The following is a 111,020-nucleotide window of genomic DNA, read 5'->3' as shown; positions in this document are numbered from 1 at the left end:
GTTTTATCAACTTACGATCGCGATCGATTATTATGGACACTGGACCGAAGAAAAATACTCGAATAAGCGCCGTAACGGCGGAGTTGTCTCGTGCCACAGTGTCACATCGATCACAACTAGGGTTGCAATTGATTAGTATATTCATATTTAAATGAGCCCGAATATTTTCGGCTGACACTCGTCAGAGGTAATTGTCAGCATTGTATATCAACAATCGTATCACAAAATATGACGTCACCAGCATGAAATTTCGAATGAGAGAGCGTTCAATGCACTATTTCCAGGTGGTACACGAACTCCTTCTGTCGACAGAGTTTTGCCTGATGTATTTTGATAAAAGTCGACTCCAAGGCACACAAATGGAAGTGTGAACGGCCCCTCCCAATAACACGAAATAGAATTAATGGCCTTTGATCGGTCAGCATCAAGCTTGAGTGGATGAACTAGGGTTGCATGTAAAACAAATAATGTATTAAAACTGTGTTTCAAACAGTGTTTTAAACAAATGCCTTTAATCAAAACAAAATAGTGTTTTTTTTCAAACGTTCAATAATTACGCCATAATGGGGTGAATAGTTTCGAAAAAACATGTACAATTGTGATACGATTGTTGATATACAATGTTCTTTCCGATTCCCTACTATAGCTCCTGGGGATTACCCCTGACGAGTGTCAGCCGAAAATATTCGGGTTCATTTCAATATGAATATACTAGTCTATTGTATATTGATTATTGAAGTTCCGTACCCCCAGGGATATGTTCAAAACATAAAGTAAGAGCATAAGGACGATTTGCACCCAACATAGTCGACGGATACGATGTGGAGTGGCTAGAAGTCGCGATATCGACGTCGGTTCAACAGTTATAACATGAATGATGATTGGTACGGAATGAGTGTTCTGATGATGATCACCGCCGACAATAAAAATGATGCATAACGATGTAGCCCCGGCCTGGCCTGTTTATGAGAGTGGTCGGAAGCCGTTTACGTCGAAGGAGCCATATTTACCCTATATTTTGTACTGGCAATGTCAATCAACGGTGACGTCACGAATAACTATTCGTAACTTCATGGCTAAAAATCAATAAAAAACATGTTTTAAACAAGGGTGATGTTTCAAACATGTTCAAATTCAATGCTTTGTTTCGAAAATTAGACTTGTCTATAGTCTGTAGTCAGGATAATGAAATCGTGAGGTCACACGGCTTCATTGGCATATGTTATTGCCGTTGAAATGGTGTCGCTATACACCCTGCAAAGTAAAATCTTCCATTTCACCTATTTCCACCATTGAGTGGGGTAAAAACTAGGTGAACATTACTTTCTGGTCCACAATGATGATTTCACACCCATCCAATGCATGAAAACGAGTAAAATACACTAATTCTTGGGAAGACGGACTTATTTGCACTTTGTTGGAAATCTTGTACACGCACTGATTTTCCGATCGTGTGTTTACAGAGATGTTTTCTCAAATAGACGCGTTTCGGAAACATGATATCCTCTTAGAACTATATAAAACCGACGGACAGCTACGTCAGCTACACACGAGTGTCAGTAACAAATTATGATATCGTCGTTAATTTATTTTTCGAGACAGGGAGCGACAACTAGAAAATACTCAACTTTTCCAAATTACAGATTAGAACTATAGAATTACTGAATTTGTAAAACTTGGAAGTCGAATTAAATGCCGAATTACAAATAAATGCCCAAGCTCGGCTCGTATCAAATTACGGTTCATTTTCATAAGCGCAAGAATGGAACATGTCTTTACACCAAGCTTGGCTCGTCTTGCACTACACAGTTCTCCTGTGGCATTTTCAGGAATACCAGAAATTAGATCAGAATTAAAATGAAAGCATTTGAATAACACTACCAGCATTTCGCGCTAATTAGTCTGTGTAGACCCGTAAATCTTAACCTTTACAAACCCGCGGAACACTTACACTAATCCTCAAGCCTTCGAAAACCCCATAACAACAAAACAATCTACCACAATACACATCTAATACAGCACTATAGATTGCTGGAGCACAAAATGACCTGTGCATCAACAGGGTCTGGAGAAAACAAAACCAATAAATTATAATTTTCAACCAAAAAAAAAAAACAATCAAAGAGATATGTACGAATTGAGTGTGTCTCTTGATCTCCGCGGAAGCCCTGAAACTAGCTCGCGGAAACCCTAGTGTTCCATGGAACACCTGTTCAACCTTAAATTAATGGCGTGCAGTTGGACACCACATTTCTACATATTTTATGTGCCAGTCAATATTGTGTGTATTGACACACAATGTGGTATCTACTTTGACGTTTAGAATTGCACACACAATATTGGGGAACACATGAAACATGTTGAAATGCGTTGTACAACCACACGCCTTGAATTTCTAAATCACTGATTTAGGCGACTAAAATTATCTAGATAAGTCTGGAAACAGGTCAGATTGTTTAATATTGCTTCATGAATCCAAAATCGTTGGAATTGAAGTATGAAATTATAGTAGTCTTCCTGAAGGCGTGTGTATAATATTCCGAAAAACCAAATTTTCAAGGAATCGTAAAGCAGATATCGCCAGTGTAAAGCAGATAACACCCAGTGTTACTAATCAGGTCTTTGGTCTGACCCGGCGGTGAATCGAACCCACGACCTACCGATCAAGAAGCCGGACGCTTCACCATTACGCTATCTTGTCGGTTCTAAGACCGTTCGTAAATACACGAAATAAGTCAGCTAAGTCCGAATTACATCACCGGGTCAGAAGCCACACAAACGCGCGCCTTATCGGTGATTTCAAACCTGCGATAATCCATTATTAGCTGAAAATTGCGATGTTTGTTCAAGAAACTATCGATTCGTCAGGAGCAAAATTGCTATCTTTCAGCCTTTCGTCAATAAAAATATTATTATCGGAAACCGAACACAAATTCAGATACGATTCGATAAGAGGCTTGCGGAGTTCATTAGATGAAGCGCTCGAAAATATCTTTTCCGATAAACTCTCCGTCTCCCCTGCAGTCATATGTTGATATCAACGTCTTTGTTCCGGTCGTTACGATACGTTCGATATCATTTTCAAATTGGATCATCAATGTATGAGTCACGCCGACGCGGAAAAAGTCTCAAATTACGCCAAACTAGATTTGCCTGTACGAAGTGTACGCCTAACTCCACGTGCTATACTGATCTGGCTCACTATAAATACCTACAATCCCGTGCTATATGATGTACCAAACTTTTGGGATTCGCTAGACAGCAGATATACCTTGCACTATTATCGTAAGATATGCAAGCGCGATCAATATGGATATTTGATACTTGTGTCTTCTTATATTGGCGAAAAACTATACGTATCCACAATCCACATACATCCGTTATAAATCAATTAAATGCCATATCATAGCAATTGACATTCATATTGAAATGAACCGGAATATTTTTGGCTGACATTCGTCAGGGGTAATAGTCAGAAACTATAGTAGAGAATTGGAAAGAACATTTTATATCAGCAATCGTATCACTAAATTTGACCTCACCATATCATATCAATGCCATTGTTGTCAATCATACGCCTCTAAAGTTGCATTCAAAACAAGAGGTGCTTCAAAACACTTTGTTTAAAACATGCATTAAAGTGTTTTGACAAATGCCTTGAAAACAAAAAAATTCTCAAAAGTTGTTTAATTATGCCATAATTGTGTACATACTTTCGCAGAAACATGTAGTATGAGCCTACGGGCGAATTGCATCCGATAGAGTCGACGTATAAGATAATGAATTGTTTGGAGTCACAACTTGGGACCCTCGAAATCGTCGTCGTGCAACAGTTATCACTACGGCCATTTTAATATGACTTTAAATAATTAATAATATGACTTTATTTTTTAGAAAATATGACTTTATATGACTTTATGTGAAAATTGTGTATTTTTACATGCGGACAACGTCACTCACGGAACTAAAGAGTAAAGCATACGTCACAAAACAGTAATACGCATCCATTATTATTTTAAACCACTGTTGTAGTACAGTTTCATGTAGTGTGGAAGTTACGATTTGGACATAAAAATGACTTGAATAAGGAAAATGAGGGCTCCACATACGCTGATGTTGGTTGACACTTCTGCAGTTTTGCATAAAGCACTGGTGAAATGTCTTGTCTTTGTAGCTCCATAATTTGTTTCCCATCGTTTTTGTCCAATCGCTTCTTAATGTAATTTTTTGAGCACAAGCGGAGCTTTTCCGAAATCAAGGACATTTAGATCAGCATGGTCCTCTTTGATGGTGCACGTACAACTTTCCTTTTTGAGTATTAAGTTTAAAATATTGTTATAGTTGAGGCAAATTGACTGACTAGTCAACTTTGGATTGTTGACTTAATTTTTGACGCTCTTTACAATAACTCCTTCACCTTCCTATGCGTTGACTATTTCTTTCACTTGTGGAATATTGGATAAGCATTCAACCAGCTACCCAAACGAGTAACTACCTTAGCTTCTTGGTGCTTAATTGCTTCACCGCTTAGATTGGTACTTTTTATTTAAAGTATACAACGATATGACTTTATAACTAAAACTATGACTATATAACTTAAAAAGCTGATTTATGACCTGCCCAGTAGGATATTAATTTATATGACTTCTTAACTTTCTTGATATACCTCATAGGGACGCGGTTTTTGCGCTAAAACTGATTTCACGACTTACTGATACATAGAAGAAAATGACTTTAATGAGTTTGAATGGCTCTAGTTATAACACGTAGTTACATATCATCGGAAGGGAATGTATGTTCTGATGATGATGACGACCGTCGGCCGTAGAAATGCTGCATAAAGATGTAGTCCTGGTCATTGATATATTACGGTACCATTAAGACAGAACTTTTTATTATCACAGGAGCCATGATAGCCCCATATTTTCAATTGTCGATGTAAATCCGCTGTAACGTCATGATTTAAGAAACAATAAAATTGTTTTAAATGAGGGGTGTGTTTTAAATAAGTATACTTGAAATTAATTTTTGTTATCAATGAAACCCTATATACACCTACGATAATGAGGTAATACTTCTGGATTTCTGAGTACTCAGGTTGTTCAATGGTCAAGTTCAACTTATGCGATACTCACTGAAATTTTTTTTCTTAACTGACTTTCACTTCCACGATTTACAAGCAAAGACGCTATAATCTTAAACATTACGAATGATCAAGTCGTGTTTAACCTGAATCACCGTGAAATCTTTGGATACCTATATGGTATAGCTCCAGTAATGGAATGACTGTCGCGCAGTTGAGAAATCGCTTCTCTTTGTGGCACCATGAACTGCCTCTCCATTCGTCACAGATGGGCGTAACGTATCTTGGTTATATTTAAGGGTGGTCAGTAATGAAGTACTTGTATATACTCTAGCGGAGTAATCAAGCAGGTTTTGCTTTCTTACACCAACACGTGGCCCACCAGGTCATATTTTGTTGCCCACGTTGGGATTTAACATGTCGGAAGAACGCTAAGCAATGCATTTTAAAATAATGAAATTGACTTCATTTTCAAAATGTTGTTGTAAAATGTAAGCTAATCGCCAGTGCCCAAAATTGCTATTCCTCACTAGCTGAAACGGCTTCAGAGATGGCAACAGCATTCCATCGAGGGTGAATCAGCTAATATGACTGGCAATTTAAGCATATTGCCTTGACGTGCATTGGTCTAGATCAGAGGTCTCAAACTCAAATGTGCTCGCGAGCCATTTTTCCATTTTTTACGACGCCGCGGGCCGCATCATCAATAAGGGTATTCCATGTCTTTCCAAGTAGGCCTTAGTTGATGGGATGAAATTGTCCTATTGAAAGTGTGCCGATACAGCAGACTGACATTCAACACACATCATAAAAATGTTATTTACTCTTGTATCAATTTAGGCCTGGCATGAAAAAAATCATCACATTTATTACTATTTGAATAGAAGTGTTGTTGTACTTGATATATATTAATTATAAGATATAGACGCCATGTGAGCGAAAAAATATATAATGCTATCATAAAAGCTATCACGTTATAATTTTGCAACTACAATGGATATTGTGAATTAAACAGATTGATAATAGAGATTGATCTGATATCACAGCATGTGGGGTTTAGCAGTGTAGCCCAATCCAGGATTCGGGTATACTCCTGATAAGTGGGTTATTAAGCTCATGGTCAATTATACCTTCGATTATTAGAGCGGAAAAATAACATTATAAATATATTAATGAATGTGTCATAGTTATAGAAATGTCGGAACGCCGAACAACCCATTGTAATTACATCGTTGGAGCTACGGCACTCAGTACATTTAAGTGGCCTTAATAACATGGTTTAGCGACCCAAGATGTAACTAACAGATTGCCAATAATTGCTTGTTTAGTAAGCGAAATACCTCGCTGCGACCTTCTGATCTATTACTATTCCCATGACTCCGTGTCCACCCGGGTCATTTTCATTTGGCCATGAGTCAGCCCGAGTCCGAGTAATTCTAATAAAGGTCGCGTCCAAGTCTACTCACAAATTTCAGTCACGAATCGTCTATAATCACAGTGCTGTAAACGACTAACGTCTAAGGGTCAGGGTTTATCATCATGAATTGGAAATGTGGCGAAATAGTGAATCTTCTACTGCATGGGCGCGGATAGTGAAGTTTGATGAACAATTTCAGGCTTTCGGAGCAATTTAAGAGCGAATTTCCACTTTAAAACTTGAAAAGATATATGTGGCATTTATATATTGTAAAATTAATGAAAATCTTAAATGTCGTCGCGGGCCGCACAAAATGATCCGGCGGGCCGCGTGTTTGAGACCTCTGGCCTAGATACTGCCAAGGGGTGCCCCACAAGATCAAGCTTTAGGAGGAGATAGTCTTTCAGCTATTACCATGTCTCCGTATCCCCATATCAACTTCTTAAGTCGCTGAAAAGAGATCAGGTATCGTGCGAGCGGCGCAGCTCTGTTCAGAATATAATGAAATTGATGATTGAACTCACAACCTGCAGATCAAGAGCCGGACGCTATACCATGACGATACCTGATTGACTGGACGCAATGTGGGTTCTGTTATTTACATCTCGCTGGTACAATGAGTACAACTGCGTCAACAATACGTAATGTAGGACACGAATTTAAATCGGATCTTTATTATAAAAAAAAAGAAGATGATAAAATATTCACAAAACGCCCCAAAGATCGTAAAATATATCGGGTTGGAACCAGACTTGCACAAACCACTGGATTTTCAAATTGCGCAGCCAGAACATTGAACTAGAATTACTCGCTTTTCAAAACTTGTAACTATAACTGGAAATAGAACTAAAACAAAACCAACTGATAATACGAAATACTGAGTATCAAATGAGCTAAAAAATATTGGAGACAGAGTCGGCATTTCAAAAGGACGGGGTTTCGACTTTGAAATGGGAGGGTTTCGACCCCCAGATCCCACCCCTGACTACGCCAATGTTAGTAGTGATGACTCCAAGCTAGCAATGGCCGAAACAACATCACACAACAGAACACCGGCATCGGTTTGTACAAGTCTGGCTATAGTCCAGACCAGATGTGGTGGAGCGTGGCAGACAAACGTTATGACGCAATAAACTATCAACACATGGTGCTAAAAGTTGGCATATCAGGAATCAAAATAAGGAATAACGGTCTGATGCAAATGACCATAGCTGTCGTAATACCATTAATACCAAAACATAGCAACCATAACATGGTAGATAACCAGACGAGGTTGCAATTGCAATCCGAAAATTGATAATGACATAGCCTAACACGCTAGGCTACACTGGCAATGAAGAACTCATTTACTCCGCACTGTACAGGCAAATTGAAATGGCCTGCTGGTTTCGGGTAGACACAATAAAACGCGGATATACTCCGTGAAGTCAAACAAATGATTCGCAATGAGAAATGACGCGTCGAATTTTTTGCGATGAACCGACGTGTTACGTAACAATGTCTGTCGCCAAGTCACGTGGTGGTCTTCCGATCACGACAGAGCGGGAATTCTTTCGGGCGGTCCGGGTTAAAATCTAAATGAAGGCAAACTGTTACTATGTCATGCCAGCCTAGCACATTGTGGTAATGAACGCAGTGACATCAAACATTTAATTCTCGTTGATAAATTAACTCTTTAGTGACAAGGAGAGTATCATCTGAGAATCCGAAAAAATCATCCGTCAATACTCGATTCATATCCGAACAGTGGAATCATTGCGCCTAGCCCGACCATTAATAACACCTCTTGCCAGAAATGGTCATATTTAAAGTTATATTCTCGAAATCGGAGCGACAGTAGCTTTCGATCACGGCCACATTGAGTAAATTCTGCGCTCTGGAAGATAACTTTTGGATTGTCAGAAATCCTACAGTCGCTTACGCAAAAACAATTCTGAATACAGCCTCAGCGAAGCCGAACGAAGCTGCAAAATCGGTCGTTGCCATTCCATGTTCATATTCTATAGTGTATACTGTATACTCTGGTTGTTGCATACAGGAATCCATTTCAAGGTCCATCTCCATACCAAACTCCACAACACCGGGTTGATGTGCCGCTAATTACGTTCAACAGATATCGAAAACGTGACTTGGCGCAGATTAAAAGTTCATAAAGACACGATGGCAGTGCACTTATTGGCTTGCGCGATTGGTACAGTTCCAGAACCGCGAATCGGATATGCGTAACTTCCATATCAATACACTGTAAGGTGTTTGCCAACATCAAGATCGCGCTGATTTTCATATAATGGGGCGCATTTCCATCGAAACAAGATGTAAACTATGCTCAAGGAACATGATAACAGTGCCAGCCATAATATAGCTATTTCTGGGTCCGGAAATTGTCAGAAACGGCCTGTAGTTTAGGGATATGAACGGTACGGGAAGGCGTATTGAGATAGATGGCATTTGGTAGCGCTCCAGTAAAGAAAATGTCCACATAGTGGTGAAAATGAAGACGGGAGGTAGGCAGAAGTCACGTAGAGGAAACTGCACCTCTCAAACGCTTTGGCACAGGCACCGCGGAACCTTTGTGAACTGCTTCTTATTAGGGACAACCGTTGTCAGTAGTTGGAGCTATTAACATTGGTAGCATCTTAGCACGGCCATGCTGTTTATCGATCGTTGAAATATCATGGACACTAACATCCAAACAGAAGAATTGTAAAGGGTATTCTTATGATCAACATAATAACGGAATAAAATCACAGTCGAGTATATAGACTATACAGTGATCAACCAACAGTCGAAAACATAACAGATCAATCAATCGACACATTACCGAATAACGATATCACATACCTAGCGTTGGCACCGTAACCTCCAGAACCTCCCGTCCCATTTTCCGCTGAACAGGCTCGTCTCGTCGTCCATACAATTCATGACCGGCGGGCCGACTAGCTTCAAAGGTGGGTCACACGCGGAAGTGCACCGGGACTGGTACTTAAATCCGTCCGAGCAATCGATAGTCATATTTCGTTTAGGTCTGAAACAGGACATTGAGTTTTGGCTATTGGACCAGGGTAGGGCATTTAGAAAATTTTAAGCTTTCCAAATTAGATTACAATTAGAGTAATTGCTGCACATTGATTTCCAAATTAGATTAGAACTACGATTACTGAATTAGCAAAAACTTGGAAAATGAATTAAATTCCGAGTAAGAAAAATACAACTAAAATCAAGTTCAGTTCATATCAAATCAGAGTTCATTATCACATGCAGGAAAAAGGCAAATGTCTGTTCACCAAGTTGGGCTCGTTTCGCACTATACAGTTCTCCTGTAGAGTTGTCAGGAAAACCATAATTTAGATTAGAATTAAAATTAAAGCACAGAAACAGTTCGCAAATTAGATTAGAATTAGATTACTGGAATTTCGGTCCTATAAGCCGATTCGACAACCAGAATTATGCAGTTTGCCAAGTCTGGTGCGTAGAAGTGGATACGCATCAATCCCTCTCCAATTAAGGACAGTCAATTTTCTCAATTCAGGAAATAAACAATCGATGGGTTGAGCACAAGATTGAAAGAGCATCAGTCCCGACCTAATACAAACTCAATAGATTATTATTAGATCATAAGATTGGCAATTTTACAAGGTTGATTCCGACTTCTGGCTTGCGAAAAGGGAGGTGTTTAAAGGGGCGTGTAACTGTGCATGAATTAATACCATATCAGTAGAATGGAATCGTCAATTATTCGATCTTGAACCCGACATAAGGGTGGTGAAGGGCGTGGATGGGTGTGGGTATTACTTTTTAAATATTTGATAGATCCGAAACTTTCTTTGATAGCAGTGCTTCTACAAGTCGAAATTGAGGCAAATTTGGTATGCATAGTTTTTTCAAGTAACCTAAAAAATTTATCAATTAGCCAGGAAAACTTGAAAATTAAAAAAAAACTGAACTGAAAAAACTGAAAAACAGTTTGACAATACCTCCCCAATATCGAATTGTAAATCTTCCGATTTCGAAGACGCATTTCCAAAATGCGGAAATTCATTCTGCCGCCCGCACAACGTGATTAGAATGGCAACCGTGGCGCAATTATGATCTCGGATACTTAAAATCGCGGGCTTGCCAAGAGATAGGCCTAGTACTCGTGACATTTTGCATAATAACGCAGCAGTAACTAACCGATAGCCAAGATAAATTTAAAAAAACGCAAGGCGTGATTTCGTTCACGAACAAATTAATGGACTCGATGCGAAAATCGTGCCCGTGGCATCGTTCATAACTGTAGATTCTCCTATACAGCATGATTAGCCGCAAATTGCATATAGGCAAAACACGACGTACGCGGGAAACGACTTTAATCCGTGCGTCAGCGTCGATCGCGGCCATTATTGGCAGACTTGGACAAATATATAATTCGACTTGTTTAATTGGACTAATTAAAGCGAAATGACGGTAGTCTAGTTCTATTGTACTTTCTGAAATGTATCCTTGTTCTAATTTCAATTCTAATCTAATTTCTGTTTTCCCTGTATATGTGCTTGAGAATTGTATAGGGCGAAATGCGACCCCAGCTTGCCGTACAGATATTTGCACTTCTCACGCTTATGAGAATGATCTCCGATTGGATATGAACTGAACTTGATTCAAAGTTTTCGCGAATTCAGTAATTCTAATTCTAATTTAATTTGAAAAAACTGTAGTTACAATTCTAATTCTAATCTATAATATGGAAAAGAAATGTAGCTATAATTCTAATTCCAGTCAAATTTGAGAAAAAAGTGCAGTTTTAATTCTAAATCTAATCTAATTTTGAAAAAAAATGTAGGTATTATTCTAATTCTAGTCTAATTTGAGATAAAATGTGTAGCTATAATTCTAAATCCAGTCAAATTTGTAAAAAAAATGTGTAGCTACAATTCTAATTCTAACCTAATTTGTAATAAACAAACTGTGGTCACTATCCTAATTCCAGTCAAATTAAAAAAACTGTAGTTGTAATTCTAATTCTAATCTACTTTTGAAAAAAATGAAACTATAATTCTAATTGCAGTCAAATTTGAAAAAAAACTATACCTATAACTCTATTTCTAATCTAATTTGGAAAAGCTAATCATTTACAAGCTGCCCAATTCTTGATTAATCGGTTACCAAATACGTTTAGCCAAAAAAACAAGTATCTGCCAGATCGCAATATCCGTAATTCATTAGATAGGATCAACACATTACCACGGACTACGTATTTCCCGCGATCTGTTACATTGTCCAACAAAACGCCGAAGTCATCGGTTACATTGCCAAGTTAAAAACACGATCGGTAATATATTCCACGCGAGAAATCATCGATCATTATTGATGAATCCCGTACAGTACACGATTAGGCGTAACAAAAGTGAGAACCGCTGCCGTTAATCATAAAGGCGCTCATTTTACGCAGGAGCGTCACGTAGAAACGTAGAAACAGTAAAATCAACTTTCTGGTAAAATATCTACTCTGATAAATGTGGAGATGGTCAGTAACGATGTACTTCTAAAATTACGGAGTACTCATGTACAGCCTTGGACAACAAGAAAACTCTCAGCCTTTCCAAATCAGATTAGAATTAGAATTAGAGTTAGACAGTTCTTTTTACAAATTAGAATAGAATAAGAATTATAAACAAACATTTTTCCAAATTAGTTTAGAATTGGAATTAAAACTACACAGATTTTTTTTCAAATTAGATTGGAAATAGAATTATACATACACAGTTTATTCCAAATTAGATTATAATTAGAATTATAGCTAAATAGTAGGGATGGTGTGAACGTGAGGTTCACGTTCGTGTTCTGTGTGTGAACCTCGGAAAATTTGAGGTTCGCGTTCACAACAGAACCTTGGTAGGTTCTGCACTGTGAACCTTTTTCATATATTGCAATTTTCACTTCATTATAACATATTTGGTTCAACTTTATTGACTTTCAACTGCGGGCCACTCTATGCATGGAGCTGGCAACATAAACATTCAACACTAAACGAGCACGCCCTTGACAATCTCAAAAATTTACTTGTATTGTTACAAAAGTTTGCTCGAAATCTCCAGCTTTCCGTTTGTGCATATTTAGTGTCTCTGTGCTGTGAGCTTGACCCGCAATCTCATGACATCAAGATCGAAATACACTGTGTTTTGTCAACAAATGATCCTTATTCAACCAATCAATGAGATTGATATCGTCTTCTGATGTAAAAATCTAGCAGCCGTACGGGGTCAATCTTTACTACATATGTATACTGTATCATAAAAACCAAATCCGTGCGACTGGGGTGTTGGCTACACTGCTGTATAACTTGTTAATTGGTAGCAAGTATAGAAACCCATTTTACACTCTGCTAAATATCCATGTGGCAATACTCAGACGCCGAATACATTGTCCGATCAGGTCGAAATTGTTGGCAAAGCGACGTAAGATACTGACTTTATGGGAATATTATATCATTTGATTACCCCAGTTGATACATTTGCCAACGTTTCAAACTTCAATATGTACTTAAGTACTGAGCTATTATGTGGTCTCGAGTCGTCGCTCGGTATCGTGTACAGTAGGCAATCACCTAATTTAAATATGGGGTTTAAATTAGCAATATGACGTCATATGACGTCATGAGGTTCACGTTCGTGTTCACACAGAACCTTTCAAAAAGGTTCACGTTCACACGAACCTGAACCTTTCAGAGGTTCACACCATCCCTACTAAATAGTATTTTCTAAATTAGATTAGAATTAGAATTCCTGAATTCGCGAAAACCTGGAGGGTTCATATCAATTCATATTCCAGAAATTAGATTCGAATCGAAATTAGAGCATGGAACATTTCGCAAATTAGATTCCAATTAGAATTAGAGCAAGGAAACGTTTCACAAATTAGATTAGAATTAGATTAGAATTAGATTACCTGGATTTCGCCCTAATTTAGTCAGCTCATATAAGCATATAAGTGTAGGTACGTTCACAAAATCTTACCTAATAGCGATACAGTATTTACTGAGACAGCTAGGCACGGCTTGCGTCCACGCCATCGCGTCCCTGAAGCCCAGGTCGCATTTCGTGGTGACCGTCCCGGACTTGACCACGGTGCGCCCGTCCGGCCCGTTCAGAAAGTGTCCCTTGTTGCAAGAGAACGTACACACGCTCCTGTACTTCCATCCGTTCGTACATTCGAAATCCGTGGTCCCGTCGTTTACCAAGTTGGCGCATGACTTTGCTGGAGAGAAAATAAAGCGTCTTGGCGAGCGAAAGAGAACAGAAATAACACAGCGAAAGAGAATGATCAGACATTGGAATAATATAACACCCCGACGCTCGACGCTAGTTGTCAGTGGATGTTATGAAGGAAATATGTCTAAAGTTTGTTCTCTGCGTGACTGCCTTATCGCGTCAAGCAAGTGCGACGATGAAGACATTGAGCCATGTAACGGGTTAATATATGACGCGCAGCCGCGGCAGCTGGAGCGTGAAGGTCCTGTGGAAGTTTCAATAAATTGCAGCTCCATTACGGTGGCGCTCTGAAGAAAATGGCTGAGGCCAATTTTTTTTCGTTCTGCCCTTCAATTTGAGACCACATCATTTTTTGAGTGCAGTGCCCCTTTGATACAATGTTCACGCATCGCTTCCATAATAATTTTATTACATTCCCAATGCCGAATACAACATGCCGAATTTACAGGCAACCATCCAGTATGCATGGACCATTTAGCCGACCGCGACCTGAAGACACCGTTTGAACCAGTGAATTTCAAAAGTTTGACGGTGGACCTCGCCGGTCCGCCAATAATGTACATATAACAATTGCAAATTGTAGGAAGTTTGAGTCTTGTACAAAATCTAACCCTCTCTCTCTCTCTCTCTCTCTCTGCGAGGGCAGAATCACCCGACACCCGAATCAACACACAAATTCCCCTTACGTTCACAAGTAGGCGGGTCCTTTCCCCAAGACCCGAACTGCGTGTTGCGCCTGTCCACGTCCCGGCATGTAGTCAGAGGCAGTCCTATCATTTCAAACCCGGGCTCGCACGCGTATCGACAACGCTGTCCGAACGTATGCCCGTTGGCGCAAATCACAAGCCCATCTACCGGCGGCCTGTAAGAGCGAAGCATTAGTGATCATCAGGCTGGGAACAAAGCCAGTATTAGTCAGTATCATTTTATTGACTCTGCGTATATGTGTGTGATTTGATATATATGTTTCACGTAATTATTTATATATGCATCGAACACTCCAAAGGGTGGCGACTGACTCTGAAGGCCTGACGGCCCCTCGTCGTCTCCCGGTCTATACCGCAATTTGTTTCGTATACTTCTTTATTTATTGATGTGACGAATAGATAGGACGCAGGTGTAATAGGTTTTAGTTGAACTGGCGTGAAACTCATCATTCATTCATTCATTCATTCATTCATTCATTCATTCATTCATTCATTCATTCATTCATTCATTCATTCATTCATTCATTCATTCATTCATTCATTCATTCATTCATTCATTCATTCATTCATTCATTCATTCATTCATTCATTCATTCATTCATTCATTCATTCATTCATTCATTCATTCATTCATTCATTCATTCATTCATTCATTCATTCATTCATTCATTCATTCATTCATTCATTCATTCATTCATTCATTCATTCATTCATTCATTCATTCATTCATTCATTCATTCATTCATTCATTCATTCATTCATTCATTCATTCATTCATTCATTCATTCATTCATTCATTCATTCATTCATTCATTCATTCATTCATTCATTCATTCATTCATTCATTCATTCATTCATTCATTCATTCATTCATTCATTCATTCATTCATTCATTCATTCATTCATTCATTCATTCATTCATTCATTCATTCATTCATTCATTCATTCATTCATTCATTCATTCATTCATTCATTCATTCATTCATTCATTCATTCATTCATTCATTCATTCATTCATTCATTCATTCATTCATTCATTCATTCATTCATTCATTCATTCATTCATTCATTCATTCATTCATTCATTCATTCATTCATTCATTCATTCATTCATTCATTCATTCATTCATTCATTCATTCATTCATTCATTCATTCATTCATTCATTCATTCATTCATTCATTCATTCATTCATTCATTCATTCATTCATTCATTCATTCATTCATTCATTCATTCATTCATTCATTCATTCATTCATTCATTCATTCATTCATTCATTCATTCATTCATTCATTCATTCATTCATTCATTCATTCATTTGATAGGGCTACCTCGTATAGCCAGTAATAGGGACAATTGCACATTAGGTTGGTACTTCATACTGTATACGTAGTACAGTTATAGTTACATAATATATACGTTATGTTCTAGGTTGAATAGTATGTCATCGTTCAAGTTTTGAAACATGCTGCATTTACATCAACACAGATCAACGGCATTCCTTCCCGTTACAAATAAATCAAACACGCATTCATATTCTATCCACTGTCACGGAGATTCATTATTAGTACACGACTTACTCGGGTTTCGGGCACGTTTTCACGATGCATCTCGGTGCGTCGTGTCGCCAGGCCACTTCCCGGAAATCGTTCGGATCTACGTCACAGACTGCCGACGCGCTGTCGATTAAATCCTCTCCGTCGCTAGCAGTTAAATAATAGCCAATCTTGCAGCTGAACTCGCACACGCTGCTGTACCGGACGCCGAAGTTGCAGCGGGCGTTCTGCACGGTCTGGTCGTAAGGTAGCTCTGGGCATGATCGCTCTGTAACGCGAAAATACAGGTTTCAACCTTTGGCCCTGACCAATGTACCTCGCACTGTAGGCCTACATCTTCCGTATAGCGCTATAGGCGCAATGATTCCAGTACTCGAATCGCAATCGAGTGTAGATTTTAATGATTCGAGTCGAGCAATGAGAACTGATATTTTAGAACTGAAGTTGAAGAGTACACTGAAATTATTCACTAAGAGTTGTATCACCAATGAGGATTATAGTTTCGACTCTATTTTCTACTGTGGAAGAGTGTAAACCTCCATGGCCCGTATCACAGCATACGAAACACGTAGTGCAATGCTGCCCACGTTACTGCAAATGACGTATATGTCATGAAGTGGCGATTAACCCACAACATTGTCACGAGTACAATGAAATAGGTATGGTAGAGTAAATACTAAATTATCTTTGTGACGTAGAACTGGTATTATATTCTTGGTGGTCGCATAAAAAGACACTCTAAATTCAAGGCGTGCAGTTAGACACTACATGTCAACATATTTTATGTGTTCCCAAGATTGTGTGTAACAATACATAATGTGGTGTTTAATGTTGAATTAAAGATGTTGGGTAGATGCTACATTATGTATTGGTTCACACAATATTGGCCAACACGTAAAATATGTTTGAATGTGGAGTCTAATTGCAAGCCTTGAAATTACAGTGTACATATCTTAACTTTGTACATCCTTCATACTGTTTGTCGCCAGACTGGTACTAGTAAAGCCGCTCAAAGCCTAACACTAGATTCAGAATAGTATAACTCAGGTATTCGATTTTTCCCAGGCCTGTTGATAACTAAAGCCATGATCCAAATGTAGGACCTCTTTACCTTCACAAGTAGGTTCCACGCCGTCCCAAGTGCCATACGGGCTGTCCAGACCGTCATCGGTACACCTTAAACTACTTTTCCCGATCAAAAGGTAACCTCTTCTACAGGAGAACTCGCAATTCGTGTCCCAGTCGTAACCGTGCGAGCATTCGAACCGCCCGTTTTCAGGAGGCCTGGAAGTAAATGTCGATCTGATTAATGAATGAAGGCAATTGGATATATAGATTATAAGTAGGTGCAGGTAGCACCGAAGGCCCCGTGGCCCCTCTTAGGTCCTAGTCTACACTGCAACTTTTTTATGTTGCTGTTGTTGATCAGAGTGAGGAATAAAAGCCTATCTATCCAGAGGTGGTCAGTAACGAAGTACTTCTACTTTTTTGAAGTACTCAAGTAGGTTTTCCCTACTTGGGTCCTTAATCAAGTATTTCTAATTTCCCGCTACTTCTACTTCGACTTCGTAATATTTTGTGATCTACTTACTTACTTTTCGCTATTTTCTGCTTGTCAAGTAGAAGTAGTTTATTCCTCCAATCAGGAAGATAGCCTGAGGAATATCGGGGCTGTGTTCACGGATTATCAACATTTAATAGATAAAAGTTGGGTAAAGCCCCGAATTTTCGTCGCGCACAGTGGATATGGAGAGACTAGCATGATTTCACGAAAGTATCGGTAAATATAATTTAGGTTGTGTGGTTTCGTTCACACCGCACTGTCGCCCATATGAAATATTTCATCACAGTATATATGGCCCATCATGACCTTTGAAACTGATGTTTCGCAATCTAGCATTTACTTATCATATCGTAATCTAGCAGTCCATGGCGTGTGCTAATCTGAAAAAATGGACTCTTACTTTTTTTTTAAACTTTAGACCTGTTTTGGCATACCACCTTTGAAACTTTCTGGACTGATAACGTGCAATAGATTTTTCGCTTTTAGAAGTAGTATTTATATTTCACTTTCAATTCTCAGTATCATACTTTGAGTTCTAATTTGTTTCATTTCTTTTGTCTGGAGAACATACATGTTGAAGTATAAAAGCAAGTGTACTAGTGCCTTCAATTCACGGAAATTAAGCTACACTATATGGCATTTTCACGATGCACCATATTTTTTTAATTACGTTTACTAATCACGCAAAGTGTTTACACCGTATCCGATACAACTTCTTAGTATTGCTCTTCGACTAAACTACGGGCCTTATAATATGGGGGAGTGCGCCTTACCATGATATTTTCTAAAACGGCCTGTTCGATTCAACAGAGGATTATTATCGCATTTCCATATCAATACTATCATTTTCATACCATGATGCTCATGCTGTCGAAAATTGGATACCTCCTGCTATGCATCAATATGAATCAAGGTCTGCACCTTTCGCATAGCTCAATTTGCAGCTTTTGACAGTCCATGCGAGAGAATTACGATCGTTTTCACAACTACTTACTTACTTGAGTAGATTTAAAGTCAGCCAATTCTACTTCTACTTCAAGTAGTTTTAGGTTGCTTATGGAAGAAGTAACTCTACTCGTACTTGAGTAGATTTTTCGTCGCTACTTCTACTTCTACATTAGTAGCATTCTTGACTACTTTGACCACCTCTGTATCTATCTAACTAAGATAGTGTCGTACACGAGCTGATTGGTGGAGGCGGCTTTGACCGACTCCCCGACACGCGTAAATGTGCTATCAAGCTACATGTTCGAGTGGTAGGCCTACATCAGAAATAAGGAGTAAATATATAATCTGTACAGATCAGTTGCCTATTCGAAATCTATCGGCGATATTGCATGATGCACCTTCACCAATTTTATCACATCAATACACCTTAAGATTGCGATGAAATGAAAAAGGTGTCGAAAGGACGTGGAGTAGTCTTTGAACTCAGGATGATGTAACCTGTACATATTCCTAACTAACACGCCCCTAACGGATCTACACTAGAAGAGACTCACGGAGATACAGAATGGAATGGAACCTACACTTTCAACCATATGATGTACAAATTAATAGTTTGAAATCTTACGTGAGCGGGTCGCAAGTCTTGATCTCGCAAACCGGGATTTCCCCTCTCCACGTCATCACGGACATTTCCATATCGCATTCAGCACCGGTAGAGGCCTGGCCATCGGTTCTGTTTTGAGGTGGAAAGTAGTGACCCACGTTGCATGAGAATCTGCACTTGCTGCCGTATTTGTAATCGTTCGCGCATTCGCTAACGATGGATCGCGGGTCGATGTCCCAGTCCGGGCAAGATCGCACTAAACAATATAAAAAAGTTGTGGAAATGTCATTGCTGATAAAAAATGTTATGGAAGATCGTGTATTTCGCCGATTTCCACCATACCGTAGAATGGAAATCAGTCGACGAGCATGTCCACATTCAAGTCGAAACACAAGTAATTACTACTAAATAAATACAGTCCATCCTCAAGATTACCGGACCACGACTGACCTATCGATCTCGCTTTCCATGACATGCCGCCCTATTTCTTGTCGCTTTCTTTTTCTATACTATCTTCTTTACTTTCATTCAGTGTGCATGCCTCCTCTTTACTTCGCCTAAGCCAAGGTGGGTGTCTGATTCCATAGACTACTCCAAGTCGCTTCGACATCTTCCTGTCTTTTTATTGTATCGCATTTTTGTGGTGTATTGAACTGATAAAATTGCTAATAAACCGATGATGATGATGATGATGATGATGATGATGATAAAGCGGCACATTCTGGAGCAAAATTTTGCTATCACGCCCATTCCAATGGGTGAAAACGACCTATGGGATATATCCATGGGGTGGAGTGAATTCATTTTTCGTGTTCCACCTCGATAAGGTGTAAAACACCGGTACACGAAGAGGTGCCCATTATACACATCCCTGGGACATTTATCCATAAAGATTAGTGTATTTGCCAGAGGTGGTCAGTAACAAAGTACTTCTACTTTTTGAAGTACTTGAAGAAGATTTTTCCTGCCCACACTACTTTTTAAGTAGTTATGATTTTAGACTACTTCTACTTCTACTTGACAGTTTTCAGTTTTGTAGGCAAAAATAAGCGTAGAATACCTACTAACTTACTTGTGAACCACCACTCCTACTTCTACTTGAGTAGAAATTCCGGCGTTACTTCTACTTCTACTTGAGTAGCGACGGTGACTACTTTGACCAACTCTGGTATTTGCCTGGTTTTCGCCCATTGGAATGAGTGTGAAAGCAAATGCGGCATCAGGAAGTGAAGATGGCCTGATATGAGCCCACGATATGGTGTACATCTTGGTAAACACACCTACACCCATGAATTTACAGAGGGCGATTGAAGTCACGAGTATAAATCTGCAGTCTGTCTGATTTGAGTCGATTATGGGCCTTTCGAAAGAATAACCAATAGGAACTATATATTCGGCTTCAATGCAAGGCTATACGGCAATTTGCACTCAGTGATTCACTTCAGTCGATCACAGACAAGGGAATCATAACATGCAAAATGCATGTCTTGTGGTCGGGTGATCGCCGCCTAGGTTGGAATGGCAACACAACTTCCGAAATAAATTGGACTATTTGGTTGTATTAAGTTGTAATTTAATTATTTATCCTCTGACCTAGGGATATAGGCTTCATTAAACTTTTTATGCCATGAAGTACGAAAGAAATATACATCACAAACATCATCCCTATTGTACGCGTCGCTACTAATCTGGCCTGACTCGTAAACCAAGACTCTGGACTACAATAAAACAGTATTTCTACCACTGCTTACATTCGCAAGTCGGATAATCCGAATTCCACCGCCCGTCCGGAGTGTTAGCACCGTCCGATTCGCACCTCAACGTACTGTTGCCACGTATTTCACGGTACATAGCACACGAAAACGTACACTCCGATTCGTACTGGTTCCCGAGATCACAATCCACGCTTCCCTCGTCCGGCATTCTGCGTCGTTAAAAATCGATTACATCAGTGGTTGTCTGACCTTTTCTCATCGCCTCCTTATCGACTTTAAATTATAATTCCCTTCTGCACAGCGCCCTAGTGCAGAGAAGATATATTGCTCTATTCGGTGCTCCATAAATTATTATGTTACTGTTATAAAGCACGATATATATCGCCCCGTAAAAGCTAGAGAACGAAGTACTTCTACTTTCCGTGGTACTCAAGTACGTGTTATCTACTTGTTTCATTTACTCCAGTAGTTATGTTTGTATGCTACTTCTACTTCATAAGTTGCTTATACTGAAAAATCTACTTGGTCCACTTACTCCAGTAGTTCTGTTTGTATATTACTCCTTGCACTTGAACAGTTTTCGGAACAAATGATTATTTATAATACACTGAACATTTTAACATTTAACCCCCCCCCCTCCCACAATTGCCAACTTCGTTTTCCACCTCTGTCTCTAAAACTCGTCCCCACGCAATATCGCCCACTTTAGGAGCCACTGGACTAGGTCCCAGGCCATCGACAATCGAATCACTCACCTCGGACTCGGACACGTCTTGATCAGACACGCGGGCGAACTATTGGTCCAGTACATGGTACCGGCTTTCACGGCGCATTCCGTATTAGCGTATCCAGTCACGGCGCCGTCCTCTATGGAGGTCATGTAGTATCCGGCGTCGCAAGTGAATTCGCACACGCTCTCGAACACGTTTGATCGAGTACAAGAGACCTGCGTGTTATCGCGATCGTATTCCAAGTCTGGACATTCTCTTCCTAGTAATTACGATGATACACAAAATTAGCGTCATTCATGTTTTATATATAGGGGTGGAGAAAGGTAAAGACATATCTCAATCGGTTTTAACGTATAACATAACTAAAAGAACCAGGGATGTAATGGAATCGAGTCATGTTCACATTTCACCCAAACAGACTGGTGAAAAATGAATGGAACATTGATTAAACTGGAAATAAATGGTGCATGGACACAATGACTTGGACTTGGACTTGACTCCGTGGTGAATTGTAAATGACTCGACTTGATTCGAGTCAAAACAATAAAACTAGCATTGACTTGTGACTCGGGACCTTGTGACATGGTTACAACCCTGCTGACCACCTACGCGCACCGACGTCACAATCTTGCATTCGAGGTAAAATGTATAGCAGCCCGCCATTCAATATAGAAAAGGTCTCACTTTCGCACGAAGGCATCGGTATGCCCCAAGCTCCGAATTGACTATATCTGTCGGTATCGACACATTCACTTTTCGCTACGCCAACCAGCCGGAATCCAGCCGCACAGACGTACGAGCACACGGTGCCGAATTCAATCCCTTGGGTGCAAGACACTGTCCCGTGTTCGAAATCCCTGAAAACAACATATTTCACCATCAACACGAAGATAACAAGGGAAACTATATTTTTGGAGGTATGTGCACAACTTCAATCTGTGATTGAATAATATATTCCTGAGATAAACCCGAATATTTTTCGGCTGACACTCGTCAGGAAATCGTCAGCAACTAGTAGAGAATTGGAAAGAACATTCTATATTAGGGATACCATATTTTGGAATCGTGAAAGGAGGATAATTTTGCAAAATTTTCAAATTTAGAATACCGGAGGAAAATCCTGAAAAATGGTAAATTTTTCCACTTCGTGGTCGGTTGACTAAAAAAAGGTCGTCCCTTCCGTTCGAACCACAAATTTCCTATTTGGCGTCATTTATGCCCATTTTCACTCGAATCTATCCACTATCTTAGCTCTGAAAGCTGTAAAGTAGGACGAGTTGCCAAAAAGGAGGACATTTAGGCGTCCTCGCAGAACATTTTCAATAACCCGAAAAAGGAGGACAAATCCTCCTAAAGGGGAACGTATGGTAACCATATTCTATATCAACAATCGTGTCTCCAAATTCGTCGTCACTGGCATGACAGTTAAAATAATCGCGGCGAACAGATGGCGAAAATTATAAAACACAGTACATTGAGCAGACTTGGACCACTAGATAATTCCAGTTACCTAATTAAACTAATTAGAGCCAAATGCCGGTAATCCTGAAAATACTGCAGGGCAATGTTCCCTCTACTATTTAAGGAGTCTGTGCACACTCACCAACTCACTGCGCAGATCCTCGGACAACAGTGCGTAACGACTAAAAAAAAGATCATCACTTCGGATTTTTTGTGCGCAACTTAGATTTTCTGTGCGCAGAGACCGTGTCAGCACTGCGCATTTGCGCACGTACGCAGCTTAAAGAGAACATTGCTGCAGGGGAACTGTATAGTGCGAAACAAGCCTAGCTTGCTGCACAGGCATTTTTCATACTCATGCTCATGGGAGTGGACTGTGATTTGATCTAAAATGAACTTGATTTTCGCTGCATTTCTTACTAATTCGGAATTTAATTCAATTTCCAAGTTTTTGCGAATTCACGAATTCTATTTCCATAACCTAACCATGACTTATCTTGGAGAATATAAAAAAATCTAGTTGCCCAACTCAGCCAAAAATACTGGTTGATTTCGATACAAATACATAATTTAATAACAACAGAGCGTCTCAAACTCACGGGCGGACGGGACATGATTTTTTCGCGCACCCGGGCGCGCCGCGGGTCCAATACATCGATTCTTCCGCGCCTACCGCGCACGTCGTGTTAGCACGCCCCCAGTACAGTCCGGACGAGGGTTCCACCGTGTAGTGACCTGTGGCGCATGAAAAACTGCATACGCTCTCAAACCTTCTGCCGTCGTCGCATGACATCGTTAGTGACGTGGAGTCGTAATCCATACCAGCGCACCGCCGTCCTGTGAACATACACCACCGTTTGTAGCCTCACTTCTACTCGATTATAGGTAAAAATATGGATTTTAGAGACCAGCCTAAATCAGGGTTGTAATGACTCGAGTCGTGAGTCTGAGTTCGATTTTTGGTGACTCGACTTGACTCGAGTCATTTTCGCAAAGTACGGAAAATGACTCGACTCGACTTGAGTCAATCTGTGTATTAATTCGACTTGTACTCGGGTCACTGCGCCTACCTCGGACCAAGTCACATGGCTCGAGAGTCGGAGACATTTCATTGTAATTTCGAAGAATTGTAAAGTTACCACACTATTGGGGTTTCTTCTATTAGTACTGGTCTTTGAAGAGGTGACCAGAAACTGTTAAAAGTGAAGGAATTAGCACACTATGAATGCGAGGCATTCTCTATCATCAAGCAGAGTTGTAAAAAGTGGGTTTAACAAGATTTGAACTCGAAACGGAACAGCCAACACTTGGGACTCGGACTCGAGTGATAACACTATGACACGAACTGAGCCCTCTGCTCGCCGACTTAGACTCGGACTTCACTTTGTGGTGAATTGAAAATGACTCGACTTGACTCGAGTCAAAAGTATGAAAGTATGAAACTTGTGACTCAGAACCTTATATGACTTGGCTACAATCCTGGTCAAAACCACTGCAATTGGAAACAAAATACTCGAGTAAGCGATTACAAGAAGTAGGCGTCGAGGCGTCGCATACTTCTGGCAATCCGGGCAGGAGGGAGGCGTTAATTATGAAATGGAAATATGGATAATCGTGACCAGTACGAAATGACAACTGACAATGCAAATGGTTGCGATTCTCAGAATTATACCGGCATTTAACGTGATACAGGGTCTTTTTCTCACGGTTCTTAGGACAATTCCTCAGATGAAAGTGATGTAAACCTATCCCAAGACGACTTACTACTTTATAGAATCTATAGCGTAAAAGCAGGTAGTTTTGCCTCACGAATTGCTAAACATAAGTGGAAGTAGTGTAAATGCACAAACCACTTTAGTAAGACGGGCAAGTATAGGCAAAACCTACTTGATTACTCCACAAATGTATGAATACTTTGTTACCGACTACCTATGTCCACTTGTCCCGGTCTGTAAAAGGCGTGTATGTGTACGAGTGTGGGGGAGGGTGCTTGCGTAAAAATTATATCGTTGTTCCTACAAAGTGCGCCAGGCGACTTGCTATATGATTGAGTTAATAATCCGACTTACTGTCACAAACCGGTGAATCCGTGCTCCAAACCCCATCGGGGCTGTTACCCTGCGAGTCGCCGCATTTAGTCGCGGCCTCGCCTACCATTACGAATCCTGGATCACACGAAAAAGTGCACGCCGATCCGTACGTCTCCGCCGACGCGCACGATGTAGCACCGTTGCGAGGTGTTCGTCTGGAGAGAATGGAAGTTATATAATAAATCACAGTTAAAAAGTATCACGTGATTATTTTCGGCGGCAATACATAGTATTCACACCCGTGTACCACCCGTGATATATGGGTGTGAATTTACATGCACCCGTGGTGCACCAAACCAGAACCTATATACCTCAGACTTACACGACGGTATAAATTGAACATAAAATTTTAATCGAAATGATGCTTGCACGTAGGCGCGTAGGATGTATAACCGGTAACCACGACATAATTCTAAATTAGGTTCTGTTATCGTATACATTCTTTTGGGCGTGAACAGTGAACACACACTCTGTCGGCTAAGAGTGTATACAATGTATAGTAACATCATATTATTCACATACCCGGCAGAGTCACAAATCTTCAAGTGACAAGTCGGCAGTTCCAACGACCACCTCATGGCTTCGGCCTCGATACCGCATGCGACTCGCAGTACGTTTCGACTAGCCATCTCGCCGCCGATCTTCATGTAGTGACCCGGATTGCATCGGTAGGTACACTTGCTCTCAAAGAGGTAACCATTGTCGCAGGTTTCTGACAAGGTTGACGGCACGATATCTCGACGGCTCGGACAGGATCGTCCTAAGAAATAATTCGGACAGTGTTGAAAATTTGAATGAAGACTTTTATAGTGATCGGTTGGATAAAAAAAAAATCGTTTCGCGCCAAATTTGACTAAATTCCAACTAGTAGAGGGGAACCAGTGAATCGAGTAGGCCTATCGCCATCGCCACACTCACTTTCACATTTTCCAATCGCGTCGCTCCAAACACCAGACGGGTCTTTACTACCGTCGTCTTCGCACTGAACGGTACCGCGCCCGTCCAAATAAAACGCTGGAGAACAAAGCAAAGTACACGCAGATTTGTACTTCGACCCGTCACTGCAGTTTAAAAATCCCCCGATCGGCACACTGTCAAATCAAGGTACATTCTCGTTGCGGAAAACCGAATGGTTTTTGCGGGTTTTATCAGCTGCAGGATCCAAAAGTGGTCAGCAGGGTTGTGATGACTCGAGTCGAGATTTTTTGGTGACTCGACTTGACTATAGAGCTCGACCAAGCCATATGACTCGAGAATCATAAGTCCAAAACATGCATTACGTTGTGACGAATATTAATTAACCTACTACATTATCGCTTATTCGTCTATCAGTACTGGTGTTTGTGAAATTGGACCAGAAACTGAGTGAAGTGAAGGAAGTTCTATTTTATGAATGCGAGGCCTTCAATATTACCGAAACAGAGCCGTAAAAAATTAGTTGAACAGGATTGAACTCGAAACAGAACAGTGAACACAATGACTTGGACTCGAACTCGAGTCTGAACAGTGAACACTGTGACTCGGACTAGAACCTTTGTACCATTACTTGGACTCGGACTTGCCTATGTGATGAATTGAAAATGACTCGACTCGACTCGAGTCAAAACTGTAAAAGTAGGGTTGACTTGTGACTCGGGACCTTGTGGCTTGGATACAACTCTGTTGGTCACTAACGACGTGCCTCTACGCTGACGAAGTACTCAAGTATCTTTCGATTCGTGGCATTACGTACTCAATGGGCTGTGTTTCAAGACTCGTTCCACTTACACTCGTACAGTTTTTTTTCTTCGGTAAAACGACTTATTTTGGGATAAGGTTGCATCACATTTATGTGTGAAATCTTCATAACAACCACTTCCGCGCAAATTTTATTGCTATTGGTCAGCAAAGGCGATCTTAATACAACCAAACACCCCAACAAAGCAAAGACGGCCATAATAAAACAAAACACCCAAAGAGCTCACTCTATTTTAGGACAAGATTTCCTCTCGCACGAAGGCGGGTCCTCGCTCCATACCATGGCGTATCCTCTTATCCCGCATGTCACCGAAGCCCCGTCTACAACCTGCGATTCTTTGGTCATGTAGTGGCCCGGGGCGCAGGTAAATCGACACTTGCTTCCGTATTTGAACTTGTCGTCGCACTCGAAATCCGTTGAAGCCCGGTCGACGCCGATCGATCCGCAACTGCGAACTGACAAGCAATACGATCACATTATCAACAGAGTTTGGCAACTAGAACAATGTCATCCTTTGCAAATTAGAGTCGTATTATAATTATTGACTTCGCAAAAACTTTGAAATTGAATCAGATGAATGGGAAAGAATAAACAAGAAAAATCAAGCTCAATTCCTAACAGTTCATTTTCATAGGCACGAGAATGGCAAATGTCCGTACAATAAACAGCCAACGCTGGCTAGTTTCACACCATACGATTCTCCTGTAGCATTGTCAGGAAAATCAGAAATTGGATCAGAAAAAATTAGAGGATACAGAAACGCCTAATAAATTAAATCACCGAAATTTCTCTCTAAATAATCTTGGACAACTAGATGACTATGTATGACTATTGTATATTTAGGGGTTCTCAAACTGGTGGGCGGCGCGACACTGCGGTCAACTGAAAATTTTATTCGAGCACGGCGCGATTTACCACCAATTCATAGTCTCTGCTCTCGAATTTCATATTTGAGAATTCTCTCATCAAGTCATAACCTACCACGCCATTAAACTATTCCTTGGGATTGCCTGCATTCTGGTTGCGTTTTGTGATATGACGATAACGGGGGCGCGAAAGTTTTCGATATCATACATGGGGAGCGTGCCTCAAAACGTTGAGAGCCACTGGTCTATAATTAGACTAGTGAGAGCGAAGTACAGAAAATAAATACAATCTAAGTTGCAAAATATTTCTAGGCTCTAATTTTATTGTAATTTCATTTCTGATTTTCTTAAACATGCTACTGAACTGTGTATAGCTCGAAACGAACAAAGTTTGCTGCAAAAAATATTTGCCTCCTCGTGCTTATGGGAATAAACTGAGATCTGATACGAACTGACCTTGATTTATGTTGTATTTCTTTCTATACTTCAAAATTTAATTCAAGTTTTTGCATAATATTCTAATCTTATTCGGAAATAACTGTGTAGCTATGATTCTACTTTTAATCTAATTTTGGAAAAACTGTGTGGATATATTCTAATTCTAGTATAATTTGAAAAAAACTTTGTAGCTGTAATTTTATTTCTGTGCTATTTGAGAAAAATGTGTACCTAGAATTCCAATTCTAAAATCGAATTTGGAAAAGTTGAAAATATTCTAGTTGTCAATCTCTTATAAAAACAGAAATAGCAGCATAACACACTAGAACCCAATAATTTAGCAGCGATAATTGCTCGCCAGCTTACGTTCACAAGTAGGAAATCCGGAATCCCAATAGCCGGTAGGAATATTCCGCGCGTCAGCCTCGCAGCGCAGATTCTTGCTTCCGCGCAGTTCCCGGTAGCGGACGCAAGAGAAAGCGCAGCTGGATCCGAATGAGTTGTCCCTGTCGCATTCGACCCGTCCACCGATAGGAACTCTGCAATTCGGCGCGAGAAATTTAAGCTTTCGTGCAAGTTAATACAAATGATTCCAATAGAAAAAGTCTATGGCGTATCCTGCATGCAAACAGGATTCACGAAATCAAGTCTTGGTATCGATTCAATTTACTTGTATACTTCAAGGTTGATGACCTCACACAGCTTACAAAATGGCGCTGTTTGAACATAATTGGAAGCCGTAAAAGCAGACTTGGACAACTAGAAAATTTTCAGCTTTTCTGAATTAGATTAGAATTAGAATAAGAGCTCCACAGTTTTTTTCAAACTAGATTAGAATTAGAATTATAGCTGCACAGTTTTTCCAAATTAGATTAGAATTAGAATTAGAGCTACACAGCTTTTTCAAATTAGATTAGAATTAGAATTAGAGCTACTAAGCCTTTTCCAGATTAGATTAGAATTAGAATTAGAGCTATACTTAGTTCGCAAAATCTTGGAAATGGAATGAAATTGTATATGGGAAATGAATACAGCAAAATGCAGTTCACATCAAATCACAGTGTGCGGTGCGAAAGGCCGTGAGGCGATAGGCGCCACATATTTTTGTTTAATAAACAACAACAATAGTGCATTCCCATAAACATGAGACTGGTTAACTTCTGTACACCAAGCTTGGCTCGATTTTTACTATACTTTAATAAAATATTACTTCTTTTATGGTAACCATGGGCATCGCCCATGTTAGTCAGAATGGCAATGTACTAACGTAAAGTTTTAGAAACTAGAATGCTGTTCGCAGACTACAAGTTACTCTAGCAGGCTATATTCGTCATAATATCTTCTATGACTGCACGGTGTAAGTAATGCGATGGAGGCTTGACACTGGATTTCCCTGCGCAAGCGGGATATTCTTTTTAACTCACTGCAATAGTGCAATATGCCTCGGACAAAGAGGCATTTTCAGGAAAACAATAATTAGATTAGAACTAGAATTAGAGAATACGGACATTTCACAAATTAGATTATAATTAGAATTAGAGCATACCATACCAACATTTCACAAATTAGATTAGAATTAGAATTAGAGCATGGAAGCATTTCACAAATTAGATTAGAATTAGATTACTGGCATTTCGCTCTAATTTAGTGAAATTAGACAACTAGAATTATCTAGTTGTCCAAGTCTGCGTAAAAGCGTATATTGAAATGATTATGGCTGGACACAATGACTCTAGTCGAGTAGTGATGAGTAGCCTACTTTTCAGGGTACTGAAGTTATATCCCTATCCCCTTTTCACTGAGAGTTTCATTATAAACGAGAAGTATAGTTTCGAAACTTTTTTCACATCCGGGAAGCCTTGAAACCACGATTGGTCGTTGTTCTCAGGCCGCAACGTCGGAAATATGTAGTACTAAGCTACGCATATGCTAATGGGATTAGCTTATCTGTGAAGTCGTGGTCAACTCACAGCATTGTCACAAATTTCGATGAAATAGGTATGGTCAAAACTACAAAATTATTTTCACGTTGTAGAACTGGCACTGTTCTTCGCGGTCGCGTACAAGGTGCATATTTAAACTCATCACATCCTACATATACTCTTATAAAGTCATATTGAATGATACTAGAATATTCGTCTCGAAGGGTAATCGAATCATAGAAGTTTTGGAATATATCGTTTTTTCATAGGTCTTGCTTATCGGTTAATCGATATAGGCTAAAAAATCGGGTCAGTATCGGCTAAAAAATCCGGTATCGGTCAGGCTCTATAACCAGTGCGAGAGAAACGACAAAATTACGTCAGATGGGCGCCAACAGGACGAGCGGCCTGTATACCAAACTTTAGCGCGGTTAATTAGCGCGATGACTCAATTATTTCCCCTGAATATTACGCTGAATACTACCTTGGATCCGGACAGGTCTTTACGAGGCACACAGGCGGAGAATTGGTCCAGTACATTACCCCGGAACGGACGCTACACGTAGTGCGAGCTTCGTCCGTGCTCGACGCCGTGTAGTAGCCGGATTTGCAAGTGAATTCGCACACGCTTTCGAAGAGCCGCGCAGAGCCGCAATTGACCAGGGTAGTGTCGTGGTCGTGCGCCAATTCGGGACAGCTTTTTCCTGAGAAATGCAAAGGCAAGGTGTTCAATTACTGTACGCCAGGGTTGCTCAAAAACAACTTTTTCGGACCCGGTGATTGACTGATTAAATTGGCTCGATTCAATTGCAAATTTGGCTCGATTCCAACTGTTCAATATCAAATTTTAAAATTTTGAATTTATTATTTTTTCTCTTCAAATTTTACTGCCAACCACATGGAATTGAAGTTGTCTAAAAGAGCAATGCTTAAGAATTGTTATTGCTCACTTACAACTAGTAGAAATAGAGTATTGCAGTTGAAATTTAGGATTCCAAAAACAGCCTGGACGGATGCGGATATAATCTACGGATTGGAATGGCGTCAAATTTGTTTTGCATCGTGATGAAAACTTTATCAGCGCAACTGAATACTGACTCAGGCAGGAAGGAATTGAGGTGCTCCATTCGCCGAATTGACTGTAAGGGTCAAGGTCGAGGCACGTCACTTCAGAATCGCCAACCAGCCGAAATCCAGGCTTGCAATTGAAAGAACATACGCTGCCAAACGTGGGCCCGTCGGTACACGAAAGAGTTCCGTATATGAACGCACTGGAATAGAAATAGACGGTTGCCCGACATATTAGCATGCGACACTTTGGGATATGGTTTCACAACCCCAAAACTTACCCTAACCCCCACCATAATTCCGAAATCAACACTTATATATATATATATCCTAACCTCAAACTGAACCCTAACCCAATCCTCAATCTAAACCAGGGACGGCCAACGTCTCCAGCCGGCGGGGCTGATGTGAGAAAATGAAGTACCTAGAGGGCCGAATTCCTGAATCGATACATTAATCGCGTATTTATGCATATGCACCTATACAAGTAATAACTCTTATTTAATGTAAACTTTAAGTTTGAAGCATAGACCCAAAAACAGTGTTCAATGAATTTATCAAGATAATGTACTTCAATAGCAGTTGAAGTCAATGAGACATCTGTGGCCGATCGCAGTTGTCAAAAGTTCTTCGTGTCTGCATGCTCGACGTAGACACCCTTTGTAAAGACCGCACTTAAACATCAGTTAGATTGGAACGCAGCTTTGACTTGTTAATGTTCATATGGTCGAAAATGTTTGTTCGCGAATGTATAGAGATCCGAAGAGAAAAAGTAGTTTCAAGGCCACCTTTCTCAGGTTGGCAAACTTGGATTCATTCAGTGAAGCATGATGTTTATCAATGCTTTCAGATTATAATTTATCTTTCACGGTAGAAACTGTCTGTCGGAAACTGTCAATAAGAAGTAGAAGCACTCTAAAATGATAAGTACTTTAGCAATCAGTCGCTAATTGGCAAAAACTATTTGAGTACTTCAAACGAGTAGAAATAATTATTCACTGAGAAACTCTGCCTGGAATTCACCACTTCCACTCAGAATTGAATCGAAATTTACGACCTTTCGTGTACTCCTACTTTACAGTAGCAACGATGGTACCAATAACCAAAAACTATCTTCAACTCACGCATGGGCAGGACACGATTTCTTGACGCACAGCGGCTGGCTGTATTTCCAATACATGTTCCCTTCGTAATCCACAGCGCAAGTATTGTTAGCCCTTTCCACAAACTGTCCGGAGTCGGCGTCTATAGTGTTGTACCCGGTACGGCACGTGAAGGCGCACACACTGCCAAATCTATTCCTGTCGCCACACGCCATCGTCAAAGAGGTCGTATCGTAGGTGATGTCGTCGCACGACCGTCCTGCGTTGTAACGAGACCGTTAGTTTCTTACGCCGATGTAACACAGTGGATGAGACAGCGGATTCAGTAATTTACAGTATAAACTCCACATCAGTGGTTCTCAACCTTACGCTAATCTGTAAGCCTTCTCCGGACCCCAAACTTTCGCTGACATATAAAAACATAAATCCAACACAATACACATGACATATTACAATTTACACACAAAATGAAAACATTATATTGACTAGTTATTTAAAATCAGTAGACTTCTGCTGTCGCCTTTCAGATACCAGTTCTGAAATACGCGGTTTCACATTGAAGTGTCATGGTCATCGCATTGTTCGGTCGAAGCGCAACAGCGCGATACCGATTGCTTAATTACAAATGAGCTAGAAGTGACATTTCAGAAGGCAATGATGGGCAAGACGGTCGTGTCATCACGAGTCATACACCGCTTTAAGAACCAACAGCTTGTAAATCATGGTCGATATATGATTTTTAAAACCTAAATTAAATCCAAATCCTTAGTTCCCTCGATGTATACCGGGTACGAACTTTGTGTACGCAATTTTACACTTTAGTGTGAGCAATATTGATGCAGAGGTGGGCCGTAACGAATGGCTTCTAATGTTGGCCAGCTTACAATACTGACACTCGATTGGTTAAGTTTTTCAGTATACTTCCGCTTCCACTTACAGTGTTTCAGGCAAAACTACTTCTTTTAACTTTGGATTTTGTAAAGTAGAAAGTCGTTGTGGGGTAGGTTTTAGCGACCAGACGAAATAGGCTCTGTATGATGGCAACAGAAAATATTTTCGAAAATTGCATCTATTTGTAGAGTCATTTGTGGAGTCGTGTCGCGTCAGTCCCGAGGATGCATATTGCTCCTTAGATCGACTAAATGTAAACGGGGTCTCAGCCGAGTCCACGTTTTGAAACTGATTACTCGAGTATGTTAAGATAGTCATTTTCTACTTTCCTTGAAACTGTTTTGACGTGTTCTGTAAATGGGTACTTCCACGCACACTTTGAGTAACAACGATGACTATTTTAAGCGCATCTTCGTACTGTTTACAATATGTATAATTGCATTGCATACTCTCGCAAAATGGTGGTTTCACGTCCCAAACCCCGGCCGGATTGTTGTCGGTAGAGCTCTTGCATGTGGCCCGTTTCTCTCCGACCATGTTGAAGCCAGGATTACAGGAGAAGACACAGGCTGAACCGAACGTGCCGTTCTGCGCACAAGACGATGCGCCGTTCTCAGGTATTCTCCTGAATGAGGTAACATCGAATTCAGGAATAGTTCCGCCAATACCAGTCCCATACCATCCTGCTACACCCTAAATTCAAGGCGTGCAGTTGGACACCACATTTCAACATATTTTCGGTGTTCCCCAATATTATGTGTAACAATGCATAATGTGGTGTCTAACTCTGAATTCTAGACGTCGATGTAGATACAACACTGTGCATTGTCACACACAATATTGGTGAACACATAAAATATGTTGAAATGAGGTCTCTAATTGCACGCCTTGAATTTAACGTGTACCAACCAGAGGTGGCCAACAACTACTATATTGGAATACTTGAATAGGTTATGCCCATTTTCAACACATACTCAACCAGTTATGACTTCAGACTACTACCATTTCTAATTCACAGCGTCTGGCCTGAAACTACTTACTTTTTTACACATGAGCTTTTGTAAAGTCATGGTAACGGGTAAAACTCAACAGAATCTCACCCTACAGTTGTCAGTTGGATAACGAGAAAGAGTCAGCTTTACCGAATTAGATTAGAATTAGAGGTACACATTTTTTCCATTTCAAATTAGTTCATAATTATAACGAGCGAATTCGCAAAAAATCTGAATTAAAAAAAAATGCAAGAAAGTTCTCTTCATATCAATTCAGCTCATTTCATAAGCATGAGAACGGCGAACGTCTATAACGCAAGCTTGGCTTGTTTCGCAGTATACAGTTCTCCTGCAGCATTTTCAGCAAAACCGAGAATTGGATTAAAAGTAAAGTTAGAGTAAAGAAAGATTTCACAAATTCGATTAAAATGAGATTACCCGCATTTCGATCTCATTAGACAACTAGAATTATTCAGTGGTGAAAGACAATCTGACACGAAATCTTACTTACCCGGCTGAGCTGCAGAACTTTATCTTACAAGCCGGCAGTGCCGACGACCATTCCATATTCTTTCCGTCGATACCGCACGCGATTTCAAATACATTTCTGCCGGCCACCACCCCGGCAATCTCCATGTAGTAGCCTTGATTGCATTGGTAATTGCATCTGCTTTGGTACAGATATCCGGCGTCGCATGATTCAGTCAGAGTGGACGGAATGATATCCGCGCGGCTTGGACACGAGCGCCCTAGTATAAACAAAGAAATTGGAAATCACCTCAAATAGAAATGATGACTGGTGAATGACAATGTAAACGAAACTAGTGTATTTCGTCAATTTTAGGCATAGCGTCTAGTGCAAATCAGGTAAACGGCACTTTCTGGTGCAATACCGTACTTTTACGCCCATTCCATTTTAATTTTTTTTGGCTACACCATGGAATGGTTAGGATGTCTGAAAAAAACACGATGTACAGCAAATATGGCTCAATTTCAACTAGTGGAAGTGAAGTGACTGGAGTACGAAATTTAGAGTTTGGATTTATATTTGCATTTATTAAATATATCCAAAACTTTTTTCTCTAATAGCACTCGCGTAAAATCATATTCTGATATCACTATCGCTCATTAAACTGGAAAGCATTCCAAAGTATTTAAACACTGCACTTTAAGGCCACGCAGCAAAACGTACTTTCACATGTCGCAATAGGATGACTCCAGACACCGTGAGGGTCGTTGATGCCGTTGTCTTCACACGTAACCAGACGCTGCCCGCTCAAGTAAAACGCAGCCGAACAAACCGTCCTGCACGCTGATCCGAACGCGAATCCGTTTTTGCAAATCAGCGCTCCCCCTTCAGGGTTGCTGGTAGATGGTAAGCATTGATTACTGAAGCGTATTATAAATATCAGGGGTGGCCAACCTTTTCGGCCAAAGTTTTCAAATTTTACTTTCATCCACATAAAATTGTTGATTTGACGCAATTCCAACCAGTAGAAGCGACGTTACTTGAGTTTTTCATTCACAATTCTGGGATTACCCACAGTCCAGGCCACTTTTGCGAATCCAAAATTTTAAACTGCAGTAACTTCGCTTTTGCCGGTTGGAAGCAAGCAAAAATTGTTAAGCATCGGTCTGTTACCTACTTTTAGACAACTTAACACTTCCATGGGTTGACAGTAAAATTCCAATTTTTTTTATAATAACTTCAACATTTTCAAACTCTACCAGTTGAAATCGAGCCAAATTTGATGTGCAGCTGCAGCATTTTTTAGGCAACCAAAAAATGTAAAAACTGAATCCCCGCAATCCGGAAAACTTAGTTATTTTCGAACAACCCTAGGCCACATGAAATTCACGAACCATTGCGCGGGCCACTTGAATGTTGATGACCATTTTTAAGTAGTCAGATTGAAGCGAGCAGGATTACGTAACAGTGAAAAACGAGAGTTACCTTAGCACGCATCAAAGTCGATAACATTGATGTCTTGAAATCTCACTGTGCATTTATGTCCTAGCCGGGTGAGGCGCGAACATTTTTTAAAGTTAATAGATGAATTCGGTCAATAATGTTGCAACTTGGATATATTTTTGGTCGGTTCTGTTAACCGCTGGACTCAGTTGAAAAAGACGGGACTATAGGGCTCTTGGATATACAATGTAGAAAGTTTCAGCCAACACGCGTCTATCATTTTGTGCCAAGAGTTCATCGCCGACGATCTTTCTGCGAGCGCATCAATGATGTCGCACGCTAGACGACACGTTCTCTCATGTTGCGAGTAGAGTCAGATGAAATTTAGTTAATTTAATTATTGCAGTGACAAATTTAATAGGGTCGTGTACATTTGACATATCTGCGACGTCGTAATCAATCTACAGTATTGTCACAAGGTATAAAGCAATAGGTGTCGCCAGAAAAATACGAAATGTGTTATATAACGGGCGTTATATTCTTTGTTCTCGCATAAAAGGTCAATATTTGAACTTTCCACATCATTCATACCGTTTTGAAATATGCAGGGTTCAGGACCAATGCAAAAGGTACTATTCCTCCTCTGCGTCAGGCTAACCCAAATTACTCACCTTATCTCCGGGCACATTTTAACCTTGCAGGTCGGCGGTTGGGCGCCCCAAACCATTCTATCGCCTCGCATTCCGCACACGGCCTCCGCTGACTCCACGATTTTAGACTGTTTCGTCATGTAATGACCGAAAACGCAGTGAAACACGCACTTGCTCTCGAACTTCAACTCGTTATCGCAAATGTACACTGTCGAAGACAGGTCGGCGTCGAATTCGTTACAGCTGCGTCCTGCGGAAAGAGTGCGAAATTACGGTAGAAGGTGAGTTATACGCTGGTGTATCGCAGATACCAGACTAGTCAAAGGGTGAATTTTACAGATTTTCATCATAGTGTTAAATTTAGTCATCACGATTTACGTGAGTTATTCGGCCTTCTACCCGATCTAGAGGGTATAGGAGCTACTACAATACATTTTACGTCTTATGCATGTGGTGGCGCTATTACCATGTACCACGATCTTGAGCATTATTGGTGCATGGGTGATGCATGTGTGCATGTATAGGTATCAGTGATGAGTAGGGCAATTTTTTTTGACATGTCAAAAAAAGTCAAAATTAGGTCAAAATTGTAGCGTTAGGTCCAAATTTGTCAAAATTGTTTACAAAGTCAAACATTTTTTGACCTCTGCATTTCGTTTGTATCGTAGATTTTGCGCTGTCGGTGAACTTATCATTTGATATTTGACAGCTTGTAGCCTACTTTATAGGCCTACCGTTGTTAAGGGACCATCGTCTGCTCATTGTGAATCATAAATGGTCAAATGAAACAAATTGTGACATGGTTTTATGGTCAACGTACCGAAATATCCTAGCTGAAGCAAGACTGCTTGGACATTGCATGGTTCTTATATCAAGAAGCGCAAGCTGAAAAATTGTGATATAGACAACATTGCCAGACTGAAGCAACACGGTTTGTCACCAGCAGTGTGCACACAACTTGAGTGTTGTCAGCCAACAAATGCTGCTGTTGAACGTTCTTTCTCCGTTCTTGGCAAGCTACGTAGTAAGGACAGACACTTTCTACCCGAGAATGTAGGAAAGGATCTTTCGTCGTACTACAACAAATTTTAATTATTTCCACCAGAATACGTAATGTAACTACTGGAATTCTTCATAGGGCCAGATTTCGTTAAAATACTAGTTTTTCATGTAAAAATCTGTCAGTTTTTGAGCCAAAAACGTTTTTTCAGGCCAATCTACTTGTAAGGACAGACAGTGCCAACCAGAAATGAAGATAAGTAGTACAATTTTAACATTATATGCGAAAACACCTAATTTGCATACGTGAGGTCAAAATTTGGTCAAATTTCAGTTTTTTTAGGTCAAAAAAGGTCAAAATTTAGATTTTTTAGGTCAAAATCTTCCGTTTTTAGGTAAAAAAAAATTGCCCTAGTGATGAGCATCGGAGCGGAGTCAGAGTGGATTCGAAGCGGAGTTTTACCGATTTTGTGACAGTCGGAGCGGAGTTGGAGTTTACTACAGAAATTTTTTCGGAGAATTTCGGAGAATTGTAACTTTTGTCTCCGATATCTTTGGATAGGTCTGACCAGAATACACTATTGATTATGATTACAAACCAAAACACAGACAGTTGACACCTTGTAAAGTTGTATTATGGCGGGTAACATGCAAAAATGATTGCCAAGTGCATAAAAATCAGCCATCTGCACTGCAATTGGGGACTGAAGAGAAGACAATACTATAAGGCCAACCGTATTATCACATTTATTTAGTAAAACACATTACCAAGTGTACCATGCTTGCCACTCTAATGGTATGGTTAAAATGGTATGACTGGCCACGAGCTATCTTAACCTAGTGATCTAGCAAGGCATTTTCGTTGAGCATTGTCTGTAGTTAATTATGTTTCGGATACTTGACGAGATTCATCGGAGTATTTCGGAGTATGGGATTGAGCTCTTCGGAGTCGGAGGGAGTTTTCCTCAGACACTAAAGTTGTCGGAGGGATTAGGAGTCTCGAAAAGCACTATCCGCTCATCACTGATAGGTATCAGACCATGCGCATAACATTCCAGCAGTCAGGATTGCTAGAAATAGTTCTATCATGCATCACAAGTGATAACTGTGTGGACATGACACCGTTAGAAACATGGTACCAGCTATAACCTGCGTTACAGCTTGATGAAACCATTTGCATTTCGACATTTAGCTGAATTTTCTACAGGAGTATTGCGTTTATACCCTATACATACCCACTGATAAGACGTTTTCGCTTGTCAACAGTTTTTCCCTAACATAAGATTGCAAGATTGATTTCCCGCATGCGCGGTGACGTGAATTTCTAATAGTAGACTTTAACTAGAATACCAGGATCCGTGCGTGCAGGGTCGTTATTGAAAATCCATGTATATATAAATGTATTTGAGCCTGAAAGCCTTTATGTTGCAACTGTGTATAGTTTCGTACTGCAATATAGAAATCGATTTTTTTAAACATATAAACGCACGTGATGGGAGTGGGATATCAGTCCGCGTATGTACAACGGGCATGATCAGCAATAGCATGATTACTGTTGTAGATAAGATGCACTTGCGCCGTCCGTTGTTTGTAAATAGGTACAAAACGATCTCATGTTATCGCCATATCAAATGAACTGACGAAATACGATGTTGACCATTTACGAGATACGTGATAACCTAGGCCAGATGCAAAAACTATTTGTTATCACTCAGCCATTTTACATGCATCACAACTCAACATTATTAAACAGTTTTTGATGTAATGACAGTCTATTTTGGCATTTCGTTATGGTAACATTTGTTATGCTGTAACTGCGAATGTTTGGCATTTTTCAACGTAAACGTTAATCTTGAGAGTCGAGCTCGAAGTATTCAGCATTAGAATGTATAATTTCCAGCCCTTTGGATTTGGAATACCGTGACATAAAAGATGGTTAAAGATGCAACTATATTACGTGCAATATTTTCAACCTCTCCAAATTGACTCCAACTCTGTAAGTCATGAGCACGATACCTAGTGTATAGAAGTAACCCCGTCGATTTATGCTTAACATCCAGTAGAGATAAAAATTCTAAAGGGATGTCAAAGTTACTTCAAGTCAAAGTCAGAAACCAAGATCTGAAAGGTACACATAATCTTAGTGAAAAGAGGGTGTATTTCCACCCGTGTACCACCCCTTGATATACGGATGTGAACATAAGCCCATGACATACGAAACCAGAAGTTACCTCAGACTTAGACCAGGAGAACACAACATTGTAATTCAAATTATGCATGAACGTAGGAACGTAGCAATGATTTCTGACCGCGATATAATTCTGAGTTAGGTTCTGTTGTCTTGTACCACGATTTTCGCATCCATTGGGTGCGCTCAGAGAGTGATACCTTCAAAAAAGTAAATTTGATCGACTGGTAGTTTACTTTCTCTGTACTTCTTCGTTACTAACCACCTGTGAATATTGCTACATCTATGAATCGCATTCACCTTAAATTCAAGGCGTGCAGTTAGACAACACATTTTAACATATTTTATGTGTTAGGAAATGTTGTGTGTAGCAATGTACAATGTGTAATCCACTTTAACGTTTAGAATTCAGAGTTAGACACCACATTATGCATTGGCACACAAAATATTGGGGATCACATAAAATATGTTGAAATGTTGTGTCTAACTGCACGCCTTGAATTTATGCACCACATAGATAATGTTCATGTAAACATTGCAAAATTTATTCAAGACTAGGACTTGGCAAATCCTACTACTCAAACATGATTCTACTAGTGATTTGAGTCGAGTGTGAGCGATAATTTTTTCGGCTACTGAATTTTGCGCTCCTTGTCATTGAGAGTGAATTAAGCAACGAAAATTACAGTTTCGATACTATTTTCCACTGTGGAAGCCTTGAAACCTCAACTGGCCGTATCGCAGCATACGAAACATGTAGTAGCCTACAAAGGTGAGCACTTATGTGGAAATGACATCTCTGTGAATTCGTGATCAATCCACAGCATTGTCACAAAGTGCAATGAAATAGGTCGAAAAATACCAAATAATCTGGATTGCGATATAAAACGGGTGATATATTCTTTGTGGTCGCGTGAAGTTGCATATTTGAACTTTCCACGTCATCCACACTGTAATGACGACATACCGAGTGATATTCGAATATTCGACACGACTCAAAGAGACGACGCCCTATTCAAGACACAAGTACATACGGAACCAATACTTACGAATACAGGTGGGCGGTTCCCGGTCCCAGACGCCCATTTTCGAGTTATGTCCGTCGTCGGAACACGTCAGTTCGGCGCTACCCTCCGTTTCGAAGCCGACGTCGCACGTGAACTTGCACACCGAACCGAATGCGAAATCGTTGGGACATTGCACCTCGCCATTGACAGGGTTGCTATAAATATCGATTTATAGAACGGTTTGGAGATGACACTAGATCAGTGGTTATCAACCAGGGTTCAAATGAAACCCAGGGGTTCGCTGGAGGGCCAGACACACACAATGAATACTAGCCAGCCGTCTGGATTGCTGGATCTCGATCTGACATATTTATCTCGCCGACACATGCCTCATTCATTTTAATCACTATATTCGTTTTATGTTACCCCTTATTTCTTTCAATCCAGCGCACATGCCTCTTTACATCGCCTAGGCCCAGGTTGAGCGTCTGATTTCAAAGACTACCCCAAGTCGTTTCGGCACCTTCTTATCTTTTCATAGCGTTGCGGTCTTGTGGTGTTTTGATATGATAAAAATTATGAATAAATTGATATTGAACTCGATACTAACACTCGACTAACACAGTCGAAGTCTGACTGATTTGCAGCACATATTCATTATAATTGTCTTGCGTGAGATTCATTGTTTTGTTCTTTTTAACATTGTTGCTGATGCACAGTTCATTCTGTGCACCGGTATCCTACAGTAATGTATTCGCTGGGTATAATTTGGTCGAATTATCAAATCTTTAGAACCACTGCCGTGATACAATAAAAACGACTGGTGTGACTCCAAGACAGACAATACTATATTTCTAGAAGTAGAACAACTGGCCGTACGGCTAAAATAGCACACATCGATATGTCACAGGCGGTTACGAAAGTTCAAGGCACGCTGACACTCCCTTCTGCGAAATAGTACATGAAAAACGGTGTTACCTGTCCAACTTAACAATGCCATAACGAATCTAACTCCTTATCGGATACCATTACCCGGTTGATCGTGATTGCGGTAATGCAGCCGCAAAAGGCATAAGATCACGAACTTTCGTTAACCATCCGTATTCGTCGCATATATACTTGTTTACAAAGCAACTATGTGTTCAGGTAGGTAAACGCATTTCACTTTTCGCTTTTGGACCCACTCTCGCTGGTCATAAGAGTGAATAAATTCGGCGCATGAATAGAAATGTATTTGGTAACATGCAGACTAGAGGTCGACCGATATTGATTTTTACAGGCCGATATCGATACCAATATATCGACACACTCACAAGGCCGGTAACCGATATCATATGCCGATATTAATATAGAAGGAGCAGAGAACAATTTCACTAAAAATATTATATATTAGACAAGATGGCACTTGTTCATGTCACAGAAAGCTGAACAACAAACGAGAAAGCTGAAATTGAAAAGAATTATTGCTTAATTGTGCACATTCGTTGAAATTTGGGATAACTTAAAAAGCAAAACATGATACAGAATTTCTAATCAGTCCAGAAAAAATAGATGGTAATGCAGGAAGCATAGTTTCTCTGCATGCTCATGCTCATTGCTCACCCAGTTAAACTCGCCCTGCAAGGGTAAATCTATCATATATCGCCCTTTGCGTCGTCGATTTTTTGAGAATGAGAGCACGGAGCATTGAATTTCCAATATTTTTGAAATTTTTTCAAATACAAAATATCGGCCGTGATATCGGCCTTCATAAGCCGATATCGATAATCGGTAAAGCTCTAAATATCGGCCTCGATAATCGGCCATGTCGATAATCGGTCGAACTCTAATGCAGACGTGACCAGTTACGGAGTGCTTACGTTTCTAGACTAATTACAATTATACTTTACTGCATTTTGTTAAGATTACATACTTTTTACAGTTTGGATTCTGTAAAGGTAGTTTTGGGAAAGGTTTGGATCTAGGGTTGCATTTAAAACAAATGGTGTTTTAAATTACCTAAATAGTAATTGGTCATGTTCCTATAGGAATCTACTCGGAAGGAATTCGCGGGCGATCTCGAATCTGCGCGAGCCATATAACACGCGTCTCAAACGCCGAGGAAATACAAATTTAAAATGCATTAGAAACCCTCAATCCGCAAGGCGTTAAAGGGAAATTACAGCAGAGCGCAGACTCTCCGGCGTGAACGTGACCGATAGCAATGATCCTAATCGAAATAGATAGTAGTTATTTTCATTTCCGTATTGGCGCGATAAAGCTTCCTCATCGAGATTGTATGCATAAAGTCGCTCTGTATACTTAACAGCGTCCAGCAACACGGACTATATTGCATAAAACACAACACATTTTCGCATTCGACACATTGTCAACCAGTGGTTATCAACCTTTCCTATCGTGGCGAGACTTTACGCTAATCCGAACCCCAAATTTTCTCACAAAAAGGAATCGGAATAGGACGTAGTCTATTTTTTCCTTGATTTCTTTTTCGGCATATACACCGACTCATGATGTACATACACACTATCTGTGCATATGCATACCATGAGTGCATGATGTGCAATGTGCATCCTGCATATACCGCTCGACAATGAAGGTGCAGATAGCCTTGTAAGACTTGCTAAGTCTTGCATCACCCCTCTATGTTATCCTGGTAATGCTGAGCGCCAAGCAGGGCAGCTATGGATACTATTGTTACTAATCAGGTCTTTGGTCTGACCCGCAGGCCGGGGATAGAACCCATGTACGACCTACCGATCAAGAAGCTGGATACTGAACCATTATGCTGTCTATCACATCACACTACTATATAGAATCCTGCCTAAAATGGGTACGTGAAAGTGGAAGCGGTCTTCAAATATAGCTAATCAAGTAATTTACCGAGCACGAAGTAAATGCGATACAAACTCATTCTAAAATAACTTCCTACTTTTCAAAATATTTTCAAAATTAGGAATGTAAAAGGAATTAGTTTTGCCTACAAAACCGTCCATCAGTATAGAAGTGTTGATGGGATAAAAAACATAAACACTTGAGTAAGAAGCGCGAGTAGTCAAAATTTACTCAGCTGCTCCGAAAAAGTCGAGGCAAAAGTCATACAAACTCATCACAAAACTCATTTCTACACATAACAATCCTACTCACCTCAGCGACGGACAATTCTTTGACAAACACCGCGGCGAGGAGTCGCTCCATTCCAGCTCTTCGGAATCGTTCAAAAAGCACAGCCTTGCCGCGTTTCCGATTACTTCGTCTCGAATAGGGGAAAGCATGTAATATCCTTGCTTACAGTGAAAGGTACACAAGCTTCGGTACAGCTGTCCGGCAGTGCACGATATGTCGGTGGTGGGCGAGTCGTATTGAATCGCCGGGCAGGCTTTCGCTGTAATGTATAGCGGGGATAACAGGCCAAAATATTTTGTACATTGAATTTTAAATATGTCGAGTGTCAGCCGTATATATTCGGGTTTATTTCAATGTAAATATATCAGGCAATTATATGCTGAAGTTCTGTACCTCCAAGAGTCTGTCCAAATGTATGATACGACGATTTCGCACGAGAGTTAAGGCTGGGGTTTGTTTTAGGCAGAGGATGCACTTCTACTTCTTATCGTGCTAGTAGATATCCTTGTACTTAGGCCTACTGATTTGGTCTTGTTACTTATACCGTTTCCATTTGTACTAAAGAATTTTTTGGTCAAAACTACTTACTTTATACACTTTGAGTTTTGAAGAGCAGAAAGTATTTTGAGACCACTTTTTTCACCTTTACGAGTGGAATTGTCACAACAAACGCGAAAAATAGCCCATATACTAAGGTAGTTGAATGTACTCTAAAAGATTGCACCTGTTTCTAAAGTCATTAGTCGTACGTCACAATTGCTGAAGATGAATCCAACCAACCAAATCTACTTTTCAAAACTACTCACTCGCGTAATTGTCATATCTTTCGTTTTCCATTTCCACTTGAAGTTGATTTGACATGTCTCGGAAATCGCTGCTTGTACTTGTAATTAAGACGCAATTGAAGGACTTATTCTGCTTTTACTTTTATTTGGGTACAGACTGCCAACTACTATTTTTCTACCTCTTAGGATCATGGCTCATGCATGCAGTCAAATATTATTAACAGCCGACTCGTGTTTCATTATGTCGCATACTCAAATATCCGCCGACACGCCGATTCATTAGAACGTAGAAACGAGAATGGCGTGAGAATTTTCAAATGTATGAGTGACAGGAGCTTCTAACCTTGCGATTAATAGCTATAATAGCTATCATATCGACCTACCTTCACAAAACGGCGCTCCGTGACTCCAAACCGGATCCGGAGCCGTCAACTCCGATTCCTCACAAGTGGTGATCTCGCTACCGCGTAGAAGGTATCCGGGAGAGCAATGAAACGCGCAACGCGACCCGTGGTAGTTCTCGTCCGTGCAGGAAGTAAATCCGTGTTCGGGTACGCTGCATAAGAAACGCGCATTACATGATGTTTCTTCGAACTCTACAATGGAAAAATGTTGGAGGCTTATCTAGGCTCCTTCTCGCCATCTGATCCGCGCAATCAGTGTATGATAAAATAGGGTTACCAGATACCATATTTTGGAATCGGAAAAGGAGGACGCTGTTTTAAATTTTTCAGAGTTAGAATACCGGAAGAAAATCCTGAAAAAAATAATTTCACACTTCGTGGTCGGTTGACTAAAAACAAGTCGCTATACTTTCGTACGAACCACGAATTTCCTATTTAGCGTCATTGATGCCCATTTTCACTCGAATCTATCGACTATCTTAGCTCTAATAGCTGTAAAAAATGACGAATTGCCAAAAAGGAGGACATTTAGGCGTCCTCGAAGGACATTTTCAAAAACCTGAAAAAAGGGGACAAAGGAGGACGTATGGTAACTCATATATAAGCCTGCAGCGCAACGATTCCTAAATTGTGAGCCGCCACAGATTATCATCTGTTTCGTGAACATTTTGAAATTTTGGAAAATAACTGTATTAATATGTAGTGGAAGGCACTCCAACAAGCATATGCTCTTTAAAGTAGCACCGCCTCTCTCTTGTAAGTGTTCATCAAGCTAGCCTATACATAATATTCTGGTGTGCCACAACTGAAAAGTTTAGGCAGTGCCTATATGATATCATAGTGTTCTATGATGATATCTTGAGCTATCCTATTAACCCATGTAGACCTCAGCTTAGCCACCACTGGATTAGAATGTGAAGCGTGGGCCTCGCTATAAGTCCGTAGGAATCAGCAATCATAGCAAAGAATGCCAGCATGAAGGCACCATGAATACAAAACGAACAACAACCACAACAATATTGAGACTAATGCGACGGTAAGAGAGAATCCAGCCTTGATATTCTCATTTGCATTTCTGCTGTAACTGTATTATCGACACGATTGCTCACGCCGAAAAACGTTTGATTTTTGCCGGAAAATTGCAACAGGGAACGTCTCGTCGCCAAAGCCTACACCAAAAGACATACATGTTTAATGCTAGCACACGACGACTCTTTGGATATGCCTGAAAGAAAAATTGTACTGAAAACCGACAGTAGTCTGATAGCGTTAGACAGTGATATACAGGCCGTGTTATTTTTGGCATTTCAGGAGCCAGATGCCAAAACTGCCAAAAATAAAAATTTGAAAATGCCAAAAATAAGCAATTTTTGGCATATGCCAAAAATAACACGGCCTGCCAAATAGTGTATTTCGTTCATGGTGTTGTGTTAACAGGACCGCGTTACAAGCGAGAAGAGCGTTTGTGAAAGGCAGGTTTCTTAATCTGGGTCCAGCCCACCCATTAGGGGTGAAAGCATGGTGTCCTAAATAGTGTGGGCACAGCGAGATTGAACGGCTGACTGCATTTGATTTACGTCATACTTTTCATTTGTCCAAAGGCAATTTTACGACCATTTTTGACCGGCTTGTCGAGCGCTAAATTTGATAAAACGGGTATCAATGAGAAGCTGCCGCAGTACTGATTATTAAAATATAAATTATATTCTGCTCATGGAACTGGAACCCCGAAAATTAACCACGATTTTTACATTGTGATCGAGTTGAATATTGTGACGCAACAAACTATCTGGATATTTCTGAGCTGCATAGTCTCGTTTTGCCAGACAGTCTTGTTGCGTCAATGTTCTTAAGCTAACCTTCCCAGGACTCTTCCATGCGAGTTGGTAATATTAAAGCCACCTGAAGTGACAAAAGTCCTCCGAAAATATATCGGTAGACTGAAGGAGAAATGATAGTCGGGCTACTAAGTAGAATGTGTTGAGAGACAACACAGGAAACTCCTGGAAAAGGATCGGGAATAAAATTCTTTCCGAGATGAGATCGATGGCACTGGCGAAGTGATCTCTTCTCATGATGCATGGAAGCTCTGAAAACCTTTTGTGGATGACTGGCAACACACTTTCCCTCAACGGCTACCGTTGAAGCCGATATTTCCCAGATTCGCTGGGCGAGAAATGAATTTAGCAGAAACTTAGCTGACCTGAGTTTGGAAGCATTGTTACAGTGCAAACGAGTTAAGTCTATTCAACAGCTGTAACAATCAGCTGTTGAGCGTGTTTTTAGGCTTTTCTTTCTTTTTTTTTGCTTATTGGCACCGATTCCGATGGATACTGCACATTTTGTGGTTTCGTTTGATATTATTAACCTCTGAAATCGTTAGGTTTTTTCTTCTTCTTATTGTTTGTTGGCACTGATTATACGTGGATGCTGCACATTTTGTGGTGTCTTTTGACAAACTAGCCCAAATACAGCGTTTTTGTGACTAATTCGAGGCTGAAACTATCTATTTAGAGGACGATGCCAAAACTGCCAAAAATAAAAATCGAAAAATGCCAAAAATAAGTTATTTTTGGCAGTTTTGGCATATGCCAAAAATAACACGGCCTGGTGATATATAACAAAGGAAACACTGACTGACAGTGATGAATATAACGTGAATTTCTCCCATTTTCAAACCACGACTTTGATTTATTGAGCGCAATGAGTACCAATTATGTCAATGGTTCTTCACTTCTGTCTAGTCACGGACTCCTAGCAGGAAATTTACAAGCTCACGGACCCACGCATCCTTAAAAACGACCGCTAACCAATGATATCTAGCGATTCGACGCATTGAACAGCAATGCATGACTATAGCATGGTAAAATGTATCTGCGTCTTAGATACGGTCCAGTTTTTTTTTTATTATTATTAACAGTTTTATACGATGCCAACACCACTAGATAGCAATACAATGAAAAGATGGGAAAACGTCGAAACGCTTGAAGTCGGATTTAAAATCAGACACCCGCTTGGGCTTATATTATAGGCGATGTAGAAATGAGATCTGTTTGTTGCCCGTACACAATGTTAGAGCTTTGTAGAGAAATGGAATGTTAGACGAGCCATATTGTGGCATAAAGCCGCATTCCGTAATACAAGGAAGGATGGTGGGCACCCGTTTTATGATAGGGAAGGATTGTCTTCACAACTGGGCTACACGGGCCATGTATTGACTCGCACTAAATGATGCAGTGAACTTGAAAGCCCTAGCAGATTAACGTAAGGTCTCACCAGATTAAGAACCACTTCTGTAGATATCCCTGAATTCCAATATTAGGCTACCATTTGCGATATTTATCATATACAGAAGTGATATAAGTATGAAAACACTTACTCAATCGCTCCGCATGTTTTCAAATGACAGATCGGTGCTTCGCCGGACCAAGCCAGTCGCTTCTCGTTAATGATACATTCAATGGTCGACAGTCCGCTAGGTAGGAAGGTCTCGCCGTCGTTTTCGGTCATGTAGAAGCCGACCTGGCAGCTGAAATTGCACGTGGATCCGTACGAGAAGCCGTCGCTACACGAGAGGCCGATGTTGTCGCTGTTGTATATGGGCGGGGAGCAGATTTTCGCTGAAAAATGGACACAATAGTGGTTGATGTCGGTCGCTAATGAAGGTTTTGCTCGCAGTCGAAAAGAAAGGATTTTGTTTACAGTTTCATAAATAGAAGTCGAATTACCGACTTTATCAGCCTTAGGACATGTACATTGACCATTGTATATTTGTACAATTGGACACTAATAAGGTACGCTGCTGTGGCCATCAAAGAGGGTTAAAGTAGTAGTCTATATGCGTTAAGACTGAAGTCGGAATAGGCGTAACGAAACAAATTCTTACTCGTGTACAACTAGAAGTATCAATTTCCGTGACGCGTGGACGTAACAATTGACAATATCTGTACAGTACTTATTTAGCAAATTATCCAAATTTTAAAGTAAGTAATTTTGCACGTAAAGTAGGCGGAAAATGGAGGCACGCGTGAAAAAAGCCGCGTTCACCACCAAATTAATCTCATTCCGTGTATTAGATTCGTTTTCATCCATCGGAATGGGTCCAAAAGCTACATTTGTCACGAGAACGCGCTTACGGCCTGATTTTCACCATACGCTAGTTTGGGAACTTCGTAAATACACCTATTACACACCCACGAAATTACAGTGCTGCGTAGTACTATACGGTTTCGCGCGCTACTAATTTTACACCGGTTAATGGCCTCTGACATGGATACTGGACAGAAATTTTGCGAAAGACTAAAAATAGTATGCATGATCCAAAAAAGAAGGACCGGATTTCTATAGTTAATTTCGCATTCGAAAACACGAAAAAGTTTCCAAAACGGAAAGTAAACCGTCAAAATTAACATTCGCAACAGAACAGCAAAGCGCCTTACGTCGACACCACGGTATCGTCCCGTCCCAGACACCGTGCTTCGAGTTGTCCCCGTCGCTGTCGCCATCGTCGCATATCAGAACGCTCGTACCGCTCAGCAAATACGCGTCGTTGCAGTAAAACGAGCACCGCGACAGGTAGTTGCTGCCGTCCGTGCACTGCACGTAGCCATCGTCGATGAATCTTACGAGGGAGAAAAAGGAGGATGGAACATGTCACGGAATTGGTCTGCATGCGATTGACACTACAATAGAGAGCCTTACGTTAGGAACCCCCTTACAAGAAGACTATGCGATGGTAGTCAGTAAATAACCAGCGGAATAAATTCAACCAGGGTGACAGCATGGGCGGTCAAAATAGTCAGAGTTGCTTAGGGTTACCATATTTTGAGGTCCGGAAAAGAGGACAAAAGTTATAATATCAGAAGAGAAAATGGTTAATTTGAAAATTTTCACGGGAACTACTGTTGTCTTGACTAAATAAAAGGTCATTTTTCTAAGTCGACTCCCGAAAGGCTCGCTCTAACATAAATTATAGTTATAGTTTGGGGTAGACCGTTTTGTGGTCAACCTTGCCGTCGAAATACAGATTTCACGTCATTTATAGTGTATTTAGTTGTGCCTGTACAGTACAATCACCTGGCTGTCAAAGCTATAAAGGAAGAGGAATCGCCAAAAAGGAGAACATTTGAGCGTTCCGAGAGGATATTTTCGATTTCTTGAAAAAGAAGACCAAATCTTCCTAAAGAAGGACGTATCGTAACTAGGGATGGTGTGAACGCGAACGTGAACCTCATGCCGTCGCGTGACGTCATATTGCTAATTCCAACCCTACATTTCAGTGAAGTCATATTCAATATTAATGTACACGATACCTAGCGACGACTCATGTCACATAATGCCACGATGCTGAAGTACATATTGACGCATTAAACGTCGCCAAATATATCAACTGGGGAAACCAAATGATATAATAATCGGATAAAATCATTAACTTCCGTCTCTTTGCCGACAATTTCGACGAGGATACTTGCAAGTGAATATATAAACTTACGCCTTAACGGTCTAGCGTAGACCGAACAATGTATTCGGCGTGGGAGTATTGCTACGTTGATATTGAGCAGAGTGTAAAACGGGTTTCTGTAATTACTACCGACATTACTTCGACAAGTTATACTGCAGTAGCCAACGCCCCAATCGCACAGATTAGTTTTTTTATGATACAATAAACAATCGAGATTGACCCCGTACGCCTGCTCGATGTTTTACATCAGACAACGACATCAATTTCATTGATTGGTTGAATGAGCATCATTCGCTGACTACCTACATGCAGTGTGTTTCCCTCTTCATGTTGCGTGATTGCGGGTCAAGCTCACAGCAGAGAGTCAATAAATATTCACAAACGGAAAGCTGAACATTTCGAGCAAAATTTCGTAACAAAGCAGGTAAAATTTTTGAGATTATCAAGGTGCATGCTCGTTTAGTGTTGATTTTTTTTATACTACCAGCGCCATGCATAGAGTGGCCCGCAGTTGAAATGCAATAAATTTCAACCAAAGATGTTATAATGAAGTGAAAATTGTAATATACGAAAAAGGTTCACAGTGCAGAACCTACCAAGGTTCGTTTGTGAACGTGAACCTCTAAATTTCCGAGGTTCACACACAGAACGCGAACGCGAACCTCACGTTCACACCATCCCTAATGGTAACCCTAGCGTTGCTACTCAAGTAGTAGAGGACCTTACAATACCGTGACAACGTTGATAATAAACAAGAATTTGGCAGAGCGTCGCCGGGTTTCTCATAATATCGAGATTGTAAAACTCCCGTGGTATATAAACGTCATTACAGTTACGTTTGGCAAACAATCGCTGAAAATCCTGGACCCGACTCATAACACGTCACAAACACGTCAGAAGCTCATATTTTAATGAGTAGACCAGGTGCAGTTGCCAACGTCGAGATGACATTGCAGCAGAGGTGGTGGAATTAGTCAGATTTGCAGAAGTAGAAGTAACGCCCAGATGCCGATCAATCCGTGATCGCCGATTAAATCTCAGTAATCAACTTGCTTCCGTTGCACAGATGACGATAAGCCACTAATAGGATATTTCTAATCGGCTAAACTTGAACCGCATAGTGAGGTGTCTCAGAAAGTTAATCGGGTATCTGATGCCCCGAACATACCCCAGACATGATGTTCGAGTGACGACATAGTCGGAACACACCACAAAAATGATGTCCGAATAGTAACACAATCCGAACATACCCCAGACATGATGCCCGAGTGGCAACATAGTCCGAACATTCCCACATACTTCGAATACTTTGAAAATGATGTCGGAGTAGCAACGCAGTCCGAACACGCCCCAGACAAGATGTCAGAGTGTTAACATAGTCCGAACATACCCACATACTTCGAACATGATGTCCGAGTAGCAACGCAGTCCGTATAACCATACCCCGGACATGATGTTCGGATCACGGATTAAAATATCCCTATTGAGACGATCAGAGATTACTATTCGGTCGGCATCTATGCAAGTAGAAGCGGATATTTCTAAGACGGGTCAAAACAACTTTAAGTGCAAGTAGAATAGGAACGTGGTGAAAAGTCCTTAAATACGTAGCTTCAAGAGTAATGTGATCGGGTGGCCGTATGGCTATAGTATATTTTCGAGATTACAAGACGCGTCTTTGGTCGCAAAATGACTAACATTACCAATACGTCCAATCTTCGAATATATATTCAGCGGTTGCTATGGCGACTGTTTCACGGGGCTCTTACGATTACACACTTCAATGTGATGAAAACCTACTTTTCAAAATACAATGAAAAGTAAGTATAGCTTCAGTTCATAAACTGTTGAGCAGAAGTGGGAATGCCAAAAAAACATGACCATGACCATTTGAGTAAACAGTGCGTGAATAGGCAATATATACCCAAGTAGGCTACCCTGAAAAAGCAGAGGCACTCCGTTACTGACCAGTTACGACATTCACATAGTACCATTACCGTAAATTTCGACTTACAGAATGTCCCGACACTTTTTCTTCCTACAAGTCGGCGCGCGCGGTCTCCAAAGCATCTTGTCTTTCCGTGACACCACGCAGCGCGATATGGCGTTGTTTTGCGGCAAGGGTTCGGCGTCGTCTGATCTGGTCAGGTAGTATCCGGGAGCGCACGAAAACCCGCACTGGCTTCGGAACGACAGGCTGTCGTTGCATTGCGTGTTTATGATCGCAGATGCGAAATTGAGCTTGGCGCATTGTCGTGCTGTACGAAAAGAAGACAATGTATACCACGACATTAAATATAACAATAAATATTTTGCACAGGTCAAATTCTTATAGCTTCCTATACTACGTTTTCAAGTAAAATTACAGTTTTCACAAATCGTTAACGTAATTTTTTCTAATGTAAGATATGTCTTCATCGAATGCATAGTTAGATACTTTATGCGTCATTCGACTCAGTTGCACACCATAAGGGTTGTGTTTAAAACAAAAATCAATTTAAAACAAACATGTTTTAAACAAAGTGTTTTAAACAACCATTTGTTTTAAATGCAACCCTAGTTGCACCCTGCCTATATCTGCTTGTGGAGAACAAACGATTGCAACCATCACATTAATTTTTTCCTTGTTGTTGTGTGTTAATAATAATCTGGGGCTAATCGTGGGCCGGATTTGATCGTGAGTCGCATTTGTTACGAAATGTCAGGGTCGACTTATTTGCTAATCCACCAAAGTTAGTACTCCTATATACATTTGGAGTATAAAGTCGAGTTTTTCGTAAATTTGTTGGTGCGCGGTACGAAAAAGGTGGAGGACCACCGTATACATACGTGGCTTTTTGCATCGCGGCGAAACACCTTCTACTACCTATTTTGAAATTTCCTGATTTCAGAATATGACACGTAAGCGGCCTCGACTTACGTTCGCAGGTTGGTGTCGTGGTATTCCAACCGATGCCCAATTCATTGCGATCCATACATTCGAGTATCCTCGGCCCGACGCGGTAATACCCGGGCAGGCATTCGAAAACGCAGATGGATCCGGCTCTGACCCAGTTCGTACAAGACACAGTGCTGATTCCCTCGCGTCTATACAGTAAGAAAATACATGACTGGATGGAAATGGAGAAGAAAAACATTCCATTCACCGAAGACAAAGAAATCATCAAGGAAATGAATAAGCTGGATCAACAATATAGTACAACCCTCTTCAGACTCCAAACAGGCCATTGCGAACCAAACAGACACCTGCACCGTATTGGGTGCCATGTTGATAGACTATATGAAACCTGTAGCACTAGTAGGAAATCGGTCGTATACTGCTATGTCAAGTGCACCAGGTATGACGACCATCGAACATGTCTCAAAGGGGCCGAAGATCAAATAGGCATCTGTTTTGTAATGGACAATTTATTATCCGATCCCAGAACGTGCCTAAGAGTAGTGGAATTACATAACAGACTCTTGAGTCATGGTACGAAATGACTTCGTAGTCGGTGCACTTATTTTTCCCTCAACCAATCAAAAAGTCTATTTGTTCAAGTCTGTTGATGGTTGAATCGATATCGCGAGATCGCATCAAAGTGCAGTTCTAACATTGGCTATTAGAAAATCGAGCTATATTCGTACTAAAAAGGGGACTTCATTTGCTTGAGTAAGTTTTCAAAAGTAGTTCTAACTGATAGTGATGGGTGCGGTTCACAGTCACAAAATCAATCATTACCCTGCATCTAAGCTCAATTTTACTTGAAAAATCCATAATTTGGTTGTAACTTTTTTCTGTACATTTTCAAGACAAAGTTCAATGAAAATAAGATAGAAACACGCTATATTATTGCACCCACCTTTATAGCTCTGCTCGGTGATATCGAATGCTTCACATTCATAATATACTAATTTTCCTCACTTTTAAAAGTTTCTGGCCGCATTTCAAGTACCAGTATTAATAGTCGAAATGCCAACAGTACGGTAACTTTACTATGCTCAGAAATTACAATGAAGTACCTGTCTTGGCCGCCGTCTGAGTCTCGAGCCATATGACTCCTTGAGCATGACGCGAGTACAAGTCGAGTCAATAAACAGAGTGACTCAAGTCGAGTCGAGTCGAGTCATTTTCCATAATTTAAGAAATTGTATGTAGTCTAAAACAATCCACTTGGGTAAGTATAGTGAAAGTAGGTAAAACCGAAAAAGTGACCCAAAAATGAAAAAGTACTTCGTTTCTGACCACCACCTATAAGATCGTAGATCTACTCACACAAAAATCGGGCATTTCTTGGTGAGACACTTCGGTGGGGGCTTAGTCCACACGGCCGGTTCCCTTTTGCCCCTCCAGCAGACCGTCCGCCTCGACTCGATAGGGCGGTACGTGGTCTCGTGCACCAGGTAGGACCCAGGCTTACACTGAAACGTACACACGCTACGGAAGTTGGAGCCGTCGCTGCATTGCATAGTTAGAACGGTGCTGTCGTATTCGACGGGCGGGCAGGCGCGTGGGTTTATCGACACCAGTGATGTTTTAGCTGAAATGTGGTAGGCAGGGTATAAATATCGGTGAAGTATAATTTCCTAAGTCCACGCTTGCAGCAATGAGTGCCATAATAGTAGAGTTGGAGTTAATGGTAGAGTTATTTTGAGATCTGAAAAAGAGGACACTTGACTTGTCACAAAAGATGTATTGGCGGACCAGAAAACGGCAATTTTTTGCGGGAAATAATATTGGGCTGACTAAAAAATAAAAAGAAATTCTAACCCGACTCCCGAAAGATCCTATCCCACATAAATCGGATGGCGTCACCGTTTGTTTTAGTAAACATTGCCGTCACCGACATCGAAATCCAGATTTCGCGTCACCTCTATGGCATTTTTTGCCGTCCGTGTACAATTGCCTGGCTGTCAAAGCTATAAAGGAGGACGAATTGCCAAAAAGGATGGCATTTGGGCGTCCTCGGAGGTGGGTGTCTGATTTCAAAGACTACTCCAAGTCGTTTCGACACCTCGCTACCTTTTCATTGTATCGCAGTTTTGTGGTGTTTTGAAATGATGAAAATATTAATAAACCGATACTGATAATGATACTAATTCTCTATTTCTTGTAAAAGGAGGACAAATCCTCCTAAAGGGGACGTATGGTAACCGTACCTAATAGCGATTCATTCAAAATTGAAAGAAAACTAATATCACGCTTTTCAAGTGCAAAAACTACATAGTGCATATCGGCATATGCAGTCGACGCCACTCAATTATGACAGTTTGGTTTAGCTCACTTTTGTCCGAATTAGGCGAGGAAACAACTTTGTCCGAATTAGGCGGAAAATCAAAAATCGTTTCTATACGTGCCTACCTTCCTATATACGTCCCTATATGCAAGCATCATTTCGATTAAAATGTTGTGTTTGGTTTATACCGTGGTGTGAGTCTGGGGAAGGCTCTGGTTTGGTGAACCACGGGTGTGTATTCACACCCGTATATAGCGAGTGGTACACGGGTGCAAATGCACACCTTTTTCGCTACGATTGCAGTTATACCTTCAGGTTAGTTGTATTGGAGAGTATTTTGATATCAAGGCCTTCAACAAATACAAATACTATGACTAACTGGGACAGTGCATTGGAGTATTTGAGCAGGTCAGTTCACGGGGAATATAAGACAATGGGCCAGTATCATAAGCTAAACTGTACCAGACTGGTGCATACCATTTAAGATGAAGGGACTCAACACGTGAAAAATAGAATCGCCTTATATAATTCAGCGTTAACATTCTGATTTATGTAGCCTACTCCAAAATCCCTTTACTTCATAACGAAAAATAAATTTATATTTACATAAATATAGATACAATATCATACTCATAAATATAAAGCCTAATCGGTATTATACCTCTTTATATATACAAAACACTGCACCCATATATACTTTTACACACACTAACACAGTAGTCATAGGTGCGTCTAATAGTCAAGCCATAACGAATTCCCCTACATATTTCCTCTAACGTAAAGCCTTCAATTTGATTAATTGACTTTGCGTAGTCGTTTCGAAACAGGATTGCATCACAATATTGTAATTTTTGCAAGGAAAATTTGGTAGATTAATGATCTGGGGAAAATTACAAGTTTCGACTAACTTCAACTCTAATCAAAACATTAATTTCAATGCGAGATATCTTGCAAAACTACGTATGCCATCGAAAGATTGCAAGGGATGCAGGAAACGTGTCGTGATGGTGAAAATGCGTACATTAATCAAATGTAAAATTGGCAACGCCGCGCTTCTATTGTTATAGTCGTGACGTACGTTGTCACTTGGCAACACGTCGACGTTGTTTTCAGTGTAAAGAAGCCAAGAGAAGTACGTTGACACGAGATTTGTTGTATTAATTAGGACTAAGATTTTGAATGGCCGCCAAGATGTTTTTGTTTTTGATGCAGTTGGTCTTAATATCACCCACGAAGAACCGTAGTAGTGTTAATGAATATTCCACAGATCAGCGCGTGAATGCCAATAGTTTGGCAATCGGATCGGAGAAATATGCATATCGATTCTACTTAGCCCGGAAGGGAAAATGTAATGCACGGGGAAGATGTAAATTTTCGAAAAATGTTACGTCTGTTACAACCGCTCTGCCTATACGAGACTACGAATGATTTTGCAACGTCATGCGGTTTCATGACATGACAAATTGAAATGATGGATGATTTCAGAAAACTTATTTCTACGATGACTGCAATATTCATAATATAAATCAGATTATATAATGTAAATGATGATAATGTATTTCAACAATTTTCACCATAGCGCAAGGTTTCACATACATTGAAATGTCAAACACACCACTTGCTATGTGGAATACGGATACCTGTTAAAGGGTGTAGGGTTCTGTTTACGTGTAACGCCTCTGTGCGCCTGCTTGGAGTACTATATTTGGAATATGTGGAGGGTGGGTGGGTTATGTTCTCATGTATATCCCTAGGAAAGACATAATCCACTACACCCCTGGCATATATATCCAGGAGGATTGGTGCATTTGAATGTTGTTCGAAAAATGGAATAGGTGTAAAAGTCAAGTTTGGTACCAGAAAGTGCGGATGACCCGATTGGTACCCGACGTTGTGGTGTAAATCCGGTTAACATGTCTATTTTTCATCCATGCATTGACACAGTATACGTTCTGCCTCATATTTTATATTCGACACTGTGACGAATAAATCACATCGGACTGGTCAGATTTCAACACCAATTCCTTATGAATTACGATACACGTTTAGCAAAAAGTGAAGATCTCGGTGCACCAGGTCATATTTAGGACTGTCGAACAGTGCATTCGAAAGAGGTATAACATACAGACGTACCATGCACTCACTCTTCATTGAAAGGCACATCGACAAAACATTCTTACCAATACGCTAGTCTGTTTTGTTATTACTATATTACATTATATTTTTGAAAGTGTGAAATCCATGATAGCAATATCAAGCAATCGCCACGAATTCGCTTTCGTGAGCAGTCGAAAGCCTGCTACGACTCCTCCCGACTACGAAATCATAATATTCATACAAACTGCCAGTGTAAGACCCTCAAATCGAGACAGGAAACTCTTACTTACCCGTGCATGTGGGCGCTTTACCGGACCATTGCGCTCCGTTCTTCCCACTAACGCAAGTCAATCGTGAAGCTCCATGAAGGATATAATCTGCGTGCAAGTAGAAATAGGGAATCGTTAAAGGCGCGTATGGCCGTATATACTTCCGAATAAAACAGAGCCGTATTTTGCGAAAAGCCAATCAGAGTGTTCATGATGACAACTAGAGGTGGTCATAGTAATCATCGTTAGAAGTAGAAGTAGCATCGTAAATTTCTACTCAAGTGCAAGTAGCTATTTAGAAGTAAGCAGAAAAGTAAGAAATAATTCAAGGTATAATTTTGCAGGAAAACTTAAGAATGTCAATTAGAAGTACTAGGGAGAGACCGTAACATTTTCATTTGTGTGCCTCGGAGTCGACTTTTATCAACATGCGCCAACGTAGTTTGTGCCTACAGAAGGAGTTTGTATGCCGTCTAAAACGGTCCATTGAGCTTAAGCGATCTATTCGCCCCGATTATTCGAAATTTCATATCGTTGACGTCACATTTGGTGATGCGATTGTTGATATGAAATGTTCTTTCCAATTCTCTACTAGAGTTGCTGACAATTACCCCTGACGAGTGTCAGCCGAAAATATTCCGGTTTATTTCAACATGCATATATTATTCAATTGTATATTGAAGTTCCGTACCTCCAAGAATATCTTCATTACTCCTTGACTAAGTTTGGCAAGTAGGCAACGTTTACGAGTGTACTCAGAGAAGTAAAAGTACATGATTACTGATCACTGACAACTCGATTACTGAACGCGCAGTTTCGTGAATAGTATCTCATTAAACCTGTAATTATACGATCGTGACATTGCGCACTGTGGGGGCGTTGATCGGACGCAGGTAAGACATATACTTCGGTGGTGCGATAGCGTATTTCTCCCAGCCGCCGTGACGCAGCATGCTTATTATTCACTAAAACGAGTGCCTGATAGCGGAAAAAGTGCTGGCGCAATTCCTGGTGACTGACAGGTGAGATAGGCTGTCAGAGACGCTCAAACACCCCGCCCATGCATATGTTCATCCACAACGACCAGGAAGGCGTGGTCACTAAGGAAGAATACTTATACTTTGTAGGACTATTCCTGAAGGTTTTTTTTACATGTACTTCACATATTTCAATTTTTAGGCAACACTATACCAAGAAAACTTACTTTTTTTTGGACATCGCTACTTATATTTGTAGCCGAGAAGAAATTTACGGTGTCTCCTTTCCTTGAGTACCGAGTATGACTGTTTTAGCCACCTCTGACTATTATACTGCCCTCGAAATTTAAAAGTACTTAACGCCTTTCAGAAAAAAAACTGTACTTTTGATTTTGAATAGTATATTCATATTGGAATAAACCCGAATATTTTCGCCTGACACTCGTCCGGGGTAATCGTTAGCAACTAGTAGAGAATTGATAAGAATATTGTATATCAACAAACGTGTATGCCATGTTCTTTCCAATTATCTACTAGTTGCTGACGACGTGTCAGAATAATATTAGGGTTCATTTCAATATGTATATACTACTCAATAGTATATTGAAGCTCTGTACCTCCAAGAAACTTTTGATTTTGTGAAGTAGAAAGATGTTTGTTTTTGGATATGTTTGCATGCATCTTATTAGAGAAATCGCCATATCAATCGGGCGAAATATAGCCATTTTATCAATGCAACTGGATATACTTTCGAAAATCACCCTGTTTGTAGCGACATCATTCATTATATGTTAGTTAAGAAGATGGAACTGACTATTTCGAAAGCGGCCTCACCCTATTAACTACTAGAAGTACGTCAACCTCTATAAAATCGACGTTTTGAAATTACATACTTGGGTGCTCTTCAGACCATTTCCTACTTTGACTTGATATAGTTTTGACATGTCTAGTAAATCGCTACTTTTGCTTGTAATTTAGTAGAAATTCACGGCGTTACATATACTTTCACTTGAGTGTCAACTATCCGATACTGAAAACTTCGACCGCATCTGGGTATGATAAGCACCAACGTTGCGCGGCACTGCACAGTGTAAGCCAGCCCAAAATCACACGACCAAAAGCACCTACTAAACTAAAACGCTAGGTTGTGACCTCAGCAACGGCCCAAAGCCTTGCGTTTAATTACGCCGTGATCTCTAATAACTGCATTTGACAAAGTGTCTCGCGTACGCGATCCGGATTAATTGCACATATCGACACGATGTATGCGGATGAGGCGAGTTAATTATAGCAGACAAGCTATACAATACATCCAAGTCGGCAGAACGGACAGTGTCGATGAGATAAAGCGTATAGATTTAGTTACAGAATTATTGAATTCACAAAAACTCGGAAATTGAATTGAATTCTAGATTAGAACGGAAAACATCAAAAATCAAGTTCACTTCATATCAAACCGGAGTTCATTTTCTTAACTGTGAGAATGACAGATGTCCTTACACCAAGCTTGGCTCGTTTCACACTGTACAGAATCCTGCAACATTTTCAGGATAACAAGAAATTAGATTAGATTTTGAATTAGGGCATAGAGACATTTCACAAATTAAACACGAATTAGAGTACCGGCATTTCGCTCTGAATAGTCTAGCTATTCTCTAATGAGAGAACTAGAATTATTTATTTGTCCAAGTCTGCTATCGTACACGAGTGCATACTGTGTATATACGTCTTCTTCGTGTAAAGGAGGCGTGGCACCAACAACATTTGCTTCTATGACGCGCATACTGTTACCAAAATAAACGCAGCTAAACATACGCGACACCTTCCTACCTACAGCCCAACCGATATCGGATGTTTAGTCCAATACCGATAATACCGTTAACTGGCACCTGCACCGGTAGCCCCGATATAATCAGCCGATATTCAAAATATATGCCATCTAGCTTCAGGGCCGTAACTGCCGCACCCCAGCCCCCCAATTGCGGGGGAGGGTCGAGCTCGAAGGGGGCCCAAAATTATTTCGCAAATCAACATACCTTATATGGAGTATTATTTGAGAGATTTCGTACAACTTCAAAATTTTCTTGGCGCTGCACGCGATTTAATATCATTGTTTGTCTACTTTTGATTATGGGTACCCGCAGCGCCCGAAGAAAATAATAATAAAATAGGCATTTCAGCGCTCACTATACCTCTCCACGACACACCAAGACTTCAGAAGCTTTGGCCAACATGCGACTTCGCGGAGTGTACTACGAAATGAAACCATGGCTGAAAATTACATCCGAATGTTGGCCGAAACAATCCATGTATATATAGCCTATTGCCAATTGTTCATTGTCCATAGGCGCAGAGCAGTACTGCGCTCGCTATCATCACCACCTCCCTGAGTTCTACCAGTAAATCTGATCACGTGGACCGGATGATGATAAAAAATTATTAGCAATATATGGAATTACCAATATTTTAGGGCAAATTCAATCCTTAGTATGAAATTTTTCGCGCTTCGTGCGACTACGCGCACACATAGACGTGTACCGTATAACGGGAAACCGTGGTTTTCTGTTTGTTGTAAAAAGTCCCGTCGTGAAGTTTGGTTTATGGATTACGGTCATATGGGGGAAGACCTCAAGACCAACGTGTTTTGGGGGCCTAACCAAGTACTGTTTCGGCCCTGTCTAGCTTAGAAGGCGCGTTTCCAAAGCTTCGAGCCATTTGTTTGAACAACTTTGCTATATTTGGACATGAAACAAACTAGAAATGCTCCATCTGAATGCATGCACGCAGAAGTGGTCAGTAACTTACACTATTTCAGAGTACCTAAGTAGCTTTTGCATATTCGCACTAATTACTCAGGTGGTTGTGACTTTGAAATTTAGAAAACTTTTACCCAGCAATTTGCAATGTTAAAAGCAAAACTAGGCGTATAGGATACTTACTTTTTGCTTGCTTGAAAACCGCTACTTCCAATTGTACTTTAATAGAAATTTAGGACGCGACTTCTATACTCTACTTGAGGAGCAACGATGATTACTTTGGCTATATCAATCTATAAAAAATAGATATTCCCAGTCTAGAGATCGCAGATTATTGTTCTCCGTCTCCCTACTACCATGCTGTGAAGTGACGAAAATTGCCGATATTTTACCTCTAATGACCGATACCGATAATAATCGTGCGGCTCTATTCCTACCTTGTCGGGCGCACCAAAATAAGCATGTGGTCCCAGTGTCGACGGCCGATTTCAAGCGTATGCACCGAGACTGCACCCCACGGCTGGAAATGGGATCGCACGTCCGACGCCGTAGGCCTGTAATGAAGGGGGTGTAAGCAATTTACAGGTAATAGCAAGTAGATTATATGGTGGTGCGGTTACTCCAACATATAGTCTACAAATTATACCAGGTTGTCAGTCGGTATGCCAAATATATTACAATACCTCAGGGGCGGGCAACTTTTCCAGTCGATGGGCCGGATATGGGAAAATGAAGCACTTAGTGGGCCGAATAACGGAATATATTAATATATAGCAGGAATAAATCGTATATAATGTGAACATTAAGTTGAAAGCATAGAGATCACAATCAGTATTTAATGAATTTATTTACAGTAGCTGTTGAAGTCAATCAGACATCTATGGTGGGTCAGAGTTGCATGTCGTATGTAGAAACCCTTAGTAAAGACTGCACGTGAACATCAGTTTTATTGGAACGCAGCCTTGTCTCGTTAATGTTCATGATCGAGAGTATATGTACAGTACAGTATGTACGTACACCCGAACAGAGCAAGTAGTTTAATGTCCATCTTTCTCAGATTGGCAAATTTGGATTCATTCTGTGACGCATAGAATTTGTCAATACTTTCAGAATATAATTTCAGTTTCAGGGTGGAAACTCTCTGCGGGCCGGTCGAAATCCATTCGCTGACCGGATCCGGCCCGCGGGCCGTAAGTTGCCCGTTCCTGCAATACCTCAATTCCAAAATGCATGAACGCTTGTTCACTATTTAGAGAAGTTACGCATCCCATTTTAAATATTTTAGAAATTTCGAGTGTATTCTTCTGTGCGGTGTGGTAATATATAGTTCATGGTCTATACTTTGGACTTAGCGTAGGCCTACGCTACATCGCAATGCTGCAATGTTGCACTAAACCAGGGGCCGCCAACGTGGTGCCCGCGGGCACCAGGTAGCCCGCGAGGAACAGATGAGTAGCCCGCGAGACTGTTTTAAAAATAGATCGAATAACAGCATTTACCAATATTCGTCAGATTATTACCAGCGAGCTTTTAAATATATAGATTAATGATTTAGCTATTCTTGTATTAATCACACTGACATCTAGCTTACAAATGACAATACATAATTAGCACTTAAAATGATGATATCAAATATCCTCAATTACAATTAGTAATATATCAACATGTAATAGAACCACAAGATATCGAAGACGGCGCACTGCCCATACAGGCGACATGACGGAATGCCATCCACGGTCTTCTTGAGATGGCGGGGGGTTCCGTTATGGTAGCTCGACGTCCAGGACAATGCTAAAGTAGTAAACAACATTACTATTTGGTAGCAGATAGCGGTGAACTACTAGCGGATTTTCAATATCTGTATGTCCATTACGTATTGCATCTTTTGATACAGCTTGTTTCTCTTGCACTCAACGCAGTTTAGTACCATATTTCTAACTTTCCGTAATCGATGTTGCTGTCAGGTATATTGAAATCTGTCATGTCTGGATGCTGAACAGTTGAAATTGAAATAGTAACACTGCAAAATGACCTCCACCTCAAAAGCCCACAAGGCTGCAGCAAACTTTTGGTGCCTTGTTGACATGGTAAAGTACAGTGGTGTATGCGCAGCAGCTATATGAAGGTTGCAAGCGTGTTTAGTTCAACTTATCGTTGTGAATCAGCCTTTGCGGACATGAACTTCATCAAACAAACACAGAACAGAACTCACTAATGCACATCTGGAACATTCACTCAGAGTTGAAGGGTAAAGCTACATACCACACAACAGCGCACTAGTTGATTGCATGCAATGCCAGGCCTGCCACTGACTGATATAGAAACAGATAACATGATGTCCAGTCTAAAGTGTGACATGATTTATTTTAAAATTTGAGCTGAGTGTTGTTGTATAATTTATATAAACATGGTGCAAAGTAATTCGTGATTTCTTAAAAGGTCTTAGTGCCTAGCTAGTTTAATTGAGATGTTTTGATTTAGAAGACTCTTGTAGAAGTCTTACCGCAATGTGATTCCTGCCCAGTGTTATGAATATCAAAGCAGAAATTCAATCTGGTACAGGTAAACGGCGGGAGTGAATGGTAGCCCGTCACTGCGATCAGTACCCAAAAGTCGCCCTTGGTTGCAAAAAGGTTGGTAACCCCTGCACTGAACTGTCTAAAGTTAGCCGGCCATACTTTTAAAACAAAATTCGTGAAATATCAACAGTATAATTCTGCGACATTGGCAGTATAATAGAGGTTATATAGCAAACTGCAAAGTCGCATTCCACATTCTTCCGAACGATCAAAATCAAGTTAGTGGTTTTTGATAGAACTTCGCCTTGCAGGATCTACGTACAACACGTCTGATATTAAAAATGTAGTATTATATGAAGTTTCCGGTGTTTTCTTTTAGTTCGAGAAACATGGTAGATTATACAGAACCTGCAGAGACTAGAACCAATCTAAGTTTAGTACAGAAAAATCAATACCCAACAGTCTACCGCTGGTCTCAACGCTGCCTGCCTCCCCAGAACCCAGACACTGACTAAAAATCCACTAACTGCGTGGGCTATTGGCGGTTCCAATCTTCGGCGAATAGGCAAGGGTAACGGTGGGAATGGCATCCGACTTGGAATATTGGTTCAAATCATAATTCGAAATACTGAACAGTGATGCGCTGTGGCAACCCCATGCGCACGAGACAAGTATAGAAAGATGTACTGGTACTCATATAGTATAGCGAACTACTTCGCGTACTATATCTGTTTAACCCTAAATAATATGAAAATATTGCCGAAAGCAACAGTTTGCATTTCTGGTTCTCTGATGCGCTTGACACTATACAACCAACATCACTGTGACATCACAAGCGCCGTCCGGTTAGGTAAGTAAGTAGTGAGCAACACATGACAGAAGGACAGAACAAATTATAGTTTATGCGGAAATATACAGAAAGAAAAGGATCAAGTTGTGTAGAGACTCTTTCTATATTATAAAACGACCATAATGAGACATTATACCATAAAGAGTGAATATATTTGATGGCATATGTGAAGCGGATGAATACAGCTGCATCAGGGGAGCCGAAATTGATCGCGTCCCGACTGGCCCTGCCATTACTGGACTTGTGTATCGCGAAGCTCATTGCGAAGAAAGTGGAGGCGATCGTTGAAAATTGCTGGGAACGGTGAATGAGATACGCGTCGTATGAGGTACAGTACTATATAATATTTGTTTAACTGCCGTACTGCATTGGATATGTTGCGATTGTGCACAACATTTGTATCAATTTCATTCGCCTGATAGCTGTCTCTGTTTTATTTTGGTATATTAGCGGACTTTTATTGCAACCAATAGACATGTGTACCAGTACCACATACTCGTCATATAGTGTGGGCAGAGGAGTTGATACTATTGGCTCTCTGAGTTCATTATCGGGCAGTAGGTTAATGCTTGCGCCATGCACTCACTTTTGGAGCTGCATAGCTCACTTGCTCCTCAAATTTGGATCCTTTTGATTCAATAAATTAAACGTCAGGTACCGAACCTGGTAAATCATGTAAAATGCCGTAGCTGTCAATCACGCAACGTACCAGCAACGGTACTTTTAATCTTGTGGTATTTTGGTTAGCCTATTTGTCATAGTATACATGGCTGTGCGGACGGGTGTTGCTAACGTTGGGTTGTGTTCCGGGCTGGACACAATGATTCCATCACTGGATCAGAATCTAGCATTAATGTTAGTTAATCTCATAGCTGTAACGGTTCAACTATCTGAGACACGATTTTATCGAGTGCTGAAAGTGAAAGAATACGCCACTGCAAGTTATTTTATGAACGAGAATTCTAGCTTCTATACTTTAGCATAAGGCTGCTCACGTTTGCGGAAGCGACATTTCTGTGAAATAGTCATCGACCCGCAGCAACGCCATAAAGTGCCCTAAAACGCTTCTTCGTAGAAATGTAACAGGCATGATTTTATTTGTGATAGAGTATTTAAAATTTTCCAAGTCATCCATAAGGTTTTGCCGTAATAACGAGTGGTACTTAAATACTAGGATAGAAGCCTAATTACGAATCCAATCGCTCAGGTACTGTACTTCGCCCAGCGTTCGTTGTGTGGGTTATACTTTCTGTATGCCCCCATACTGCTTGCGCAATATTTTCACGTATCAAAGACCGTATTATGCAACAGGAACGTGTCAATTCATTATAAAAATACGCAGCGCCGTACCGGGTTATCAAACGAGTGGGTTGGTCGGAGACTAAAAGTTAATGGAAAGCATACGCCCAAACAAAACGCGACGGTTTACCGAGAAATTCGCCATCAACCGCCACACAACTCGTATTAATAACGTCACATTTGCTCCAAAGATCATAATCACATCGATTTGCATTAAATCGATGGTTTTATGCATGAATCGTGGAATTTAACTATACCATAAAACGATCTGTACGGAGATAAACGAAAAAAGCAACGATTTAGACGAAACCATCCTATTTGCATGCATGGAAATTATGGGCGGACAGTTCGACTGACAACATATCATCTGTCGAATTTTGGAGGTTTCTCAGATATTTTTGACATTTATAAGTTCAGAAGGCGTCAAGGGTGCAAAGTCTAGGTTTGTATTATGATACTACACCTAAATCCTAATTTTCAATTTATCCACTACTGATACTAGAATACGTTCGCTTCTAGGATGAAGGATATATCTCAAGCCTCGAATTTTCGAACCTTCACTATATTGATGAAACTCAATCTTCGAATAGAGAAATAGACATAGTTATTTTGTGTGCGCACTAGCATTTCTCAAATGTTGCATTGTATCTTTGAAGGAATTGCATAATTTGCAGATGCGTGTTGGTATCGGAAACATCCTTTTCCCAAATCTGATTATGCGACTCTGATATCGATACTATATATGGGCGCGTGAACCCCGTTTTATTGCTACCTACCGAACCTTCAGGGAATAGATAAGATAAGCTTGTTGTTTACGATGCGCTACCGATGCACGCAATGCCAAACATCACAAAAATATATATGATATCACAACGGTTTGTAATAAGTAGCATGAAATCACGTAGCCAATGTGTGTCTTACATTGTACCAAGTGGGAAGGAATTCCTTGGTTATACATTCTTCTCCTCTACGCGAGCGGTTCTCAACCGCCGGCCCGCCAAATACACTATAATTTTATTTCTCAATTGGAAAACGCAAGAAGTGGACACTTGTCCGTTAATTAGAGAAAAGAAACAATCAACTTTACGTTGATTTAGAAATATGCAACATATTTTCTTCATCGAGACATATTATGGAGTTCATGGTCTATCTTAGACGTAGCGTATACGTTACAATGCTGCAAGTTTTGTACAAACCTGTTTAAAATTAGTCTACAGTTTGTTTAGGACCAGTTATACGTGAAAACCAAGAATAATTTTGAAACAGAGTTCGCCTAATTTCGACAGTTTAATTTAGCTTTTGCAGAAACTCCAATAGAACCACGTATGACATGCGTGAAATCAAAAGGGCTGCATCAAAATTCTCAATGAACTATGGTTTCCAGTATTTGCTTTTAAGTTACATACAATTATCGTGATTCCACTCTTTGTTTTGAAATTTCACCGATCCTCAAGCTAAAAAGGTCGATAACGCTACTTTGTTGATTATAGGTATCAAATATTAATTATCTTCATTGACCTCAGGTCGAAACTCATGGATAAGCAGCGCATGTTTAGAGTAAACAAGATTATCCATGAGTATGACGTCATACCACTTATCAAAGTGAGAGTTTTGTCACGCAACAATCAAATAATGCGGCCTTTTCCCCGCGCGGTTACCGATTATTACGCCCGCGATTGCTACTCATGTTAAGGTGCATTTACGTCGCTGGTTGCGCACAGTGCACAAATCGGTGGTATGATTAAACCGGAATTTACTTGTGGCCCTTATTATGTTTGTGACATCTGTGATATGCAAGGTATGGTGCTGTTTCCGCAAGCTAATTCCAAAGTATTTCGCAGAAAAACACTGCGTTCATCATAATGAATCTGTGAGTGCAGCGGGGCGATTACCAATGCAGGTTTAAAGATTGGGATGACAAACCAGTAGATCTCCTACCATCCTCAAGGAAAGGAGGTTTATCTTAAAACATTTATCAGAAGTTTAAGGCAGCTGCCTGTATAAATATCGAAAATATTTGAAAGTATTGACTTCGGCCCATGATGCAAGTTCAGCAACTACGTCAATATTCAGATAAGTTGCTACACTCCCAGCGAAAAAAATGTGTATTTCCACCAGAGTTGGATCAATTACAATAATTCAGTTCAATTATATTTACAATTACTTCCTTGTATGTTTCAATTACATTAAAATTACAATTACTCAATGCTAAAAATATCAAATTACAATTAGAATTACAATTACTGTTAAACATGTAATTAATTACAATTACAATTACAATTGTTGTTGAACATGTAATTGATGTGGTAGAGAGATGTTCTATGACAACCGTATAGCGACGTAATTAGCAATCTCAAGCTACTCGGTATTCATGTTTCATTCATGATTCGTAGAATACCCTTAATTAAAAAAGATGACTCAAACGTATTCCAACTATTCCTAATCATGAGTACTGAAAACTACAATCACAGAAAAAATTTCAAGCGACTGTTAACAACCAAAAGTTTGAGCGACTAACAGCGAATAGGCTACAGAACAGTCAATAAAATTTAATCAAACGATTAGGCTACTCAGAGCTGAGTGAGTATAATGAAATATAATTGGTAAGGCGTCAGCGATAAGGATGATACCGATAAGATGCGTAAAATTAAAATAAATGCAAAAGGAAAGGACCTCCTGATAACTACCAATTACAACATTTTGGTTTGCATTTACATTTTCACTTGCTCGGAAACTGTTAGATTGCATTTGATGAACATTGGGGTGCGGAAATTTCTGGCCCCAGTAAATTTGTCCAAGATTGGAGGTACGATTGGGATAACATCTCTACAAATGCGTGATCAAGTTTGATGAAGCCTTGGTTGGAAACGTGAATTTCTTTTTGCAATTGTTGAAGCAAGCCTCGGTACTGGTCAGAGATTTAAAAAAAACTCTGACCGTGGTGTAGGAAATGGTTCATCACAGGTTTCAGAAGAGTTTATTTGCCGTTCATCCGGTTTTGAAATAATAAGATTTGGTTTAGCCCACTGGTTCTTTAACTTTTCTAGACACGCCCCGGCCCCTTTATGACAGTGGAATATTTCGTGCCCCCTTATCTTCATATCACACAATGAAACCAGAATGTTAGCAATCTATACAGATAGTTTGATGGTATGGAAGGTTATGACTGTTAGTGTTGATGAGAGAATTCTCCAATATGAAATTCGGACTGTACACAGAGCAATGAAATGGAGGTGAATTGCGCCAAGCGCGGAAAAAATTTCAGTTTATCGGAGCATCGCGCCCTCCTTCAGATGCTTTCATGCCGTTTAGCCTATTTTGTAATTCACAATGTTTTCTGTTGCTACTGAAATATGGGAAACAGTTTAGCATTGCTGGATTATCTAGTTATAACGCGGCACGCATAGAACACCGATATAAATAGGCTAATTATTACAGGAGGCGGCTGTGTACTAAGGCCTTGCGGCCCCTCGTCGTCATCCTGGTCCGTACCGGATTTTCACTGGTGTGACGAATAAATGATTGATTATTTTATGTTGTGATTGTCAGGTTTCCATAACAATGTAATTGAAATTGTAATTGATTAAATTTTTTATCAAATTACAATTACACAAAATAGAAATGCTTCAATTACAATTACAATTACATGAAAAAATGTAATTAATTACATTCAGCTCAATTACAATATACAATTGATCCAACTCTGATTTCCACCCGTGTTCCACCCCTGATATACGGGTGTGAATATACTCCCATCCTACGCGAGACCAGAACCTACCTCAGACATATACCATGCTATAAACCGAGTACCGTAATTTTCCAAGTATAGTACGCCCCCATGTATAATACGCACCCCTAAAATAGCATGTAAATTCTGGGAAAAAGTCTGTACCCATGTATAGTACGCAGCCTGCATTTCAGTACATGAATAGTTCCGATTTCGTATACGATGTCATTCTGTTTTGCGATGTCACTGTTGAACAATCATTACACGACGATCGCTAATCATTATACAATTAGCGGGATTGTCTTTAAACGATAGTAGATAGCAGCCAAAGCCTGCGAGGTGGGCGGCACGATAGTTCAGGCTAGCGACACGACATCTTCAGCACGAGGACTGAGGAGACCTCTTACATATGCAATTGCTAATCATTATACAATTAACGGTATTGTCTACGATAGTAGATAGCAGCCAAAGCCTGCGAGGCCGACGGCGAGTTAGTTTAGGCCAACGAACCGACATCTTGAGCATGATGCCTATTACAGATGCGATTGCGCCTAGGCTAACGGTTATGTCATGCGCAACAGTTCTGTTGGAGATACGACTGATTACGCAAGCGATTATATCTTGCGCACATGGCCTCTTGTATATGCGATTGTTCGGGCCTGTCGTTGACGCGATGAATTGGCGAGAATTGCCGCGTGCGAGTGTCTATTACTGACCTCATTTCGCTCGCGTACAAACGGCAAACCAACTCAGCAGGAGATCGCGTGATTGTGCGCCCGGCTCTTGTTAATTAGAAACGCGCTTCCCTTAATTGGCAGCGCGTCACACTCTTTAATACGAATTACTACCCGCGATGGCTGAAAGTGATGCGTGATTGGAAACAAACATGAAGAAAGGTGTGATTTCAAGTTTTTTATCGAGGGAGATTTTTTTCAAGCGTGTTGTTCCCATGTATAATACGCACCCCCCAATTTTAGGGCAAAAAATCGTGTAAATTTTGCGGATTATACATGGGAAATTACGGTACAACATTCTAATCCAAATTCTGCATGCACGTAAGAACGTAGGTAGGTTATGCACGTGGGTACGTATGATTTATGACCGCGATATAATTCAGAGTTAAGTTCTTTTTTTCGTATACCACCCTATTCGGTCATTTGCGTGTGAATACACACTCTCTTAGCTTAGAGTGTTGTTTGATCACATCACAACCCACGACAAAATCCAGAGGCGGTCAGTTACCTCTACTTTTCCGAAGTATGCAAGTAAGTTTTGCCAAGCGGTTATGATCTTAGACTTCTCCTACAGTTCGATTTGTTAGGCAAAGTCAGGCCCAGAATACTCATCTTTTTACTTACTCAAAAATCGCTACTAGTACTTGTACTCGGGTAAAACTTTGAAACGTTGCATTTACTTGAGTGTCAATGACGACTACTTTAACCACATCTGACGAATGCACCGCTGAACTCAGAGACTCCCAAACTGTGGTACGCGAGTAACATCAGCGTATCAATGAATATGTTATTTTTTCAAGTCGACAAGACAAGATTAATACTTAATGCCGAGTTTCATATCCAAGTATCGCTAGGCCCACTGAAAGCCTGATTATTATGAGTATAAGATAGTCAACTTCATGTCCCGAGTTGCTAAGATCCGTCACTAGGGCAGGACACAACGATGTGAGTATCAATCGCAATAATTCCAGACAAGTAGTGAGAATTTTACGCTCTCCACACCAAGAGTTATTTTATCAACAAAAAATGTAGTTTCGCTGCATTCTTCCCACCGTGCAAGCCTAGAAACTTCGGTTGTTCGTGACTGGTCAAATGGACACGCAAAACATGTTACTCAAAGTTACACGCGTTCGTTGAAACGACATATCCGTGAGTGAGTAACTGACCCGCGGCATTGTCGCGAATAAGCGCTATGAAACAGTCATGGTCAAGAGTGCAAAATTATTTTCGATGGTGTGTAGCTGACATTAATTTCTTTTTAGCAACAAAAGGTCGCCCTAAGAGTGCCTAAGTGATTTCAGTACGTCACGCGGACGCTGCATTCTGTAGGCTTATGTGAACTTAATACAACTATATCCTTCTATATTAAGTTTAGGCAGGTATTCATGTTACGGGATTCTTGACATAGCTATACCGACCCGGCCATCTGAAGTTCCCTGAAGAGCATAAACTTATATTGAAGAATGATGCATTGCAAACTGTTCGGTGATGGATGGGTTCACATTGATATTGGTCGAATCTAAAGTTGAATTTAATGATTTGTCAATGTAGTTCGTTGTCGCTGCGAAATGTGCCAATCCTTATATAAAAAATACCTCCAAAATAACTACACAAAGTGTACGCTTAACTGTGTAACGTATACAGCCATCGATAGGATGACAATTCAACCTGCAATGACATTGCGATATATATTATCCGAGCTTGGTACTTGAAAGGTGGGTAGATTCTTTGTCACACTTCAAGAATTTTTCTTAAAATTGCACACCAGAACCACAGTGGTGGGCCGAGCAAAGAGAGTTCTAAATGTTCATAAATCGTACTTGATAGCTCCGCAAGAATACTGTCAATCTATCAATTTATTCAACCTAAAAATAAAATTACGCGGTTTCATTGACGTTACTGATTGATTATAATCTGAACAGAACCCATAGAATGATATATTTCACTGACGGTCACGAAGTCACGAAGATATATGTTGCATTTTCGAAGTAGCTACCTTCGATTAACTGCAAAAAACTTGCGACTCCTGTGCTAAATCTGCCTCATTTTCCATCCCACTTGACGTAGCTTTGACATGTCTTGGAAATAGCTACTTCTACTTGTCCTGGAGTAGAAATTTACGGCAGTACTTCTACTTGAGTAACGACAATGACTACTTGAACTTGTAAGTCGGGTATTACGCGAACACTGTTGGAAACCTTGAAATGGCAGGCGGATTAAAAAGTTTGAGAATCACTGGTTTAACTAGCCAATCTTCAGAGGTGCTGGTGCAAGAAGGTGTAATAGAAGATTATATTAACATAGCATTTTGATCATTAAGGCAACGCAATCTACCTGTATCTGTTGTGCCTGTAGAGGAAAACACTCGCGACAAAGGCTGCCGAATCCGAACTGACATATCTCGGTTGCATCCGTCGAACATGCAGCATTTTCGGCACATCTGTCCTTTGCACTGAAATAGAACGGAGAACACGTACATATACGAATGTAAGTCTTTTTCTTATATTATTGCCCTTGTGTATATTACCCAATTGTAGGGATGATTTACGAAATTTCTCGTACCCAGTCAAACACAGTTGGCGCAAAGGTGCGCATTACTACCCTAAAGGCGGTAAGCGCACACAAATCTAATTTCACCCCGACTCTAAATCATTTAAATTGTGTATTCCGCATATTTGCGCCAACTGGAATGTGTGTGAAAGCTGAATTTCGTAACGGCTAACAACGTTGTGATCAAGTCACCGCATTCGAGTAGCAAGACATTCCGAGTCGCGTCAAATTTTGACTCGAGTCAAGTCAAGTCATTTCGAATTTTGTCAAGTCAAGTCGTTTCAAAATTTTTCTAGTCGAGTCACGAAACAAGTCAGGCTAATTTTCGATGCGACTCGAGTCGAAGCAACTCGTCACAAATTCCCCAACTCCAGTCACCAAATTTCTGGTATCCGTCGTTTGCTATAACGTGCGGATGAAGATGAATTGTTTATGTATATTGGCCAGATAGCGGTAAACCTGTCGAACTTGGTTCCATGCCATTCCTAAAAACTAATGCGGTCTAATAAATGAAATTTCAGTCCGCACATTTGTCGAATATCAACAGCAGCTTCGATGATTCTCATTACACCGAGTGTATACCTAAGACCACTGAGGAATGCTAGAGACGTAACGAAAAGGCTGATTATAGTCGATTCTCACGGTATATAACAGGCTATAGTAGGTTATAGTTCGAGTGAGCATGGATGGACAAAATCGCCCAAAGGTTCAACTTGAGATAAAGCATCGACCGACTATATACTTTTCGTGTTATGTTGCTTCAACGCATCGTTTTACTTTTGACGCGATTGTACGCGTTACGCAAACATGCAAGTGTCAGTAAGTATAGACGTAACAATATTCATGCAATTATCATTTTGGGAGATAAGATCAATGACTCGAAAACCCTTACTCTAATCTGCGAGCCTTCGGCGATGCCCAAACTTTCGATAAGTCACAAAAACCAAAAATCGACCGCGTTACACATCTATTGCGTACTATAGAATGCATGTGCACAAAATGAACTGTTCATCACAAACAGTGTTGAAAGAAGATATCCATATTAAAATATTATTATCTCACAAAACAAAAATATTATAAATAGCATTTACTGCAAATCAGAGTGAGTGTTGTGTGTGTCAGGTGTTCGTCTTGACCTCCAGCGAACCTCTGCGGTTTGTGTAAATTTCGGTCAAGAACCGATGTGCTAGCTAGATGTTACCCACGCGAATTTCATGGATATACACTACAGATATTCTGTATATCCTGGGTGAAGACCTACTTACGTAATCATTGCAGTATCTTCGTGGCGTGCAACGTTTCTTGATAAGAAACCTCCACCGAAAGTTTGTTACCTGCGTGTAGCAAACCTGCAAAAAGATGTTCAGACTCGTAACGAAAGCCAATTGACAAATGATTTTTCAACGCATAGCACAAATATAGCTGCGCGCGGGAAGATACTGGCAAATACGAGTTATAGGAGAATAGGATAATAAGGTGACGCAGACAGGCTATCCTATACGAAGTGTGGAGAGCGGTGTCCCGAAATCATTGCCATTACCTATTATTTTGTAGAATTACACGGGATCGTCTTACATGCTTATCGCAAATCTGCGCACTGCTAATTTGAAAACAACATTAGAGCGATTGCTGTTCTCATTATCTCTCGTGTCTCGCGATAATGGTGTGGTCAGTGAAGTCGGTTTCGGCGATTATGACTTTCAACACTCGTATCACAGGACGATATCAAAGGCTTTGTCGGTTGTACAAGGAGGAGACAGAAAATCTTATGATTGTAAATAAATACATTTGAGTAGTGTGGTGACTGCGCAGTTTCGCATGCTGGTGAAGAGCCATCACTTCAAATAATTACATTCTAAATACACTGGACAGTGGACACAGACACACCTAAGGCTACGTATATCGAACAGGGCTTTGGAGCAGACTTAGACAACTACAAGGACTAATTAGAGCTAAACTCCGATTTGATATGAACTGAACGTCATTCCATGTCCAAGTTTTCGAAAATTCAGTAATTCTAATTCTGATCTAATTTGGAGAAATACTATTGCTATAGTCCTAATTATAACCTTATTTGGAAAACACTGCAGTTGTAATTCTAATTCTAGTCTAATCTGAAGAAAACTATGTAGCTATAATTCTAATTCTAATCGAATCGAATCGAAGTTGAAAATTTTCTAGTTGTCCATGTCCAAGCCTGCTGTGGAGTCACACTGACTCTGACTCTGACTCTAGCTCCGACTCCAACAGTTCTACATAACTACTTCGATTATCATGTGCCACAATTAAAAATTGAATGATTTTCATGTAACCATAACAATGTAACCATAAAATATTAGTTACGATGGCACTTATTGAAGCATTCCTGGACAAATTCCACTTTTATGTCAACATATTTTGGACACGAGCTATTTATTATTTACATTTTGATTTTGCATGTGGGAAGTATAGTGTTTTGATAAATGAGAGTCGACTTCATGAGTCATGTTGTCACAACAACTGGACGATGTAACCACTCTCTGACGGCAACAGTGAACAATTTCAAAAATTGCACGCACTTGTGACTCAACCAGCAATTTTGCGTTCACGAAGATGTACTTCGATTGCAAATTGTGTACGTACATGATACGTGCAAGTTTATCAATAATTTTACGAATAGCAGCAATAATAATCATTTTTTAACACTGTTATCCTGCATTTTATTTACTATTGGCGATATTTAGGGACATTTGAAGGCGGTTGACTTCATAGTAATAGGAGTATGAGTCGGGAACATTTTATCAAACGCCAACCATTACTCCAGCCAGTTATGGATCCACAATTCCGACTTCACAGTCCACAGTCATGGTATATCAAAGACAGTGGATAATAATGTGTGTTGTATACTATATAATCATAATCATGCACAGTGATTGTAGTAAGTGTATGCAGTACAGCTTCGATACACAACATTAGAAGCAGTCTATCGGAGAATTGTCATGACGCCTCACTATATCAATGGACATGCACATGCACAATCTTTGGTACAGTGAATATAGAGATGGCTGTAAATATGCACGAAACAGGCTATATTTGCATTTACTGGTGCCATATTCGTGCTTTTCCTTGACTACCGGAAATGATTTAATTTCTATCTAATATCCAGAGCAATAATGGAATTACGCGATGATTTATCCTGAACACAATGCGACACTTAAGTAGAAAATTGTACCATATTGCCCAATGCATTAGCGATTCGTAGCCAAGCGTAATGAAAGTTCTGGAAATAAGATTTTTGTGTAAACAGGTCTGTCAAGTTCGTCGATTGTAAACAATGAACGTAAGTTGTAATAAATACAGCTGTGCGTCTATGATAGAGACACACTCGTTTCTGCCAAGCACTCGTCGGCAAAATGTAATATCTTTCAAGGTATTGGATTGTATCAGTAACATAGCGAGCCCGCCAGCAAAGCCCTCGTCGTGGTCAAGTGCGCCAAAGCTAAATGTTGGTTGAGGAATTGACGTTAAAATTATGCGGGTGTAACTGTGTTAGAAGTTGGGTGTTTTCAACCTATGGGTCGCGATCGCAAATTGGATCACGCGAAGGTTCTGTGTGGTTGACACCTACAATTTCTCGGCCTATCATGCATTTTATTGGTCACCTGCAAGACCTTTTGGCAGAAATTTTATTTATATTGAGATTGATTCATTCCGTTTAATCATTTTCGTAATCAAAACATACTATTTTTGTCCAGCAATGGAATTTTATGACAGGTTGTGGCAATGACACTGGGGGTTTGTGAGAAGTCGCTAGAATCCAGAAAGACTTGTTTAGTTGTATTTCTAGATTGCCTATGGTCTTCGATGGTGGTTTTGTGCCCACTTGCTGTTCTATCATGCGTGAACATAATGAATATCGTTGATGATATGACACTATACCACGAATACCGAAATTGCTTATGAATGAGTTGCTAGTCAGCCAGCACAGGCCCTACTATGATGGGGTTACCATATTTTGGAAATCTGAAAAGAGGACACTTTTTCAAAATTTTCAGACATGCAATACCGGAGGAAAATCCTGATAAAATGGTAAATTTTTCCCACTTCGTGGTCGGTTGACTAAAAATAGGTCATATTTCCGGCTCAAACCCCGAATTACAGTTTTCCTTTCACATTTCCGTTGATTGACTAAAAAAAGGTCAGCTTTCCGGCTCAGCTCCCGAAATAGCCGGCGTCCTCCGAGGACACTTTCCAAAAAGTCAAAAAAGAGGACAAATCCTCTTAAAAGAGGACGTATGGTAACCCTATACTATGATTATAAATAAGATGGTATGAATTTAGTAGTTGTTGTAGTTGTTTGCGATATTCATGGTGTTTTTCGACTACTATGTCATTTACACCAGGCCAATTTTTTTCATGTTTATTCCATAGCTGCCGACTTGTAGCACGGCCCACTCCTAGGCTTTTATAAGTCGCCAAATAAAATAGGCTGGGACCATATCTACGCAAGATACCGATATTCACCAACGCACAAGAAGCCTCGGAATATATGGCAGCTCTTACCTCGTTTGGCTTACAAATATGAGTCACACCATTTCTGTTACAGTCGTCGTTCGAAACTAGGGAGGTACAGACGACGCATCTCGTTGCTGAAACAGTAAGTAGTCAGATGATGATGGTATCCCGTCGTAATCAAATTCAATTTCATCCTACCGTGGCAAAAACGTAATAAATAAAAAGCACAGCATACGTAACATAGATATATATTTAAAGCACGCAACATAGTTGGCAATTCGACCTGAAATTATTACAAATAGGTTGCGGTAACCCTGATCTGTTCTACACGCCGACCGCCGTTAAAAACACAAATCACCAACAATGACAACGGCAGAACCAGATGCGAAACCCAAGGCAATGAAGCTTCAAAAATCGAATCTCACTGTAAACAAAATATTTTCTGAATGAACCATCTACACGCAATGACTGTCACATGCAATGCAACTGGTGTCACGACCTCGCTGCGACTGCGTTTTGAAACCAATCTATTAGCCGTGACGATAGTGATGCAACTAAATTTGGCACAAAGCTACGTTGTGCAGGATAGCCGACTAATCTATCACATCTCATCGGAAATTAAGGTCGGATTTTTATTATAGCTTACGCTATAAGCAGTGAGCGGCTCTGTTATTAGCCTGCGGCCAGGTGCCTTTAGCAATTGTAGTAATGTCGTCCAATACACCAATGCGGTTTGAAGAATTACCAAATACCAACCAAATAATCTTTCCGGGGGATCCTTCTCACACCCAGATTTCGACAACTAAATATTTTAAACTTTTCCAAAACTAATAATAGCTTCACGTTTTTTCCAAGTTTTATTAAGATTAGAATTATAGCTACACAGTCTTTTTTAATTAGATTATAATTAGATTACTGAGTTCGCAAAAACTTGGAAATCTAATCAAGCAAAACCATGAGAACGTCAAATGTACTGCACGAGTGTGCGTACACCGAGCTTGGCTCGTTTCGAACTATACAGATCTGTAACATTACGTGGAAAACCAGAAATTAGATTACAATTAAAAGTAGAGCATAGAAACATTTGACGAATTAGATTAGAATTGGAATTAGAGCAAGGAAACATTTGATGAATTATATTACCGGCATTTCGCTCTAATAAACAACAATAATTATCTAGTTGATTGCCAAATTACCAAACGCGTCGCGAAACGCATGTTTCATAGGTAAGGCACTGCTTAATTCTGTCATATTTTTGTTATTAATAATATTAACGGATATTTCAATGGGACTTCGCAATCGAGATATATACGTGTCAGCTTGTAGACCGGAGGTGACGAAAGTGCGTCCTTAACAAAATCCCATCGGTAAAAATTCCTTATCGTTTTGAAACGATCATGTTTCGCGCAAAATAATCAACGCGGACTCATTGTAATCAAGAGATTCAATCCCGGCTGTCAAAATGCGAAAAATCGTGTTTGGTACCCTGCCGGTGGTAGAACAGTGACATCGGGAAATGTCGATGTCAAATGACACAATAGTCAAGTGAACATGTAAATGTCAGCAAAGAGTCACATATCTACAATTCTACATATTTTAGGAGAAATCTATGTCTGCATTTGTTTTGGTCGTTCTGTGACGCACTGACGTAATGTCAACAAGGAAAATTACAATTGTGGCTTGATTCATGATGATAATTAGTATACTCGGCAGTTATCGTGTGAAAATGTGCTTATCGAGTAACAGTTGTTGCTTTTTTAGGTATTCGTGGTATTTCGACTGCTTTGATATATTTCCTGATACACATATCCTTTGTTTCAATTCCTGAGTTTTCCTTCTGGATCGATCCACATTCGTTCTGGGCCTTTACTAACGTTGAGAACCCTTGCGCTAGTCCAGTGGTTCTCAACCTTTATGTCATCGCGGACCCCTTTTGTACCGTGACGGACCCCGCGGACCCCCTTAAGTTTTAGTTCAAATTTAGCTCAATTATCGTGCAACCGTCATCTGTCTTGTGCGAATATCAACTCTAGGCTAGTGATAAACAGCAACAAAATGACCGTTCTTGAAACCAATATCATGCCATATGTAGAAATATGGATAGACTTTTATTATTTCAAAGGGACTTCTGCAGCTGTATTTCTTATTTCTTGAAATATGTGGTCGTGTCTTGAAAATTCACGCGTTCGATTTGATATGAACGAGTGCCAAAAATCCAGTTCCACAAAAGTAGCTGGCGGCGTATGTAATATTAACGCCTGACGCTTCCGACTACACCTTTGAGCACGATCGCAACATATATGGCACCAAAATTGAGAAACAGATTTTTCAATGAAGTTATCACTTCCAGACTAGTCATTTCTAAATAGCAGCTTATCTTCAAGATATTCTGGAATAGTGGTTACGTATATCACATGAGAAAATGGATTACGTGATGACGTTTCAATCCCTTTTTTGAGACACACTAGAAAAAAAAACATTTTAACAAACCTCAAGAAAACATAACAGCAATATCTTTGTATCAGTAGGCTATTGGCAACTTGGAAATTAAAATGAGTTTACACCAGGGGTGTCAAACATACGGTTATATCCGGCCCACGAAGCCATTCCGAGTAGATTGAAAAATGCTTGTATTTATCCAGCGCATTTGGCACAAATGTTGATTTGTTTGGAAGAATATACTTCCGTTAAATATTCCCCCAAGACAGCAAATGTCGAGTCTGTTCGTGGGCCACATTATAATCACCAGACTAACGGTGTTTTGGTTTCCCACTTGTTACCACTATCAGATCAGGAACAAATCAGTGACATTGACACTCATTTTCGAAAAGGTAAAAAAGTGCACACTGAGTTGAGTTTTATGGAATAATGTGCCAAAAAGTAGTTATTCACACAAGCGAAAACGACAATGCTGGACCGTTATGTGAAGTTTACATGGATAATATATTGCCCGCGTTTACAGTTCAATCTCTTGTATTCCTCATGCACACGGCTAACGCCAGATTACGATTTAAGCAAATGGAGCATAGAAATAAGTGAACTTGTATCGTCGTTACCGCCAATGTTTTAGTAGCGGTTCATAAGTGTATTCAACCAGCCAATCATCATCTTCAATTCCATTGTTCGCGAATAAAGTGTTGCTACTTGCTAGAATAAAGTCCCTGTGATCCGTGATGCAATTGCAATACTGTATACTTTTTATCTATATATGCTTGGTAATAAGGTGTTCAAGTGAATATCAAAGCGTGCGGCCCGCGAGCATTTGGAATGTTTGAATCCGGCCCGCGACGTAATTTGAGTTTGACACCCCTGGTTTACGCAGTAGGATATTTAATCTCATACGGCTATTCTGTTGATGTGCTTACTGAAGCATTAGCAGTTTGAAGCGAAACTGCTTCATGATTTCCTTAATTTAAAAAAGTTACAAATTCGTTTCCAATCATTTTGCAAATTTAAAGGTCTCGCGGACCCCCTGAAAATGCTTCGCGGACCCCCGGTTGAGAACCACTGCCTTAGGCGAACCCCACATTTTTATGAGTTACAAAAACGAAGATCAACCACACAATTTATATAGTATTTATATAATAATGGTCCACAAAATGAGCTGTGCGTTAACAACAGTGTTAACGGAACAAAACCCTTAGAACCAGGTTTTCATAAAAATTAAACAAGACCATAATACTGCGAATCAGTATGACTTCCGCTATATAGGTCTGTTGTGTGTCTTGATTTCCACCGTACCCCGGTCAAGAACCACTGTTCTAGGATTTTGAAAGATGGCCAAGAGAAGCGTAGATCAATGCTTCCCAACCCTTTTCAGTTCGCGACCACCCACTTTTCATCCAAATTTCGTTGCGCGACCCACCAGACCCCTCTTTCGCGATTAATGTTTTATCCACTGATCGTGGGGTTCAGTTTTTATGTTGTCAGCGTGAACATTTTCAGGAATTCGTGATTGAATTCGGTCGATGATATTGGCAATTGCATATGTTAGTATAATGTTTTGTCCTCTCTCCGCTCACGTGATCAGATTTACCGGTAGAGCAAAGGGAGGAGGTGGTGTATTTGAAAATTTCGGGCACATAATTAATTATTTATTATTACATCTTCGGGGCAGGCCCGTTATTAGTAATTACTAGGGCAAGTTTTTGTTGCTGTTAAATCCGTGGAAAGTTGCATTTATTTTTGACAAAAGTTGCAGTAAAAAGTTGCATTTAGTTTTTCACCAAAAGTTGCACTAAAATACCACATTTTGTTCGGTTGAAAAAAAAGTCATCTTCCCAGTTTGACTAAAAAAAAAAAAAAAAAGGTCAACTTTCCGGCTGAGCTCCCGAAACACCCGTATGAGCGTTGCTTCAGTGCTGATTTACGGTATTTCAGTCGAATTTGGCCGTGTATTTCACCAAAATCAAAAATACTTTCTTAAAAAATCGAAAAAGTTGCAAAATGTTGCAAAAAGTTGCATGAAAGAAAATGGACAAAAGTTGCAAAAAGTTGCACTATAAGATTCCTTCAAACAGCTTAAAACAACATTCTACATATCTTACGAGTATTTAGGAAGCTGCCGGAAGCTGTAAAATAAAGTTGCAAAAGTTGCAAAAACTTGCCCTAGTAATTACTTGTCGCAAATGTCATACCTCTTGGTGTATTCTGGCGTGGCAACGGCTGACGTCAATATGCCTATTTCTATATGCGTATTTTTCATTGGAGAGGTGTCCCCATACTAAAATCAAGACATCTAACGACGTTAAATCGCACCACGCGCAAAGAATTTTTTTTAATGTTGAAAACTGTTGAAGTAAATACCACATAACCATAATTTATGTTGATTCATGAGATCATTTTGACACCCCCTTCGGTTTGGGGTGCGACATGTAACATACGATTACAAACGAGGAGGGCTTATCTATAAGCTCCTCCTTGCCATCCGATCTGTGTAAGCCTGGAAATGGGCCGTGCTCCCAGTCGGCCGATGCGGAATCATAATAAAGAATATCGGCCTGGTGTAAATCACCATTGTAGTAGAAAAACATCACGAATACCACAAACAACAAACGAGAAAGCGGGTATCTTATCAGCAATTTGCCTTTTACATCGAACATATAGCGGTTGTGAGTAGCTTGTGTCGCAGCAACTGTTTGCTGATTATAGCGACAAATCAGGCCGGAGTGCTGCATTTCCCTATCAACGTACGCAAAGCGTTTGGAGGAAATGATAAATCCGAAGTCGCAAGCATACACAATGACGCACTGTCCGATTTCACTCTCCAATCAAAATGACTGTCACGAAAATCTGGCGGCTCACGAATTATTGTGAGCACAGGGACGTGTCTTGAGGCGCTGCTAGCGCAATATGATTTAGAGGCGAACGTGTATTTGCACGACTAATGTTGGGAAGATGAGTGTTTGGAACATTTGGCGAATGTAATAAGAAACAAGCATATATAAATTCTTCACGACTCACCTGAAATAGCTTTGCGACCCATCTGTTGGGAAGCACTGGCCTAGATCAACCTCTCCAACCCTAAGGTAGAAGTTCTTCAGTCGACCGAGGGTGCATTGCTGATAATAATAAGTTCCCCTTGATGATTGCGGACTTACTGATTAGTGATTACTCGATCATTACCACATGCAACGCAGGGCTGCAGGTGCAGAGATATGAACACGACCGGACCGTTATTTGACGAAGATAGAAGCTATTTTGAAAATGCACGCGCCAACTATTTCTAGTCTCATACATGTATTGCGGAAGTGCTAAATAACTAATCGGCATACAACCCTCATTACCAAGTGGCAAGGAACAACAACCCTATATTTTCAAAGTGTTGATTACCAGCGTCAATGCGAAGCGTGTTAATTCAATTTCTATTCCGTGACATAAAGCTCAAAAATGCCAGGTTTGCTTCGTCCAACTTCTGGGCTAGGGCAGTGCAAGCCATGAGAGTCCGCACCAAGTATGGGCCTTTGCATCCTGATTAGAGCCCGACCGATTATCGGCTCATCGATAATATCGAGTCGATATCACGCTTGGAGAGAAATATCGGTATCGGCCATTGAAGGTAAAAAAATATCGGCCATTTTCGTGACGTCACAACATGGTGGCAGGGAGTCAGAGAAGTCGATAGAAGACGTGAGGACGATATATTATAAAAATAAATGGCCAAGCTACATATAGTGCATACTGCATACAGGTAGTAGGCGTGCCTATCTGAAAAATATTATAGATAAATAACCACCGTTATGCCCCACTGACTTCATGAGAATCCCCCTGCAGTAATCGATCACCAAAAACAGAGAGCAGCTGGATGGATATTGGATAGTTGTCTGCGGAAGATTTCAATCAGTAAGAGAAATGAGAACTTCAATCATGCTGGACTGACCCTCGTTATAATAGAGAAAAGCGTCGCATCGAAACATTTCTCCGCAGATTGTGCTTGTGCTATTGGTTCGCTACCAACAGAGCTAATTATACCAGTAATGTATGAAGTCGTCTGACTGAAGCCTGCGGGCGGGGCCACCATGATAGGAAATATGCGAGCATAGAGGGCAAGAAAATCAAGCAAACGTGGAGTAAAGCCAATGATTGATACGAATCTTTTTGATTCCATGATGACATGGCCTATTCTGACAAAAGAGCGTAAAATATTGATCAATTGATTGTTGAAATGCTGGTCGTAGTCAAGGCCCAAGGGGGATGGGTGGAGCAGTTGCAGACGTGGACAATTTGAGTTGTTTTGCACATTCTCTTCAGCTGTTAATGATGTGCTAAAGGCTGCAGGTGCACTTCCAGAAGAATATCAATATTAATATCAATATTTGGTGAAACCATTGAAGGAAAGATCCCCTGCAAAGGAGCGTTGGAACCGAAATGAAGAAAGATTTCTAATTCTTGCTGTGCCACTAACTATGGTACCAAGTGAAAGACTGCTCACTGTGTTTAATACTATATACATCATTTATGGAAGACCACAGAAGTTCACTCCTTCGAGAAAGGGCCGAGAAATTGTGCTTCGTGAACTGTAGTCTGTAACTGCTGGATTGGTGCTTTTGATATATTTTTATAGCCCCTATATCATTTTTTTCTTGTTCAAGCATATCAATGGCTGTAAAGTTGATGAAATAAATGCTCTGAGGTGTTGAATATGGGCCTTGAGCTAGATTCCATAACTTTTGAATATCGGCTGAATATATCGGGGTTATCGGTGGAGGTACTGGATATCGGTCTTATCGGTATCGGCTCAGAAATCCAATATCGGTCGGGCTCTAATCCTGATATCATCAAAAGTCTTCTAGCATATATTTGCCAGTTTACCGACTTGGCAAACAGTGCATTATTCCCATGTGAAACTCTACGTAGTTTTTATCCAAACTAATCAGTTGATGAAAGTGACTTGACGGGTAGAGTTAAAAACCGTCTATCCGCCCCCTTGCAATGAGATTGACAGCCTCTTGATCAGACATCAGAATCTCCACGAAGCTTTGACGACATCTCGCGGCGAACAACGGATACATTGGGGAGAGAGTATAGTCATCCGACTTCTAGGCATGTTGCTGATTGAGTGAAGGGATATTTGGGTTTACTCTAATTCATGCACTTCTAAATTTTGTAGCTAACTACCTGTAACCTAGATGTAACTATATCATAGTGAAATTTATTGGCATTGGGGTCGTATAATTGTTCAATGGTAATGTCGCAATTGTAATTCATGATAGGCTACTAAATAGTTAGCCATCGATCTGACATATCGATCCCGCCTTCCGACACATGCTACCTCTTTTTGTCGCCTGTCCTTTTATATTATCTTCTTTCACTTTTCATTCAGTGTATATGCCTCCTTTTTACATCGCCTAGTTCCAGGTGGGTGTCTGATTTCGAAGACGTTTCCAAGTCATTTCGACACCTTCCTATCTTTTCATGGTATCAGTCTTGCAGCGTATTGAAATGATGAAATTGTTCATAATAAATTGAATTGTTTATGTGTATTAAACCTATCTAGAGATTCTATCTTATCACAAGTCTAAGTGGTGCCTGGTGTCATGGCGTGTGCATTGCAGTGGATAGATTTGTCTCGTAATTGAGACAATATTAGTCAATTAAGTACAGTATGATATAGGCGTGTGGCATAAAATCGTCGGTGATTATTTGAATTATTCACATAGCCACGCGTTAAACCAGAGGTCTCAAACACGCGGCACGCGGGAAGAGTGAGGCCCGCGAGAACATTTTGTGCGGCCCGCGACAGTCTATTGGAATTTCAAGTATTCGACAAAATATTCAAGTGTCATTATGTTAGATTTAAGAACTCAAAGTTCGCTCTAAAATTACTACAAAAACCTGAAATCTAAACAAACTTCACTATCACATCACTTCTAAAATCTTCCATGCGGTGGAAGATCGTTATTACGTCAAATTTCAGGCTCATGAGAAAACCTGACCCGTTGATGATTCGCGACAGAAAATTGTGATTTAGTTTGGTTCGACCTTTCGTCCAATTACTCGATTTTGGATTGAATGAGTGATACACTAAAAATGACTCGAGTTGAGTCGGGTCCAACGTTAAATCGGAGATTCCGCTTTTAGGATTTTGCATTTACAAATAACATACACTCATTTCGACTTACCACCAATTTGTTCTAGCGTATGACGCATTCGCCAGACCCAATGTCAATTCCTTTGTGTACATATTTTTTTTTCTTTTCCTTCGTATTGTTCTTTTAATAAAACACAAAAATTGCCTCAGATATAACCAATTCGCCATTTTGACTATATTTAATCTAACCCTTAATGTGTTTTCAATACACTATGCGGTTTCATTGCTATCATGTTGTATAAATATTGCAACATCATGCTACAATATTGCATTTTAAATTGATGTTATCGCCTTTCTACCAATACTTTATTAACTGCATACTTCGGCCTTACCACGTTAACCATACGCTATGTTTTTTATGTTCCAATTACTATGTTTCGTAATCGTACTGCTATTCAATTCATGTAGTAAATGTCATTTTGTATTGTCGCTAATCACGCCTTTCTAGCAGGAGGCGGTGTAGGACGCCCTGCGCCCTCTCACGGTTCATACACTTTGTAAGATACAACATCATTATGGTACATCGCCCATATCGTATATCACGTGACTTATATCTTTCTTCTCGCTACCACGTGACTTACCATTTATCAGCTCGTGCATTTCAATTACAAACCAGACTCATATGCGGTACCCTACTGTATATTCCATGCATATTCGACCAATATATCTATCTGAGGCAATACTGTCGTTGGATTCACGTTGGAGTTGTCAGATCAAGGACTAACGCAGGGACGCGTGCCTACTACCCTGAGCTAAGTATATCTACCCAGCCACCCATTACGTGGGACTCAGGTTACAACTCTAGCAGGTTATCAGACGACCCACTTCTTCTACAATGGCATGCGTCTCGGAATAGTGACTTGGTAATCCTGCAGACGCAACAATCTATGATACTGTCATGGGGAATAGTAATATATCAAAAGCCAGAGTTTGCACAGTAGAAAATCTCATCTCAGACGACCATTCTGATTATACGAGTTATGATATGTTAGCAGTTATGAAGCGAAACTGTCTGGCGATTTCTCTAATTAAAAAAACAAAACAAATTAGCTTAGCAACCATTTTGCAAATTTGGAGGCTTCGCGGAACCCCTGAAAATGCTTCGCGGACCCCGGGTTGAGAATCACTGGCATAAGGGGTTCGATCACTAAAAAGGTTAAGAAACAACACTACTACTATGGCACAATTATGAATATATTTAAGTTCTTATTGATCTGATCCCATATTAATCGATGAAAATCTAACGCTGGTTTAATTTGACTTTGGCAACGGCATACTTATCACTACTATATCAGAAACCCCGATAGGCTACACCGCTCACATGCTCTGATATCAGATCAATCTTTAGTAAATTCTAAAATATTCTAAATGAAGTTGTGGCACGTCAAAGGTCCACTAGCTGCAATATTGTAACCCGACAGCTTTTACGATGTCATCATGCGTACTCTCGCATGATGCCTATATAACTCATTATTTTAACAAATTATGCCCGGCACAAAAACTAATTTATTCAAATATTTGAAAACATGATTTTTTTCGTGCCAAGCGTGAATAGTATAATAGTAAATTACATTTTCACGATGTTCGCGGAATGCCTGTCTGCAAGGTCCCGTCAAATAAGGCCTACTTGGATATTATACATTGAATACCCCTATTATCGATGTTGCGGCCGCGGCGTCATCAAAAATTAGGAAATTGGGACGCGAGCACATTTGAGTTTGAGACCTCTGCGTTAAACCATACCAGCCACGTGTTTCAGCACACGCGGAAAAATAAATAGATTAGTTACATCTGTTGGTGCAGTTGTGAAACTATAAATAGCATTCAGAATGCATACACGGTCTGGTCGTTCTTCCGTTGCATATTGCATCGCCTTCTATTCATCTCTTTACTCTGATTGGAGGTCAAAAGCGTTTCCTTGGGCATTATGAGGCATGCTATAACACTGGTCAACACCATTTTTGTTGACTTTGATCAGACAATTGATTTTGACTAACTTTTGGGCGCTGAATTCAAAAATGACTTCCGTTTTTCTCCATCACGTCAAGTTTTTGGGTTAGGCACCCACCACATTGTCCCATGACCCACATAATAGCACTGCTTTTAATATTTTGTGCTATTGTATAAAACGTTTCAAAAACTACAAGCAGTCGAAAGTAAATCAATAGACTTCAAATAAACATTTGCACTGCTTTATTCGGTTGATTTAAACTGATATTGCTTCTACTGGACAAATAAAGTGCGAGTTTCTGGGTCCAAATTTACGCTAATAACCCATAATTCTGTAGGTTGTCTAGTTTGATACTCGAGCAATGGTAAGCTCCAATCTACTCTGGTATCTTACCCCCATCATCTTCAGATGTTGGGGGACATTTTCTCCTTGCCAATCGCTGACTATGTCATGGTTTTCGGGGAAATTATTTGGATATTTTAGCTATTTTGAATGTCTGATGTCCGACTTAAACATATGGCAGTGACACATGGGTATCAGGGTTACATGTTCATTGTGCATGCTTGTCTGACCACTAAGAAAACACAATATTTCAAAGCTTACACATATGATCCAATCGTGTTCGTGATATTGCAACAACTCAATTCTATCTGTATTATTCTCGATGTTTCTGTATGAAGGCTGCCTGAGTGTGCGTTGTGCAATTGTTAATGCACCTAAGACATTGCTATTTTGGAGAATGCCACACTTTAGGATCCTTTTTCAGCTACCTATAGACATTTGCCATTCACTTCAGTTGTAAATAGGGATTCCTAACTTCTCCAGTGATCCATGGTAACAGCATCATGCCAATGCCAGCATCACGGCAATACACATAGCTACCGAAAGTAGGCCTACGAAGAAAAGGCTGTTTCTCTTGATCGAAAGTGAGATACCTTCTCTACCTTGCCAAGTAATCTTTACTCACTTCGTAAGGATGTTAAAAGTTCCGAAGATTTCTATTCCAAGTCGCAAAGCTTATATCAGATCAATAACTCGGTCGGTAGACTATACTCTACATTCTGAATCATCTTCGATTTCAAAATCTTCATCATTAGGCCTGCTATCCCTAAGATCTTCATCTTGATCCAAATTATCGACCGTATAGGAGTTTCAAGTTACACTGGATAAGCTGAATGGGGGATTGGACCTATAGCTGATAGTAAATGTACGGTAATGTTTATTTTTCTTCCCATAGCCTACAGTTTGCATCAAATATGTGTGTGAAATATCCTCGGATGATTGCATCCTCTAACCAAAAATAGGTGAAAGTATCGGCCTATGTCGATACCAGTACTTTTTGTCCTAATAATTCAATCGAGCCCTTGGCTATATACAGGGCCGTAACTGTCACACCCCAAACTCCCCAATTGGGGGAGGCCCGAGCTCGAAGGGGGCCCAAAATTATTTCGTAAATTAGCATAAATTATAAAGTTATTATGAACATTTATGCAACGTTTTTATTTCATATTGCGGGATATCTGGATTATTGGGTACTCTCCCCCTCAAAGAAAAATACACATGATTTATACAAATGAGCATTTCAGCGTCGTCCATTACCACGACGCAACGCACCAAGTTTTATGCCATGTAACATACGACTCCAAGAAGTGTGCCAGAACGATCGGCGGCGAGAAAACCAGGGCCGAAAAGGACTGCACTTTATGCTGACCGAAAACTTCGATATATATACCTAAGCGGCCCTAGGCCAATACGTTTAATTGTCCCAAGGCGCCTAAATGGCTGGCGTCGAATGTTCCTGTCCTGGCAATCTGAACCCCACAAGATAAATGTCTAACCGCAAGGAAATAATAATTGTCAGTGAAGAAATACCAATTTGAAATCGTGTGCGTCTTTTAGTTTAGTCCATTTGGGTGATTTTGATTAAAAAACAAAAAAATAAAATTTCAAAATTTTTCTGCCGACCCCATAAAATTGTTAGGCTGTCAGTAGAGATGATGCATACCAAATTTGGCTCAATTCCATCCACTAGAAGTCAAGTTATTGCAGTAGCAAAATATCTAATTTGATGATTTTATAATAAATAATAATCAAAGTGTTAGTCACCGTAAATACTATTTTATTCAAATCAAAATTTTTTTACTGCAATAACTTCGCCTTGTTTAATTATTATTTACGGGCCCTACATTTTCCAAGACACCTCATGCGGCTCTACCGGGAAATCTGATTACGTGAGCAGGGAGGTTAAAAAATTGATAGCAACACATATACAATTCCCGATTATATTGACCGACTCAATCATGAATTGGTAAAAATTTTCGCGCTAGGCGCGTTTAGGCCAATTAATGCATCTCACTAAACAGCACAAAAAATGCGTTAAGTTGCGGCAAACTCGACCAGCCTGATGGGAGGGTCTGGGGGGCGAAGCATCCCAGAAGTTTGGTTTATCACCCTATGGGGGGCCATCCTCCAACGTTTTTTTGGGGGGGCTGTCGAAATGCTGTTACGGTCCTGGCTATATAACTTATTATATGGTAAAAGTGTGGATTTTTATGTTGTATGGAAAAATAATATGGCTAAATTCGTGAAAATTTGCATATTTTCGGCATATGTCGTGGAGTAAAAACTTGACGTGATGGAAGAAAACCAGCAGCATTTTTGGAATCAGCACGCCGAAATTAGCCTAAATCAAGTTCAAAATTGTTGCCCAGTGTTATCAATGTTCCTTCCTGCGACTTGCATATATCGGGGGACCTCATTCAAAGTAAGGACCCTGACTAGCTAAAGTGAAACCAATTGTGAGCCTAGAACTGAAACTTAATATTTGCTCCTGAATTCGATTATCAAACTGATATTGCTGCTGCTGATTGGAGGCGCTATGCTCCGTCTAATCAATTATAACGCAACAAAACACGATATCATCGGTATATTCAACAATATCAAATATGCTTTTGTACAATCGCAATCAAGAATTTCTGTGAGCAACCGATAAAGACAAAAACACTTTCTACATGGAACTAACTCTCTCCATGTCAAGTACATCAGTCGCACGGGCGTCTTTGAGACCGGACAAATTTACACTTCAGGACGTTACGTAGGACACGAAAATAGGCAAAAATCACTCTTGTAGTTGGACTACCTTGTACGAATTTTGTTATAAGCGGAGAAAAAAAGAAGGTCGCAACTCGCGACCGATTCACAATTGGCAATCAATCAAAATCAACGTTTAAGCAAAGTAAAAGGGCATGGACTGAAAATCAGCAACGGAAATAAATGTATTATACTGAAGGAGCAGATATTCGCGCATCGCGAGGCGCCAAACGATGCATATATCCGCTCACGCTTGAAACCAAGGTAGGAATGTGGCGAAGGGTGTCTGACTGAACCAAACCGTTCCGATTACATTACAATATAGGACATGGGGGACATTGGATCACTAAGCTGGTGAGACCAGGCGCCCGTTCAACCGTACCAAACTAATTCCAAAGCGGAGACTTTTCAGTTACGAATACGCGTCGATTATGATGTGATACAGCAATTTGGCGGGAACAGCGTAATATTGTACCTAAATAGAGGGTGTCGATTTTAATCAGTGCCCAGGAGCAGTGGAGAAAGACTTATGACAGATTCGACTAAAACCACAAGCAAAATATAGTACCATACCAGCAAAATAGATTACTGCACGACTTTACCGTTTCCTGCGGCGTGCGTACACTGTACCCCCGAGTACGCCGTACAGTCGACTTCACAGGACTATTGTTGAAAACGAAACTAGAAATTATTACACAATTCTGAGTAACCCAGAAAAAGGGAACAAATCAGCAATGGTCCAAACAAATTCATGGACAGTCCGTAAACGAAAATCGTGCATTTTGCAGGTTTTCGTCGTAGCGTAGGGTGAAAGTCAGGTAACCGGCACTTTTGGGCCAAAATTTTGTGGAAAAACGTGGACAGGTAACAGGACTCAGCCCCGATGTATATTTCAAAAGGATTTGTGTATATTTGAATCGTTTTTACCCGTTGGAATGGGCGTGAACGCAAAATTTGGTACCAGAAAATGTCGATAGCTGGATCTGCACCCTAGTCTCATTTAAGAAGTTTCACCCGGGTTGAAATTTAGGGGCCCTGCTATTACGACCCGCTTCCATCTCTGCGCTTTAATCCCGCGACAAAACGATTCACCGCAAAATAACATTGTTTTTTTTTTAACTGGTCAGTGTGACGAAGTAATGAAAAGAAAGCGAACAAAGCGGCATAGACAGTAACTTGCGACGCGGGCTAGTCAGGAAAATTGTAAATTCAGGTGCAATGATATTGAATGCATAACGAAATAGCCAAACCATATAGTCATTTTACTTTGCAGCCTGGGGTATAGACTGTGCGCTGTGCCTCGCATGGATCAGCAAGAGCAAAGTTTCATTTGCGCATTTATAAAACGGACGTATACCATTTCATATAGGCATGCGAGAATAGTTGGTTTGCAGCATCGACTGTCCCACGTCGTGAGTTCACAGTGACGTCTAATTCAATTGTATTGTTGGCCAATTCGATCGCAAACGGTTTTGTCAGTAATTGCGATATGAGGGGTGTTGTACATGTTGACGCATCCCAGCTAGACCACTTACATAATGTGAGACGCAGTATTGCAAATTCTCTCGCGCCCCCAAAAGGTGAAAAACTCCATAAAAGGAGAGGATGAGCGTGTTTTTCAGGCAGAAAAATTTATAGATGAAAAAGTACCAAATTGCGAATACAAAAGCTTGTAATATCAATGTCAGAACTTTTGGTTAAGTCATCATAACATGGTAGTATGTGGGAATACACGCTCTTCTGCCGCTGATCAGGCATAAACAAACATTACCCCATGGATAATATATTTGCCTTGCTGCCATTACTGATCCAAATGGGCAAAAATAATGCACCGAAAAATAAAACAAACAATGGCGCGCTCTAGCGACAGTGGCGAGTACGGAAAAAGTCACCGACGCGCGAGCAGTGCAATATTTCACCTTTACCGTATCGGTCAGCACCCTATCAGGACATTGTTAATTAGTAGTTTTGTACAAATAAAAGCACCCCGACGTGATTAAATTCAAGGGAACAAAGGTTAAGGTGTTATTGCGTATAATATAAATTTGATTTTCAGCATCCTCGATAAGAACGAACAGTATTGTATTACATCTTGCAGCATTCTTGTGCAAGGTACTTCAGAAAGATTATGTAGCCGCTCTTTGTGGGCGACGGTGCGATTTTTGGGCTGGTTTGCTTTATTAAGTCATAAAAATATAGCGGGCTAAGGAATCTGCTCATCAACGCATTTCACAAAACGCAATTCAATATTGAAATGCGACCGCTTGCTTTCATGCAACGGTCGATGGAGATGCACGGGACCTGGATTTTGGGTTACGATTTTATAGACACTGGATTTACTGTGAAGTCACATTTCCGCATTGCTTGCCGTATTTGATCCGTAAATGTGCCATTTTTTTTCGGAGTACCCAAGTAGGTTTGATCTGCTTGCATTCGACAGGTGCTCAGCCCAAAGTAAGTACTAGTTAGATTTAGTCAAGATGAAAGTAGTGCTTAAGATCAAGGGTTCCCAACCTTTTTTTTAAGTTTTGAAAAATCTACGACCCCTATTTTTCAGCCTATCAAAAATTAAAAAAAAAGGTTCATAATCAGTAGTTGGAATGATAAAATAATATAAATACAACACACAATAAACACGATAGTGCATTAATTGGTTATTAGATAATGTTATGGTTATCGACTGAGCTTGTTAAAGCTCTGACAATGTCTTAATTGCTGCGTGGGTGGCTGAGAACAGAACGTAGACTCGGGATCACGAAGTAGCTTATGGCTGAACTAATATTCTTTTTAAATTATTTCTTTGTTATTTTGGAGTTAGTGGAGATGATAAATGTCTTCAAATATTTCCATGCCCCCCAGCTTGAGAACCCCCGAGTTTAGATAGATTTACAGCATTTTATACATAGGGCGAAGGGCCATAAAAACCACTATACTGTTTAACGGCAAGAGAAAACGGTGTCGAAAATTGCACCTATACGTGGCATCTGCGGTAGTCAGGATAGTTCGTATTCTGATCCCCAAAAAAAACTGAGATCCGTGCATCTCCATCAGCCAGTCACTTAGAAGCACCTAAAAATAAACAATATCCGCGGAGTACACTACGGTATCTTTTTTACATATAAGAAGAACTTCATTTCCGAGCAAACTGATAGAATAGTCACGAACTTTAAATCGGTAAGTTAAACCGCATAGAACAGAGGCGAGTGAACAAAAAGATACTAAGAATCCCTCTTCAGATCGCTATGAAACGGGGCTGTTACACAGCAAGGCCTGAAACCGGTAGGCCTGTACTTGTTGCACAAGTGATTACGGTATACGCTGTACGCTATTTGTTGAATACTGTACGATGCTGTCGTGACAACGCGGTGGCAATATCATGGTTGAAATTATGGAATGACAGGAATATCAGTTACGTTTGCAAATTTTTCGAATTCCACTTGCAGTGGATAAGGTACGCATCTTCACAAGATGGTGCGCAGGTAATTATGGAACACGCGGGACTCTCGGGAACCACAGTGGGGTTTGGACCCCGATTGTTTTATGTCACGCGAGTCTCACAATTTCATTGTGAACAAAATCAAGTACTTTGATGAATTTTGACATGGAAATTCGAATGTTTTTGTACGGCCGTAAACCAAACTTCACGCTGATTGGTCGAGAGATAATGGTATTGATGACAGTGCAGCAACGGTTGGTACTTCTTTTATCGAAGCCAAAATGTCGCTCCGGAGTATATATTTACTGTCAATTCCGTGAAATTGTTAAGTTGCCTAAAAGAACGATGCATAACAATTTTGGCTCACTTCCAACCGGTTGAAGCGAAGTTATTGCTTTGGATTTGTAAAATTAGCACTGACGGTGGGTAATCCGAGAATTATTACTGAAAAACTCGAATAAATTCGCTTTTACGGATTCGAAGTCAGCCAAAATTGCCATGCATCTTTCTTTAGGCAACTTAACAATGGATGGACTGTAAATTTTGATTGTCTTTTTAAATTTTTCTATAATAAATTCAAAATTTTCAATTGGCTCTGCGTCGGCTTCTACTGGTTGGAATTGAGCCAAATTTGGTGCGCAGCTTTTTATTTAGTCAACCTAACAATTGAATCTGTGAATCCCCAGAATCTGGAAAACAATTTATTATTGAACGACATCAACTGTATAGTAACAATTCAACTGTTCAACGTTTATTTCTTTATAATGAATAGAATTAGGAATGGAAATGGCAATCGTAATAAAAATGTACTTTATTTGGTTAGCTAACAGCTCACAGAAAATGCACATCAATCTCAACATATCGTTATGCTCCTCTCCGCAATGTAACGCCACGAGTAACAAAGTACTCGAGTAGGTATGTCTACTTGTTCCACTTACGCAGGGAGATGGTCTGTATGCTACTTTTACTTCGATAGTTTTGCAGCCATTATACTACTTCATGGTCAGCACTAGGAAACAGCGCAGTAGCCAGGGGTTGGGTATCGAAACCCCTCTCATTCCAAACTCGAAAGCCCGTCGTTTTGAAATGCCGTGTCTAACATCTGTATTTCGTACGTCGGAATTGAATCTAGGTAGTTGTGTTTTAGTTAGTTAGAGATTCTTAAAGGTCGTTAGTTCTAGTTGCGCATTTTGAAAACCCAGTAATTTGTACAATTCTGCCCGGAGTTGAATCTTAGCCTGAGCAAATGAAGGGTCAGCCGTTGCTACACTGTTGTCAAGGCCGCTGTCTCTCGAGCAATCAGCGCGAAGTTAAGTTGACGGCCTTATTCTCAAAGAGACAGATTTTTACGGCACATCTTCACCCGAACACCTTGATCATATAGTTAAAGAACAAAGACTGATGTATCACACGTCCACCTCGATTTTACACGTGGGCGCCACGGGGGGCGGCGTGATTTTTGAATCCTGATCTTCCTCACTCTGTGATACGTCCCCGTTTTCAACTGGCGACGTCATAGAGATCTCCATAGAGCGCTGGATTTGATGCACATCCACCAGCGGCGGGACCGCGGCCCCGAGCGGTTTCGGCAGTATGGTGCGCAGCGCGGCCGTATTGTGCGGATTGGCGATCCCGTTTTCGGTCCCCGGGAATTCCCCGGCTTTGCGCACGCGGATGGTCTCGCCGTGGTGTTTCTTAACGTGTTTTTCGAGAGTGCTGTACACCGAGAATGGCATGCTGCATATGTCGCAGTGGTAGACCTCGCGGCCGTTGACGCCGTGCGTGCGCATGTGGCGGGTTAGCTTGCTGGACTGGGCGCACGCGTAGTCGCACAGCGTGCACTTGTAGGGCCGCTCGCCGGTGTGCATGCGCCTGTGCACGGTCAGGTTGGAGGTGTTTTTGAAGACCTAAAATCGAGAAAAGCGAGATGATAAAAGTTTTAAATGGTAACGTTTTAATGTACACTGTAAATCAGAATTTTCTTTCATTCTGAACAGGTGTCCAGGCCAAACTAATTACTATTTTAGTCTGGAACAGTGTTTCTTAACCATTTTAGCGCTCGTACTCCTTCAACTTTCTGTAAAAAATTTCTTATCCCCTGTCCATTGTCAGGCCGCCGCCAAACCCTGGTCTTACGCGCCCATAGGGGTTCCAATACAACTTGCGATAGTGTCCCTTAGGAACACCATTCACAACAGACACACTCTTTCCGTATCGAATAAAGTCCGAGATGACGCAAGACTAATGCATCTCGTACACCATGCTTTGGTGCTTCGCGCCTCAAAGGGGCCACTGGTCTCGAAGAATTTAGTATGTAGATCAAGGATCCCGAACCTTTTTTACGCCGATCTGGATTGGTGGCGGAGGTTTGGCAGCTTATTGCTGTACTAGTGCTTTTATTAATTTAAATTTATGTCCTTTGTCATGCCCCCCGATAATATCAGGCTGATATAGATATATCATAAGTGGTGTGTTTTACTCGTTTTCACCCTTTGTAATCTAGGCTGCTCCTTGTCGTCTCATCCGCGAAAGTGCGGCGTCTTAAAAGCCTAGAAGAGGACCGTGTTACTATAGTCGGCTGATACGGAATCCTAACCAAAATATAGGCCTGGTGTAAATGAACACTGACCATTGTTGACGAAAAAACACCGTGAATACCACAAACAACAACAAAAACCCTTATGAATAGGTGTGAAAGCAAACTTTTTTCAACAGAAATTACCGGGGGCTTAATTTACAGCCTAGCTAGACTATGGTGCAAACCAGTGAATTTTAGTTTACCAGGCGCGTTTGACATGCTGGAGCATGGAGGGGTGATGCTAGACTTAGAAATCCTTACAAGGCTGTATATGTGTTTTCCTTGTCCAGCGGCATATGCACATCATGGTCTCATGGTATGCATAGCTCGTGTGTAGGTATATCATGAGTCGGGTTACACACCGCGAAAACATCAAGGACATAAATATACAACGTCCTATTCATATTCGCAAACAGTAGCCACGTCACCACGCTCTAAAATAATTATGAACCATAAAACATGGAATTGAACAGCGACTCGGAATTTCTCATGGCCTTAAATTCTCATCTGACTCCCAATAAATTACGTGTCATTACCAGTTCAAGTTATGACCTCCGGTCAAACTATAAGTCGCAGAGCGTACTGAGTTATCGCCGCAAAACGCGCGATAAACGATAATACCCTCGCAATGTACTTCCACTGACGCAAACGTGATGAATCCGATGATAAGTTACGCGTCTCGCGCATATGATTCGCCATCGCGGAACGCGGCAGAAAATAGGACGACATGAATAGCAACCTACTGAAGTGGTTATGCTGGGTAGAATTTCTATAATATCACATCGATTAATATGTTGAGATCGAAACAGACCCGAATATGTTCGGTCGACACTGGTCAGGGGAAATTGTCAGCAACTCGTAGAGAACTTTCTGTATATTGACCAACACTAATATGCAAATGAATGATATGTTCATATTGAAATAAACCCCAATATTTTCGGCTGACACTCGGCCAGGTCAATCGTCGGCATCTAGTAGATAGGACTTTGTATATACTGATACGGATATGCAATTGAATAAATAATATGTTGGTATTGAAATAAACTCGAATATTTTCGGCATACACTCGCCAGGGTTGATAGTCAGAAACTAGCAGAAATTGCAAAAGAACATTACATGTCTAAAATGGGCTTGGCTAGTGCCTAAAGAATTGGTAGGTACACGACCGTGCTGACATAAATCATAGACTTACGTATGAGCCAATACCTTTTTTATAGTCATACAAGGAACAGGCTTTTTCGAGAGGCAGAAGTAAGATTTTATCGCGTTCGGACTGAAAACAGAAATCCGGTTTTGGGCGGCGCCTAGCAATAAATCAAGAACGTTCAAAAATAACTCGGGAAACACGAAGAATCCGTCTTCTCGCGGCGCGCGATATCTTGAAAATCGCCCCCCGGCTATCCCGGGAATGCAGGAAAAGACACGGAATTACGCGGTAAGATTTTCTGGCGTACTTGGCGCGAGGTCACGGGTAGCCCCGGGGCAGCGCAGCGGCGGGTCAGGCGATATGCCTGTACAGTGAACACGTATATGCAGCGACAGAGTCACTTTACACCGGCACAGCTAATCGAGTGTTTCAAGAAACGGGCGTACGAACACGGTATAGTCAGCCATTTCCATCAAAGTCACAGTTTAAAATATCAGAAGAACACTCGAATATGAAGGCCGTCGTCCATGTTATCAATAGGGCTGGGCGCAATGATTCGCGCCGAGCTGTGAGACGCGATTTTTTCAAGTATACCGAAATAATTCGCCCTTTTCCATTGATAGAAATACTTCCAATGAGAATTATAGTATTCCTAAAACCTCGATCGCATCACAGCATCCGAACCACGTAGTACCAAGCTGTGAGATATCTGTGCAACCGTAATCGGCCCGCAACATTTTCACATGGCGGTATTAATTAGGTAGGCTTAAAAAATCCCAAATTAACTTGATGTTATGTAGAACTGACAGATTGTTTGTGGTCGCGAAGCAAGAAATTTCAACTTTCCGCATCATTAACACTGACGTGACGTCATACCGAGTCATATTCCAATGACATATATATAGAAATAGACACAGACACACAATGTTAAGACGCGTTTGGCGATCATGGATGACGCTATTGCTCGATGAAAGAGGCATGAACTTTTAATTCCTGTATTTGTATTTTTGTTTTGAGTGCAGCGACTTCTGTAGTAGGATTTTCCAGAGCTGGGTGGCCCGACTTATCTGACACTGTTATACCGACTCCCCGTCTATGCCTAGCTTATATTTATGTCATATGTGACTCAATTGCATTTTCGTAATGTAGGGTGGTGATTTGCACGATTGACAAATAGAGATTCTCCCTCTCCCTCTGTACCAGGCCGCGTTACATCATATGTCGCAATCGGGAAGGCCTTTTTACTGTCAAATCTACTGGACAGTATACCTACGCTACGCAAGCGATCGACTTTTGGCCCCGCGCAGAGAGATCCCGCTAAATCAGAGTTCATAATCACGAGAACGGAAAATGTTTGTACAACAAGCTCGGCTCGTTTCGCACTATACAGTACCCCTGCATCATTTTAAGGAATACCCGAACTTGGATTAGAATTAGGTTACCGGCAATTCGCTCTAATTGGTCTGATCTAAGAAGTAATCTCGTCGCCCAGATCTGCAAGAACCACATTTTAAAGGACTCATGGAGGTATAGAACTTCAGCATGCAATTGAATGATATATTCATATTGAAATAAACCCGAATATTTCCGGCTTACACTCGCCAGGGGCAATCGTCAGCAACTAATGGAGAATCGGAAATCACATTTTCAAGGCGGAAAATCTAGACTCACCTTCCCGCAGTACTGACACGTATCGTTACGCACAGAGCTTCTCTGCCGCGCGGGCTGACTGGGTCTGCTGTAGGGCGTGTTCTCGGGCGGATTGTTTCTCTGAGGGCTGCGCATCCACCGATTCCTACTGTACAGTGACTCGCCCTGACTCCGTGACGCCAGAGACGCGACAGTGTCCGAAGATCGGTACGGTATGATGTCCAGGGTGACTTCTTTGGCAGAGGATTTTTGCGAGGTGTAGTGATGGAAATACATGGGGTTTCGCTGCTCCCGGGATGTGGGTTTTGGATGGGCGGGCGGGGTTTGGGTGGGCTTGGCCGCTTTCGCGGACTGGAAGAAGTTGCTTTGAAGTTGGCTGAACGGGATACCGGTGCCGTCCGACCCCAAGCGTTCGATGCGAGGGCCGTCTGCAAAATAGGTAGCTTTGATAAATGCTTGACACCAACGAATTATTATCAGCTATCAACAGGGGTGGTGAAAGTGGTCATTTTTGCTACTCGAGTAGAAAGACAGAGACATTCAGTGCTTTGTCAAACATAAAATTTGACTGGAGGTGACTGTATGACTATTTCTACCAGTAACACTTATGACACGTCTCGAAATTCGCCACAACTACTTTCCTAGCAACGCCGACCTTCCCCACGCTTACAAGACAGCGAAGCAAACACAACAAAGCCATCAATCACCACACTTAGTTACCTTTCAAAGCTGATTCTCCAAAAGCCCCCAAACCTAACTTCACAGTTTTATCCCCGCCAGACTTGGCCCCTTCCGAGCACCCGGCGTGGCGATCGGGCGCCACGTACTCCATACCCTGCCCGTTCGCGTGTCCCATCCTCAAACCCAGCCCCGAAACTGCAGCATTGCCCGTAGTATCTTGTGCAACGGCATACTTTTGAAAGATATCCCGGTACATAGTCTGCCGTTCCAATTGGCCTCGCGTGGGATCTGGCGGCACGCTCTTGACAACAGCGTCTGAACTCAGCTCAATGTATCGCCTCAAATTTTGACTCAACTGATACCGGCGCGCTACTTCCTCGGCGCTAGCGCGTGGCCTTCCTACAGGCAACAGTGCAGGTGGTACGGAAGACGCTGACACAGTCTGGCCATCGTTATTAGACTGAGTGCGGTTGCTGTGAGAATGAACAAGCATCGGAATAGGCGCTGACATCCTCCTCAAAGCGGCGCGTTTCGAAGGAATATCAATCTCGCTTATATTTCCGTTACGACAGCCATGACTGTGTAAAGACACGCCTCTGATGTCATCAGAGTAGTGACGCTTGGCGAGGGACGACCGCATGGCCGCGTTCTCTCTTTCTCCCGCAGACGACCCGCCAAAACACAAATACGACGTTACTTCCGGTAATCTCCCGTCGGAATCGGAAGAGCTCATGCTGCTACACCGCGGGGTGTTCGCTAAAGAATGTGGTAACGATTCGTCCGCATCGCAACGCTCTGATTTGATATCAACCTCGTGTTTTCGCTGGCATTCCGCGAGGTGAACCTTCAGGTTGCTCTCGAACTTGAAAGTTTTCGAGCACGTGCGGCACGAGTGGCGGGAACTTTTCCCGCATTGGCTGTCGCTTGATTGCGGGCCGCAGTTGCTCAAATCCATTGCTGCGTCCAGTGTCGATTGCGTTTGGACAACGGTTGTCTGTTTTTGCGGAAAACCTGCTTTAATCTGATTGGGCGAGTGCACAAAAACGCAATCGCTATCTGTAGGGCTCCTACTGTCTGCTTGACTATTATGCGCGCTGCGACCGGCATCAGTCGTATGATTAGATTGTCTTAAAGCCGCGTCCAATCTTACTGCATGTAATGAATCAGGTTGTAAATTTGAATCTTTTCTCTGGCGGACTGGATCAGATTTGTTTGGGGAAAAGTTGTTGATGACATCATGCGACATGGTAGCTAGATGACGTAATCGTTCAGAATAGTTTTGGTCGTTTTTGTACCACGATTCGACCGCTGTATCATGCGCGTCTGCTGACACGCACGACCCGTTGTTGCGTTTGCGACTCGGAGACATAGACACACCCCGCACTGTTTCAGATTTCCGCCCGTTTGCGGACAACTGCATGAGTTTCTGCATAAATTCGTAAGAATTGTGGGCTTCCAGTAGCGGAGACGCGTTGCCGTGGTCGCTGGTGGTCTCGCGGTGATGCTGCCGTTCCTTTCTGACTTCCGAGTGTTTCGAGAGCCCCAATCGGATGCCGTGCTCTTGGTCTACGTGCTGCAGCAACTGTGACGCTTGGCGGTACTCTTTGTTGCAGTCGAAGCAGGCGTACCTGGCGGGGGCGGGGTGGGGTTTCGCGCCTGGTTCAGCTGAAACGGAACAGTCTGCGGTCAATAACTAGTCAACGTTGAATTATTTTGAGTATTTGGTTGTATTAAGTTACTCGTCATAAACAAACTCTATTACAATTGAATAATACATTTATATTGAAATGAAAACGAATATTTTCGGCTGACACTCGTCAGGGGTAATTGTCAGCAACTAGTACTACACCTGACGAGTGTCAGTCGAAAATATTCAATTAGATATTCGTATGTTATTATATTCCCTTACCAAAAGCGTATCAGCCAAACCTTACTGGTAAACAAGCATATCAGCTTGTTCAAACAAAAGATTGGCAAGCTTATGACAATACTGCACTGTTTTTGTTGTTTTGGTATTCATGGTGTGTCGACTACATCGGTTATTTTACGTCAGGTCGATTTTATTTATCATGATTCCAGATCTACCGACTTTTAGCGTGACCCAGTTTCTTTAAAGTCTTTGCACAGCTTACACAGACTACTGTTTGAACTCACGCTCAAGTTGAGAGCGCATCGGTCCGTGGTTCTGGCTCATCGAATCTCCTGTGATCTCATCATGAGTGTGTGTTGTGTTTTGCGGTGCTGCTGCAGCTATGAGGGCTTATTTTTACGGACAAATCGGATATGATGGTCCGTGGACTGTTGACACTGAACATGGTAATTCGCGAGATGTTTTGTTGAAGGGGTTTCACAGCGAAGTCATTTATGCTGAATCAAGCGTGAATTTTTAATACATGTATTTTGGTGGTCATCGCCCATCGACAGCAAAATTCCGTCATAATGAATATGTCCAGCGCAATCCATTGAAAAATCAAGAATACATCTCACATATCAGATTAGAATTAGAGTACTGGCTCTGTTTGGCTTAACTAGAGAACTAGAATTATCCAGCCGTCCAAGTCTGCTCCGCAAGGAACGAAACAAGGGTTCCAGCATTAAAAGCAATGATATCTAGTGCTTTTCCATGCTGGAATCCTTTTTACATTCCTCACTAGTAGAGTTCTATATATCCTTGTGTAAAAGTGCTTTCGGGACAGCTCGAAGCGTGGCCATCACAGCTCACGCTGTCGCCAAGATTTTACGAATCTGACATGCATTCCTCAGATACGATCGCGCGCACATTTTTGTGCAAAAAACAACCCTTCCAGCGCTATTGTGTGCGTAATCACGGCACGGCCATGACCGCCGCGGCGACCAGAACGCCGTCAAGCTCTCTCTCCGCGGTTATCCGTCGCTCGGCCAGACGAGACAAATAGAGTGAGATAAGGGAAGAGAGGGAACAGTCTGCGGAGCCGCCATTGGTCGACACGCCGGCTACGGACCATAGCTAACACGGATGGACGTGTAACGTGTATTTTGACGAAGCAATGTAATCCAACACCCCTCGCGCGTTGTCCGCTCGGTCGTAAACTCATGGCGCGCGCGCGCGCACACACACGCGACATCCTATCAGACGTAATTTCCACTGGCTTCGGATACTGTTGACTACGCACTACAATGACTACACAGACAATACACACTACACAGCCGGCTAGCGCTTGACCATAGCCGCTATTGGGGATGGTTGATCTTTTACGGGACAATGCTGGCGCCTACCCGCTTCTAAACAGAATAACATACCTATCAACGAATGATTGGAACTGTACGCCAGTCATTGCTTCTGGAACAGCTTCACTGTGTTCTGTTATTGTAGTTCACAAAATCGATATTCCCATAGTGTGTTAGTGCTACATATGTATTCGAATGTCACTGCCACGAATGTATGTTTGGCCATAAGCAATTGTCGATATGCGATATATCAATTCTCTGCTAATTGCCGACGATTAACCCCCAACGCGTGTCAAACCAAAATATTCGGGTTTATTTCAATAATACTGTGCAATTGTACTCCGAAGTAGTGTGTGTTCAAGAGTAAATTCAAATTCCCTACGAAGTTGCCCCAGACGAATGACAGCCGATAATAATAGGGTTCATTTCAATGTGAATATATTATTCAATTGTATAATGAAATTCTGCACTTCCAAGAGTATATCTTTACTGCATTTGAAACCATATTTTAAGTTAATTGTGTTTTCCATCGTTCCTAAATACAAGTTATACACCCGATGAAGTCTTGGGTCATTGTAATGGTAGTAGTAAAAAATCAATGTAGTCGAAAATTCCATGTTCAAAACCAGTACAAAGCAAAAATAGTGCCACATCTTCGAGTCTGTTTTAAAATATACTTCGAACTCAATAGCTTTTCTCCAAAAAAATCTGTTTTATGTGTATAAATTAAGTGGGGATGAGACCCGATTCTGAGGCCGTCCGGCATAAATTGACCGTAGGTGTCGGTATGATGTCGAGCATACGAATTTACCGATAGCTGCTTCCGATCGGAAGGCGGCTAAATCTCAAGGCCATTAGATCGCTAATATTCATTGGCGTCGCCCTTACCGAAGGAAGTCTGTAAGCAAAGCTGCCGAAATACTAGAACCCGAGAAACCACCGTAACACCGATTTACAAGCGCGACGCTCGCTCATTTCGCCCGAGGCACGGCAATCAATACCGGACAGCGAAACTGTTTTCTCGGTACCGTTCCCAGGAAAGCGGACGGTAAGGCTAATCCGTGAAAGATCGACTTTTATTCATTGTAGCACACAATGCTAATGTATCAGAGACTAGCATGGATTTTGGTAAAAAAAACTGATTTGACATAATGTTGCCTCATTTCTATCGGATACGGAGTTACGATTATTTTGAAGCGTGATTTAAAATAGTGTTTCTTAACCTTTTACGCGCTCCAAACCCGCTTTGTTTGTTTGTTTGTTTGAGGTATTCCTGGTGTTTGTCGACCACTATGGTCAATTGGTCATTTACACCAGGCCCATTTCTTAATTTTTATTCCGTAACTGCCGACTTGTAGCACGGCCCACTTCTAGGCTTTTATAAGACACCGCTTACACGGATGATATGGCGAGGAGGAGCGGGCCTGGATAAACTTCAAATACTTGGGTAGGGAATCTGGAGTCGACCTGGGTCGGACGCGAACCCACAACCCATTGGTGTTGTAGCTGTGGATTATACCACTATGCTATCTCGCCACCTCCAACCCAGTAGAGCTATCAATAAAATTCCTCGTATACCCTGCCTATTTTCAAGAACCTCTGATGATTCATAATAGAAAATCAAAACGGCGATTGACATGAAACCGCGCGAAGAAATTATTTTGATTTGAATCACTCTGGCCAGACAAGATTCCACTTTTGTTGGTTGTCAAAATAATTTCGGGCTCTAGATAGCGTGTAGGCCTAATTCCAAGATGCATCTCGTACCCCTTGATCTGGTGTTTCGTACACCCAAGGGGTCCACGGACCTCTGATTTAGATTGTTATTTCCTATTCTCTACTAGTTACTGATGATTTGATTAACCCTGTCAGCCGAAAATATTCGGGTTCCTTTCAATATGAATATATTATTCAATCGATGGATTAGGACATGAGATTTTCATAGCACTTTTGAACACATTTCAGACCTGACCGGACGGGTACGCAACGTACGAAAAAACACAAAATTGGTACAGAAATCGAAATAAAATAGTGCAGTCCCGTCCGCATACTATACACTGTTGTATATCCATAAGTGGAAACTAAAGGCGTATTCATTTCCACCATAGCGCGGGCGGGGTGTGATTCAGTTAACGGGCACTTTCACGTTCCAAATCATACGTTCAGAATTTTCATTTTGTCGGTCGTATCTAGGACAATATGGACATGTTTAGTGTACCGAATAATCTAGAAATATGAGATCGCAACATCCGAAATTGCTTTCTGCAGTGGCGTATCCGTACAGGGTAAATAAAGGTATCGATTAAGAAGTAACGTGAAGACGTCACCATCGAGTCACGCGTACATAATTCAAACTTCGCAGGAAATTCTGATGTAAACTTTCGGCACGGTGCAAATCGCTAAGAATTGAACCAGTGACTTACCGGTTATAACGGACAAATCCTCCGGAGCTTCGTCGCCTACAACCGACGCGGTCCGGAGTCCGGCTTCTTCGAGTACAATTTTCGCGCCGGGCGAAAGGCGTTGCGCTTTTGTCGGAAGGGCGGGGCCGTTACTCGTCACCTGTCATACAAATAAGGTAAACTGAGCGGCAGGAAATAATCCCGAGCCTATTAGTCTTTACGGGCGGATTTGGGGTGGAAAAGCGGAATGGCGCAATTTCGCAACGTGGTCATTAATGAAGTATTTCTACTTATTCCGAGTACTCAAGTAGGTTTTAGATAATTCTGCTTGACAGTTTTACATTTACTTGCAATTGAGAAGACATTTACGAAATTATTTGTACTGTACTGTACAGGTGGGTCTGAAACTGGGAGCGGATCGACTTCTATTTCTGCTGAAATCCTCAACTTTTACCAATGGCAATATTCTTAATTGTATTACGATTTACATGTCATAATTGCGTCGTATCCTTCCTACACCGATGCTATAGATCAGTGGTTCCCAACCTTTTTCGACTCATCGCTCCCCTTATCAATCTCGACACGAATTTTCGCCCTCCATATCTACGATTCCGAAAAAGAGGACATATAATCGGGATATGTATTCACCTAACTCTGATTGCTGATGAATTTACTTTTAAAAAGCCATTTTTTGAGGTGGTTGGTGCTCGAAAAACTGATTTCCGCATCTACTTTCCGTTGAGTTGACTATTTTTCGCGTCATATGCAGAATAACTCGTCTTCACGTGCATTACTGGACCGTGTTAATTAAATATATCTCACTGAACGATGAACTTTCTAACATAGTCGCCCCATTTGGTATTTGCTACCCCTATTTCTCGAAATCGCCCACTGGGGGGGGGGGGGATATGGCTTATGTTGCGAACCACTGCTGTAGTTTTGGTCTGACACCGCACCGTGTACCGACCAGAATATGTCTTTGAATTAAGAGTGACTAGCGAATGCCGGTAGAATTTTTTATTTAGTTAATGGTCAGAGGTACGTTTGAGCTAATAGAAGTTATTAGACACTAAAATCGCTAAAATATCTGAATGCTACGTGCTACCATTGCGCATGATTATTTCTGACAAAACATTCCAGTGAAAGATTGTTCGCGCCAGGCGCAATTTACCTCTAACTCGTATAATTGTTGCTCTGTATAATCTGAAGTTCGTGTGTGATAATTCTCTCATCAGTCATAACTAGGGCAAGTTCTTGTTGCAGTCAAATCCGTGGAAAGTTGAATTTATTTTTCACGAAAGTTGCATTTATTTTTTCATAAAAGTTTGGTGAAAAAGGGTCAACTTTTCGGCTCAGCTCCCGAAATACACGTTACGGTATTTCAGTCGAATTTGGCCGTGTATTTCACCAAAATTCTCAAAAAACAGTAACATAATCAAGCTATCTATTTAGATATACTGCCAAATATTTCCATTAAAAAGATTGCATGAAAAATGGATAAATTCATGAAAAATCGAAAAAGTTGCAAAAAGTTGCATGAAAAAAATGGACAAAAGTTGCACTTGAAGATTCCTTCAATCAGCTTAAAACAGCAAAACAGCATTCTACATAACTTTCTAGTACTTAGGAAACTGTAAAAAAAAGTTGCCATCAAACTATGGGTTGGAATTGCATTTCGGAATGGAACGCTGCTTTTAACATGTTTTGATATGATGATAAATGGGGCGCGAAATTTTTCACTATCATCAAGAGGTGCGTGTATAAAAGAAGTTTGAGCTGCAGCACTCAAAATCTTCCAACCTCATACAACAGGATAGGACGTTGTATAGTTTTGTCCATGATGTTTTGCAGCATCAACATTATATACACCGACTCATGATACACATGCACACGATCTGTGGATAACTGGATATGCATACCATGAGAGCATAATGTGCATATGCCGTTAGACAAGGAATACTACTCTGTTGTGGAAACTCCATAATATGTATTCAGCAACGAATACTACTTCGACCGATATAAATCGACCAGATAAACATGACCACTACTTCACAGTCCGCTGACCCCACTAAACGGACTAGGCAGCTGAAAATATACTTTATCGTTTGGTCACAGCAATGTACTCGTATGCACAAACAATGTATGCTTACAACACAGCGCCACCAAAACGTGGCAATGCACACTCTACTCAAGTACGCGAGAGTGGACGAACCACACGCTAACAATAACAGTTTCGGGCCGCGACATGCAATGCGAATAACACGGCACAGGCGCGCTGTGCCACGCAGCAGACGGCACCGTTTCAAGACGTGGTCCGGAACCGGAAAATGCTATCGCGTTACATTCTGAAAACAGGAACGGCTTCTAGATTGATCCCGCAAACTTCGCACCGCCGACAGGGCCAATTCAACCTAACCGCAAAACAAATCAATCTAACGGGCAGGCTGATTTTATGCCGCATCCTGCATGTGTGATATGACTGTCTTGGCCGTCCTCCTAGAATTCAGTCATGTGATTTGGTTCGAGTCGTGCTCAATGACTCGAGTACAACTCGAGTCAATACACGGATTGACTCAAGTCAAGTCGAGTCATTTTTGTATTTTAAGAAAATAACTCGAGTCATCAAAATTCGGGACTCGAGAGTAGAGTCATGACTAGGGCAAGTTTTTGCAAGTTTTTTTACAGCTTCCGGCAGCTTCCTAGATACTCAGAATTTATGTAGTATGCAACTTTTCTCAATTTTTTTCATGCAACTTTTTATAACTTTTTTTCATTTTTCGTGACATTTCTGGCAACTTTTTGCGATTCTCACGCAATTTTTTCATGCGACCAACTTTTACTGGAAATATTTGGCACTATACGCGAATAGATCGCTTGATTATTTCACTGTCGTTTAAATTTGAGGTCCTTTCTGATCAGACGTATATTTAAGCTGGACCGCCGAAAATGATATTTTCACTTGGTCAATTTTTTCAGGCTAAAGTCGCTAACAGTCAGTTTTTGCTACAGTTCCTTGGATACGGGTCGATCCTAGTATCTCATACCCTGATCATTTTAAGGATCTTGTCCATAAATGCAACTTTTTAGTGCATCTTTAGTGAAAAATGGATATAACCTTTTACTGCAACTTTGGTGAAAAATAGATGCAACTTTCCACGGATTTGACTGCAACAAAAACTTCCCCTAGTCATGACTCGAGCTATTAAAACGCTGTTGAGTACCAATAAATAGGGATGTCTGAAACGATGCAAACCTTCGGTAAGGAGCGCGAATCCGGGCTTACGTTCCCATACTTGTCCGGCCCGGTTGATATCAACCGTTGCGTGAGCTCGTCACTCGTCTGCGCGCTGTGTACTATTCGCGGAGCGGTCACAATATCGTCCGATCGGCTTCTGGCGCTACTGCGCACTTTTTCCGGGATAGGACGGCAAAATAATTGCTTATGCTGAAAAACGGAATCCCACGATAAATCCAACCATCGGTAGTATTCTGCACACGTCGATAACTTGAAAATTATAGTTCACTAGTTAGTATATAATTAAGAGGGAAATCCCGGTGTTCTAATTCTAATCTATCTACACTCTGGTTTTCTTGAAAATGCTACGGGAGAGCTGCATAGTGCGAAAAGAGTCAGGCTTGGTGTACTGTACATACATTTGCTATTCTCATGCCTATGCGAGTGAACTCGAATTTGATATGAACTGAGCTTGATTTTCGTCTTTCTAATATGGAATTGAATTCAATTTCCAAGTATTTGCGAAATCAGTACCGGTATTTATACGCTAATTTGGAAGAAAATGTGTAGCTATAATTAAAATCTTATTCAATCCCTGCTATATTGAGCAAAATCGTCGTTCATCTTGACCGCGCGATATGACACGAAATGGCCGTGGAACAGGGAATCACCAATCCGATAGAACTGGACGCCTAATGTTGCTTTAACTGAAAAGCTTCTTGGAGGTACAGAACTTCAATGTACAATTGAATAGTATATTGATATTGAAATGAACCCGAATATTTTCGGATGACACTCGTCAGGGCCCCAGGCGTAATCGTCAGCAACTAGTAGATAATTGGAAATAATATATTTGGTGATACTATTTTTATACAATGTTCTTTCCAATTCTCTA

General features: G+C 40.8%; 2 protein-coding genes across 2 annotated transcripts in view; both read right to left on the bottom strand.

Annotated features, from left to right (window-relative positions):
* Positions 1-7,158: 7,158 nt before the first annotated feature.
* On the bottom strand, positions 7,159-78,913 carry LOC145452921 (complement receptor type 1-like). Its single transcript, XM_080331054.1, has 38 exons — positions 78,904-78,913; positions 78,357-78,441; positions 78,207-78,292; positions 74,930-75,013; positions 73,449-73,566; positions 62,423-62,539; positions 58,274-58,360; positions 54,926-55,190; positions 53,591-53,757; positions 52,685-52,928; positions 49,649-49,830; positions 48,589-48,829; positions 45,189-45,361; positions 44,042-44,279; positions 40,940-41,112; positions 36,725-36,953; positions 35,334-35,506; positions 34,653-34,890; positions 33,599-33,774; positions 32,280-32,517; positions 31,186-31,358; positions 30,572-30,791; positions 28,532-28,704; positions 27,088-27,316; positions 26,042-26,214; positions 25,646-25,883; positions 25,103-25,278; positions 23,633-23,870; positions 22,257-22,429; positions 21,597-21,831; positions 20,878-21,050; positions 19,148-19,382; positions 17,122-17,294; positions 16,035-16,278; positions 14,434-14,609; positions 13,493-13,733; positions 9,342-9,525; positions 7,159-8,074 (listed from the first exon to the last, which is right to left on the bottom strand). Exons 2-37 carry the CDS (start codon positions 78,424-78,426, stop codon positions 9,342-9,344), a joined length of 6,753 nt encoding a protein of 2,250 aa, XP_080187180.1. The 5' UTR covers positions 78,427-78,441; positions 78,904-78,913; the 3' UTR covers positions 7,159-8,074.
* Positions 78,914-91,610: 12,697 nt separating this feature from the next.
* LOC145452924 (uncharacterized) overlaps positions 91,611-111,020 on the bottom strand; it is a 58,511-nt gene continuing 39,101 nt past the window's right edge. Inside the window, exons 3-7 of the mRNA XM_080331057.1 lie at positions 110,144-110,335; positions 106,912-107,050; positions 101,321-102,946; positions 100,622-101,028; positions 91,611-97,132 (exon numbers count right to left, since the gene is read on the bottom strand). Coding sequence (XP_080187183.1) covers positions 96,632-97,132; positions 100,622-101,028; positions 101,321-102,946; positions 106,912-107,050; positions 110,144-110,335 — 2,865 coding nt within the window. The 3' untranslated portion in view covers positions 91,611-96,631. The remainder of the gene's footprint in view (positions 97,133-100,621; positions 101,029-101,320; positions 102,947-106,911; positions 107,051-110,143; positions 110,336-111,020) is intronic.

The sequence above is a fragment of the Botryllus schlosseri genome, chromosome 12 (assembly GCF_051294905.1).
Source record: "Botryllus schlosseri isolate E-star chromosome 12, Bs_hap1, whole genome shotgun sequence".
NCBI classification, from domain to species: Eukaryota; Metazoa; Chordata; class Ascidiacea; order Stolidobranchia; family Styelidae; genus Botryllus; species Botryllus schlosseri.
This window is presented reverse-complemented; position numbering and strand designations above follow the sequence as displayed.

Coding starts and splice junctions, on each gene's coding strand:
- LOC145452921 (XM_080331054.1), bottom strand. CDS start 78,426: ATGTTGCGTGCTTTAAATATATATCTATGTTACGTATGCTGTGCTTTT. Junction 36,954..40,939: donor GGAACCGCCCACCTGTATTC/GTAAGTATTGGT, acceptor CTCTTTCCGCAG/GACGCAGCTGTAACGAATTC. Junction 25,279..25,645: donor AAGATTTGTGACTCTGCCGG/GTATGTGAATAA, acceptor CATTCTCTCCAG/ACGAACACCTCGCAACGGTG.